Source organism: Salmo trutta, chromosome 14 (genome assembly GCF_901001165.1).
Source record: "Salmo trutta chromosome 14, fSalTru1.1, whole genome shotgun sequence".
In the NCBI taxonomy this organism is placed as follows: domain Eukaryota; kingdom Metazoa; phylum Chordata; class Actinopteri; order Salmoniformes; family Salmonidae; genus Salmo; species Salmo trutta.
Window position 1 is genome coordinate 77,415,010 of NC_042970.1, and position 144,179 is coordinate 77,559,188.

General features: G+C 40.9%; 3 protein-coding genes and 2 pseudogenes across 3 annotated transcripts; 4 read left to right on the top strand and 1 right to left on the bottom strand.

Moving 5' to 3' along the window:
• The first annotated feature begins 2,264 nt into the window (after positions 1 to 2,264).
• Positions 2,265 to 5,481, top strand: LOC115147882 (G-protein coupled receptor 4-like). Its single transcript, XM_029690145.1, has 3 exons — positions 2,265 to 2,433; positions 3,438 to 3,655; positions 4,939 to 5,481. The coding sequence occupies exons 1-3, from the start codon at positions 2,265 to 2,267 to the stop codon at positions 5,479 to 5,481; spliced, it is 930 nt and encodes a 309-aa protein (XP_029546005.1).
• A 14,957-nt stretch (positions 5,482 to 20,438) lies between these two features.
• Positions 20,439 to 52,802, top strand: LOC115147883 (zinc finger protein 721-like; annotated as a pseudogene).
• A 2,284-nt stretch (positions 52,803 to 55,086) lies between these two features.
• LOC115147884 (zinc finger protein 883-like) lies at positions 55,087 to 75,998 on the top strand. The gene is made up of 7 exons (XM_029690146.1): positions 55,087 to 55,327; positions 58,186 to 58,347; positions 58,438 to 58,495; positions 58,611 to 58,670; positions 61,094 to 61,193; positions 65,514 to 65,538; positions 73,857 to 75,998. Exons 1-7 carry the CDS (start codon positions 55,087 to 55,089, stop codon positions 75,392 to 75,394), a joined length of 2,184 nt encoding a protein of 727 aa, XP_029546006.1. The 3' UTR covers positions 75,395 to 75,998.
• Positions 75,999 to 78,616: 2,618 nt separating this feature from the next.
• Positions 78,617 to 141,389, top strand: LOC115147459 (zinc finger protein 850-like; annotated as a pseudogene).
• Positions 86,109 to 95,246, bottom strand: LOC115147927 (zinc finger protein 180-like). Its single transcript, XM_029690174.1, has 5 exons — positions 95,241 to 95,246; positions 93,757 to 94,035; positions 92,979 to 93,588; positions 86,622 to 86,757; positions 86,109 to 86,124 (listed from the first exon to the last, which is right to left on the bottom strand). The coding sequence occupies exons 1-5, from the start codon at positions 95,244 to 95,246 to the stop codon at positions 86,109 to 86,111; spliced, it is 1,047 nt and encodes a 348-aa protein (XP_029546034.1).
• Positions 141,390 to 144,179: the final 2,790 nt, after the last annotated feature.

Sequence of the window (144,179 nt, forward strand, 5' to 3'; positions counted from 1 at the left end):
GCCTGTAATATGCCACTGTAAGGGACAGATCAAAATGTACTCGGGGGTGGTCCAAAATGTACTCGGGGGTGGTCCAAATGTACTCGGGGGTGGTCCAAAATGTACTCGGGGGTGGTCCAAAATAGGGGAGGGTTGTCAAACGTTTAAAAATATATATATTTTTACAAATATTTTTTATTGGGCACAGGGGAGGGTAGTACGTTTTCCCCTTGGTTTACATTTGCTCGTCTCCTTGTATTTTCTCTATAAACAATGGGTTGACTTACTTTTGATATTACCCTAATAAAGTTCAGAAACGTTTGAGAAGGTTTGCTATGGTGTGGCTGTTATTAAGCTTTAGCTACTGCAGGTCAACTTGAGGTGAGGAAGACTATATGCATGTCGGTGTCATAGCATGCCACGGCATATCTCTATCTCTCTGAGTTAGGCCTAAGCTTCTCTTACTGTTATATAGGCCATATAGTGTGTGTGTGTGTGTGTGTGTGTGTGTGTGTGTGTGTGTGTGTGTGTGTGTGTGTGTGTGTGTGTGTGTGTGTGTGTGTGTGTGTGTGTGTGTGTGTGTGTGTGTGTGTGTGTTTGTAGTTTTGTGTATGTTGACTTGTTGAGAACTAAATCCCCTAAAGGCATCATTCTTCTGCTAACCTGAGTCTACCCTACAAGACAACCTGAGCCTTATCTGCAAGATCTTGCATTGTATTTCTCATGTCTCTGGCGCTACTGTTGACTTGCATCACCTGTTGACAGTGTGGAGGGCCTAGTCTACTTGGCCCTCTAAGTTGCATCAGAGAGAGAACATATTACATTGTATGACAGCCAAGACGCGTCCCTACTCACTATATAGTCCACTAGTTTTGACCAGAGCCATATGGCCCTATATAGGGAATAGGGTGCCATTTTGGACGCAGGCTTAGTGTATGGATACCATGTTGTTCATTACATCTATCCAACTCTACACCCCACCCCTATCTTTGGAGTCATTTCCCGAAACATAATCACGTTACCCCTTTCATAGGCACCGCCCACCCTGTTCAGTGCCATCAACCAATCACGACCTTCCGTTGCGGCTGCCCCAAAGAGAGGCCATAATGTTGAGGTTGTCGAGGTTCCCCAGATTGGTCGTATCCATAAGTGTCATCCTCCTACTGTCTCTCTCTCCCTCCCTACCTCTCTCTCTCCCAGGAGACTGTCTTTATTAAGCATTGGCCCCTGTGAGACGGTGCTATATGGAGTAAGGGCCCGGTTTGGCATACAGCTTGGCTTCTGGGGGCCAACAAAGAGATAGAGAGCTCTGCTACGGAGGATAGTGAAGAGCTGTGGCTTTGCTACTGGGAGTCAGTTGGCGTGCTCGACTCAATAGTTTGTAATCAACAGTCATTGAGTCCAGGGTTAACTAGACATATAGATTGGAAACGGAAAACACACACTCACTGAAATTGTTTGTTCTACTGAGGGACTGAGACTGAAGGAAAAGAGTGGAGGAGGACCAGTGAAATAGTTTGTTCTACTGAGGGATTGAGACTGAAGGAGAAGAGTGGAGGAGGACCAGTGAAATAGTTTGTTCTACTGAGGGACTGAGACTGAAGGAGAAGAGTGGAGGAGGACCAGTGAAATAGTTTGTTCTACTGTGGGATTGAGACTGAAGGAGGAGAGTGGAGGAGGACCAGTAGAGGGACGTATCATCTCTGTTGAGGTAGGTGAGATTTTGATGTAATTGAAATATTTTTTTTACTGTATTTGATAGCAATTTGTCAATTTTATAAGTGGTAATATTGCTCAGAAGAAATGTAAGTGACTATCTATTTGATTTGCATGAGTAATGCATTATGATAACAGATTTTTTAAGCATCAATTTTAGTAGGTGCAGCAAGCACAATGAAATTACATTTATAAAGTGACAAGTGATTTTTTGACGTCAGCCAACAATATGGAGTGATTTTTGTGCCAATTTATTTTGGTATGAAAATCCATTCATACGATAAACTGAACAGATACGTAAATCATATAAAATACTTTTTATGACAACATGCAAAAGTTATTGTAGTGGAATATAATAGCTTGATGATAGCAGGCAGCATGTCAAAGTCTATTGGTCCTCAACTCTGTCATACACAATACAGATACAATGATATACTCTACAATTATATACAGCTACACAGTATATATTATATACAATTATACATTTATAACTCATGTCAATTGTTCCCTTTTCCCCCTGTTTAGAACCAAATCTCTTCTCCACTTTGACTACACCTTCCATTGCGATGATGGCTAACTCCACGGGGATGACCTCCAATGACCTCTCCCTGAACTCAACATCGACCCTTAGCCCGGAACCTTGGACCCCGCCTCCTTGGTACCAATTCCACGTCTGCTCCGTGGCCCCTTACGGATTCATCTTCTACTTTGGAGTCAAAGTCTTCAACCTGGCCATAGGTGTGATGTACATGATGTACTACATTACCCATAATGCTGTGATAGTGGGTGTAGTAGCATGAAATACTACATTACCTACAATGCTGTGGTAGTAGGTGTAGTAGCATGATATACTACATTACACATAATGCTCTGGTACTGGTTGTGGTAGGACGATGTACTACATTACCCATAATGCTCTGGTAGCAGGTGTAGCAGCATGTTGTTTATGACAAAAATTTAAACGTTACAGTTTGACACTTTCACGTAGTTGGAGTAATAACATGTTCAACTACTTAAGACATTGGCTGGAATCTAGGTTGTGCCTTTAGATTTGCAAAAATGAACAACTAAGGAAGAAAGTTTCACTTCTCTCAATGACTTCTCATACCCCAAACCCCGGCCTGATCTGCTTGGTCTTCTTCCCGGAAGTCTTGCAATCTTCCGCCTTTGGGTTTTGAAACTATGTGGCAGCATGATGTACTACAGTACCCATAATGATGTGGTAGTAAGTGTAGTAGCATGATGTACTACAGTACCCATAATGCTGTGGTAATAGGTGGAGTAGCATGATGTACTTCAGTACCCATAATGCTGTGGTAGTAGATGTAGTAGCATGATGTACTTCAGTACCCATAATGATGTGGTAATAGGTGGAGTAGCATGATGTACTTCAGTACCCATAATGATGTGGTAGTAGATGTAGTAGCGTGATATACTACAGTACCCATAATGCTGTGGTAGTAGGTGGAGTAGCATGATGTATCTTTTGACCAGAGCCCTATGAAGTAGTGAAATGTATAGAGGGCTCTGATCAAAAGTAGTGCACTATACAGGGAATAGGGAAAGTAGGACACTATATAGGGAATGGGTGCCATTTTGGACTCAGCCTTGGTAAAGATATTTCTGTCACTAACACAGTGGTGTCCCTACTGTCTATGGGGTCTGGTCAAAAGTAGTGCATGACATAGGGAATAGGGTGCCATTTGGGATGCATCCTAACACTGTCCTTATTGATACAACAGGCACACCCTGCAACATACTGGTCCTGTGGCAGATCTCCAGCAGGAAAAGTGACTCATCCACGTCTGACATCTTCATCTTTAATCTGGCTATAATGGACGCCTACTTCTGCCTCATGGGGCCCATAGACATGGTCAACAGGCTGGTCCTAGGCCACCAAGGCATCTGGTACTTCCAACGCTTTGCCTACGGGATCAAAGACACAGCACCCCTCTTCCTGGTGGGTAGATAATAAGGCCTAGGTAGTTAATGTTATATAGACCTTGGTTATGTCATAATCTGGGTTATGTTATAATCTGGGTTATGTTATATAGACCTGGGTTATATTATAATGTGGGTTATGTTATATAGACCTGGGTTAAATTATAATCTGGGTTATGTTATATAGACCTGGGTTATATTATAATCTGGGTTATGATATAATCTGGGTTGTGTTATAATCTGGGTTATGTTATATAGACCTTGGTTATGTTATATAGACCTTGGTTATGTCATAATCTGGGTTATGATATAATCTGGGTTATGTTATATAGACCTGGGTTATATTATAATGTGGGTTATGTTATATAGACCTGGGTTAAGTTATAATCTGGGTTATGTTATATAGACCTGGGTTATATTATAATCTGGGTTATGATATAATCTGGGTTGTGTTATAATCTGGGTTATGTTATATAGACCTTGGTTATGTTATATAGACCTGGGTTATGTTTTCATCTGGGTTAAATACGGGGTATGTTTAAACCTGGATGGTTCATCCAATGCTTCGCCTACGGGGTCAAAGACACCGCACTGCTATTCCTGGTGGGTAGATAATCTAAAATCTAAACATGAGATTGTTGACTGTGTAGATCTGAAAAGATTGGTTTGTGAATTAAATGACCTTACAACTGTGGATGTTGATGAGGTAACTTGTGATATTAGGGACTTTAAAATACATTGTATGCAACATTATATATTTTTTCTTGGGTCACTTTATAACCCAAATGTATGTTATAATCTGGGTTATGTTATATAAACCTGGGTTACTATGTTATAGTCTGGGTTATGTTCATATTATATTCTGGGTTATATTATAATGTGGGTTAAACCTAATCCCTCTCCATCTCTCCTCCCAGATGTGTATTTGTCTAGACCTGGGTGGTTATGTTATAATAATCTGTGTCAGGTAGCCTAGCAGTTAAGAGCATTGGACCAGTAACCAAAAGGTCGCTGGTTTGAATCCCTGAGCAGACTAGGTGAAAAATCTGTCAGTGTCCTTGTGCAAGGCACTTAACCCTAAATTATTCTGTAAATCTCTCTGGATAAGAACGTCTGCTAAATTACTCAAATGTAAATATAAAAACGGTTATAATTGGGTCATATTTGAATCTGGGTTATGTTATAATCTGGGTCATGTTATAATCGGAATTATGTTATAATCTGGGTTATATATTAATCTGGGTTATATTATAATCTGGGTTATATTATAATCTGAGTTATATTCCATCTCTCTCCTCCCAGGTGTGTATCTGTCTGGACCGCTACGTGGCCGTGGTCCACCCGGTGCTGTTCACCGGTATCCGTGACAACAAGATCCGTGTTGGTGTCTCAGTGGTAACCTGGGCCCTCATCCTGGCCTACAGCCTCACCAAGAGCATCCTGGGAGTCATGTCTGTCAATGAGGTGTTCAGCGGCCTCATCCTCTTCGCCTTCGCCCTCATGATCTACTGTAACCTCTCCATCATATGGGTCCTACGCCGCTCCGTAGCCGGGAAGGAGGTGATGCACCCCGTGAAGAAGAAAGCCTTCAAAATGGTGCTGGTCATCTTGGGTATAATCTTCGTCAACTACCTTCCTCCTGTGGCTCTTGTTCCGTTCTTCTCCTACTACACGTTCGTCCAGTTCCGCTGTCAGGTGACTATCAGTGTGTTCTCAATCATGGATCTCAGTTGTAGTATGGAGCCACTGCTGTATATTACCAAGATGGACAGGCCTGCGTGTGTACCTGGCTGGTGCTGTGCGGGGGAGAGCTCGGCCAAGAAGCCCTACGAGGTTAAAGTGTGATAGGGCTCATCACTATCCTGCCAAGTTACAAAGTCAGAAGGCCCGCTAAATTCTACGATTCCTCTTCTTAATCTCTGATTTTAAACCTTAACTTTAACCGAACCTTAACCACACTGCTAATCTTATGCCTAACCCTAACCTTAAATTAAGATCAAAAATAACATTTCTGTTGGCAGAAAGTTTTACGATAAAGCCAATTCTGACTTTGTAGCTTGGCCATTTACTGGGAACCATGTGATGAGGGAGAGAAGAAGAGGCTGGTGGGTGGAGCTATACGAGGATGGGTTCATTGTAATGGCTGGAATGGAATAAATGGAATGGACCATGTGTTTCATGTGCTTGATTCTGTTCCATTTATTCCATTCCAACGATTACAATGAGCCTGTCCTCCTATATCTCTGCCCACAAGCCTCCTCTGGGGAAAGAACAGGGTGACCATCTACCAACTACCAACTCCTGTCCAGGAGAGCTACTGCTGTGCAGGCTTTAGTTTACATTTACATTTAAGTCATTTAGCAGACGCTCTTATCCAGAGCGACTTACAAATTGGTGCATTCACCTTAGTTCTTAGTTCTAGCCCTGCAGTACACATTAGGTTCAGCCTGCACACTCCTGGCATGTCTTAAATGAGGTAGGCCGCAATACACACATTTAGATATATCACAGGGTAAATGTATTGTGTGTGGACATGTATACTGCTGTATTGCCAATAAATACTATTAATATGTATTATTATCATCATTAATAATTAATAATCATTTGTGATTTCTGAGAATGTGTTTGTTTATTTATTTATACTTCATTTTGGGCTCCCGAGTGGCGCAGCGGCACTGCATCTCAGTGCTTGAGGCGTCATTACAGACAGCCTGGTTCGAATGCAGGCTGTATCACAACCAGCCATAATTGAGAGTCCCATAGGGCGGCGCACAATTGGCCCAGCGTCGTCTGGGTTTGTCCGGTGTAAGCCGTCATTGTAAATAAGAATTTGTTCTTAACTTACTTGCCTAGTTAAATGAAGGTTAAATAAAAAAATATTTAAAAAATTCACCATAGTTGGCCCATAAGCAATGTCTCCCAGTGTAGATCTCCCATTTGGACCAGATCTGGCCTGTCTAATGCTTCACATTGCCAGTGTACAGGTAACTGCCAAAATAAAGGAAACACTTCAGTAAATAAGGGATACAAAGTATATTGAAGGCAGGTGCTTCCACCCAGGTGTGGTTCCTGAGTTAATTGAGCAATTTTGGCTACACTCTTAGAATAGTGGACCACAATGGAAACAAGTCTTTGACTTTTTGTGAGTATAATCTTCGTCAATGTATTGGTTGCCTGGTGTGTCTTCTTTATGCATTTTAAATTGTCAAATTACTATTATAAAAAAATATATGATAGAGCAATCTGATGCCCATCTGGAAACTCGATAACGTGTTGCGTAACCATTAGTTACAATGCAACATCTGCAATGTATTCGGCCTGGAACCTTCTAGTACCATGTCTTAATGAGGAAGGAAATGACATAAGCCCTGACTACATTTAATATGTATACCACATACTTACTTCCTGTTTCCATACTGCCAGTAAGTTGTCTTACAAAACCTCTCCACTTCACTCTGTAAGTACACTTGATGATATCTTATAATATAGTGTTTGATAGTATGTTTTTAGTGATAAACAATACACTGAGTGTACAAAACATTAGGAGCACCTGCTGTTTCCATGACATAGACTGGCCAGGTGAATCCAGGTGTCACTTGTGAAATCCACTTCAATAAGTGTAGATGAAGGGGAGGAGACAGGTTAAAGAAGGATTTTTAAGTCTTGAAATAATTGAGACATGGATTGTGTGTGTTTGCCATTCAGAGGGGGTATGGTAGTAGGTGCCAGGCTCACCGGTTTGTGTCAAGAACTGCAATGCTGCTGGGTTTTTCATGCTCAACAGTTTTCTGTGTGTATCAAGAATAGTCCACCATCCGAAGGACATCCAGCAAACTTGACACAACTGTGGGAAGCATTGGCGTCAACATTGGCCAGCATCCCTGTGGAACGCTTTCGAACACCTTGTAGAGTCCATGCCCCGACAAATTGAGGCTGTTCTGAGGGCAAAAGGGGGTGCAACTCAATATTAGGAAGGTTTTCCTAATGTTTTGTACACTGTGTATATTCTGTTAATAATTGATCTCAATGCTACAGTCAGGATTGTAAGAATTAAATGGATTTGAAGCAATAAATGAATAATTATGTGTATACAGTGCTATAGACAGATCTTACCTTATTTGATGTATAAGGTGTAGTAATTCACCAGCTATAGTTGACTACCTTCATGTTGCTAAGGCTGTAGGGTGGGAGATGCAACAACGGCCTTGAGAACAGCACGAAGTGTGTTGGTGGTCTTTCTCTGGTCTGTGGTAAGTATGGTCTCATTCATAACTTTTCAGTTATCATATTTCTCCTATTCTTTGCTATCCAATCTATAGACATTTGCAAATTGCTATATAACAATTCACAATAAGTAGCTTCTGAAGGTTTTTCCTGGTGTGCATTGTTCATTTCCTTATTCATAGCTGTCCCAAGTGGAACAAATATATTTAAATTAATATATTTTATTATATTTAAGTATGTCTGTGACAAATATACCTAAGTATATTTAAAATGATCTAAATTGGAGCAATTTTAAAGTAATACATTAAATGTATTTGTATTTTACTAGCATTAAGTATATTAAATACATTTAAATGATCTAAATTGGCACACATTTTTTGTACTTCAGTATAGTCTTAGTATATTAGATAAAGAGCAAAACAAATACTTTGAATACACCTTAAGTACATTTTATGAACAGTACCAGTCAAAAGTTTGGACACACCTACTCATTCAAGGGTTATTCTTTATAGATTCTTCAAAGTAGCCACCGTTTGCCTTGATGACAGCTTTGCACACTCTTGGCATTCTCTCAACCAGCTTCACCTGGAATAGTTTTCCAACAGTCTTGTAGGAGTTCCCACATATGCTGAGCACTTGTTGGCTGCTTTTCCTTCACTCTGCAGTCCAACTCATCCCAAACCATCTCAATTGGGTTGAGGTCAGGGGATTGTGGAGGCCAGGTCATCTGATGCAGCACTCCATCACTCTGCTTCTTGGTCAAATAGCCCTTACAGAGCCTGGAGGTGTATTGGGTCATTGTCCTGTTGAGAAACAAATGATAGTCCCACTAAGCGCAAACCAGATGGGATGGCGTATCGCTGCAGAATGCTATGGTAGCCATGCTGGTTAAGTGTGCCTTGAATTCTAAATAAATCACAGACAGTGTCACCGGCAAAGCACCCCCACACCATCACATCTCCTCCATGCTTCACGGTGGGACCCACACATGCAGAGATAATCCGTTCACCAAAATCTCAGATTTCAACCGGTCTAATGTCCATTGCTTGTGTTTCTTGGCCCAAGAAATATGATGGACTGTCGTTTGTCTTTCCTTATTTGAGCAGTTCTCGCCATAATATGGACTTGGTCTTTTACCGAGTAGGGCTATCTTCTGCATACCACCCCTACCTTGTCACAACACAACTGATTGGTGCAAATGCATTAAGGGAAGAAATTCCACAAATTAACTCTTAACAAGGCACACATGTTCATTGAAATACATTCCAGGTGACTACCTCATGAAGCTGGTTCAGAGAATACCAAGGCTGCGGCCCAAACACTTAAAAGACACACCCTTCTCCACTTACCCTCACCCTATGCCCTTGGGGGAACCCCTGTCGCCATCTTGGGGGGTGGTCCAAATGATTAGCCAAGCAAGGGAAGTTTGCAACGTAAGCCCCTCAGCCCTTATTTTTAGTCGGCTTTACGAGTGTGCAATTATGTTCACTCCGGGGCCTGAAACTCCCCATAATTCAATTTGCGACGATTGTACATCCACTAAGAAAAGTCTGTGAAAACTTAAAAACAACATCAATAGAGAAGTTAATATACAAGTGTAAGTGAAAAATAATGCAATTAAGTAAGAAATTGTGCTACTAATACACATAACGGCACAAACACGTGTCGTAAAAAGTAAATATGTTTTTGTTTGGTTCTTTTGGAAATTGTAGAAATAAAACATTTGGAAAAAGAAAGGAAAATGCCGCACACTGCTGCTCATGCTCCCATGTGATATTTATTTACAACATTTCGACCCTTAGATCTTCATCAGGTATCCATATCCCAGGTGGGCGTGGAAGGTCCTATACATAGGGGCAGTACTCTGTAACATCACTTCCTAAAACAGGAGGTAAAAAATGTATAACAATTTCACAATATTAACATTCAATGTATCAAAATATATGATCATACATAGAGAATGTCATAAATATTTATAGTAATATCCATACACATTCAAAATTCAATTAGGATTAAAAAAAACACAATTTAGAATTATTGAAACTATAAAAACGTTTTCAAGTCAAGCTCCTCGTTAAGGCCAAGAGGAGACAGTGTGTTCAGCCTGTGAATCCAGAAAGATTCCCTTTGAAGAAGTTTCCTCTCAATGTCCCCTCCCCTGCGTGACATCTTGACCATTTCTATTCCAATGTATCTCAGAGAACTAATAGGATGTTTATCTTGTACAAAATGAGCAGCAACCAGATTTTTTGTCTCACCTGTCCGTATATTGCTGCGGTGCTCACTGATCCGTGTCTAAAGGCTTCTTTGGGTTTTCCCTATGTAAGACAGACCACAAGGGCATGTCAACATGTAAATAACATTGGTGGACATGAAGGTAATAAGGCCCTTGATCTTAAATCTTTGTCCTGTGCGGGGGTGTGTAAATGAGTTGCATTTGTACGTGAAGCTGCATTGAGCACATTGGCCACATTTGTAATTACCCTCCGGAACCTTGTCCAAAAATTTTTCCGTTTTCTCTTGTGGGTAATCAGATTTAACCACAATATCTCTCACATTTGGAGGTCTTTTCAAAACCATACATGGAGGATATTTAAAAATGGGTTTCAATTGTGGGTCAGTATCAATAATGTACCAGTGCTTCCTTATAATATCCTTAAATGCCTTCCCCAATGGTGAGTATTGGGTAAAGCATGATGGGACATGTTCTGCTTTTTCTTTTGCTCTTGGTTTTAAGCTTTCCAACTGTGTTAGTCCTTCAAAACGATCATTGGCATGTTTTACCCAATTGTCTTTGTACCCCCTTTCCTTAAATCTTTGTGTGAGGTCTGTGGTCTGTCTCTGATAAGCAGCATCAGAGCTGCATATTCTTCTGATACGACTGAATTGACTGATAGGGAGACTTTGAATAAGTGGAATAAAGCTTTCACCTCTAAGGAGGGTATTTCTGTCCGTAGGTTTCCTATAGAGATCTGTAGAGAGGGAGGTTTTGTCCTTAATAACCATCACATCGAGAAAACTGATTTGTGATAGGTCATATTTAATGCTGAAGTGAGGGTGTTCATTCATATAGTTTAGGTAAGCATAGAATTCCAAAAGTTATTCTTGGGTGCCTGTATAGATCACAAAAATGTCATCCAAATATCTCAGAATTAGGAGAATATTGGAGAGAAAAGGGTTAAGGTCTGGATTCAGCACCACCTGCTTTTCATACATACCCAGATATGGGTTAGTATAATTAGGAGCCATAGTGCTCTCCATCGCTGTCCCTTTGGCCTGGAGGAAGAAGTCTCCTCTGAAGAGAAAATAGTTGGAGGTTAGTACCAGTTCAGGCAAGTCCACCATACAATTGGTCCTGGGTAGAGCATTATGGGGACGTTCATTGAGGAAGAACTTGAGGGCCTCTTGGCCGCCCTGATGGGGGATGTTAGTATACAGACTGGTAACATCAAAAGTACACAGAATAGAATTTTCAGGTTATACTGTCAGAATGCTCAAGGAAGCAGGAGGGTTGAAGTCAGGCGCAGGAGTCACAAGTCCGTGAACACTCGTTTCTTTTTAATAAATAATCCACGCTTGCCAAAAACAGGTAGGGCAGGGCAAGGTAAAACAAATACCCATAAACAGCCCGAACACAGCGTAGGGACGCAGCCCAAAACACACTGCCACAAAACCTACAGGCAGAAGGGAAAAAACACCTGTTCCCCAGACGTACAACCTGACGAAAATAATCACGCACAAACACAGACATACCTTGCTAGACTAAATAACCCCCACTACTTATAACTAAACCAAAACAGATGCGTGCCTACCTAGACCTAACCAACAGAAAGTGAAACAAAAAGGATCGATGGCAGCTAGTAGGCCGGCGATGACGACCGCCAAGCGCCGCCCGGTCGAGGAGGGGCGCCACCATCCGTCGGTGTCGTGACATATATGGTCCACAGATTTTTTTTAAATTGATCAAATCAATTGAGTCTCTAGTATATGTGAGGAGGGAGACTACCCATGGTTTCACAAAATGGTCTACAAAGGTAGAGATATTCTGTCAGAGATCTGTTACTGCTCACAATGGGCCTGCCTGGTATAGGTAGTGTCATGCTCTTCTGAATTTTGGGTAGAGCGTATATGACAAGTGTGGTTGGGCAGTCAACTTTCATATACTCATATTCTGTCTTTGTAATTTCCCCTTCATTCAACAATTTTTACAATTTATCATGGATCAGAGACTTGAATTGATTAGTAGTGTCCTTTGGGAGTCTTTTGTAAAATTCATCATCACTAAGTTGTCTCAGAATTTCCTTTTCATAGTCTACTACTATTTAGTATCACTATTGCACCTCATTTGTACATGTAGGTAGGGGTGAAGTGACTATGCATAGATAATAAACAGCGAGTACAAAACAAATGGAGGGGAGAGGGTTGTCAATGTAAATAGTCCAGTGGGCATTTGATTAATTGTTCAGCAGTCTTATGGCTTAGGGGTAGAAGCTGTTAAGGAGCCTTTTGGTCCTTAACACCATCTCCGGTACCGCTCTGGTACCGCTTGCTGTGCGGTAGCAGAGAAAACAGTCTATGACTTGGGTGACTGGAGTCTATGACAATTTTATGGGCTTTTCTCTGACACCGCTTATTATATAGGTCCTGGATGGCATGAAGCTTGGCCCCAGCGATATACTGGGCCGTACGCATTACCCTCTGTATCGCCTTATGGTCAGATGCCGAGCAGTTGCCATACCAGGCGGTGATGCAACCGGTCAGGATGCTCTCGATGGTGCAGCTGTATAACTTTTTGAGGATCTGGGGACCCATGCCAAATCTTTTAAGTCTCCTGAGGGGGAAAAGGTTTTGTCGTGCCCTCTTCATGACTGTCTTAGTGTGTTTGGACCATGATAGCTCATTGGTGATGTGGACACCAAGGAACTTGAAACTCTCGACCCGCTCCACTACAGCCCTGTCGATGTTAATGGGGGCCTGTTCGGCCCGCCTTTTCCTGTAGCCTACGATCAGTTCCTTTGTCTTTGTAACGATCGTCTGACAGAGGGGACCAAGATGCAGCGTGGTGAGTGTTCATATTGAAGTTTTAATAATACGAAGCACTTGAACTTAAGAAACAAACGAACGCCAACAGTTCTGTCAGGAGCAAACCACACAACAGAAACAACTACCCACAAAAACCCAAAGGAAAACAGGCTGCCTAAGTATGGCTCCCAATCAGCGACAACGATGTACAGCTGTCCCTGATTGAGAGCCATACCAGGCCAAAACAAAGAAATACAAAAATGTAGAAAAAAGGACATAGAATGCCCACCCTAGTCACATTTACATTTACATTTAAGTCATTTCGCTCTTATCCAGAGCGACTTACAAATTGGTGCAATTTGGCCTAACCAAAATAGAGAATAAAACCCTCTCTATGGCCGGGGCGTGACAGTCTTGCTCACATTGAGAGATAGGTTGTTATCCTGGCACCACACTGCCAGTTCTCTGACCTCCCTATAGGCTGCCTATCACTGTTTGTGTCGTCAGCAAACTTAACCTTGGGATAGGGGGCAGTACTGGGAAGTTTGGATGAATGAGGTGCCCAATGTAAACTGCCTGTTACTCAGGCCCAGAAGCTAGGATATGCATATGCATGGATAGAAAACACTCTAAAGTTTCCAAAACTGTTAAAATAATGTCTGTGAGTATAACGGAATTGATATGGCAGGTGAAAACCTGAGGAAAATCCATCCAGGAAGAGGGATTTTTTTATGTGAGTGGTTTTTCATTGAAAGCCTATTGAATATCTAATGGGTTAGGGCCCAGATTGCAGTTCCTATGGCTTCCACTAGATGTCAACAGTCTTTAGACATTGTTTCAGGCTTGTTTTCTGAAAAATGAAGAAGAATGAGACCTTTCTGTTAGGGGACTGGGGAATCATGCAGTACTGGTTTGTGCACGTGACTGTGTGCGCCCTTTGTTGTTTTTCCTTTCTATTGAATACGCTATTGTCCGGTTGAAATATTATCGATTATTTTGACAATTGACAACCTGAGAATTAATTATAAACATCGTTTGACATGTTTCGACGAACTTTACCGGTACTATTACGATCTATTCGTCTCCATGTTTTGACCGCCTTTGAGCCAGTGGATTACTGAACAAAACACGCCAACAAAACTGAGTTTTTGGGATATAAAAAGGGACTTTATCGAACAAAATGACCATTTATTATGTTGCTGGGACCCTTGTGATTGCAACCAGATGAAGATCTTCAAAGGTAAGGGATTCATTTTATTGCTATTTCTGACTTTCGTGACTCCTCTACTTGGTTGGAAAATGTTTGTATGCTTTTGTAAGCGGGGCACTGTCCTCAGATAATCGCATGGTATGCTTTCGCCGTAAAGCCTTTTTGAAATCTGACAAAGTGGCTGGATTAAGAAGTAGTTCATCTTTAAGCCAATGTGTAACACTTGTATTTTTATGAATGTTTATTATGACTATTTCTGTCATTTGAATTTGGCGCTCTGCAATTTCACCGGATGTTGTCGAGGTGGGTCGCTAGCGGCACGCCTAGCCTAGAGAGGTTTTAACCACACACAGCAATGGTGTTGGTCAGGTGGCCTACTCCCTTCTCATGGTCTCCTGAAGGTTGGAAAACAAAATAGATTAGTTGAAAGGCACACTTCAGGTCAAGATTTGATAAACCCTAAACTAATATAGAAAATAATGTTTTCAAGAATTAACTTCGCTACATTTTTAAACATGCAACAGCCCCCTTACAGTGTCTGGTACTGTCCCCTGAAGGAATATAATCATTCTCTATTGTACGTCTTCTGACGATTATTACATTAAATTACATTTAGAAAGGTCAAATGTGAGTGTGTGTGTGTGTCTGCCTGCCTGTCAGTCAGCCAGTTGCTACTCAAACTACAGTCTACCTCAATCAGTAGTGCGTTGCATGGCGATGAACTTGGCTGACTTCTTCCTGGCCTAAGCGATGGTCAGAAGTCTGCACTGAGGGGTGAAGGACAGCAGGAGGATCTGATAGGTGCTCACCTCTCCTGTAATATATTGAGGGGAGACCACAATAGAAGTGTTTAATGCAGAATAAAGCATCTCTCATGATGATTGGATGTCAAATAAATCCTTGCCAATAGTTGAGAAGAGCTGCTGTTGCTAGGCTAGTCCCAGATCTGCAAGTCCACTCACCCACATCTACGAATCATAGACCAGGGGGTCAATCTGAAATTATAGAAAGGATTATCGGAGAGAGAGAATTCACCATCAGAGTAGGAGTGCTGATCTGGGATCAGGTTGACTCTGTCCATATAATACTAGTATTCATTATGATCTGATCTTTGGTAAATTCTTAGTCTGGATTATTGTCTTGGGTCAAAATGGAACCCTGTACATTTATGAAACCTGATTATTAAAGTAGGGGTCACCTGTTACCACCGTAGTAGTACCTAATACATATAGAATACTTGTATCAGATGTTATAGATACATTTGACAATGATGAGTTTGGTAGCCTAGTGGTTAGAGTATTGGCCCAGTAAACTAAAGGTTGATGGATTGAATCCCCAAGCTGACAAGGTAAAAATATTTTGTTCTGCCCTGGTACAAAGCAGTTAACCCACTGTTCCCTAGGTGCCGAATATGTTGATTAAGGCAGCCCCCCGCACCTCTCTGATTCAGAGGCGTTGGGAAATACCTAGTCAGTTGTACTAATGAATGCCTTCAACTGAAATGTGTCTTTCACATTTAACCCAACCCCTCTGAATCAGAGAGGTGCAGGGGGCTGCCGTAATAAACATCCACGACTTCAGCACTCAGGGTATAGTGGGTTAACTTCCTTGCTCAGGGGCAGAACGACAGATTTTTACGTTGCCAGCTCGGGGATTCAATCCAGTTACCTTCCAGTTACTGACCCAATGCTCTAACCACTAGTCTACCTGCCGCCAATGTAGGAGCTCCCTAGGTGAGCCCTCCTTACCTTTACTCGACTCAGGTTTAGATATGCTGTCCATGTTCATGGATCTCCTTTCTTGCCACGACTGAAAAAATATAAAAACATCTAAATACACGTACAGTTGAAGTCGGAAGTTTACATACACTTAGGTTGGAGTCATTAAAACTTGTTTTTCAACCACTCCACAAATTTCTTGTTAACAAATTATAGTTTGGGCAAGTTGGTTAGGACATCTACTTTGTGCATGACCTAAGTCATTTTTCCAACAATTGTTTACAGACAGACTATTTCACTTAAAATTCACTGTTTCACAATTCCAGTGGGTCAGAAGTTGCATACACTAAGTTGACTGTGCCTTTAAACAGCTTGGATAATTCCAGAAAATGATGTCATGGCTTTAGAAGCTTCGGATAGGCTAATTGACATCATTTGAGTCAATTGGAGGTGTACCTGTGGATGTATTTCAAGGCCTACCTTCAAACTCAGTGCCTCTTTGCTTGACATCATGGGAAAAAAATTGTAGACCTCCACAAGTCTGGTTCATCCTTGGGAGCAATTTCCAAACACCTGAAGGTACCATGTACATCTGTACAAACAATAGTATGCATATATAAACACCATGGGACCACGCAGCCGTCATAGCGCTCAGGAAGGAGACGCCTTCTGTTTCCTAGAGATGAACGTACTTTGGTGCGAAAAGTGCAAATCAATCCCAGAACAACAGCAAAGGACCTTGTGAAGGCGCTGGAGGAAACAGGTACAAAAGTATCTATATCCACAGTAAAACGAGTCCTATATCGACATAACCTGAAAGGCCACTCAGCAAGGAAAAAGCCACTGCTCCAAAACCGCCATAAAAAAGCCAGACTACGGTTTGCAACTGCACATGGGGACAAAGATCGTACTTTTTGGAGAAAAGTCCTCTGGTCTGATGAAACAAAAATAGAACTGTTTGGCCATAATGACCATCGTTATGTTTGGAGGAAAAAGGGGGAGGCTTGCAAGCCGAAGAATACCATCCCAACCGTGAAGCACGAGGGTGGCAGCATCATGTTGTGGGGGTGCTTTGTTGCTGGAGGGACTGGTGCACTTCAGAAAATCGATGGCATCATGAGCAAGGAAAATGATGTGGATATATTGAAGCAACATCTCAAGACATCAGTCAGGAAGTTAAAGCTTGGTCGCAAATGGGTCATCCAAATGGACAATGACTCCAAGCGTACTTCTAAAGTTGTGACAAAATAGCTTAAGGACAACAAAGTCAAGGTATTGGAATGGCCATCACAAAGCCCTGACCTTAATCCTATAGAAAATGTGTGGGCAGAACTGAAAAACAGAGTGATGGCTAGAACTGGGACCTTTCTCTTGCATTTCAAAGATGGTGGTAGAAAAAAAATGTTTGTTTTTTTTCTTTGTATTTTCTTCTACTGGATCTATTGTGTTATATTCTCCTACATTCAATTCACATTTTCACAAACTTCCAAGTGTTTCCTTTCAAATGGTACCAAGAATATGCATTTCCTTGCTTCAGGGCCTGAGCTACAGGCAGTTCGATTTGGTATGTCATTTTAGGCAAAAATTTTAAAAAGGGGGCTATCCCTAAGAACAAACAGCAAAAACATATACATGATCAAATACTAATCTTAGAATCGACTATTTAAGACTACCAGAACCAACTGGATTCTCCAATTACATTGAATGAACTACAGGAGAAAATACAAACCCTCCAACCCTCCATCAACCCCAAGGTCTGTGGGGTTGATGGTATCCTAAATTAAATGATTAAATATACAGACCACAAATTCCAATAGGCTGTACTGTAACTCTTTAACATCATTCTCAGCTCTGTCATCTTCCCCAATATTTGGAACCAATGACTAATCACCCCAATCTACAAAATTGGAGACAAATTTGACCCCAATATCTACCGGGGGATATGCTTCAACAGCAACCTTGGGAAAATCCTCTGCATTATCACCAACAGCAGACTCGTACATTTCCTCAGCGAAAACAATGTATTGAGCAAATGTCAAATTGGCTTTTTACCAAATTACCGTACAACAGAACACGTATTCACCCTCCACACCCCAATTGACAGACAACCAAACCAAAACAAAGGCAATGTCTTCTCATGCTTGTTGATTTCAAAAAAGCTTTCGACTCAATTTGGCATGAAGGTCTGCTATACAAATTGATGGAAAGGGGTATTGGGGGAAAAACATACAACATTATAAAATCAACGTACACAAAAAACAAGTGTGCGGTTAAAATTGGCAAAAAACACACATTTCTTTCCACAGGGTCAAGGGGTGAGACAGGGATTCAGCTTAAGCCCCACTCTCTTCAACATATATGTCAACGAATTGGCGAGGGCACTAGAACAGTCTGCAGCACCCGGCCTGGGGTCCACTCACCAACCAATAATTCACAAAATGGCACAAACACCAAATTGAGACTCTGCATGCAGAATTCTGCAAAATATCACCTGTGTACAACGTAAAACACCAAATAATGCAAGCAGAGCAGAATTAGGCCGAAACCCGCTAATTAGCAAAATCCAGTAAATACCTATTAAATTCTACAACCACAAAAAGGAAGCGATTCCCAAACCTGCAGAGAAATTAATCTGGAGAAGAGCCCCCTAAGCAAGCTGGTCCTGGGGCTCTGTTCACAAACACAAACAGACCCCACAGAGCCCCAGGACAGAAACACAATTATACCCAACCAAATTATGAGAAAACAAAAATATATTTCCTTGACATATTGGAAAGAATTTACAAAAAAAATATGCAAACTAGAATGCTATTTGGCCCTAAACAGAGAATACACAGCGGCAGAATACCTGACCACTGTGACTGACCCAAAATAAAGGAAATCTTTGACTATGTACAGACTCAGTGAGCATAGAATTGCTATTGAGAAAGGTCGCCGTAGGCAGACCAGGCTCTCAAGAGAAAACATGCTGTGCACACTGCCCACAAAATGAGGTGGAAACTGAGCTGCACTTCCCAATATCCTGCCAAATGTATGACCATATTAGAGACACATATTTCCCTCAGATTACACAGACCCACAACGAATTTGAAAACAAATCCAATTTTGATAAACTGACAAATCTTTTGGGAAAAATACCACAGTGTGCAATCACAGCAGCAAGATTTGTGACCTGTTGCCACAAGAAAAGGGCAACCAGTGAAGAACAAACACCATTGTAAATAAAACCTATATTTCTTTATTTTCCCTTTTTCTACTTTAACTATTTGCACTTCTCACTCAATGTCAACAAAACAAAGGAGATGATCGTGGACAGAAGAGTACAGTAAGTACTGTACTCCATGTTCACCCATGACTGCGTGGTCAAGCACGCCTCCAACTCAATCATCAAGTTTGCAGACGACACAACCGTAGTAGGCTTGATTACCAACAATGACGAGACAGCTTACAGGGAGGAGGTGAGGGCTCTGGGAGTGTGGGGCCAGGAAAATAACCTCTCACTCAACGCCAACAAAACAAAGGAGATGATTGTGGACTTCAGGAAACAGCAGAGGGTGCACCCCCCTATCCACATCGATGGGACCGCAGTGGAGAAGGGGGAACGCTTCAAGTTCCTTGGTGTACACATCACTAACAAACTGAAATGGACCACCCACACAGACAGTGTGGTGAAGAAGGTGCAACAGAACCTCTTCAACCTCAGGAGGCTAAATTGTTTTGGCTTGGCACCTAAAATCCTGAAAAACTTTTACAGATGTATAATCAAGAGCATCCTGTTGGGCTGTATCACCGCCTGGTATGGCAGACTGCACCACCCTCTGGAGAGCCTTGTGTTTGCCGGCGGTGCAGTCTGCCCAAAGCATTACCGGGGGCAAACTACCCGCCTTCCAGGACACCTTCAGCACCCGATGTCACAGGAAGGCCAAAAATATCATCAAGGACATCAACCACCCGAGCCACTGCCTGTTTACCTCGCTATCATTCAGAAGGCAAAGTCAGCACATCAAAGCTAGGACCAAGAGACAGAAGCTGTTTTTCAATCTCAAGGCCATCAGAATGTTAAACAGCCATCACTAGCACATTAGAGGCTGCTGCCTATAGACATAGACTAGAAATCACTGGCCACTTTAAGAAATGGAACATTAGTCACTTTGATAATGTTTACATATTTTGCATTACTCATCTCATATGTATATACAGTATTCTATACTTTTCTATTGTATCTTAGTCCAATCCGCTCTGACATCACTCGTCAATATATGTATATATTCTTAATTCCATTCCTTACTTATATTTGTGTGTATTGGGTATATGTTGTGAAATTGTTAGATATTACTTGTTAGATATTACTGCACTGTCAGAGCTAGAATAACAAGCATTTTGCTACACCTGCAATAACATCTGCTAAACACATTTATGTGACCAATACAATTGGATTTTAATGACATTTGAAATGTCTTTATTCTTTTGGAACTTTTGTGAGTGTAATGTTTACTGTGATTTTTTTAGTGTTTATTTCACTTTTATTTATTATCTATTTCACTTGCTTTGGCAATGTAATCATATGTTTCCCATGCCAATAAAGACCCTTAAATTGAATTCAGAGAGAGAGCGAGCAGGGTTGTACCCCCGAAGTTGGATGGTAATTCAATACGTAAGTTCCAAAATGGTGACAAATACTGTCATTACATGACTCTCCCCTGGACTAAATAAAAAAATACTAATCCTCCCGACTGAAATTGAAAAAGCATGACACTCCCTCATTTTCCTCCGTGAAATACAGTAATTGCTTAAGTTTCTGCCTGTCCCTAAAGCATAATGGATTTATACCTAAATCCAGTTGGGGGCGGTAATGCAAGATATTGGATGCCACACACCATTAAAGCCCACTGAAGAAGAATAAGTCGAATTTGGTCATTGCAAATCTTTTCCGATATGTGAGATAATTTACTTGTTCTCTGTAATATCGTATAGCTTTGGAATCTTGACATTATCTACCGTGGAGGAAAATAAGCAGGTTTCTCGACTCATCTGACTTTTCGTTTAGCAACCGCGTGACCCAGCATGACAAGGTGAACCAGATTGTTCGACAGTCTGCTGGGTGAGGCGATATACGGTCCTACATTCATTAACGAATGGGATTCCTATATTCTCCTTTCTTTAAATATCTCTACCATGAACTCTTAAATGGAGATAGCTGTGTATGTTGCTACTGAATGGCCAGTGTGAGCCAGAATGCTAACTAGCCAGCTACATGTCAGTCTGTAGTTGTTCTTTCAAATACGGTGGTGACTGGATAAACGAGCTCTGAGTTGAACATATGTCAGAAAACGAACTAGTAGCCAGTTGTTGTTGTCCATGGTGGAATCATATCAAACCCACAGGCTCCTGAAGCACATATGTCCCTACACGAACTCCCGAGTCTAGCTAACGTAACAATCGCGTTCACCGTAACGTTAGCTAGCGTAGCGAGTTAGCATTTCGCTAGCTAGCTAAGCTGTTTTATATCAGAACGATGATATGAATCCAACACTGTAGGTAGCTAGCAAGCCATCCTCGGCGATAATGTTATTGTGGGGCAGGAATGTCAGATTAGTGTTTTAATTTTATGTTCACTGTCATTGAAGTTGATGGTTACTACTGGTTACAGATCCGAAGCCAGAGACATTGTCCGTTATGTTTTGTTTCGTTTAGGCCTCAGTGATGTCAAGCACTTAAGATAACTCAACCAGTCATCCGACGGGTTTTATGTCGAGAAGCATGAATATTCATGACATTGCCTCTTCCTGCTGAAGGAAATTACGCCTCCCGGCAGACCTCTTGTGAACACTTAAACAAAGTAACTATACTACTGTTGACTTTTTATTTTTTACAATTCAGGATATCATTTATATGACAAGTTGTCTGATAAAGGAACAATGGATCAGGTAAGTCTGGTTTCCTTTTAACAGTATAGGCCTGCTGTGCTGTATAAAATGTCTAGGCCTAGTTTTCATCATCTTTGATCCTCCACATTCCAGTGTTTTGTGTTACTGGTTGGACAAAAAAAAAAAACATGACGGTAAAACTTGTTGGGTTTATTTCCTTCAGAAAAGTAACCTACTAATGTATCATGCGTAGGAATCTGTGTTTATTACTTAATTATTTCTCCTTCCTCCCAAAGTGTGCACTTGTTCACCACTGATTTGAAAGCAGATTATCCATTATATGACCAGATACTGAAAATACATCATCTCCTGTGGGGTTTATTGGCAGTTGACACTCAACGTTATGGTGCATTACGCCACCTACTGTATTGGAGTGTGGGCCAGTGTTAGGGATCGAGTGACTAAATCCTATATGCCAGCCCCGTTTCTCTTAAAGATAAATATTTGCAACTGTATCTAACAATGTTCACTCAGTATGCTTATCAAACTCAATTCCTGTACCCTATTGTCCCTTATACAATATCACTCTCTCTTTCCCTATCATACTGCCCACACTGCATCAGTACATGCTCCACTGTCTCTGTTTCCTGGCAATAATCACATCTTCCTGTTGAATGATTTCCTATCACATTTCATAACTTATTCAGCTGGCTGTGCCCCACTCTTAGCCTTGTAAGGATAGCCTCCTTCCTCTCTTCTGTCCATTCCTACCATCCTCCCCTACTTTACTCTGTACCTGGAATAGGGGTGGCAGGTAGTCTAGTGGTTTATAGTGTTGGGCCTGTAACCTGAGCTGACTAGGTGAAAAATCTGTCAATGTGCCTTTGAGCAACTTAACCCTAATTGCTCCTGTAAGTCGCTCTGATAAGAGTTTCTACTAAATGACTAAAATGTCAACAATGAATCAATGCCTGCCCTTATTGTCACTGTTCCACTGCTCCTGCCATCTCTGCACCACTACTGCCCATATCATTCCCTTAGCCTCTGCTTTGCTCATTGGCACCTCCTGTCTCCTAAGGGCCTGTTTAGCTAGCACATCTACTTCCTCATTCCCTTCCACCCCCACATGGACCGGTACCCAAGCAAAGCTTATATGGACACCTATCTGTCTCACCCGAGCATGAATTCCCTCATATAGCAGGCCTTGTCTGCTATGTGAGCTAAATGATTGCAGACTCATCAACACAGCACATGAGTCAGCACATATAACTACTCTGTCTGGCTTGACTTCCTCCACCCACTGCAAGGCCAACAGTATGGCCATCAGCTCTGCCATGTACACAGCCAGTTGGTCTGTAATACTTCTCCTGACAGCCACCTCACTTTCCTGTTCAACAAAGGCTGATCCAGGCTGACCTGTCCTTGGGTCTTTTGATCCATCTGTATATATGGGCAAAAAGACACTGATTTACAGTTTCCAGTCGCCTTTTAAAGAACTCTCATGGATCAACCCCCTCCCTGTCTTTCCGTACTCTCTCCAACACTTGTAAATCAACTACTGGAGGTGGGAGTAGCCATGGTGGACTCACAGGGATAGGTACCGTGGGGCTGAAGTCCCTGCAATACAATCCCATCTGCCTCTCCTGGTTGTCACCCACCCATCCAAAGCTTTTATTCTGTCCACGTTCAGGCTCCCAACTTCTCTGTAGCACCTCTTTTGTGGGGTGAGACATATCATGTTCCTTTAAATTAACCCAATAAATAATTCCCAGCGATTGCCTTCTAATATGTAATGGCAATGAAAATAAATGTCTTCACAAATGGAAGGCAGTCGTTACCACAGCAACAAAGTCAAAAATGTATATTATAGAAATGAATGATAACAAAAATGTGTTTTTTTGATTTTAAGGTTATGGTCAGGCATAAGGTTAGCAGTGTGCTTAAGGTTAGGTTTAAGATTACATTTTCAGAAGAGAAATTGTTGAAATAGGCTTGGCTTATGACTTTGTGGCTGTGGTAACTAGTGTCGGCCTGGCACTATTGTTTTTTCTCCAAGTTGCTGGCATGGCACGTGTCCTACTTTTCTCAGTACACTCGTAACAACCTAATCATTACGAAATGTATATATGCTCAAATTAGCCACAAGTCGTTTTGAAAGGTAATGACTGGTATAATAAATATGGTGGAAACTCTGACTAGCCCATGCCTCTATCAACCCAATGCTATTAGATTTGTGGAAAGTAGTGAACGATTGAGAAAAAAGGTGATATTCTAGGGATGCACCCAAATCAGTGGTTCAGACTGAATTAATGAAATATTTGGTTTAATGATACTGTTTAATATTTATTGTGGCCAACAGGACAAAGCCAGCCGGTTCCCCTCTACCCTCCTGGAGTCCCCAGGTCAAACGTCTCCCGGTACTGCTTTACTGCTGGGTCTGGTTGACTGCAGGAAAACACCGGGTCAGGGTGGAACTGAGAGGGGAGAAGAAGAAAAGGAAGATGGAGATTTGATTTCATTAAGTAAGAACCATGGTGTGTAGATTAGACTACAGTCTGCTTCTGAAACAACATCGGAGGTGCATAAAGATGGCGGCCCGCATTACTTACCACAAATTCCTTGTTTTGCTGAGTTCACTGTATTGTACATTGCTCTCCTTTACTGTTTTGTTGGTATGGTCATTAGCACAGTAAAGATGATCCCAATTTTAGCTTCAAGACGGCGGAGATTTGGAAGAAAAAAACAAAGTAGATTGTTGATTTATTGGAACATTGAACAATGCCGCGCACCGTAGTTTCAAATTCAGTGGATAGTGCTCAAACAGTGATGTCATAGAATTCTGCCATCTTTATGCATTTTGGTCATTCATTGATGAATTATATATGAAAATATCTGGGTCATTCCACCCATTTTTTTAAGTTTAACTTTTACCATTCTGTAATAAAGAGCACATGTTCAACTTCATAAAAAACAAGACATTGAATAAAAATATTACTACACTAAGTGCCAAATAAAGTAAAAGGCTTGACCGTAACAGGGGACTACTGAAAACAACAAAACCACCAGATTACATGGGTAAAATAGTCCTTTAAATCACAGGGGGAATGCAAGGTTGTTTTGTGAAACAGGGAGTGGCAATTGAATACAATTTCATTTTTTTGTGAAGATTGCAAAACATTTCTAGCATGTCTATGAATGGGGAGAGTGTTGACTTGCTCAGTTTTGCACCACAAAACAGCAGTAAATTGATAAAAAGAGTAGAACCAGCTCACCTGCTTTTACTCTGATTTGACTATTAGATGTTCAGTGTTTCTTTTGAAAACATATTTTTTAAAGGAATAGTTTTACCATATTAAAACGAGAGTTCAGTTCATGTAACAGGGTTGACCTTAAAATGAGGGACAGACGTAAATTAATTACTAATCACATCCATAATAACCATCAGAAATGACTTTGTCAAAGCAACAACATATCTAGTGCTTTACAATGAGTATGTTTACATGTGTTAGGTTCTGAACAAACAGAGTAAAAACTCAGACAACCAGGAAAGGCTCAAACCAAGATTATTCACCCACTGGGTCATACAGCTGCAAAGACATGACACAAGCACATATATTTATATCCTCCTACTAGGCGGAGTCAACTCCTTGCACAGCTAGACAGCCAATACATCTCTGTTGCTAGGCAGGAACTTAATTGGATCCAATCATTGGTGTTTTCATGGCTCTGCCTGATGCTAGAACCTTCGTGGGCGTGGAAGTATATGTGTCAAATAGGACTGTTTCTTCTCACTCCACTTCATCGGCCTACCCCAAATTCCTCGCTCCTCTCTAATCCACAGCTGTCCAATTTATCAGTGACTGAAACCAGACTGTTGCCCTTTGCCTCCCTCCTTAGGAAATAACATGTTTTGAGAGTGTTAACTTTCTGCACTCCCCCTTGTCTCACTCAGTAACTTTCCATACACTTAGTTCATATCCACCCTCCATTGACACCAGCATATACATTCCTTCTACATGCAAAGTAATCAACAAGTTCTAGTATGGTAACATGAATAGGTATATTTCAAGCTAGAATCCAACACATCCCCAATCATCATTTGACATTAAACTAGTTATGGCAGTAGGCCGACTATGGCATTAGTCATGTAAACACCTTACTCTGCTTATCTTAATTGGCTTAAATTGACAATCGAAGTGACGCTGTTAAAAACACCTGGTTTTCTGAGCAATTTTTTCATTTATTAGGACACATAAAGGCCTTCATCAGATTCATAGAGGCATATTTAATCTGCATATGTTCTAGCACAAGCATCGCAAGCTTCCTTCTTTTGCTCGAGTGCAGTGCGTTCAGGAAAAACTGAAAGTATTTTTCACATACAAACTTAATATGTCCAAAATCGGAATCAATTATGCTTCTAAAAAATAACATGTTTGCTGTGGTAGTACGTTTATTTTGATTGCCAATTTTCAGCATTTATCATAGTCCCATCAGGTAGCCTGATTTCAGATGTCCATGCTATTCAATGTCTTTGTTTCACAGGGGACAGCCCTAACCATTGCTCTCTCAGTGGGAGAGGCTTATTGTCTGGGGAGCCACGACAACATCATGATGCTGACAAGACAGAGAAGAGTCTCTCCAGATCAGGACGTTTCAATAAACACCAGCGGAGATGTATAGGGAAGAAACCTCACCACTGCTGCTTTGACTGGGGGAAGAGTTTTGCTAAACAGAGGGAAATGATCGTTTACCAGCAGAGTCACACTGGAGAGAAACCGTACCACTGCTGTCAGTGCGGGAAGAGTTTCGCTGCATCTAAAACCTTAAAATCTCAGAGAATTCATACAGGGGAGAGGCCTTACCCCTGCTTTGATTGTGGGACGACCTTCAGTCAATCAAGAGCCCTGACAACACACCAACACATACACACAGGAGAGAAGCCTTACAGCTGTGATCAGTGTGGGAAGAGCTTCCGGAAGTCAGGACACCTGACTACACACCAACGCATACACACAGGAGAGAAGCCTTACAGCTGTGATCAGTGTGGGAAGAGCTTCAATCAATCAGGAGATCTGACAACACACCAACGCATACACACAGGAGAGAAGCCTTATAGCTGCGATCAGTGTGGGAAGAGCTTCAGGAACTCAGGACACCTGACTAGACACAAACGCATACACACAGGAGAGAAGCCTTATAGCTGTGAAGAGTGTGGGAAGAGCTTTGCACTGTCTGGAAATCTGACGACACACAAACGCGTACACACAGGAGAGAAGCCTTATAGCTGTGATCAGTGTGGGAAGAGCTTCAATCATTCAGGATCCCTGATTACACATCAATACATACACACAGGAGAGAAGCCTTACAGCTGTGATCAGTGTGGGAAGAGCTTCAATCATTCAGGAAATCTGACTTCACACCAACGCATACACACAGGAGAGAAGCCTTATATCTGTATTCAGTGTGGGAAGAGCTTCAGGAAGTCAGGACACCTGACGGAACACCAGCGCATACACACAGGAGAGACGACTTACAGCTGTGATCAGTGTGGGAAAAGCTTCAATCAATCAGGAGACCTGACTAAACACCAACGCATACACACAGGAGAGAAGCCTTATCGCTGTGATCAGTGTGGGAAGAGTTTCAATCATTCAGGATCCCTGGTTACACACCAACGCATACACACAGGAGAGAAGCCTTATAGCTGTGATCAATGTGGGAAGAGCTTCAATCAATCAGGAGACCTGACTACACACCAACGCATACACACAGGAGAGAAGCCTTATAGCTGTTATCATTGTGGGAAGAGCTTCAGGAACTCAGGACACCTGACTGCACACCAGCGCATACACACAGGAGAGAAGCCTTATAGCTGTGATCAGTGTGGGAAGAGCTTCAATCAATCAGGAGACCTGACTAAACACCAACGCATACACACAGGAGAGAAGCCTTATAGCTGTGATCAGTGTGGGAAGAGCTTCAATCAATCAGGATACCTAACTATACACCAACGAATACACACAGGAGAGAAGCCTTATAGCTGTAATCAGTGTGGGAAGGGTTTTTCTCGAGATTCCACCCTGACTGCACACCAACGAATACACACAGGAGAGAAGCCTTATAGCTGTGATCAGTGTGGGAAGAGCTTCAATCAATCAGGAGACCTAATTACCCACCAACGCATACACACAGGAGAGAGACCTTATAGCTGTGATCAGTGTGGGAAGAGTTTTGCTCGAGATTTCACCCTGACTACACACAAGCTCACACACACAGGAGAGAAACCTTACTCCTGTCTATGTGGAAAGAGCTTTGCTCATTCAGGGTCACTGAAAAAACACCAGAAGTCACAAACATGTTTTCTTTCATCTCCCTCCTCTCCTGCACCGGTTCCAGATCCCTAAATTATGTTTCAATAGAAAACATCTTGTAAAGAGTCATCCATCTCCCATTCTCTAACAGTTTGCTAATCCTGATTACTATGGTAACCTGTGTAGCATAATATGCAGCTCTGGGTCCATATGTATCAAGCGTCTTGGAGTAGGAGTGCTGTGTGTGTGTGTGTGTGGTGGGGTGGGGGTGTTCAGAGCTGTGTCTTATTTCATGAACTCCTATTAACCATTTAATAACTGTATAATGTAGAATAATGTTTCAACAATATTAGGTGTGTATTCATGTATTCAATAGATTCATAATTCAATCCATTATCTGATCAACGTCTGCTTATCACATTAATTATATGCTTTTAAAATCTATAATAATATTTTTTTTATAAGGACCATAGGCCTCTTGTATAATTTCTTTGGTCCTAAAGATGTTAACATATTTATTTTTAAAACCCTTCATCAGGTTTTACTGTAGCTGATGAGACATAAGGAAGTGTGGTCAAAAATACTATTAGTGTGGTCAAATTATGTTGTTGCATTTGTTTTCAATGATTTTAATGGGTATGTCTTTCAACTTTCCTTATTGTACAGTACCAGTCAAAAGTTTGTCCACACTTAATCATTCAAGGGTTTTTCTTTATTTTGACTGTTTTCTACATTGTAGGATAATAGTGAAGACATCAAAACAATGAAATAACACATATGTATTAATGTAGTAACCAAAATATATGTTAGATTCTTCAAGGTAGCCACCCTTTGCCTTGATGACAGCTTTGCACACTCTTGGTATACTCTCAACCAACTTCATGAGGTAGTGACCTGGAATGCTTTTCCAACAGTCTTGAAGGAGTTCCCACATATGCTGAGCCCTTTTTGGCAGCTTTTCCTTCACTCTGCGGTCCAGCTCATCCCAAACCATCTCAATTGGGTGATTGTGGATGCCAGGTCATCTGATGCAGCACAACATCACTCTCCTTCTTGGTCAAATAGCCCTTACACAGCCTGGAGGTGTGTTTTGGGTCATTGTCCTGTTGAAAAACAAATGACAGTCCCACTAAGCGCAAACCAGATAGGACGGCATATTGCTGCAGAAGGCTGTGGTAGCAATGCTGGTTAAGTGTGCACCTTGAATTCTAAATAAATCACAGACGGTGTAACCAGCAAAGCATCCCCACACCATAACACCTCTTCCTCCATGCTTCACTTTGGGATCCACACATGCAGAGATCATCTGTTCACCTATTCAGAAGAGTTGGGTTAAATGTGGAAGACACATTTCAGTTGAATACATTCTGTTGGACAACTGACTAGGTATCCCCCTTTCCCTTACTCTGCGTCTCACAATGATTTTTGGAACCAAAAACCCAAATCTGGACTCATCAGACCAAAGGACAGATTTCCACCGGTCTAATGTCCATTGCTCGTGTTTCTTGGCCCAAGCAAGTCTCTAATTCTTATTGATGTCCTTTAGTAGTGGTTTCTTGGCAGCAATTCGACCATGAAGGCCTAATTCACACAGTCTCCTCTGAACAGTTGATGTTGAGATGTGTCTGTTACTTGAACTCTGAAGCATTTATTTGGGCTGCAATTTGAGGTGCAGTTAATTACCGATTTCTGAGGCTGGTAACTCTAATGAACCTATCCTCTGCAGCAGAGGTAACTCTGGGTCTTCCTTTCCTGTGGCGATCCTCACGAGTGCCAGTTTCATTATAGCGCTCAATGGTTTTTGTGATTGCACTTTCCGGATTGACTGACCTTCATGTCTTAAAGTCATGATGGACTGTTGTTTCTCTTTGCTTATTTGAGCTGTTCTTGCCGTAATATAGACTTGGTCTTTTACCAAATAGGACTACCCTATCTTGTCACAACACAACTGATTGGCACAAACACATTAAGAAGGAAATACATTTCACAAATTAACTTTTAACAAGGCACACCTGTTAATTGAAATGCATTCCAGGTGACTATCTCGAAGCTGGTTGAGAGAATTCCAAGAGTGTGCCAAGCTTTCATCAAGGCAAAGCATGACTAATTTGATGAATATCAAATATATTTTGATTTGTTTAACAATGATGTGTTATTTCATAGTTTTGATGCATTCACTATTATTCTACAGTGTAGAAAATAGTAAAAATAAAGAAAAACCCATGAATGAGTAGGTGTGTCCAAACTTTTGACTGGTACTGTATATTAAGTGTGCTCCAAAAAGATGTTCACACGTTTTTATTGTGAATCGAATGATGTGTTGGTTGTTAGGAAAAGGCATCATGAGGGCAGGAAGCCAGCTCTGCCCATCAGTACTTATAGGTCATGTCAACCACAGACCTCACACTCTTCTGTTTTCTCATGGCCAGTAAGGTCTCCCACCAAACTCCTCTCTTCACACTGGAAATACACTTGATAATATCTTATACCTTACCATTGGTGATTTGTTACGCAGAACGAATGCTTGCATGTAAATGTCATTGTAAAACATACATCTGGAATGTGGTTTCATGTTTTCTTGTTTTGTTTTACATTGCTGATTGTATATTCATTTATTTAAATATGTATTTTTTATCATTAGTTGTATTATGTAGAAGAGAACAGGAAATGTTGTTGGTCAGTGTCCCGATACTCAACGTTATAGTGATGGTCCTGAGAATAGAGACCAGGATATGTTGTTGGTCTCGGTCCCAATACTCAATGTTATAGTGATGGTCCTGAGAATAGAGACCAGGATATGTTGTTGCCCAGTGTCCCAATACTCAATGTTATAGTGATGGTCCTGAGAATAGAGACCAGGATATGTTGTTGGTCTCAGTCCCAATACTCAATGTTATAGTGATGGTCCTGAGAATAGAGACCAGGATATGTTGTTGGCCTCAGTCCCAATACTCAATGTTATAGTGATGGTCCTGAGAATAGAGACCAGGATATGTTGTTGGTCTCGGTCCCAATACTCAATGTTATAGTGATGGTCCTGAGAATAGAGACCAGGATATGTTGTTGGTCTCGGTCCCAATACTCAATGTTATAGTCATGGTCCTGAGAATAGAGACCAGGATATGTTGTTGGTCTCGGTCCCAATACTCAATGTTATAGTGATGGTCCTGAGAATAGAGACCAGGATATGTTGTTGGTCTCGGTCCCAATACTCAATGTTATAGTGATGGTCCTGAGAATAGAGACCAGGATATATTGTTGGCCTAGGTCCCAATACTCAATGTTATAGTGATGGTCGTGAGAATAGAGACCAGGATATGTTGTTGCCCAGTGTCCCAATACTCAACGTTATATTCATGGTCCTGAGAATAAAACACGTTTAAAACATTCAACAGAGAAACACGTGTCTTACAGTGCTACACATCTCTGTTTTTTCCTGCTTAATTGAAGCATCAGGTGTAGTTTTTCATGAAGGATGAATTAAATGTTCACATATGTTGGAATGACGAGTTGCACGCATCATTCATGCTCTGCACTTTATTTGGCTAGTAGGTATGTAGGCCTACTTTAGGGTATAATGACTCTATGGCTACATGCCTTCAGAAGGGCGTCTTCTTAGGCTGAGGGGTGCTTTTACTAAGGCGCACGGTGCTGTGGTGCTGCATGGAGATCACAAGCTCTTCAACTGGGCAGCAGTGTCGCGATGGAGGGAATAGCCACACGGAGACTACCTAAATCCACTACAACAGAGTTATTGTAAAGTGTGGGAATACGCTTATGCTAGATTTAGCCTACATTTAACCTCTCCCTTGTTCATTTCAAAGTCCATGTGTTCATTACCCGATTCATATAAATCATGTCAAATTATTTTAAATTCATATTAACCCCTCCAACAGTATATGCGTTTGGCAAGATTGAGTGATTAAATACGTTTAAAAATATTATTTTAAAAAATGGTGGTAAAGGCTCCCAGTGGTCATACATAATTCATAGATTCACCAAACATCGATCATTATTTATGTTTTATTATTCCTGGTTTATACTACTGGTTATGATTGCAGACAGAACCCAGAGAATGGGATGGTGCAATATTTAATTAGTCACTTAAGTGATAATGCCCGAGAAGCCGGTATTTGGACGATATATTGGCACTGGTGTTGTTAGGCCCGAGACGGTTCGGTTACTAGAGACGTGGCCCAGTCGTTCAGTCTTTTTGTTCTGTATTTATGGACGCGACCCAGTTGTTCATTCTAAATGTTCCATTGCCACACTGGCTGGCCACGTTCTTATCCCTTTCTTGCTACCTAGCCAACTACGGCTAATTTAGTCAGAATCACAGCAAAGTAGCTACATTTGCATTTCTTTAAGCAGTTTTATAGTGACATTTATTTGGATACATCCATCACAATGAGTTTATGAGGCGCGATTTCCCCTGGCATAGAAAATGTGCTCTCTCAGGACGTTGTTCAGAGGAGCTAGCCAACAACACAGCTAACACATTCACTTCAAACTGAAGCTGGAAAGACTGCAAACTAGCTGCACTTCGTTTAATTTTACCTTTTTTTTATTTACATTTCTTTGTATATATCCATAAAAATGATGCCAGCTGATGAATGATTTCGACTGTCTGAGAAACGCTGTCTGTCAGTCTCGTCCCGACACCCAACACGTACATTACTATGGGACAGCTGGACATTGAATATGAATATTGAAACAATGTTGCAAATGTCGGAGAGATAGTCAGCAAGGTTTATACAAATCTTGAAAACGAAATGTTAGACTAAAAGAAATGTGAGATAATGTCTAGATGCTTTTTATAGTGGAGATCAAATTTATAACGTGCCTGGCTGGGCTGATCAGACAGTGGATTGCGCAGTCAGATGGAACACAGTAAATAGGCATTTTAAGGTCATAGATTTTGCAGGTGGTAACTTGTGGAATAGACACAGGCTGAAATGCGGTTTTAGCCAATCAGCATTCACTGTTAGACCCACCCGTTATATAACGTTTGATAAGGTGCATGCTTGGGGAAGTCCACTCACCCATATATATGCCCATACTGTAGAGAAACACCTAGCGGACTGGAACTTCACTGTTGTAGGCATAATACAGCTAGTGGTATCTAGACTCACGCTGGCAAACAAATCCATTACATTAGTTACCTAAATGTGAGGGTAAACTCAACTGAGGAGTAATAGAAAATGGAGACTTTAACTTGAAAACGTACAGGATACCTCTTTCTGGTTTCCTTGACTTCAGAGTTTTTATACGGTGTTATGCTTTTTCATGTAGCACTCCTCACAGGCCGTTTGGTGTTCTTTTGGTGTATTTTTTGTTGGTGAGATGAAACTGACAAAACTCTGAAAGGTATTATTGTATGTCAGAATTGCAACACAAGATTTGTTCAAGCCTAAAATGTTAGTCCGTAATCGTAACATGGTGTTTGTATGTTCATAGATTAAATGTGTGAGTTGTATTAGTCAGTATGACAATGTAACGTTAATGATCTGTCAGTTTCCCTAGATAATTGCCTACTTTTCACACTGACACAGTAATAAACAGCTCTAATGTTACAGGCTTCACTGTCATGGTGCACACGGGTTTCTTCATCCCGCTCCCACACACCCGCTGAATTTCTTTCCGACACCCGCCCTCTACTGCAAGAACTGGTCCCAAACACAACCGCAGTCCCGCAATGCATGGCGTATGTGACGCAGCTCACTTGCCAGCCATGGTCCCAGCAATATTGCGCCCTATAGGCGATATCAAATGCGCCAAAAATTACTTAAGAAATGGGTTAAATTACCAGAGATTCTCACATGGCCCTTATATTGTATTACTGGGCTATATCAGCCAGTATGCTAGATGTAGTTTGAAGAGAGCAGAGTTGGAGAGACTTACACTTTATCTTGAGCTGTTGTTACAGCCTACCTTTTAGGATAGGAGTGGGAAGACTTTCAGACGGAGAAATAATGGGTGATCAATATTTAGGACTATTTCTAGGCAATTTAGTAAACTATAGCCAAAATCAGAGGCATATTTAGGAAGTACATTTTCTTGGAAAGATCACTGCCCCGTGCTTCTTCGCCAATGCAACTCCTATAGCCTACTCTGTTTAATTGAGACCACATGTGCACCTGAAACCAGCAAGAATGATGACAGCGACACTTGCTACGTTTTGCATAGTTCTATAGGATATAGCCTACCTTTTAGGATGATGATTTGCAGGCAGAGACAAATTGGTAATCAATACTTAAGGATAATGAAAAGGCGCAATGCTCGCTCACCATCATAGCCTAACATACTGTGCATTCGGGAAGTATTCAGACCAGCCAGCCCAAGCCCATTTGATATAGAGGACGTCTTAATAAAGACAATCAAAAGTCTTTGTATTTTTTCAAAAGTTGTTCATTTGTTAGGCCATTGGTTAAAGGTGCAACACAATATTTATTATTGAATTACCTTTGATCTGGTTCAGTCTTATTAATCACAAACATTTTTAAAGGGAATCTATTAACAAACTATCTGTTACCTAGCTTGATGACTGTGGGCATTTATCAAAATTCTGGGGGAGGACCCCCAGACCCCCGCCAGGTTATGTGATCCTACTTCTAAAACCAAAGTGTCCTCCCTGGTTTATTGCATTGGTTATAAACTGCACAGCACAAACAAAGACGAAATCTGTGAAAATAGGCATCGATTGTGAACGTGTTTTGGGACTCAGGGATTTTACAGCAACAAGGAATCCTGTCTATATATGTTCCGTCCACACAGGCCCCTGGGCCTATGTAGGGATGTGATTTGGATTATCACTGAAGGGGTGAGGCATTTTGGGATTAATTAAATGTTTGTATTCTATATGTATTCTACACTTCATTACCCCCCCTTCTGCAATGCATGTTTGTATTTTTCCTTCACTGTACAATAGGTGGCGGGCAATACAACAATAGGTGTAGTCTGCCATAAAACCTTAAAGAAGAAGAAACCAACAGCAAAGCAGCCTACAACATTTCATGTCATACAAAGAAACAGTAGCTTCCACAATGGATCAGGTAAGTCTGGTTTTAACAGTGTAAGCATAAAATGTCTAGGCCTAGTTTTCATAATCTCTTGATTCTCCACATTCCTGTGTTCAGTTTAAACAGCTGGACAAAAAAAAACGGATGGTAAAACTTGTTGGGATTTTTTTTACTTCAAACAAAGTAGCCTACTACTATATCATGTTTAGGAATCTGTGACTATCAACAAATTATCTGTCCTTCCTTCCAAAGTGAGCACATGTTCACATCTCTTCACTGATTTCGAACACATTATCCATTATTTGACCATATACTCAAGTGGCCGTTCTAACAAAGAAAATAAATATATTCAAAAATGGAAGGCAATTGGGAAGAGGCAAGATCAGGTGGGACCATTATAGCCAATGAGAGGGCAGATATGCGTGTTCCTACTACTTACCACAGCCACTAAGTCAAATGTCTAATATTTCGTTTATTTAGGGTTAGGTATAAAGTTAGAAGTGTGGTTAGGGTTAAAATGACATTTTAATAGAAATTGGCGGGGTTAATGACTTTGTTTGTGGTAACTAGTGAGGAACAGGCACTACTCTTATATAAAGTTTTCTTTTGTAGTCAAAGTTGCCGGGATGTCAAGTGTCCTACTTTTACCAATACACTCCTGAAAACCTACTCGTTACGAAAATGTATATTGATCAAATAAACCAGAAGCCAGATTTTGGGCCCAGTTATCCCTCTCGCTTCAACTCTTCCTCGCTGTTTGAAAGGAAATGACTGGTATAAGAAATATGGTGGAAACTAGCCCATTCCCACCAATCCAATGCTCTTATATTTGTGGGTTGTTTTGAACGAGTGAACATTAAAGGAAAAATAGATATTCGAGGGATGCACCCAAATCAGAGGTTTAGACTAAATTAATACAATATTTGGTTTATTGGTAACATATGTAAAATACTTATTGAGGCCAACAGGACAAAGCTAGCCCGTCCCTCCACCCTCCAGGAGTCCCCAGGTCGACCGCCTCCCTGTACTTTACTGCTGGGTCTGGTCGACTGCAGGAAAACACCGGGGCAGAGTGGAACTGAGAGAGGAGAAGGAGAAGATGGAGATTTGATTTCATTACGTAAGAACCACGGTGTGTGGATTAGACTACAGTTTGTTTCTGTAACAATTAATTGATTAATTATATATTGATGAAAATATCTGGTCGTTCCACCATATTTTGAGAAGTGTAACTTGGTCAAAACACCTAATTTTAACATTCTGTCATAAAGAGCACATGTTCAACTTCATAAAGCATTTTGCTACAAAAAAAATGAAGGAACAGTTGCACCATATTAAAACAAGTGTTCAGTTCATGTAACAGGGTTGACCTTAAAATGAGGGACAGATGTAAATTAATCACATTAAATAAATAAATGACTGTCAAAGTAAACAACAGTGGTGGAAAAGGTCCCCAAATGTCAAACTTGAGTAAAAGTAAAGGTGACTTAATAGAAAAGGGAATGTCAAGTGAAAGTCACCCAGTAAAATACTACTTGAGTAAAAGTCTAAAAGTATTTGGTTTTAAATATACTTCAGTTTCAAAGTAAATGTAATTGCTAAAATATACTTAAGTATCAAAAGTTAAAGTATAAATCATTTTAAATTCCTTATATTAGGCAAAGCAGACAGCACCATTTTCTTATTTTTGTAATTTACAGATAGCCAGGGGCTCAATCCAACACTCAGACATCATTTACAAATGAAGCATTTGTGTTTATTGAGTCCACCAGATCAGAGGCAGTAGGGATGACCAGGCATGTTCTCTTGATAAGTGTGTGAATTGGACAATTTTCCTGTCCTGCTAAGCATTCAACATGTAATGAGTACTTTTGGGTGTCAGGAAAATGTATGGAGTAAAAAGTACATTATATTCTTTAGTGAAGTAAAAGTTGTCAAAAATATGAACAGTAAAGTACAGATACACAAAAAAACGACTTATGTAGTACTTTAAGTATTTTTACTTCAGTACTTCACACCACTGGTAACCAAATATCTAGGGCTTTACATGCACACTAATAATTTCCTATTAAACTGATTATGGCAGTAGATCGAGTATGGCATTAGTCATGTAAACACCTTACTCTGATTATCTTAATTGGTGTAAGGTCATAACTGAAGTAAGCATATGCCTTTAAAAACACCTGGTTTTCTGAACAATCTTTAGAATGATTAAGACATGTAAACAGTTTAATCAGAGTTATAGAGGTGTATTTAATCTGTGCATGTGCTAACACAAGCAGCACAAGCTAACTTCTTTTGACCGAGTCCAGTGAGTTCAGGAAAAACTGAAAGTATGCAGCTTAGAAATAGGTTTCACGTACAAACTTTTTTTCTCCAAACTCAGAATTAAATATGCTTAAAAAAAATGACATGGTCGCTGTGGTTATCTTGATTGGCCATTTTCAGCATTTTCAGCAGCCATTTTCAGCAGCCATTTTCAGCAAGTCCCATCAGGTAGCCTGATTTCAGATGTGTCCATGTAAACAGGTTTATTAGGGAAATTGTAATTCTTTCAAAGCATGTCAACGTTTAAATCAAACTCCTTATACTATTTGACTATTCACAATGTTCGTATTATTCTGCTCATGTAACCGTATTCAATGATGGTACAACTTGGAGAAGTTATTGTATTAGTTGGGTTAAAATCTTTCTAGAAGTTACACAGGGTTGACGGGACTTGTCAAAATGCTGAATTTTGTCACTTTAGCAAGTGTTCATTCCTATTAAAAATCTGATTAATCGAATTCTCCACGTTCTGTATTAAAGGGCAGTTTATTTAATATAACAGAGATTTAAAATTCATTATTGGTGCACAATTTCTACTGGAAAAATATCAAAGGGTCGTAAAAGGAATTCATTTCATGGAACGACCAATCTGTTTATTGACCCATACTTACAAAACGTAATTATTCAATGTCTTTGTTTCACAGGGGACAGCTCTAATCCTTGTTCTATCATTTGGGGAGCCTCAACATCATGATGGTAAAAAGACAGAGAAGAGTCTCTCCAGATCAGAACACCTCAAGAAACACCAGCAGAGATGTATAGGGAAGAAACCGTACCACTGCTGCTCTGACTGTGGGGAGAGTTTTGCTGCATCTAAAACCTTAAAATTTCATCAGAGAATTCATACAGGGGAGAGGCCTGCTTTGATTGTGGGAAATAATTCAATCATTCAGGATCCCTGATTACTCACCAATGCATACAAACAGGAGAGAAGTCTTATAGCTGTGATCGGTGTGGGAAGAGCTTCAGTCAATCAGGATCCGTGATTACTCACCAACTCATACACACATGTGATCAGTGTGGGAAGAGCTTCTGTAAATCAGGAGACCTGACTACACACCAACGCATACACACAGGAGAGAAGCATTATAGCTGTGATCAGTGTGGGAAGAGTTTTGTTCCAGATTTCCCCCTGACTAAACACCAGCTCACACACACTGGAGAGAAACCTTACTCCTGCCTATGTGAAAGAGCTTTGCTCATTCAGCATCACTCAAAAAAACACAAGAAAGCACAAACATGTCGTCTTTCATCTCCCTCCTCTCCGGCACCGGTTCCAGATCTCTAAATAAAGTTTCAATAGAAAACATATTGTAAGGAGTCATCCATCTCCCATTCTCTTAACAGTTCACTAAGTCTGATTACCATGGTAACCTGTGTAGCATAATATGCAGCTCTGGATCCGTATGTATCAAGCGTCTTGGAGTAGGAGTGCTGTGTGTGGTGGGGTGGGGGTGTTCAGAGCTGTGTCTTATTTCATTAACTCCTATTATCCATTAAATAAGGTAGAATCATGTTTCAACAATAGTAGGTTCTGATAAGGGAGATATACGTTTAAATGTAATGATTAAATAATTCTACCCTGAAACTTAACTATTAGTAATTATTAGTTATGTAGCATGTATAATGAATGATTAAAGTACTAAACGTAAGTCCCATAAGGTTTAGTAGAGACCTGTGATGAAGAGAAATGTATGTGTGTATGTGTGTGCCTAAGAGAATACCGAGAACAATGAAGACTGTGTTTGTCTCGACCTGGCTAGAACTGAGAAACCTATGATAGGACAGGGAGTACTCCTCAAGGTTCCTCTAATCTCGGGGGAATGGAACGGACAGCGCTGGGTAGTGATTAACAGTGGTGAGAACTCCAGGGAGGGATACAACTCACCTACTGTTCGTGTGTATGTATGTGTGTAGGATATCTTCTGTTTGTGTGGAGGTATGTGCGTAAGTAGGGAGTGAGCATAAAATGAATGTCTTTGTATAACGGACTTCAGAACATTCTCTGAATAAACTGTACGAACCTTTTGCATAAGCTGAGTCTTTGCCTAATTATTATTAACCCAGTGTCTTACAAACCTTGGGGATTAGTCAAAGCTTATTGATTGTTAGTTATCATTTGGATTGAAAATTCTCATGACAGGTTCCTATTCATGTGTGGGGGAAATGTTGTCTGAAGAGAGAGCCTTGAATTGTACATCATGTCTCATACAATCATTGGTTCCTGTAGGTGCTGGGTAGAGATGTGAGGGGGAGACGGTCATGACCCCCTCAGACCTTTTGACAGAACGTCCAGAATATGTTCTATAAGTTAAGATAGGAGATGGTGCCAGTCACATGCAGGAACCAAACGTTAATGATGAATTAAGGAATAATGTAAATCATGCAAATATAACTTGTCTGTGTAAGCAGTATATAAGAAAACTAACAGGACTGCCCCGAAAGAGCTCCCAACTGACGTGTACTATGGTGTATTTGTTGGAACATCTCCAGCTTGCTGATAATAAAGAATGATTCATTTAAGTTTGACTTTGAGTCCCTGGTGGTAATTTCCACGACACATATTCAATACATCAATACATTTAATTAAATCCATTATCTTATGTGAAGGAGATGTGTTGCACTGCATGAGGCAAATGGTGGTCACACCAGATACTGACTGCCTTTTTTTAAGGTATCTGTGACCAACAGAAATGTAATGAGGTGCCTAAAACCCTGAGATCGGTCCAGAGTATGCAGGTCGTGCTGATACCTTGGGACTAAAAAGAAAGTGCATCCTGAGAATCACAGACCTGAGAGAGATTCAGCTGAGTTCAAGTTCAGATTTAAAACACGGTATGCAGAATGGGGGTACAGCTTCCCTGGAACAACTCTGACTGTCACAGGTAATATATAATATTTACAGGTAATACGTCATATTTACAGGTAATATATAAAATCTACAAGTAATATATAATATATACAGGTTATATATATATTTACAGGTAATATATCATATCTACAGGTAATATATCATATCTACAGTTAATATATCATATCTCCAGGTAATATATATCTACAGGTAATATATAATGTCTGCAGGTAATATGTCTACCGGTAATGTATAATATCTAAAGGTAATATATCATATCTACAGGTAATATATCATATCTACAGGAAATATATATCTACAGGTAATATATCATATCTACAGGTAATATATATCTACAGGTAATATATCATATCTACAGGTAATATATCATATCTACAGGTAATATATCATATCTACAGGTAATATATCATGTCTACAGGTAATATATCATATCTAAAGGTAATATATAATATTTACAGATAATATATAATATCTACAGGTAATATTACACCAACAGTTTAAGATTGTGGAGTCTTGGTCTGTGGCACAGAGTACTGACAAAGTTATGTTTCTACACCTCATTTCAGGTCTGCAGGTGAAGGTGACTCCTGCCACAGAGAAAGGGAATCTGACACTGACCTGTAGCACCACCTGTACTCTAACTGAACCCCACCTACATCTGGTACAAGAATGGACAACATCTCACCAACTCAAACACCCAAGATAACTACTTGATCCTAGACCCAGTCAGCAGTGAGGATACAGGCAGAAACTCCTGTACAGTAGAAGGCTACAATAATCTCCACTCTCCTGTATTGTCTGTGGGAGAAGAATTGTTTTTGAAGGAAGCAGCTGTAGGAATCATAGTGGATGTTCTGATTCTCATCCTCTGTCTCTCTGGCTTCATGTGGTTCAGGTGAGGGAGAGGAATTTACCCTTTTTCATATTCTGTTTTATAATCCTTGATCTCAAAATTGAACTTGATTTTAATTTATTAATTAATTCATCTGTTCATTTATTTATTCTTTCCATCATTCGCAAAAACAGGGAGAAGGCCTCCAAATCCACCTCTGACAGAAGAGACACAGCAGAGAATGGACTGGTGAGTCTGTTGGAATCAGCTAACTGACAACGGTATGTGTGAATCACCCTTAGCTGCGTGGCAGAAAGTGGATGTTTCTGGTTTTCAGGGATAAAGTATTTTCAACCTAACTACCGTTTCTTCTGAAAAATGTAAGTGTGCGCTCTTGTCACGTCCTGACCAGTTAAGGGGTTATTTGTTATTGTAGTTTGGTCAGGACGTGGCAGGGGTGTTTGTTTTATGTGTTTCGGGGTTTTTTGGTTTATGTTCCACGTTAGTATATTTCTATGTTCGTTCTAGTTTTTCTATTTCTATGTTTAGTTTATTGGGTTGACCTTCAATTGGAGGCAGCTGTTCTTCGTTGCTTCTAATTGAAGGTCCTATTTAGTAGTGGTGTTTTTCCATGGGTTTTTGTGGGTAGTTGTTCTGTATGTAAGCTATGTGCCTTACAGGACTGTTTTTCATCGTTGTTTTTGTTTAAGTGTTTATTTTGGTTTTCGTCATAATAAAGATGAGTATACACATTCCCGCTGCGTTTTGGTCCCATCCTTACGATGAACATGACACCTCTGCTCAGGCATCTTTCTATGCCAATGACTGTGGCGTTACTGTATTTTTCAACCGTAATGTTATCTGTCCTCTTTCCCCATCAGCGAGACGCTGATATTCCACCGTCCAACTGCCTCAAACCCAGAAATAGGTTGGGCATACTGCCATCATCTGTGCTGGACTCTGTATAGTCTGAACAGGTGTAAAGCCAAGGTTGGTGATTTCCTGCCACCTGCAGAAATTGAATGTTTGCTCAGGAGTATAATTCATTAGCAGACCCTTCATGCTGACCTGGATATATATTTTTTTTATCCTTCCTGAATTCATATCAAGTCCCACCTAGTCGTCTACTTCAAAATGGTGAAAACCCTCAATGGTGCTATCCATGCTAAAACCGGCATTGGTCCAAGTGCTCCCTCTACCTACCGCTATGGTTTGAGTCAGCTTGACGGGTGTTGTGTTGAGATGCCAGTAGAGAGCACTGTGGTCCAATTATATTGTAGGATTTTAATAGGGATATTTTACAATGTTCCTCCTTGTAGAATAGCTTGACTGACTTAAACCCTTGGCTTCTAGAAGGAACGTAGGCCTCTTGTATAATAAGTGCTCCAAAAATATGTTAATAAATTTGTTGTAAAGCCTTTTACTGACATGTTGGTTGTTAGGAGAAGACATGACAGGAAGACAGCTCTGCATCACCATTTTAGCCTCTCTGTACATCTAGATGGTGTCAACCACAGACTCTGTTTCACACAGCCAATAAGGTATTCTATCAGAACTCTCGCTCTCTCTTCACTCTGTAAGTACACTCGATAATAACTTATACCCTACCGTTGTACTTTTTATTGGTGATTTGTTCTGCAGAATGAAAGCTTGCATGTCAATCTAAATGTAAAATACATCTGTAGTGTGGTGTATTTTGTTTTGTTTAGTTGAATTATGTTTAGTTGAATTATGTGGAAGAGACCAGGATATATTGTGCCCCTGAGTTCCAAAACAACAATGCTATAGTCATGATAATGAGAATAAAATAAGTTTGAAACAATTGATGGAGAAACATGTCTTACAGGAGCTACACATTTGCCAGAATAAGTGACCACCCGCCCCTCCCGTGCTTAGTTGCAGTATGAGGTGTTGTCACGTCCTGACCATAGAAAGATGTTCTTTTCTATGGTAGAGTAGGTCAGGGCGTGACAGGTTTTTTCTCTCTCTATGTTTTCAATTTCTATGTTCAGGTTCTAGTTTTGTATTTCTATGTTGGGGTTTTGTTTGGGATGATCTCCAATTAGAGGCAGTTGGTCCTCATTGTCTCTAATTGGAGATCATACTTAAGTAGGGTTTTTTTCCACCTGGGTTTGTGGGAGATTCTTTTTTGAGTAGTGTATGTTTCAACTCTGCGTCACGGTTTGTTCTTTAGTTTATGTTTATGTATTGCATAGTTTCACAGTGTAAATAAAATGTGGAATGACACACACGCTGCACTTTGGTCCGCTTCTCCTTTCAACAACCGTGACAGGTGTAATCTACATAATGTTAAACATCTACTCTATTAAAGGGGGCTCTGATCTGTAGGCCTATGTGACATCATTAGTTGTCCTGCATCAAAAAGACTGCGTCATGCATGTTAATGTCTTAATTAGTGTCAAAATATACAGTACCAGTCAAAAGTTTTAGAACACCTACTCATTCAAGGGTTTTTCTTTATTTTTACTATTTTCTACATTGTAGAATAGAATACATCAAAACTATGAAATAACACATATGGAATCATGTAGTGACCAAAAAAGTGTTAAACAAATCAAAATATATTTTTGATTCTTCAAAGTAGCCACCCTTTGCCTTAAAGACTGCTTTGCACACTCTTGGCATTCTCTACACCAGCTTCATGAGGAATGCTTTTCAAACAGTCTTGAAGGATTCCTATATATGCTGAGCACTTGTTGGCTGCTTTTCCTTCACTCTGCGGTCCAACTCATCCCAAACAATCTCAATTGGGTTGAGGTCGGGTGATTGTAGAGGCCCGGTCATCTGATGCAGCACTCCATCACTCTTCTCATTGGTCAAATAGCCCTGATACAACCTGGAGGTGTTTTTTAGGTCATTGTCCTGTTGAAAAACAAATGATGGTCTCACTAAGCACAAACCAGATGGGATGGCGTATCGCTGCAGAATGCTGTGGTAGCCATGCTGGTTAAGTGTACCTTGAATTCTAAATAAATTACCGTCAGTGTCACCAGGAAAGCACCCCCACACCTCGTCCTCCATGCTTCATGTTGGGAACCACACATGGGGAGATCATCCGTTCACCAACTCTGTGTCTCACAAAGACGCGGCGGTTGGAACTAAACATCTCAAATGTGGACTCATCAGACCAAAGGACAGATTTCCACCCGTCCTTCTCGTAGAATAGCTTGACTGACTTAAACCCTTGGCTTCTAGAAGGAACGTAGGCCTCTTGTATAATAAGTGCTTTTTAATTTTCCACCCCTCGTGTTTCTTGGCCCAAGCAAGTCTCTACTTCTTATTGGTGTCCTTCAGTAGTGGTTTCTTTGCAGCAATTCGACCATGAAGGCCTGGTTCATACAGTCTCCTCTGAACAGTTTATGTTAAGATTTGTCTGTTACTTGAACTATGTGAAGAATGTATTTGGGCTGCAATCTGAGGTGCAGTTAACTCTAATGAACTTACCCTCTGCAGCAGAGGTAACTCTGGGTCTTCCTTTTCTGTGGGGGTCCTAATGTGAGCCAGTTTCATCTTAGCGCTTTATGGTTTTTGTGACTGCACCTGCAGAAACTTTAAAAGTTCTTGACATTTTCCGGATTTACTGACCTTCATGTCTTAAAGTAATGATGGACTTTTGTTTCTCTTTGCTTATTTGAGCTGTTTTTGCCATAATATGGCCTTGGTCTTTTACCAAATAGGGCTATGTTCTGTATACCACCCCTACCTTGTCACAACACAACTGGAGCACAAAAGGGTTCTCCTATGGGGACAGCTGAAGAACCCATTTGGGATCCTGTTTTCTAAGAGACTACCCTGCATGTGTCACAGGTGTAACCAAGGTCTTATAATGAGTGACATCATCCTCGCCTCCTCCATGGCATCTACAATGTTGATCCTGGCAACGACTCAAAGGTTTTGAGCACGGTCGCTAGGCGATGGTCCAGGGCGGAGAGGGACCACGGAGAATAGAGGATCATGAAAAAGAGAGTCCCTCATGACATGACAGACTGTACTGGGGCAGGGAGAGGAGACGCAGACAGAAGCAGGAGGGTAGAACGATGGATCCTAGAGAAGGAGAAAGTGAGTGAGAGAGAAATGGAGTGAAAGTTGAGAAAGAAGAGGAATAAATTATATTTTTCATTTATCATGTTCTCTCCTCTAGCTGAATATATATATTCATGACAACACAACTTATTGCGCATTAATGTTTAATCATGTACCATGTTTTACCTGCAGCACTGCTCCAGAGGTGTCAGGATAGAGGGCTCATCTGTAGAGTGACGTCCAAACCTGTAGTCAGCACACAGACAGTGTCAGTGTTACAATCAACTAACGTTAGTTAAACATGTAGTCAGCACACAGACAGTGTCAATGTTACAATCAACTAACGTTAGTTAAACCTGTAATCAGCACACAGACAGTGTCGATGTTACAATCAACTGATGTTAGTTAAACCTGTAGTCAGCACACAGGCAGTGTCAATGTTACAATCAACTAACGTTCGTTAGCTAGCATTCGAGGGCTGACTGTTTTCAATGATTTGTGCAGTATAAAAATAAAATGTTGGTAATTTGTGTAGTCTTACTACTGCAGTAGGCTACTGCTTGTCCATGTGATAGCTAACAGCAAGAAACTGAGACGAGAGAAACGTGAAAGCATTCAGGCAGCAGAGATGAGCTTGTCAGTAGCTAGCTAATGTTAGCTATATTGTAGCTATAAAGCATTATGTTTACTGTTATTTTGAAATAACATCTTTATTTTATTGTTTACAAGTTATATACATAGACAGAAGGGAGTTAGTTATAAATACAATATATTTGGCTGTAGTTTAGTTTAGAAGAAAGACTTACGCAGTGGTGTAAAGTACCTAATTAAAAATACTTTAAATTGCTTCTTAAGTAGTTTTTTTGGGGGGGAATCTGTACTTTACTTTACTATTTATATATTTGACAACTTTTAGTTCATTACATTCCACAAGAAAATAATGTACTTTTTACTCCATACATTTTCCCTAACACCCAAAAGTCTTCATTACATTTTGAATGCTTAGCAGGACCGAAAATTGTTCAATTCACACACTTATCAAGAGAACATCACTGGTCATCCTAACTGCCTCTGATCTGGCAGACTCACTAAACAGAAATTATTTCTTTGTAAATGATGTCTGAGTGTTGGAGTGTGCCCCTGGCTATCCGTAAATTTAAAAAACAAGAAAATTGTGCCTTCTGGTTTGCTTAGTATAAGGACATTTTAATTGTTCATACTTATATTTGAACAATTACGTTTACTTTTGAGACTAAAGTGTATTTAAAACCAAATACTTTTAGACTTTTACTCTAGTAGAATTGTACTGGGTGACTTTTACCTGAGTAATTTTCTATTATGGTATCTTTACTTTAACTCAAGTATGACAAATTGAGTACTTTTTCCACCACTGGATTTTCGTTTATTTTTTACTAGAGAATTACTTGTCAATTAGGTTTGATGCACCCATTGCAAAGACTTGCATAAACAGCTCTTTGTCCGATCTGTGCTGGTAATGTACAGCAGCTGCCATTATAGCAGCAGTGATAGACCGGAACCAGTAATTCCCAGACACTCCCTCACGAGAGATAGGCCTGTTGAGATACTCCCTCTTTGTGCACGTGTTCCAAGTGGCTGCCAGGTAAAAGTAGACGATAGCAGACAACAGGATTGTTAGTGAAAGGGGGTGTTGTTGAACGTTTTCTTGACTTTTGTAGATAACGTAAAATGTTATCCAAGAACTTTCTGAAGTAATATTAGGCTACATGAGACGTTTATTTGTTCTAACTTATTTACGTTTTGATATTTAAATAGATGTTTGATTGCTCTGGTCTAGGGGCGCATCAGTTGCAGCCTTGAGAATCGAATTTTCTCTCCGCAACTCCTTAGTCATTATCTGAACACTACAACAAAATATTCTGACTGTACTGTAGCCGACAACATTTCATTCCATACAAAGAAACAATAGCTTCCACAATGGATCGGGTAAGTCTGGCTTTAACAGTATATGCTTGCTGTGTTGTACAAAAGGGTCTAGGACTAGTTTTAATCGTCTTTGATCCTCCACATTCCTTGTTGGGTTTAAACGGCTGGACAAAAAAAACATGACGGAAAAACTTGTTGGGATTTTTTTCTTCTTCAACAAAGTACACTATCATGTTTAGGAATCTATGACCTAATTATCTCTCCTTTCTCACAAAGTGTTCACATAACTTCACTGATTTCGTACACATTATCCATTATTTGACCAGATACTCAAGTTGCCGCTCAAACAAAGAAAATAAATGTTTTCAACAATGGAAGGCAATCAGTAAAGAGGCAAGATCAGGTGGGACCATTATAGCCAATGAGAGGGCAGATATGCTTGTTGCCACAGAGTCAAACTTCTATTTAGCATTTTAATTTATTTAGGATTAGGCATAACGTTAGAAGTGTTGTTAAGGTTAAAATCACATGTTAATAAGATCAATGGTAGAAATGGGCGTGGTTTATGACTTTGTTTGTGGTAACTAGTGACGACCAGGCACTACCCCCATATAAAGTGTCCTACTTTTATCAATACACTCCTAACAACCTAATCGTTACGAATTTTATATTCGATCAAATAAAACAGAAGACAGCTTTTGGGCCGAGTTATCACTGTCGCTTCGCCTCTTCCTCGCTGTTTGATAGGAAATGACTGGTATGAGATATATGGTGGAAACTAGCCCATGCCTCCACCAGCCAATGCTCTTAGATTTGTGGGTTGTAGTCAACGAGTCAACATTTCAGGTAAAAGGAGATATTTTAGGGTTTCACCCAAATCAGAGGTTTAGACTGAATTAATACAATATTTGGTTTAATGTTAATCTATGTTGAATACTTCCAACAGGACAAAGCTAGTCCGTCCCTCTCCATCCTCCCGGAGTCCCCAGGTCGACCGCCTCCCTGTACTTTACTGCTGGTTCTGGTCGACTGCAGGAAAACACCGGGCCAGAGTGGAACTGAGAGAGGAGAAGAGAAGGAACATGGAGATTTGATTTCATTACGTAAGAACCATGGTGTGTGGATTAGACTACAGTCTGCTTCTGTAACAATTCATTGATTTAAGTATATATTGATTAAAATATCTGGTCGATTTTTAAGAAGTGTAACTTGGTTTAAAAAAAAGTTTAATTTCACATCATTTTAACATTCTGTCATAAAGATCACGTGTTCAACTTAATAAAACACATGTTTTGCCATCTCAAGAGGTTAAATGAAATATAAATACTATAGTAAGAGCCAATGTGCCAAATAAAGTAACAGGGTTGACCTAACAGGGGACTAGTGAAAACAACAAAAACATTACATTGGTAGAATAGTCCTTTAAATCAGTCATGAATCTGCTTGTGACAGGGGACTAGTGAAAACAACAAAACCGCTGGATTACATCAAATCAAATGTATTTGTCACATACACATGGTTAGCAGGTGTTAATGCACGTGTGGCGAAATGCTTGTGCTTCTAGTTCCGACCATGCAGTAATATCTAACAAGTAATATAACCTAACAATTTCACAACAACTACCTTATACACACAAGTGTAAAGGAATGAATACGAATATGTACATACAAATATATAAATGAGTGATGGCCGAACGGCAGTAGATGGTATAGAGTACAGTATATATATATATGAGATGAGTAATGTAGGGTATGAAAACATATAAAGTGGCATTGTTTAAAATGGCTAGTGATACATTACATCAAGATGGCAAGATGCAGTAGATGGTATAGAGTACAGTATATACATATGAGATGAGTAATGTAGGGTATGTAAACATTATATAAAGTGGCATTGTTTAAAGTGACTAGTGATACATTACATCAAGATGGCAAGATGCAGTAGATGGAATAGCGTACAGTATATACATATGAGATGAGTAATGTAGGGTATGTAAACAATATATAACATGGGTAAAATAGTCCTTTAAATCGGCCATGAATCTGCTTGTGACATGAGGAATGGACCTAGTATAGTGCAACAGGGAGTAGCAATTGAATGCAATTTTCAGAAAGAAAGTTATTTCTAGCATGTCTATGTCTGGGTAAAAGGGTTGACTTGCTCAGTTTTACACCATAAAACAGCAGTAAATTGATAAAGAGTAGAACCAGCTCACCTGCTTATACTCTATGATTTGACTATTAGATGTTCAATGTTTCTTATGCAAAAAAAAAAGATTTTCAAAAATACTTTTTTTAAAGAATAGTTTCACCATATTAAAACAAGATTTCAGTTCATGTAACAGGATTGACCTTAAATTGAGAGACAAATGTAAATGAATCACTAATCACATGAAATAAATCATGTTCAGAAATGACTGTCATAGTAACCAAATAACTAGGGCTTTACATGCACGCGAATCATTTCCTATTAAACTGATTATGGCAGTAGGCCGAGTATGGTGTTAGTCATGTAAACGTCTCTCTGCTTATCTTAATTGATGTAAGGTCATAACCGAAGTAAGCATATGCCTTTAAAAACACCTGGTTTTCTGAACAATCTGTAGAATGATTAGGACATGTAAACACTTTAATCAGAGTTCTAGAGGTGTATTTAGTCTGTGCATGTGTTAACACAAGCAGCACAAGCTAACTTCTTTTGACCGAGTCCAGTGAGTTCAGGAAAAAATAAAGCTGCATACTTTCAGTTATCTGAACTCAATCAAATATGCTTAAAATAACATGGTCGCTGTTGTAGAAAGTTTTTGATAGCCTATTTTTTGCATTTATCAAAGTCCCGTCAGGTAGCCTGATTTCAGATGTGTCCATGTAAACAGGTTTATGAGGGAAATTGTAATTCTTTCAAAGCATGTCAACATTTTAAATCAAACTCTTATACTAATTGACTATTCACAATAATCATATTATTCTGTGCTTGTAACTTTACTCAATGATGGTAAAACCTAGGAGTAATTAATGTATTAGATGGGTTAAAATCTTTCTAAAAGTTAAACAGGGTTGACGGAGGGACCTGTTAAAATGCTGAATTGTGTCACTTTAGCAAGTCTTTATTCATATAAAAAAATCAAATTAATCAAATACTCCATGTGTTCTGTATTAAATGACACTTTATTTAATATAACAGAGATTTAAAATTGAATATTGGTGCACAATTATTACTGGAAAAATATCAAAAGGACACAAAAGGCATTCATTTAATGGAAATACCGATCTGTTTATGGACCCATATTTGCAAAACTTAATGATTAAATGTCTTTGTTTCACAGGGGACAGCCCTAATCGTTGCTCTCTCAGTGGGAGGGGCTTATCATCTGTGGAGCCTCAACAACATCATGATGCTATCAAGAAAGAACAGAGTCTCTCCAGATCAGAACACCTCAAGAAACACCAGCAGAGACGAATAGGGAAGAAACCTCACCACTGCTGCTTTGACTGTGGGAAGAGTTTTGCTAAACAGAAGGAATTGATCATTCATGAGCGGATTCACACCGGTGAGAAACTGTACCACTGCTCTCAGTGTGGGAAGAGTTTAGCTGCATCTAAAACATTAAATTCTCATCAGAAAATTCATACAGGGGAGATACCTTACCCCTGCTTTGATTGTGGGAAATACCTCAATCAATCAGGAGCCCAGACTACACACCAACGCATACACACAGGAGAGAAGCCTTATACCTGTGATCAGTGTGGGAAGGGCTTCAATCAATCAGGAAACCTGACTATACACGAATGCATACACACAGGAGAGAAGCCTTATAGCTGTGATCAGTGTGGGAAGAGCTTCAGTCGATCAGGAGACCTGACTATACACGAACGCATACACACAGGAGAGAAGCCTTATAGCTGTGATCATTGTGGGAAGAGCTTCATTCGATCAGGAGACCTGACTACACACAAACGCCTACACACAGGAGAGAAGCCTTATAGCTGTGATCAGTGTGGGAAGAGCTTCAATCAGTCAGGACACCTGACTTTACACCAACGCATACACACAGGAGAGAAGCCTTATAGCTGTGATCAGTGTGGGAAGAGCTTCAGTCGATCAGGAGACCTGACGAGACACCAACGCATACACACAGGAGAGAAGCCTTATACCTGTGATCAGTGTGGGAAGAGCTTCAATAATTCAGGACAACTGACTACACACCAACGCATACACACCGGAGAGAAGCCTTATAGCTGTGATCATTGTGGGAAGAGCTTCATTCGATCAGGAGACCTGACTACACACACACGCCTACACACAGGAGAGAAGCCTTATAGCTGTGATCAGTGTGGGAAGAGCTTCAATCAGTCAGGACACCTGACTTTACACCAACGCATACACACAGGAGAGAAGCCTTATAGCTGTGATCAGTGTGGGAAGAGCTTTGCTCGAGATTTCACCCTGACTACACACCAGCGAATACATACAGGAGAGAAGCCTTATAGCTGTGATCAGTGTGGGAAGAGCTTTGCTCGAGATTCCATCCTGACTACACACCAGCGAATACACACAGGAGAGAAGCCTTATAGCTGTGATCAGTGTGGGAAGAGCTTCAATCATTCAGGATCCCTGATTACACACCAACGCATACACACAGGAGAGAAGCCTTATAGCTGTGATCAGTGTGGGAAGGGCTTCAATCATTCAGGATCCCTGACTGAACACCAACGCCTACACACAGGAGAGAAGCCTTATAGCTGTGATCAGTGTGGGAAGAGCTTCAATCATTCAGGATCACTAACTACACACAAACGCATACACTCAGGAGAGAAACCCTATAGTTGTGATCAGTGTGGAAAGAGCTTCAATCAATTGGGAGACCTGACTACGCACCAACGCATACACACAGGAGAGAAGCCTTATAGCTGTGATCATTGTGGGAAGAGCTTCAATCAGTCAGGACACCTGACCACACACCAACGCATACACACAGGAGAGAAGCCTTATGGCTGTGATCAGTGTGGGAAGAGCTTCATTCAATCAGTAGAGCTGACTAGACACCAGCGAATACACACTGGAGAGAGATCTTACCCCTGTCTATGTGGAAAGTGCTTTGCTCATTCAGGGTCACTGATAAAACACCAGGAAGCACAAATGTGTTGTTTTTTATCTCCCTCTCCTGCACCGGTTCCAGATCCCTAAATACAATTTCAATAGAAAACATCTTGTAAAGAGTCATCCATCTCCCATTCTCTTAACAGTTCACTAAGTCTGATTACCATGGTAACCTGTGTAGCATGATATGCAGCTCTGGATCCATATGTATCAAGCGTCTTGGAGTAGGAGTGCTGTGTGTGTGGTGGGGCGGGGGTGTTCAGAGTTGTATCTATTTCATTAACTCCTACTATCCATTAAATAATGTAGAATAATGTTTCAACAATAGTTGGTGCATATTCATGTGTGAGGGAAATGTTGTCTGAAGAGAGAGCCTTGAATTGTACATCATGTCTCATACAATCATTGGTTCCTGTAGGTGCTGGGTAGAGATGTGAGGGGGAGACGGTCATGACCCCCTCAGACCTTTTGGCAGAACGTCCAGAATATGTTATATAAGTTAAGATAGGAGACGGTGCCAGTCACATGCAGGAACCAAACGTTAATGATGAATAATGTATATCATGCAAGTATAACTTGTCTGTGTAAGCAGTATATATGAGAACTAACGGGACTGCCCCGAAAGAGCTCCTGACCGACATGTACTATGGTGCATTAAGTTTGTTGGAACCTCTCCAGCTTGCTGATAATAAAGAATTATTCATTTAAGTTTGACTTTGAGGCCCTGGTGGTAATTTCCACGACACGTTTTCAATAAAAAAACAAATTATGTGAAGGAGATGTGTCGCGCTGCATGAGGCAAATGGTGGTCACACCAGATACTGACTACCTTTTTTAAAGTTATCTGTGACCAACAGATGCATATCTGTATTCCCAGTCATGTGAAATCCATAGATTAGGGCCTAATTCATTTAGAACAGTTTACTGATTTGTTTATATGAACTATAACTCAGTAAAATCATATACATTGTTGCATGTTGTGTTTCTATTGTTGTTCAGTATAGTAATAATAATATAATAAACTAATTGAATAAATGAATGGGCCTCCTACTGTTTTAGGTGTTCTGGGTCAGAACTGTTTCAACGTGACTTACACCCATCAGAGTATCTGTGCCCTGAAACAACTCTGACTGTCACAGGTAATATATAATATCTACAGGGAATATAGAATATATACAGGTAATATACAATATCTACAGGGAATATATAATATATACAGGGAATATAGAATATATACAGGTAATATATAATATCTACAGGGAATATATAATATATACAGGTTATATATAATATCTACAGGGAATATAGAATATATACAGGTAATATATAATATCTACAGGGAATATATAATATATACAGGGAATATAGAATATATACAGGTAATATATAATATCTACAGGGAATATATAATATATACAGGTTATATATAATATCTACAGGTAATATATAATATCTACAGGGAATATAGAATATATACAGGTAATATAGAATATCTACAGGGAATATATAATATATACAGGTTATATAATATCTACAGGGAATATATAATATATACAGGTTATATAATATCTACAGGTAATATATAATATCTACAGGGAATATATATCAAATTATAATAATTCACTGGAATCATTCAGAGCTGCAGGTGAATGTGTCTTCCTCCACAGAGGAATAGAAGAGAACACTGACCTGTAGCACCACCTGTCTTCTGACTGACAACCCCAACCCACCTACATCTGGTACAAGAACGAACAACATCTCCATGACCCTACTTCCTAACAATACTCCTGTAATACTCTAGTGGTCTGGCGTTACTCTGCAGACAGTTACTCCTGTGCTGTAAAAGACCATGAGGATTTTCTCACTCCTACAGTGTGTGAGTCTGGACTCACCTATAATAATCATCTTAAGTATCAATCATTAAGGCCTGTGGACCAATAGTAGAACATGTGGGGAAAAACAGAAAAATCTGTAACACTAGTAGAAATGATGCAGTATAATATACAAGGTAGAAAAATGGCTGATGGTATGTTATCATGTTATACTGTTTTAGAATGATTCTTTTTTTAATCAATTTTATAATAAGGCTGTAACATATCAAAATGTGGAATAAGTCAAGGGTTCTGAATACTTTCCGAATGCACTGTGTGGGTCTATATTTTTTATTCATTTTAAATGAACCAGTCCAATACATCTAAAACACTTGAAAATAATCTCATTATCGTCTGAGGAATTGATCAGATACATTTAGTTTCAGGTGTTGTGGTTGAGAGCTGTTACAATGTGACTCACACCAAGAGGAGTATCTGTGCCTTGAAGGGGTCAACAGTGGACATTACCTGTACGTATAGACATCCCAGCTGGCATAACGTCACAGAAGTATCCTGGTTCAACAAATGGGAGTCTGGAGTTACTACAGATCTAAGCCAGGACACAGAGTGTGCAGGTAGTGTGAAGTACCATCAGTGTTATAGTCATGAGAATAAAACAGAGGGATTTTTAATTTTTTTATTTAACCTTTATTTAACTAGGCAAGTCAATAACGGCCTACCAAAAGGCCTCCTGCGGGGACGGGGGCTGGGATTTATATATATAAATATACAACAAAGCACACATCACGACAAGAGAGACCTAAGACAACAACATAGCAAGGCAGCAACACACGACAACGCAGCATGGAAGCAACACAACATGACAACAACATGGTAGCAACACAAAATACAGTACAAACATTATTGGGCACAGACAAAAGCAGAAAGGGCAAGAAAGTAGAGACAACAATACATCTCGTGATGCTTCTCCGTGGTTGTTATTCACACTGAACTCAGAAACTATGGCAGCAAAGTGTTGACAAACTGTCTGTGTGAGCTAATAGGTTTGTGCCAAATGTAATATTCTTTTGATGTGTGATTGTGTTGCAGTGATACTGGGGCAGGGTGGTTGAAGTGAGACTTACACCCCTCAGAGTATCTGTGCCTTGAAGAGGTCAACAGTGAATATGTCCTGCTCTTACACATATCCCAGAGGTCATACAGTCACAGAGACATCATGGTTCTATAGATGGTCTGGTGTGAAACCTGAGAATGATGCTCGTGTGGAGTACTATGGGGACAGAGTGAATAACTGCACCCTGAGAATCACAGACCTGAGAGAGAGAGACTCAGCTGAGTACTGGTTCACATTCAAGACTCAGATCATACAAGGTCATGTCTTTCAAAGTGTGACAAATATTGTGAAACGTATGTGATTAAACATGAAACTATTTGTGAAAAGATAGCCTTTCAGGCTATGTCGATATATGACTCGTTTTACTGTGGATATAGATACTTTTGTACCTGTCTCCTCCAGCATCTTCACAAGGTCCTTTGCTGTTGTTCTGGGATTGATTTGCACTTTTCGCACCAAAGTACGTTCATGTCTAGGAGACAGAACGCGTCTCCTTCCTGAGCGGTATGACGGCTGCGTGGTCCCATGGTGTTTATACTTGTGTACTATTGTTTGTACAAATGAACGTGGTACCTTCAGGCATTTGGAAATTGCTCCCAAGGATGAACCAGACTTGTGGAGGTCTACAATTGTTTTTCTGAGGTCTTGGCGGATTTCTTTTGATTTTCCCATGATGTCAAGCAAAGAGGCACTGAGTTTGAAGGTAGGCCTTGAAATACATCCACAGGTACACCTCCAATTTACTCAAATGATATCAGTTAGCCTATCAGAAGCTTCAAAAGCCATGACTTCATTTTCTGGAATTTTCCAAGCTGTTAAAGGCACAGTTAACTTAGTGTATGTAAACTTCTGACCCACTGAAATTGTAATACAGTCAATTATAAGTGAAATAATAAAGTGAAACAATTGTTGGAAAAATTACTTGTGTCATGCACAAAGTAGATGTCCTAACCGACTTGCCAAAACTATAGTTTGTTAACATGACATTTGTGGAGTGGTTGAAAAACGAGTTTTAATGACTCCAACCTAAGTGTATGTAAACTGTAACTAGTCAGTGGCCACACCCCGTGAGCTTAGACATCACATTAGGCATCATAAAACCGCCCCTTCTTCCACAGACTATAAAACCCACTTCCTACAAAATATACATTAAGTCAGAGAACACCGGGACGTCGTCCACACATTGAAATGGCTTCAACTCTATAGGCCAAGGTAACCAGAAAAGCATGGAGCAGTGGCTACATTGCTAGAAATGGTTAAACTCTGAGACTATCGATTCACTACAGAAGGAGCAAATTCTAGACAACACGAATTACTAGTCTGCAGCTAGAAATTACATAAACCTAGAACGAGAATACCGACAACCGCCAAAGCATCTATCTATGAGAACATTTCCGAATGGTACTATGAAGTATCCATTGTAACCACTTACAACCAAGAAAGTCATCGTGATTTCTGGGAAAGTTAACCAGAGACTCTGATGAACTCTTCAGGACGATCTAGTGTTTTCAACGGAGAGACAACAACAACAACAACAGCGTAAATATGTACATTGCAATTTCTTTCAGAATGAGGTGCCATTCATGTGCAAAGTATTAGCATGTCCATGAGCACAATTATCAACTAACTGTGTGTGTAATCCATTTTGTCTTTCCCACTCTTTCTCAGTCCCCACCCCTTTCCTTTGTTACCAAGCCATCATATTGGCTTCGTCTGCTCAGGACTTTTTCTTTGTATCACGTAGTAACCCAAATACCTACTGTTTGTGTGTTATGTAATTCTGTGTAATTATTTAGTTAGTAAATAAATAATTAAGCCAATTTCTATATTGCTGATTCATGATATAGGCTAGGGTTCGTGCAGATATTCAAGTGTTTGCGACGTTCAGTAATGAGAACTGATGAGGTAATAATAATACATTAATGAGAATGACTAATCGATAAGACATGAAAATATCTAAAGAGTTATATTCGGGAAATTGACACTCCATAAACAAAAATTTTCCATGGTGCTCCGACTTCCTAGTTAATTAAAATGTACATGATTAGTTTAATCACGTAATAATAATTACACATAGAGAATTGATTTGATAAAATAACAGTCTTCACATTTAATGATAGTCCAGAAACGACACCACTCTCCTAAAGAGACTCTCACTGTTGTCGTGTCTTTGGCTATGCCAGATTAAGTGATATGACATGCTATTCTATAAAATCCTTTCTCTGTAATTAATATTACCTGATTAAGCTAATAATGTAAATGTAATTAACTAGAAAGTCGGGGCACCACGAAAGAACGTTTATAGAGCCGTTATCTTCCGAATAAACTCTTAAAAGACTAAGTAATATTTTACATCGATAGCCGTCATCTTAATCCTCACCTTATTTTTTTGTCTCATAATGAAAGTTGTAAATTCTTGGTTATCTTCACGAACCCTGGCTAACAAGTTGAATCAGCAATACAAAATTGGGTTTAATTATTTATTTACTAAATACCAAACTAATCACACAGAATTACATATACACAGAATACAAATGATGTCATACAGAAAACGTCCCTGGTGGACGGAGCCGACATGGCGGCTTGTTACACAAAGAAAGGGGGTTGGGCTTGAATGAAAGAGCGGGAAGACTGAGGAACAAAGAAACAGCTATGCTATCGTAAATCATATAGTCTCTTGTCCTTATCATATAGTCTCTTGTCCTTATCATACAGTCTCTTGTCCTTAACATCCATACTCATTAAGTTCCAAAGCATATTTCCAACTGGTTTTATTACCAAAATATGGTTCCTTTTCCCCATTTGTTTGATGTTCCCAGACTCTCTATATTTAACACAGGCTATTCAACAGTCCTTCAGTAGGGTCAGAAAGAGAGGGGAAGGGAGAAAGGTATTTATGGGGGGGTCATAAACCTTACCCACAGGCCAACGTCATGACACTGTCAGATGTAAGTACAATACATATATATAATCTCACTAATTTACTTATAGTATTATACTTACTTACTTTTACACTGTGTGTTCATTTGTATGTCATTCCCAACACTAGATGGCCCAAAGAGAGTGTCAGTATTAGTCAGTCCTTCTGGTGAAATAGTGGAGGGCAGTTCAGTGACTCTGACCTGCAGCAGTGATGCCAACCCACCTGTAGACAAATACACCTGGTACAAGAAGAACGTAACCTCACCAAAAGCATCAGGACAGAGTTACAGCATCACTAACATCAGCTCGGAGGAAAGAGGAGAATATTACTGTGAGGCTGAGAATACAATTGGAGCCCAGAAATCTACACCTCAATTGATCATTGTAGCCGGTAAGAATTTTTTATTTAAAGCTATATGATAACATTCATATCATTCCTTATGCTTTAGGGGAACAAGCTTCTGTTAGAATGCATCTGTAGGAATCATAGTGGTGGTTCTGGTTCTCATCCTCTGTCTCTTTGGCTTCATGTGGTTCAGGTGAGCATCTTTCTAAGACTTATCTTCCACTTTATTATTTTCATTTGTTATTAACTTGATTGCTAGTCAATGATTTATTGATTGATTTGTTCAATCATTTCATTATTTTAAACAGAAAGAAGGCCTCCACATCCACCTATGTCACAAGGGACACAGCAGACAATGGACAGGTGAGGTAAGATCACATAGAATTGTATTAATTAAAGCTCAAGCAGCACTACACACTGGTTACACCTCCACACCTGGTGACATTAATTTACTACATCACTACACCCTGGTTACACCTCCACACCTGGTGACATTAATTTACTACATCACTACACCCTGGTTACACCTCCACACCTGGTGACATTCATTTACTACACCCTGGTTACACCTCCACACCTGGTGACATTCATTTACTACACCCTGGTTACACCTCCACACCTGGTGACATTAATTTACTACATCACTACACCCTGGTTACACCTCCACACCTGGTGACATTCATTTACTACATCACTACACCCTGGTTACACCTCCACACATGATGACATTAATTTACTACATCACTACACCCTGGTTACACCTCCACACCTGGTGACATTCATTTACTACATCACTACACCCTGGTTACACCTCCACACCTGGTGACATTCATTTACTACATCACTACACCCTGGTTACACCTCCACACCTGGTGACATTCATTTACTACATCACTACACCCTGGTTACACCTCCACACCTGGTGACATTCATTTACTACATCACTACACCCTGGTTACACCTCCACACCTGGTGACATTCATTTACTACATCACTACACCCTGGTTACACCTCCACACCTGGTGACATTAATTTACTACGTCACTACACCCTGGTTACACCTCTACACCTGGTGACATTAATTTATTACATCACTACACCCTGGTTACACCTCCACACCTGGTGACATTAATTTACTACATCACTACACCCTGGTTACTCCTCCACACCTGGTGACATTAATTTACTACATCACTACACCCTGGTTACACCTCCACACCTGGTGACATTAATTTACTACATCACTACACCCTGGTTACACCTCCCCACCTGGTGACATTAATTTACTACATCACTACACCCTGGTTACACCTCCATACCTGGTGACATTAATTTACTACATCACTACACCCTGGTTACACCTCCACACCTGGTGACATTAATTTATTACATCACTACACCCTGGTTACACCTCCACACCTGGTGACATTCATTTACTACATCACTACACTCTGGTTACACCTCCACACCTGGTGACATTCATTTACTACATCACTACACCCTGTTTTTTAATTTTTTTTATTTCACCTTTATTTAACCAGGTAGGCTAGTTGAGAACAAGTTCTCATTTGCAACTGCGACCTGGCCAAGATAAAGCAAAGCAGTTCGACACATACAACAACACACAGTTACACATGGAATAAACAAACATACAATCAATAATACAGTACAAAAATCTATATATAGCATGTGCAAATGAGGTAGGATAAGAGAGGTAAGGCAATAAATAGGCCATGGTGGCGAAGTAATTACAACATAGTAATTAAATAAATACTGGAATGGTCGAGTGTGCAGAAGATGAATGTGCAAGTAGAGATACTGGGGTGCAAAGGAGCAAGATAAGTAAATAAATACAGTATGGGGATGAGGTAGATTGGATTGGCTATTTACAGATGAGCTATGTACAGGTGCAGTGATCCGTGAGCTGCTCTGACAGCTGGTGCTTAACTCAAAGCGACTTGCACAGACTTATCTTAAAATAGTCGCAGATTTAGCCTGTTCTGGACTAAACAAAGCCGATTGCAAGAGGGAGGATTAGAGCTACTCCAGGACTAAATGGAAGCTTAAATGAATCTTTCAAAGAGGCAGGTTTAACTTCTGCTTAGTGCTGTTTGTGAGGAAGCCTGGACTATTTGTAATATCTAAATGAAGACCAACATGCACTACAGAGGCCAGCCAGACCAGTACTTGTGGATGGGAGTAAACCATTAAATTACTTTGAGACCGCTTTCGTATGTACAAAGAAAATGCATTGGAGATAATATCTCTGCTTGAGCCTAGACTTTCCTCTCTGTCTCAAAGAGGAAGGCCTTCACCCAATTCTCTCCAAGTTCTGATCACTGAGGTTTTTGGCATCTGGAATCTTTCATCGTGAAACTGGTGATTTGTGTGGTGCCAGTGAAGCAACTGTGTATAGAATAGTTCAAAGTCTGCAGGGACATTTGTGAACTGAGGAGTCTTTACATCAAGTTTCCTGATGCTGCAGGCCAAGCCAACTATAAAGTGCAATTCGATGAATATGGGCAGTTCCCAGGAGTGATTGGCTGGTTAGATGGATGTCATGTTCCCATCAAGTGTCCATCAACTCCTGATGCTGAGGAGTACCGTAACTATAACAACTGGTTTTACATCAACTCCTGGTGCTGAGGAGTACCATAACCATAACAAACTGGTTTACCATCAACTCCTGATGCTGAGGAGTACCATAACCATAACAGCTGGTTTTACATCAATGTTCATTATGGATGCACTCCTAATTTATAGTTCTCAAACATTGTTGCCCGTTGGAAAGGTGCAACTCAGGGTTGAAGGATTTCCCTCAACTCTTCATTGGTCTCAGTTTCAGAGAGGACAACATAGTGGACAACTACTTGGTGACAGTGGATATTAGGGTGAGAAAAATGGTCTACTAATAGTTACTACATAGTAATCTGGACTACTAATAGTTACTACATAGTAATCTGGACTACTAATAGTTACTACATAGTAATATGGTCTACTAATAGTTACTACATAGTAATCTGGACTACTAATAGTTACTACATAGTAATATGGTCTACTAATAGTTACTACATAGAAATATGGTCTAGTAATATGGTCTACTAATAGTTACTACATAGTAACATGGTCAGAGTAACTTTTTATTCACTCCAGACATAAATCCCACAACAGCTGAGCAGCAAAGATACAACAGAGCTCATATCCACACGAGAGGGATGGTCGAGCGTATATTTGGAGTATGGAAAAATTGATTCCAGTGTTTTCACAATACATTTGGTTTCAAGACAAGAAGATGCTGCAAGGTGATCATTGCTACAGCTGTGCTGCACAACTACCTGAAGCAGCATGGCTGTTCTGATCCTCCCATGGAAGATCAGCATCAAGCAGATGTACCCATGGCTGTTCTGATCCTCCCATGATCAGCATCAAGCAGATGTACCCATGGCTGTTCTGATCCTCCTATGGAAGATCAGCATCAATCAGATGTACCCATGGCTGTTCTGATCCTCCCATGGAAGATTAGCATCAAGCAGATGTACCCATGGCTGTTCTGATCCTCCCATGGAAGATCAGCATCAAGCAGATGTACCCATGGCTGTTCTGATCCTCCCATGGAAGATCAGCATCAATCAGATGTACCCATGGCTGTTCTGATCCTCCCATGATCAGCATCAAGCAGATGTACCCATGGCTGTTCTGATCCTCCCATGATCAGCATCAAGCAGATGTACCCATGGCTGTTCTGATCCTCCCATGGAAGATCAGCATCAAGCAGATGTACCCATGGCTGTTCTGATCCTCCCATGATCAGCATCAAGCAGATGTACCCATGGCTGTTCTGATCCTCCCATGATCAGCATCAAATAGATGTACCCATGGCTGTTCTGATCCTGCCATGGAAGATCAGCATCAAGCAGATGTACCCATGGCTGTTCTGATCCTCCCATGATCAGCATCAAATAGATGTACCCATGGCTGTTCTGATCCTCCCATGATCAACATCAAGCAGATGTACCCATGGCTGTTCTGATCCTCCCATGATCAGCATCAAATAGATGTACCCATGGCTGTTCTGATCCTTCCATGATCAGCATCAAGCAGATGTACCCATGGCTGTTCTGATCCTCCCATGATCAGCATCAAATAGATGTACCCATGGCTGTTCTGATCCTGCCATGGAAGATCAGCATCAAGCAGATGTACCCATGGCTGTTCTGATCCTCCCATGATCAGCATCAAATAGATGTACCCATGGCTGTTCTGATCCTCCCATGATCAGCATCAAGCAGATGTACCCATGGCTGTTCTGATCCTCCCATGGAAGATCAGCATCAAGCAGATGTACCCATGACGAAACAGATGGACCCGTGACTGAGGTACATGTATCCGTGGCTGAGGTAGATGTGTCCATGGCTGAGGTAGATGTGTCCATGGCTGAGGCAGGCAATGACCAATGAGGACTTGCACACGGAGTTGCTTCACATTTCAGCATTTCAACTAGATGAGATGCATTTAAATATGGAATGTGTTCATTATGGCTTATTTTTGCTTTGATAATGTTTGTTCTGTACAAAATTCAAATAGTGTGCAGCTGGTTGAGGGAATGCAAAGAGTGTGAAAAGCTGTCATCAAGGCAAAGGGTGGCTACTTTGAAGGATTTCAAATATAAAATAAATTTAGATTTGTTTAACACTTTTTTGGTTACTACATGATTCCATATGAGTTATTTCATAGTTGTGTTGTCTTCACTATTATTCTACAATGTAGACAACAGTTAAAATAAAGAAAAAACATAGAATTTGTAGGTGTGTCCAAACAATTGAAAGGTACTGTGTATGCATTGTGGAGGAGAACTGATCCTAGATCAGTACAAAGGCATAACATCTACAGCAGGAACAACTGTCTATGTTAGAGAGCATATAAAACGAACTGATCCTAGATCTGTATAAAGGCATAACATCTACAGCAGGAACAACTGTCTGTGTTAAAAAGGCCCAGCTGGATTGAATTGAGCTATTTAAAATGACATATTTGAATGTGAAATGATTTGTTCTGTTTGTCGATACAAGACAAGGTCTGTGGAGGCTTGGCCTATTAGTGGTAGATTTGGGGGAGAATTTGAGTTGGAATAGTGATAGATTTTTGGAGGGACCCTTGTCACTACAGCCAATCAGTGAGCAGCGTCCCTTCCGCCACATCGTAGGCAGTTCTGTTACTCACAACACTTCCCCTGCTTTCCTCAACAATGGAAAAGCCCACTGAACTAAAGCCTTGCCATTTCAGATATTTTTTTTAAAGATTGGAGAATTTCTTACAATTAGGAAATAATATGTCATGTTTTACTCGTACCTCAGCCAGCATTGTAAATGGTTAGGGAATAATATGTCATGTTTTACTCGTACCTCAGCCAGCATTGTGAATGGTGTCCGAGGCAGTGACATACTAGACCATGGCAGTAAATCTAATACTTAGGTGTTTTTAGTCATGCATGAAAGGTCTGGGGTGGTTCAGTGGTTATAAGTTACTGACCTTGGAATACATTTCTGGCCATGCTGGCAGGGTCTGAATCAACCCCAATGTCCACCTGGTACACTGGCAGGGTCTGAATCAACCCCAATGTCCACCTGGTACACTGGCAGGGTCTGAATCAAACCCAATGTCCACCTGGCACACTGGCAGGGTCTGAATCAAACCCAATGTCCACCTGGCACTCTGACAGGGTCTGAATTAAACCCGATGTCCACCTGGCACTCTGACAGGGTCTGAATTAAACCCAGTGATAACCTAGCACACTTACAGGGTCTGAATTAAACCCAATGTTAAGGAGACGGGAGATTGGTCAAGAGGGTGATGATTATTGTTGTTCTACTGCCTGATTGTTATGCAACAACACTGTTTACAAAAACTTTGTTAAAGAACAAGGCCCACGCACTGTTTACAAAGCTTTGTTAAATCAGCACAACAGTTTTCAGCTGTGCTAACATAATTGCAAAAGGGTTTTCTAATGATAAATTAGCCTTTTAAAATGATAAACTTAGATTAGCTAACACAACGTGCCATTGGAAGACAGGAGTGATGGTTGCTGATAATGGGCCTCTGTACGCATATGTAGATATTCCATAAGAAATCAGCCGTTTCCAGCTACAATAGTCATTTACAACATTAAGAATGTTTACACTGTATTTCTGATCAATTTGATGTTATTTTAATGGACAAAAAAATGTGATTTTCTTTCAAAAACAAGGACATTTCTAAGTGACCCCAAACTTTTGTTACACGATGTAGGAGCAGTATAGACCTAGTCTGTTCATTATATACATCTACATGATGTATTGTTACACCTTGTAGGAGCAGTATAGACCTACAGTAGCTAGCTGCCAATTTAGATGTAGTATGACTTAATGAAACTGCCTTAAATATGCTGTGGTAAACATTTTTTATTCGCACTAATCAATCAACACATTCCTGTCTTTGTATGTCTCAATATAATGGGATTATTTAATTAAATTCATTTAAAATAATATTTGTCTGAAAATAAAATATGATCCTCAACTGCGTTTCCCACTCCAGTCAGCAGACGGCGATGTGCGTCTTTCAGGCGATGCTGCGAGCGTGACGTATAATCTAGTGGACGGTTCTTCATAAACAGCTAGTCATCACCTCGGTAGCTTGCTAGCCAACATAGCCGAAAGATTCAAGCTATTTATACGCTTTCAGTGTATATTAGCTACTGTGTTTTAGACACACATCTGTCGTATCTACTTGTTAACCTATTTCATGTAATATTACGTTATTTTGTATTAGTCAGCTATAGTAGCTGGCTGGTTAAGTTAGCACTAGCTTAGTCGCTAATGATAGCTAGCTAGCTAACATATCCGAACATGAGCTCCCTTAACTACTCTCCTCCTGTTAAAGAAGAGGAGGTCAGCTGGACGGAGAAAGAAGCTCTGGGGCTGAACATTGTCGTGAAAGAGGAGAAGGAAGAGGAGGATGTCACAGTTAAAAAAGAGGTAGAGGGTGAGGCTGTTACAGTGAAAGAAGAAGAGAAAGACGTTACAGTGAAAGAAGAAGAGAAAGACGTTACAGTGAAAGAAGAGGAAGACGCGTTCAGAGTGAAAGAGGAGGAGGATGTTACTGAGAAAGAGGAGGATGTAGTTTTTGGAGTGAAGAAGGAAGGGGAGATTACTGTCACATTGAAAGATGAAGAGGTGGAGATAGGAGATCTGATTAACACTAGTAAGTGCCGCCTTAAATTTGTTTTTAACTTTGGATATTCGGAGTTGACTCGTCAATACCTCTTCAACGGAGGGCCCTAGGATGATGACTGATATGTCTAGAATCAGACGACGTAGAGAGCAAGCTACCTCTTGTTTTCTCCATTCCGTTTCCAAAAAGTGACTTAACATAGACCCTTCTCAAATATATATCTGGGGGGCACGGCATGTTGGGATTTTCGTGTAGTGATGTTTTACTACACACCGTGCCCCCCCCAATAGTGCCATGCCAGAGTTGGGTTGGCTACACCAAAGATTATGGATATACTGACAAGATGACTCTCCGCCCAAACAAGGGGAGTCGTTGTCCACAAAGCGGCACTGCTGGTTCTCTAGCTCCCGCCTACCCTTTCTTTGGATTGGTGGATACTTCTTATTATTGTAATCTATTTTTTTATATATTCTATGAGGGTTGTTGAGTCAACCGCCTGTATTCAATGGAGAGAAATGCAAAGCTACTACTCATGTCATGAATATGCATAGCCATCTGGAGACAACTCCTATAGTGTTTTATTAGAACACACCGTTCTATACAGTCCACCTGAGAGAGGTTCATATCTGACAGAGATGAAAATCTCTGTTAGAAACTTAGAAAAAGGGGGAGTCTAAAGCTGCAACAACTAGGATTGTGCCTTTTGGCTTCTGGACAACGAAATAAAGTTGATATGAAAACCAATAGAACAGGAGAGAAATGGCATAGTGGTGGGTCTAATAGAACAGGAGAGAAATGGCATAGTGATGGGTCTAATAGAACAGGAGAGAAATGACATAGTGGTGGGTCTAATAGAACAGGCGAGAAATGGCATATTGGTGCGTCTAATAGAACAGGAGAGAAATGACATAGTGGTGGGTCTAATAGAACAGGAGAGAAATGACATAGTGGTTGGTCTAATAGAACAGGAGAGAATTGACATAGTGGTGGGTCTAATAGAACAGGCGAGAAATGGCATATTGGTGCGTCTAATAGAACAGGAGAGAAATGACATAGTGGTGGGTCTAATAGAACAGGAGAGAATTGACATAGTGGTGGGTCTAATAGAACAGGAGAGAAATGACATAGTGGTGGGTCTAACAAAACAGGAGAGAAATGACATAGTGGTGGGTCTAATAGAACAGGAGAGAAATGACATAGTGGTGGGTCTAACAAAACAGGAGAGAAATGACATAGTGGTGGGTCTAATAGAACAGGAGAGAATTGACATAGTGGTGGGTCTAATAGAACAGGAGAGAAATGGCATAGTGGTGCGTCTAATAGAACAGGAGAGAAATGACATAGTGGTGGGTCCAATAGAACAGGAGAGAAATGACATAGTGGTGGGTCCAATAGAACAGGAGAGAAATGACATAGTGGTGGGTCTAATAGAACAGGCGAGAAATGGCATAGTGGTGGGTCTAATAGAACAGGCGAGAAATGGCATAGTGGTGGGTCTAATAGAACAGGAGAGAATTGACATAGTGGTGGGTCCAACAGGTTCTATTAGACCCACCACTATGTCATTTCTCTCCTGTTCTGTTAGACCCACCACTATGTCGTGTCTTTGGCATCATTAAAACGGAAGACATGTTTATCAAATAACTCTCTGTAATTATTATTACGTGATTAAACTGATTAATCGTGTAACTGTAATTAACTACGAGGTCGGGGCACCAAGGAAAATATTCAGATTACAAAGTTATACATTTCCTAATATAACTTTCAGATATCATAATATCGGATCTCTGAGTCTTCTGGTTTAATGACGTATTCTTTACCTTGGTCAGTCTCATTCCAAATGTCGTAAATTGTTGGTTATCTGCACAAACCCAGTCTTCACTATGAGTCATCCATACATCAATTGTCTTAAAATCATTTATTTACTAAACTAAATAATTCACAGAAATGCATAAACAAACAGATATGGTTACAAGGAAATGATAGGAGAATGTGCCCTAGTGGGCTAAACCAGCATGGCGGCTTGTTAGACAAAAGGGGGGGTGGGGGTCAGCTGAGAAGACACTACAGAGTTGATAAATATTAACAATTGAAATGCTAATCCTTTGCACATGAACGCTCACTCATTCGGGAACGATTGCAATCAATATATATATTTACGCTCAGTGTGTCGTCGGGATCTTTGTTGGAAAGGTCGTTCTGTTGGAGAGTCTCTCTCTCTCTCTCACTCTCTCTGTTAGAATGGATCTTTCAAAGCGACATTCGTTCATGTCGTTATAGGACAGATGTTTCCGGCGGTTGTCGCATTCAATGATACCGAATTCCTAGCTGCAGACTAGTAATTAATATCAAAGACTTGTTCTTATTCTGTATCGATAGTCTAATAGTTTAACCACGTGGTATGGTTAAAGTTCAGTAGAGGGATGCATGGTCAAACCTATTAGCCAACTCGTAATGGAGTGGAGGCCTGGTCTGGGGAAAGAAACCCTGGGTGGGGGTTTATATACTGAACGTAGAAAAGGCTGTCACATGACGCCAGATCCTGTCTGTGTCCCTGGGGGCGTGCCGATGACTTAGTTAAGACTCCAAAGGGAATTGGAGTTTCTTTCATTAACAGTCGAAAATCACATTGCACAATATCACAAACAGTTCTATCCTTATTCATTCATTTTATACAACCATTTAGATGTCTCATAGCTGAGGCTAGTATATAAACATTATTATGGTATTATGGTAACATTAATATGGTATTGTCTCATGAGTTTCACAAAATTGTACCAAACGGACCAGTTCGTAGCTGGATTCTTCATCGATCTTTTATACCTTCTCCAGAACATAAATGTCATTTGATTCTCCCGTCCTGTGAGGTGGAAGAATTCCTTTGTCTCTCCATGAAAACACTCTGTCTTTTTATACTGTGGCCATGAGGTGGGACATTTTCTTAGGAATGTACGACCCCTTCTGACCACAGCAGCCTGGGTGTAGGAGACAGAGGGAGATGGTGAAGAGGTGCAGGGGGCGGGTGTAAACTGTGCTCGCTGTACCCAGTCAAAACTGTTCGCTGCTCTGGCACCCCAATGGTGGAACAAGCTCCCTCACGACGCCAGGACAGCGGAGTCAATCACCACCTTCCGGAGACACCTGAAACCCCACCTCTTTAAGGAATACCTGGGATAGGATAAAGTAATCCTTCTACACCCCCCCCCCCCCGAAAGATTTAGATGCCTATTGTAAAGTGGTTGTTCCACTGGATATCTTAAGGTGAATGCACCAATTTGTAAGTCGCTCTGGATAAGAGCGTCTGCTAAATGACTTAAATGTAATGTAAATGTACCCAAAGACGGCAACGTCATGACAACTATGTAATTTCTCTCCTGTTCTATTAGAACCACCACTATGTCATTTCTCTCCTGTTCTATTAGAACCACCACTATGTCATTTCTCTCCTGTTCTATTAGAACCACCACTATGTCATTTCTCTCCTGTTCTATTGGACCCACCACTATGTCATTAAATAAATTGTCCCAAATGATATAATTACTCCTGTCTATACAGAAATCAATAAAATACTTCACCAGAAAGCATGACGTTGCCACAGAGGAATCGGGGATCATTAGCTTCTTTAAAAAAATACCTGTGTTTGGTTTGAATTCACAAGCTTGGAGGCTTATGCCTATTTGGGCAGTGCGTGTGGCAATAGGCCTCGCTGATTATTGAGTTATGGCTGTCAGTGAAAAGCAACTCAAATAGGTGTGAAGATAATGTATCTTGAGTATAATTTAAAATGTTGAGACAAAAAGGGGAGGGTTGTGTGGTGAAGATATAGGTGAGTCTCTCTTCAGAATTTCCTTACAGTCATTTACCATTGTCATTCTCGGAGTGGAAACGTCTGTTCAAAACCTGCTACGCTAGTGAGAAACCAGTTTTGGTTTATTTTAGAACCATAATTTACAACATTTGTCCATTTTTTCATTGTCTTTTTGTTTGGAGTGCTCCATGTGAGCAATGAGCATGTCTGGTTTCTCTGTCCTGATCATGTTGAGGGAGCGCCCACCTGAGCATAGAACTACTTGGCCTGCTGCGTGGAAATGTAGGAAAGTGTTTTTTTTTAACATACATTGTGACGTTCCCCGGCAAGAAAGCCAAAAATATCTCTCAAACAGAAGAGTACACTCAACCAGATACATATGAACTACTATATCATGTCTGCATTGTAAATAGTCTATCACTAGTTAACTGAAATACTTACCACTCTTGGCTTTGGGTAAAGGACCAACACAGTCCACCAGAACCCTGCTGAAAGGTTTGTCAAAAGCAGGAATAGGCTGCAAAGGTGCAACCGGTACAGCTTGGTTCGGTTTACCTGTCCGCTGGCAAACGCCACAGGATTTACAGTGACCTACAACATCCTGTTTCAGACGTCTTGTTGACCCCAAGATGGCCTGCCATACTACCATCGTGAGCCACAACATCCTGTTTGACATCTTGTTGACCCCAAAATGGCCTGCCATACTACCATCGTGAGCCACAACATCCTGTTTCAAACGGCTTGTTGACCCCAAGGTGACCTGCCATACTACCATCGTGAGCCAACCTCAGTATCTCTTGTCGAAGCGCAACTGGAACAACAATTTGATATAAACTGGGCCAATCGTCTTGTCCAGAAGTGGCACGAGAATGCCATTTCCTCATTAGAATGCCGTTTCCTCGTTAGAGCTCCATTTCCTCGTTGGAGCGCCATTTCTGTCTAAATTACCAACACGAACTTCATTAAACTCCTCCTCTGGATGTATCTCAGCAAAAAGAGGGGAGAGGGAAACATCTTTACTCTGTTCAGCAATCAGCTGCTTCCTAGAAACATCCATATGTCATCTGTAGGGATCCTCTCTTCATTCAGAGGTTCTATGAACTCTCACCTTTGGGGTTTTCAAAGGAGAGGTCAACTCAGGAGGTTTACCGAACACTAACTATAGTAACACATTGGATAACATTCACAACATGGAACAACAGTAACCATAGTAACACATTGGATAACATTCACAACATGGAACAACAGTAACCCCACAGTAACACAATGGATAACATTCACAACATGGAACAACAGTAACCATAGTAACACATTGGATAACATTCACAACATGGAACAACAGTAACCATAGTAACACATTGGATAACATTCACAACATGGAACAACAGTAACCATAGTAACACATTGGATAACATTCACAACATGGAACAACAGTAACCATAGTAACACATTGGATAACATTCACAACATGGAACAACAGTAACCATAGTAACACATTGGATAACATTCACAACATGGAACAACAGTAACCCCACAGTAACACAATGGATAACATTCACAACATGGAACAACAGTAACCCTAGTAACACATTGGATAACATTCACAACATGGAACAAGAGTAACCATAGTAACACATTGGATAACATTCACAACATGGAACAACAGTAACCCCACAGTAACACAATGGATAACATTCACAACATGGAACAACAGTAACCATAGTAACACATTGGATAACATTCACAACATGGAACAACAGTAACCATAGTAACATTGTTTCTCCCAAAAAATCTAAAGGAAGTTTGTTCTGAAGTGTCTGACCTGTATCTAAGAGATAAAATGTATCTGAGATATATACAAAATAAAATGTCTTTAACCCCTTATTTATGTCACTAAAGTCTTTCCACATTTTGTTACGTTACAGCCTTATTCTACTATGGATGAAATAAATAACAATCCTCATCAATTACGTTTTGAGAATGACACAAATATTAATTTCCACAAAGTTTGCTGCTTCAGTGTCTTTAGATATTTTTGTCAGATGTTACTATGGAATACTGAAGTATAATTACAAGCATTTCATAAGTGTCAAAGGCTTTTATTGACAATTACATGAAGTTGATGCAAAGAGTCAATATTTACAGTGTTGACCCTTCTTTTTCAAGACCACCGCAATCCGTCCTGGCATGCTATCAATTAACTTCTGGGCCACATCCTGACTGATGGCAGCCCATTCTTGCATAATCAATGCTTGGAGTTTGTCAGAATTTGTGGGTTTTTGTTTGTCCACCCGCCTCTTGAGGATTGACCACAAGTTCTCAATGGGATTAAGGTCTGGGGAGTTTCCTGGCAAGGGACCCAAAATATCGATGTTTTGTTCCCCGAGCCACTTGGTTATCACTTTTGCCTTATGGAGCATCATGCTGGATAAGGCTTTGTTCGTCACCAAACTGTTCCTGGATGGTTGGGAGAAGTTGCTCTCAGAGGATGTGTTGGTACCATTCTTTATTCATGGCTGTGTTCTTAGGAAAAATTGTGAGTGAGCCCACTCCCTTGGCTGAGAAGCAACCCCACACATGAATGGTCTCAGAATGCTTTACTGTTGGCATGACACAGGACTGATGGTAGTGCTCACCTTGTCTTCTCCGGACAAGCTTTTTTCCGGATGCCCCAAACAGTCGGAATTGGGATTCATCAGAGAAAATGACTTTACCCCAGTCCTCAGTAGTCCAATCCCTGTACCTTTTGCAGAATATCAGTCTGTCCCTGATGTTTTTCCTGAAGAGAAGTGGCTTCTTTGCTGCCCTTCTTGACACCAGGCCATCCTCCAAAAGTCTTCGCCTCACTGTGCGTGCAGATGCACTCACACCTGCCTGCTGCCATTCCTGAGCAAGCTCTGTATTGGTGGTGCCCCGATCCCGCAGCTGAATCAACTTTAGGAGACGGTCCTGGCACTTGCTGGACTTTCTTGGACACCCTGAAGCCTTCACAACAATTGAACCGCCCTCCTTGAAGTTCTTGATGATCCGATAAATGGTTGATTTAGGTGCAATCTTACCGGCAGCAATATCCTTGCCTGTGAAGCCCTTTTTGTGCAAAGCAATGATTACGGCACGTGTTTCCTTGCAGGTAACCATGGATGACAGAGGAAGAACAATGATTCCAAGCACCACCCTCCTTTTGAAACTTCATCTGTTATTCAAACTCAATCAGCATGACAGAGTGATCTCCAGCCTTGTCCTCGTCAACACTCACACCTGTGTTAACGAGAGAATCACTGACATGATGTCAGCTGGTCCTTTTGTGGCAGGGCTGAAATGCAGTGGAAATGTTTTTTGGGGATTCAGTTAATTTGCATGGCAAAGAGGGACTTTGCAATTCATCTGATCACTCTTCATAACATTCTGGAGTATATGCAAATTGCCATCATACAAACTGAGGCAGCAGACTTTGAAAATTAATATTTGTGTCATTATCAAAACTTTTGTCCACGACTGTACACACAATACCTCATAATGAAAAAGCTAAAATAGGTTTGTAGAAAACATGTCACATTTATTAAAAAGAAAAAACAGATAATTTACATAAGTATTCAGACCGTTTGCTATGAGACTTGAAATTGAGTTCAGGTGCATACTGTTTCCAATGATCATCGTTGAGATGTTTCTACAACTTGATTGGAGTCCACCTGTGGTAAATTCAATTGATCGGACATGATTTGGAAAGGCACACACCTGTCTGGCTACCACAGCATTCTGAAGCGATACGCCATCCCATCTGGTTTGCGCTTAGTCCCACTATCATTTGTTTTTCAACAGGACAATGACCCCACACACCTCCAGGCTGTGTAAGGGCTATTTGACCAAAAAGGAGAGTGATGGAGTGCTGCATCAGATGACCTGGCCTCCACAATCACCAGACCTCAACCCAATTGAAATGGTTTGGGATGAGTTGGACCGCAAAGTGAAGGAAAAGCAGTCAACAAGTGCTCAGCGTATGTGGGTACTCCTTCAAGACTGTTGGAAAAGCATTCCAGGCAAAGCTGTCATCAAGGCAAAGTGTGGCTACTTTGAAGAATCTAAAATATATTTTGATTTGTTTACCACTTTTTTGTTTACTACATGATTCCATATGTGTTATTTCATAGTTGTCATGTCTTCACTATTATTCTACAATGTAGAAAATAGTAAAAATAAAGAAAAACCCATGAATGACTAGGTGTGTCCAAACTTTTGACTGATAGTGTATATCTCATGAATGTTTTTGCATTCAGTTACAAAAAGTCACTTTCTTATCACTTCTTCCATAGGCAAACATGTAAGGAAAGCTTTTTCTTTTATCAAAAGGGATGCTGTCAAAAATTTATTGAATTCAAATGGATTTACCCAGCCTACAAAGCACTACAGCCACTCTGTGATGACCAGTTCTGCTCATTTATTGAGGGATCTAGTCTAGATTAAACCTCATAGGAAGACAGTTTTATCATGTGGAGGTTTCATTTAGGTCTCTGTATAACTAGATATTGTTTGTCTTTGACAGGAGAAAGAGCAGACTCTCGCTATGACAGCAGGAAGAGTCCTTCAGGAGAACCAGACCCAGAGACATCCAAACCAGTGAGACAACACCACTGCTCCCACTGTGAAAAGAGTTTTCGCTGGTTAGGGAACCTAAAACGCCATGAGAGGACACACACAGGAGAAAAGCCATACCACTGCTTCCAATGTGAAAAGAGATTTTCCGGATCAGGGGACTTAAAAGCTCATGAGAGGACACACACAGGAGAAAAGCCTTTCCAATGTTCCCAGTGTGGAAAGAGTTTTATTCAGTTAGGAAGCCTGAAGGAGCATGAGTGGACGCACACAGGAGAAAAGCCTTATCACTGTTCCCAGTGTGGAAAGAGTTTTACTGTGTTAAATAACCTGAAAAGGCATGAGAGAATACACACAGGAGAAAAGCCATTCCAGTGTTCCCATTGTGGAAAGAGTTTTATTCAGAAAGGGCACCTACAAGAGCATGAGAGAATACACACAGGAGAAAAGCCTTACCACTGCTCCCAGTGTAAAAATAGTTTTTCACGAGTAGGGGACCTAAAAGCTCATGAGAGTACACACACAGGATTAAAGCCTTACCACTGCTTCTTATGTAAAAAGAGATTTGCCCGATCAGGGGACCTAAAAGCTCATGAGAGGACCCACACAGGAGAAAAGCCTTTCCAATGTTCCCAGTGTGGAAAGAGTTTTACCCTGTTAGCTAATCTGAAAAGGCATGAGAGAATACACACAGGAGAAAGTCCTTATCACTGTTCCCACTGTGGAATGAGTTTTATTCAGTTAGCGAGCCTGAAGGCACATGAGTGGACACACACAGAAGAAAAGCCTTTCCAGTGTTCCCAGTGTAGAAAGATTTTTACCTTGTTAGCTAACCTGAAAAGGCATGAGAGAATACACAGAGGAGAAAAGCCTTACCACTGCTTCCAGTGTGAAAAGAGATTTTCCCGATCAGGGGACCTAAAAGCTCATGAGTGGACACACACAGGAGAAGAACCTTTCCATTGTTCCCAGTGTAGAAAGCGTTTTACTGTGTTAGCTAACCTGAAAAGGCATGAGAGAATACACACAGGAGAAAAGCCTCATCACTGTTCCCATTGTGGAATGAGTTTTATTCAGTCAAGGAGCCTGAAGGAGCATGAGTGGACACACACAGGACAAAAGCCTTTCCAATGTTCCCAGTGTGGAAAGAGTTTTATCGTGTTAAGTAACCTAAAAAGGCATGAGAGAATACACACAGGAGAAAAGCCATTCCAATGTTCCCATTGTGGAAACAGTTTTACTCAGAGAGGGCACCTAAAAGAGCATGAGAGAATACACACAGGAGAAAAGCCTTACCACTGCTCCCAGTGTAAAAATAGATTTTCCAGAGTAGGGGACCTAAAAGCTCATGAGAGGACACACACAGGAGAAAAGCCTTTCCAATGTTCCCAGTGTAGAAAGAGTTTTACTGTGTTAGCTACCCTGAAAAGGCATGAGAGAAAACACACTGAAGAAAAGCCGAGCACCGAAGACGTGGATGGCAATTAAGGCAGACCCCGCACCTCTCTGATTCAGAGGGGTTGAGTTAAATGCAGAAGACACATTTCATTTGAATGCATTCAGTTGTACAACTGACAAGGTATCCTCCTTTCCCATTCCCTATTATAGAGCTCTGCTCAGCCTATAAACATGAAAGCAAGGTTATATTTAATGTTCTACATTATTATTATTATTAGGGCAGCCACCAAGTTATGAAAATGATGGTATGTTCTGAAAACTGACTTCAGGTTTTTGAGGAATCTAGCCTCGCAGGAAGAAAGTTTTATTTTATGGAGGTTTAATTCAGTTCTCTTTTTCGTATTTAACTAAATACTCTGTCTTTGGTAGGAGAGGGATCAGACTTATCACTGTTCCCATTGTGGAATGAGTTTTATTCAGTTGGGAAGCCTGAAAGAGCATGAGTGGGGACACACAGAAGAAAAGCCTTACCACTGCTCCCAGTGTTAAAAACTGAACTAATCAAACAACACTTGTTGCTCTTTGTACGTGTTAATAATAATATTCTTATTTAATGGAGAGGATAAAAACGTTCCCTAAACTGCTTTATAATATTAGAATTCAATGAAGAATAAAAAAAGTTTTCCCTCCTCAACTACGTTTACTCACTCCAGACAGCAGATGGCGATATGTGTCTTTCAGGCGATGTTTCTAGTGTGACGTATAATCTAGTGGACGGAACGCTTCTTCAACAACTGCAGCCACCTCAGCAGCTCGCTAGCCATCAAAGTGGGAACATTCAAGTTCTTTATACGATTTCGTGGTTTAATTGCCACTATGATTTAAATATACTTATGTGGAAACAACTAGCTACCCCATTTAATTTAATATTTACGTTGTAAGTCAGCTAGCTGGCTGGTTAAGTTAGCAGTCTAGTCGCTAATGCTAACTAGCTATTATCCCCGACGATGAGCTCACTAAGCTACTCTCCTCCTGCTAAAGAAGAGCTCTGCTGGACGGAGAAAGAAGCGCTCGTGAAAGAGGAGGAAGAGGAGGCTGTAACAATACAAAAACAAGTAGAGGGTGAGGCTGTTACCGTGAAAGTAGAAGAGAAAGACGTTACAGAGAAAGACTCCTTCAGAGTGAAAGAGGAGGAGGATGTTACTGTGAAAGAAAAGGAGGGAGATGCAGTTTTTGGAGTGGAGGATGAAGTGAAAGAAGATGTTTTTGGAATGAAGGATGAAGAGGGGGTGATTACTGTCACATTAGAGGAGGAAGAAGAAGAGAAGCCTGGAGAACTGATTAACACCAGTAAATACAGTGAGTACTATCTTATAAAACAGGGACACAAACTCTGCAGTTGTTGAGCTAGTGTGTGATTTTTAAAGGACATTGTACACTTGAATATGTTTTTGTACTGTCGGAATTCTTCATGAAGTCCTCCAGTGATTTAAAAAAAATACTTTTCCTGTTGAAAAGCGATATATAAATACAGTAATGTATAAACACACTAAAGGGAAACAAATATTATTTTGAAAATAGTGTTTAATAAACAACTGCAACTGTCAAGTAGTAGAGCATTCAATGAGTTAGTTTGATAGGAAGTGGTGATGTCATCGACACTTCAAGTAGTAGAGCATTCAAGGAGTTGGCTTGATGGGAAGTCGTGATGTCATCTAATAGGCGACAGATCTTCATGTGAATATTCATTATTATTTTTTAAATCCTTCATGTTCTGTCAAGTTGGTTGTTGATCATTGCTAGAAAGCCATTTTCTAGTCTTACCATAGACTTTCAAGAAGATTTAAGTCCAAACTGTAACAAGGCCACTCAGGAACATTCAATGTCGTCTTGGTAAGCTCCTCCAGTGTAGATTTGGCCTTGTGGTTTAGGTTATTGTCCTGTTAGTACAGTTTTTTTGTATTCAGATCTCTGAAATGCTCTCTACCTACGTAACATTTAGTGTCTCCTTATGTTACGCTGGGAAAACAGTTTTCATGGGCACAGAAATCCTAAAGCATTTCAGTGTTTGCTAAATCCAATGGTTCTAACCGAGAGTCACCTTAACTTTATTGACAACACCCAAATGGATACTGTCATTTACGTGGTTCTTCAATAATTACACATCATTCTTAATACTGTAGCAACTTAGTTACAGTCACATGTTCAACTATCATCAGCTGATCCAGGAAATCCTTTTCTGAATGACAGTCACATGACAAACACCACGACATGCAACAACAACCAAAGTGCTTCTTCATTCATTACTCTGGTAAAGACAGTTATGCCGTGCTCCAAGTTGGATCCAACATCCCTAACAAATTTATGTTTATAATGTCTTATTGCCTGCTTGATTTACAATAGGGTCTCGTTAGTCAGTTTGCACACCGAGATACTTAGCTCATAATGTGTAGAGAACTGTTCCTTGGTGGATAGGCTATTGTTCAACACACAGAGCTATTTTCCTTTATTCAGGACATTTAGAATGACAACACATTACAGAGTAGCCTAGTGAGATTATTCACAAAATTATCTGATGATTAGGTTGTGAAATGTCATGACAAAGACATTGTAGTTTCCTTGTTTCACCTGAAATATTACATGATTTATAGTCCTAGGTCTAGGTTATTGTTAGGTGAAGTTATGGGTCCTACAGTAGGTCTTTGTTGTTGTTAGGTGAAGTTATGGGTCCTACAGTAGGTCTATGTTATTGTTAGGTGAAGTTATGGGTCCTACAGTAGGTCTATGTTATTGTTAGGTGAAGTTATGGGTCCTACAGTAGTTATCACTAATGTGAAAACAAGACAAAAGAAAAGAAAATGACATTTTTGCTCACTTGACTGTCTTAACTGTCAAGATTTCAGACGTAATTTGTTGTACAACTTCATGGCTATGCTCTGGGCATCACCTTTTACCTCAAATAAACAGTGGACTTCTGCAGTTGTGGGCATTTAACCATCTGTCTGACTTTGTTGTTCACACAGGAGAGAGACGTGACTATCGTGGATTCTCTTGGGAGCCTCAACTACATCATGATGCTGACGAGGCAGAGAAGATTCTTTCCAGATCAGAACACCTCAAGAAACATCAGCAGAGACCCTTAGGGAAGAAGCCCCACTGCTGCTCTGACTGTGGGAAACATTGTAAATGTTCATTAGAACTAAAAATACACCAGCGAGTACACACAGGAGAGAAGCCTTATAGCTGTACTCAATGTGGGAAGAGTTTTACTACGTCTTCCAATCTGACTAAACACCAGAGAAGACACACAGAAGAGAAGCCTTACAGCTGTACTCAATGTGGGAAGAGTTTTGTTACATCTAGCTATCTGACTTTACATCAGAGAACATACACAGGAGAGAACTCTTATAGCTGTGATCAATGTGGGAAGAGTTATGTTACATCTAGCTCTCTGAAGGTACACCAGAGAACACACACAGGAGAGAAACCATATAGCTGTACTCAATGTGGGAAGAGTTTTACTACATCGAGCTCTCAGAAGGCACACAAGAGAACACACACAGGAGAGAAACCATATAGCTGTTTACTCGGTCAAGCTCCCTGATAATGCACCAGAGAACACACACTGGAGAGAAACCATATAGATGTAATCAATGTGGGAAGAGTTTTACTCAGCCAAATGGATTGATATTACACAAGCGGACACACAGAGGAGAGAAACCGTGTAGTTGTACTCAATGTGGGAAGAGTTTTATTCAGGCAAGCTGCCTGAAAGTACACCTGAGGACACACACAGGAGAGAAATCTTACCATTGCTCTGACTGCGGAAAGAGTTTTATTAGCTTAAATGTTTTAAAATCACACCAGAGAACACACACAGGAGAGAAAACACCATATAGCTGTACTCAGTTTTATTCAGTCAAGCTCCCTGATAGTGCACCAGAGAATACACACAGGAGAGAAACCTTTTAGCTGTACTCAATGTGGGAAGAGTTTTACTCAGTCAAGCGGCCTGATAGCACACCAGAGAGCACACACAGGAGAGAAATCTCATAACTGTCATCAATGTGACAAGAGATACTCTGTTAAAAGATCTCTGATCAAACATCAGAAAATACATAAATGAAGGAGTTGTTTTAATAATCTCACAGTGTAGAATGTTTTAACATTGTAGTATGAGTATTTTAATGATGTCACAATGTAGAACCTTAAATGTTTGCCCCCTGTTCTATTGATTTCAGCATGATATGGATATTAGCATCACGGAAAAATACAAGCTCTGAATTGAAAGAGTACTATTTATGTGATTTAACAAAAAGTGACTAACAAAAAAAGAGTTGTGTTGCACTTCCCACATTGGCGACCCACTTGAATCAAAATGCAACACTTCAAAATGTAGCGAGCTGTCTACAAAGTTTACTCATTTTTCCCAGATTCTGTGTGGTTTTTGAGCTGTTAGTTTTAACAGGACATGCAATCTCATCTCCCTCCTGTCGCACAATTGATTTCAACATGATATCGATGTGGTGATGACAAATACGTGTTCCATTCCTTTGTTTAGCGACCCCTTCATTTAAATGCATCACTCCAAAATGTAGCTGACTGTCTTCTGCAGGTTGTCCTCTAACCAGTGAGGTAAAATATACTGCTCAAAAAAATAAAGGGAACACTTAAACAACACATCCTAGATCTGAATGAAAGTTATAATCTTATTAAATACTTTTTTCTTTACATAGTTGAATGTGCTGACAACAAAATCACACAAAAATAATCAATGGAAATCCAATTTTTCCACCCATGGAGGTCTGGATTTGGAGTCACACTCAAAATTAAAGTGGAAAACCACACTACAGGCTGATCCAACTTTGATGTAATGTCCTTAAAACAAGTCAAAATGAGGCTCGGTAGTGTGTGTGGCCTCCACGTGCCTGTATGACCTCCCTGCAACGCCTGGGCATGCTCCTGATGAGGTGGCGGATGGTCTCCTGAGGGATCTCCTCCCAGACCTGGACTAAAGCATCCGCCAACTCCTGGACAGTCTGTGGTGCAACGTGGCGTTGGTGGATGGAGCGAGACATGATGTCCCAGATGTGCTCAATTGGATTCAGGTCTGGGGTACGGGTGGGCCAGTCCATAGCATCAATGCCTTCCTCTTGCAGGAACTGCTGACACACTCCAGCCACATGAGGTCTAGCATTGTCTTGCATTAGGAGGAACCCAGGGCCAACCGCACCAGCATATGGTCTCACAAGCGGTCTGAGGATCTCATCTCGGTACCTAATGGCAGTCAGGCTACCTCTGGCGAGCACATGGAGGGCTGTGTGGCCCCCCAAAGAAATGCCACACACCGGTCATGCTGGAGGATGTTGCAGGCAGCAGAACGTTCTCCACGGCGTCTCCAGACTCTGTCACGTCTGTCACATGTGCTCAGTGTGAACCTGCTTTCATCTGTGAAGAGCACAGGGCGCCAGTGGCGAATTTGCCAATCTTGGTGTTCTCTGGCAAATGCCAAACGTCCTGCACGGTGTTGGGCTGTAAGCACAACCCCCACCTGTGGACGTCGGGCCCTCATTCCACCCTCATGGAGTCTGTTTCTGGCCGTTTGAGCAGACACATGCACATTTGTGGCCTGCTGGAGGTCATTTTGCAGGGCTCTGGCAGTGCTCATCCTGCTCCTCCTTGCACAAAGGCGGAGGTAGTGGTCCTGCTGCTGGGTTGTTGCCCTCCTACGGCCTCCTCCACGTCTCCTGATGTACTGGCCTGTCTCCTGGTAGCGCCTCCATGCTCTGGACACTACGCTGACAGACACAGCAAACCTTCTTGCCACAGCTCGCATTGATGTGCCATCCTGGATGAGCTGCACTACCTGAGCCACTTGTGTGGGTTGTAGACTCCATCTCATGCTACCACTAGAGTGAAAGCACCGCCAGCATTCAAAAGTGACCAAAACATCAGCCAGGAAGCATAGGAACTGAGAAGTGGTCTGTGGTCCCCACCTGCAGAACCACTCCTTTATTGGGGGTGTCTTGCTAATTGCCTATAATTTCCACCTGTTGTCTATTCCATTTGCACAACAGCATGTGAAATTTATTGTCAATCAGTGTTGCTTCCTAAATGGACAGTTTCATTTCACAGAAGTGTGATTGACTTGGAGTTACATTGTGTTGTTTAAGTGTTCCCTTTATTTTTTTGAGAAGTGTATATCTCCCATTTCCATGTGTTTTTGTTGTTGTTGTTAGTTTCAACAGAACAAACAACCAGTTTTTTCCCCCCTAATCGATATCAGTGATTTATTGCTACTTGTCAAAACAACAGCGTTTTTGGTGCTTGTGCAGTTTATAAGGTGCTTGTTTTAAAAAATACAAGTAATATGATTGTGGCAGATGTTTGTGTAAATAATACATTTTATTTTTAGGTTTTCAATATAACACAGTTTCTGCGTATTGGTTATTGATTTTGATACGTTAACTTTGTTTTAAAACTGGGTTTTGACCAGTTCAAAGTCTCACCTCATACTGTATTGGAGCAGCAGCAGCTGACTGCCCGGTTCAACATCAGTTCACTGTCTCACCTCATACTGTATTGGACCAGCAGCTGACTGCCCGGTTCAACATCAGTTCACTGTCTCACCTCATACTGTATTGGAGCAGCAGTAGCTGACTGCCCAGTTCAACATCAGTTCACTGTCTCACCTCATGCTGTATTGGAGCAGCAGTAGCTGACTGCCCGGTTCAACATCAGTTCACTGTCTCACCTCATACTGTATTGGAGCAGCAGTAGCTGACTGCCCGGTTCAACATCAGTTCACTGTCTCACCTCATACTGTATTGGAGCAGCAGCAGCTGACTGCCCAGTTCAACATCAGTTCACTGTCTCACCTCATACTGTATTGGAGCAGCTGACTGCCCGGTTCAACATCAGTTCACCGTCTCACCTCATACTGTATTGGAGCAGCAGCATCTGACTGCCCGGTTCAACGTCAGTTCACCGTCTCATCTCATACTGTATTTGAGCAGCAGCAGCTGACTTGATCGTTGATGCTAATTATCATTTTTGAATTTGAGAGTAAATAGAGCCGACTACACTCTAAAAGTGAAGGGTTCAACTGGAGTTGTTCTCAGAACCCCTAAGAACCGTAGGGTTCTTGGTCAATGAAAAACAGCTCCAAAAGGTTCTTCAAAGAACTTGTTAGAAGGTGGGTTCATCGGGGAACCTCCGTTGTTGCTGGACTTCTTCCGGGAACTTCGCAATTACAACTGAAAACTCTGGTGACAAGTTTGGATGCGACAACAGTTAAAAAGGTACGTTTGGGTTGATGTTTGGCTCTGAATATGTATCGAAATAATTTATACAATAATATAACATACTAATGAATAACGAAGACAATGATGGTTTTCTGTGAATAGCTTCCATAACGTTACTATAGCTAATTAACGTAAATATTAGAAAGACGAGTTTGACCGTCGGCGTTGAATGAGCTACAGTACAGTTCCGTTAGCTAGCTAGCTTGTTATGGATAGGGGGCAGTATTTTCACGGCCGGATAAAAAACGTACCCGATTTAATCTGGTTATTACTCCTGCCCAGAAACTAGAATATGCATATAATTAGTAGCTTTGGATAGAAAACACTCCAAAGTTTCTAAAACTGTTTGAATGGTGTCTGTGAATATAACAGAACTCAAATGGCAGGCCAAAACCTGAGAAGATTCTGTACAGGAAGTACCCTGTCTGACCATTTCTTGGCCTTCTTTGTCATCTCTATCCAAAACAAAGGATCTCTGCTGTAACGTGACATTTTCTAAGGCTCCCATAGGCTCTCAGAAGGCGCCAGAATGTTGAATGATGACTTTGCAGTCTCTGGCTGAAAAACAGTAGCGCATTTGGTAAGTGGTCGATCTGAGAACAATGAGACGGGTGCCCGTGAAGAGTCCATTTTACTTTTTCAGTCTTTGAACGAAAACAACGACTCCCGGTCGGAATATTATCGCTATTTTACGAGAAAAATCGCATAAAAATTGATTTTAAACAGCGTTTGACATGCTTCGAAGTACGGTAATGGAATATTTTGACATTTTTTGTCACGATACGCGTCCCCCTTCGTTACCCTTCGGATAGTGTCTTGAACGCACGAACAAAACGCCGCTATTTGGATATAACTATGGATTATTTGGAACCAAACCATCATTTGTTGTTGAAGTAGAAGTCCTGGAAGTGCATTCTGACGAAGAACAGCAAAGGTAATCCAATTTTTTTATAGTAAATCTTAGTTTGGTGAGTACCAAACTTGGTGGGTGTCAAATTAGCTAACCCGTGATGGCGAGCTATCTACTCAGAATATTGCAAAATGTGCTTTCCCCGAAAAGCTATTTTAAAATCGGACACCGCGATTGCATAAAGGAGTTCTGTATCTATAATTGTTATGTTTTTTGTGAACGTTTATCGTGAGTAATTTAGTAAATTCACCGGAAGTGTTCGGTGGGAATGCTAGTTCTGAACGTCACACGCTAAAGTAAAAAGCTGGGTTTTGATATAAATATGTACCTGATTGAACAAAACATGCATGTATTGTATAACATAATGTCCTAGGAGTGTCATCTGATGAAGATCATCAAAGGTTAGTGCTGCATTTAGCTGTTGCTTTGGTTTTTGTGACATTATATGCTAGCTTGAAAAATGGGTGTCTGATTATTTCTGGCTGGGTACTCTGCTGACATAATCTAATGTTTTGCTTTCGTTGTAAAGCCTTTTTGAAATCGGACAGTGTGGTTAGATAAAGGAGAGTCTTGTCTTTAACCTGTTATGGCTAGGGGGCAGTATTTTCACGGCTGGATAAAAAACGTACCCGATTTAATCTGATTATTAGTCCTGCCCAGAAACTGGAATATGCATATAATTATTAGCTTTGGAGAGAAAACACTCCAAAGTTTCTGAAACTGTTTGAATGGTGTCTGTGAGTATAACAGAACTCCTATGGCAGGCAAAAACCTGAGATGCTTCTGTTCAGGAAGTACCCTGTCTGAACATTTCTTGCCCTTCTTTATTATCTCTATCGTTTACAAAGGATCTCTGCTCTTACGTGACACTTCGCACGTCTCCAATGAGGTCTCATAGCCCGGGAAAAACAGGAATGACGTAATTCAAAGCCCTGGCTGAAACAAAGGAGAGCAAAAGCTAAGTGGTCACTCAATGGACTAAGCCTTAGGCGCGTGACACGCCCCGCCCCCGGCTTTCGGTTTTTTCCTCAGTTTACAGACAGGCAGATTCCCGGTCGGAATATTATCACTTCTCTACGAGATAAATTGCATAAATATTGGTTTTAAACAGCGGTTGACATGCTTCGAAGTACGGTAATGGAATATTTAGAAATTTTTTGTCATATTTTGCGTCATGCTCGTGGCCGAGATTTAGCGTTGGGATAGTGTCTAGAACGCACGAACAAAACGTCGCTGTTTGGATATAACGATGGATTATTTGGGACCAAACCTACATTTGTTATTGAAGTAGAAGTCCTGGCAGTGTATTCTGATGAAGAACAAGCAAGGTAAGAACATTTTTCTTATAGGAAATGTGATTTTGGTGAAGGCTAAACTTGCAGGGTGTCTAAATAGCTAGCCCTGTAACGCCGGGCTATGTACTTAGATTATTGCAAAATGTGCTTCATCCGAAAAGCTATTTTAAAATCGGACATATCGAGTGCATAGAGGAGTTCTGTATCTATAATTCTTAAAATAATTGTTATGCTTTTTGTGAACGTTTATCGTGAGTAATTTAGTAAAATCACCGGAAGTGTTCGGTGGGAATGCTAGTTCTGAACGTCACATGCTAATGTAAAAAGCTGGTTTTTGATATAAATATGAACTTGATTGAACAGACATGCATGTATTGTATAACACAATGTCCTAGGTGTGTCATCTGATGAAGATCATCAAAGGTTAGTGCTGCATTTAGCTATGGTTTGGGTTTATGTGACATGATATGCTAGCTTGAAAAATGGCTGTGTGATTATTTCTGGCTGGGTACTCTGCTGACATAATCTAATGTTTTGCTTTCGCTGTAAAGTCTTTTTGAAATCGGACAGTTTGGTTAGATACAGGAGAGTCTTGTCTTTAAATAGCTGTAAAATAGTCATATGTTTGAAAAGTGTAAGTTTTCGGATTTAGAGGAGTTTGAATTTCGCGCCCCGCCCATCATTGGATATTGGAGCAGACGTTCCGCTAGCGGAACGTGTAACATGTCATTTTTACATATCAGGGTTATTTACTATCTGTAGTCATTTGTAGTCTTGAATGTAATCTACTTTGATGCTAATCAGCATTTTAGAATCCGAGAGTAAAGAGAGACAAAAATATTGATACAAGTATTTGTATTTATTACGGATCCCCATTAGTTCCTGCCAAGGCAACAGCTACTCTTCCTGGGTTTTATTATGGATCCCCATTAGTTCCTGCCAAGGCAGCAGCTACTTTTCCTGGGGTTTATTAAGGATCCCCATTAGTTCCTGCCAAGGCAACAGCTATTGTTCCTGGGGTTTATTATGGATCCCCATTAGTTCCTGCCAAGGCAGCAGCTACTCTTCCTGGGGTTTATTATGGATCCCCATTAGTTCCTAACAAGGCAGCAGATACTCTTCCTGGGGTTTATTATGGATCCCCATTAGTTCCTGCCAAGGGAGCAGCTACTCTTCCTGGGGTCCAGCAAAAATAAAGGCAGTTATACCATTTTAAAAACATTACAATAAATTCACAACACACTGTGTGCCCTCAGCCATCTTGTCCTAGAGAGATTTACAGAGTTATCAAAACGTCACACCACGATGAGCCTAAACAAAACACAGCCCTATGGGAAAAATGAATGGTGGAAAAACGATTGGAACCATTTCCTCGTTTGACCTGTAGTTGTTATGGATATGACGACTCTACAGAGCCCCACAGTGGACGTGTCAAAAGATGTTACATTGATAAAGCACAGTTTATTTGACCTCAATGTCATCTTGTTTTTACATGGCGTTGTAGATTTTAGCAGTATACAGAATGTATTTTGGATGTTTTCAGTGTATTTCCAACGCTTTCAGACAATGGATTAATTGCAATAAAAAAATAGTGCACTAACATTACACAAAGTGAACTCAAGTCTGACAGTCCAAACAAAATCACAAATTCTCAGTCAAAAACACAAGTCAGAACACAGCCTAGCCTCTCTATTCTCTCATGTCATTTCAGGTCCTCTGACTGGGAAAATGTGTTTCCACAATGAGAGCAGTGGTATGTCTTCTCCTCCTGTATATTTGTATGTATTCTTTCATGCTCTTTCAGGTACCTCAACTGGGTAAATCTCTCTCCACACTGGGAGCAGCAGTACATCTTCTTACCTGTGTGTGTCCTCTCATGCTTGTTCAGGTTTCCTACCTGGCCAAAACTCTTTCCACAATGGGAACATTGGAAAAGCTTTTCCCCTGTGTGTCCCCTCTCATGTCTTTGCAGGCTCCCTAACTGGTTAAATGTCATTCCACATTGGGAACAGTGGTAAGGCTTCTCTCTAGTGTGTATTCTCTTATGTGTTCTCAGGCTCCCTAACTGAGTAAAACTCTTTCCACACTGGGAGCAGTGATGTCGTCCTGCTGGTTTGGATGTCTCAGGGTCTGGTTCCCCTGAAGGACTCTTCCTGCTGTCAGAAGGAGAGTCTGGTCTCTCCCCTGTCAAAGACAGTTTAATTAATTAAACAGAGACCTGAATGAAACCTCCACATGATAAAACTTCCTATGACGTTTAATCTAGACTAGATCCCTCAATCACCTGAAGTCAGTTTTCACACATATTATTAAACTGACTACAAAATGCAGGTCTCTGTGTGGTTCTTAGTCAGAGAGGCCTTCAGTCAGTATGGTCAGGAGGAATTGAGGAGTCTGGTTGCCTTTTACAAGGAGCTCTTGACTAAGGCATGATTACACCAGAGGAAGTCATGTCAGAGTACTTCCAGTACAAGAGATTTGCCCAGGGCCCATCAGCTAGCCCAATGAGACATGTTCCTCAATGTCCTGCAGGCAGGTGTGTACTAGGATAATGTTCAATGCCCTTTGCCCTCACAGATCATTGTATAGTAGAGTTATGAACAGTACCTTCCTAGACAATGTGCTGGACAGTAATTATTTATGTTGATCTAAACTCCGAAAGTGTGAGGAAGGGTAGATTTAGACTCAACATCATGCTGTTACAAGATGAGATATTTAGCCAGTCACCAGCAGAGGAAGGGTAGATTTAGACTCAACATCATGATATTACAAGATGAGATATTTAGCCAGTCACTAGCAGAGGAAGGGTAGATTTAGACTCAACATCATGATATTACAAGATGAGATATTTAGCCAGTCACTAGCAGAGGAAGGGTAGATTTAGACTCAACACCATGATATTACAAGATGAGATATTTAGCCAGTCACTAGCAGATGGGCTCAACTGAAAGGATTTCTCCAGTGTGGGAAACCTCTAAAGCATGTATTATGGTAGGCTCTGGTGTATTAGAGGGGAAATAACATGCGTCCAGAAAGAAGAGAGAAGGGTCTGAAGCAGTAAAAATATTAGAAACAGATATGTGGCCTGGAAAGGGATTTGGAAAGACATTTCACAGATAGCACATTTCAAAAACTGCCTGAAAATTCAAATTTACGATGCAAGAAATGTATAACAAAAAGGCAGAGTATGCTCTGTTTAGACTTAGAACCAGTTTAATGAGGGAGGTGAGAAGACAGGCAGGCTACTAGCAAGACAACAAAAAATGCACAACACTTGGAACGGAACTTCAGCAATTGAGAAGGACACTAAGATGGTGACCTCATCCAAAGAGATTAACAGTGTGTTTTAATGTTATTATGAAGATTTATATACATCCTCCTGTTCAGCGAGCCCCATAGATATGGATACTTCTTTGTCTGGTGTAGAATTACCTAGATTATCAGATAGCCAGGTAGAGGACCTGGACTGTACTATAACAGAAGAGGAGGCTAGAGCCACCATTTTATCTATGAAAGCAGGAAAATCACCAGGTCTGGATGGCCTTCCTGTAGAATATTATAAAAGTATATTGACATTCTTGTACCTGTATTGACAGTGGTTTACCAGGAGGCATTTAAAAATATCTCCCTTCCGGACACCTTTAATGAGGCTTTGTTATTGCTGATTCCTAAAAAGGATAGAGATACTACAGAACCTGGGAATTTTAGCGCTATCAGCCTCCTTGATGTGGACTGTAAGATTCTCAATGAGACCCTTGTGATGCGCTTAAAGAAGGTACTACCTAATATTATACATAGCAATCAAGTAGGATTTACTAAGAACAGGACCTCAACTGATAATATGAGGAGGCTCTTACATCTCATGTGGTTAAACCGCTCAAATAAAGTTCCTACCACTGCGGTCTCCTTAGATGCTGAGAAGGCATTTGAACCCTTTGAAAATGTGGTTCTGGACCTGACTTTTGTAAATGATAGCGGTCCTCTATTCCAATCCTAAAGCAACAGAACTTACCAATGGAATTATGTGTCTTTTTTGTCTTTCTGAGGCACAAGGCAGGGTTGCTCTCTCTCCCCTCTCCTATTCCAATCCTAAAGCAACAGTACTTATCAATGTCTCTTTTTTTGTCTTTCTGAGGCACAAGGCAGGGTTGCTGTCTCTCCCCTCTCCTAGTTACCAGTTTTAGAGCCTCTTGCGACAATGATCAGAACAGATCCAGAAATTAGGGGTGTCCATGGCGGAGGAAAAGAACACAAACTGCTTATGTATGCAGACGGTATTCTACTGCTGGTCTCTGATCCTCTTCGGTCTCTACCACCATTACTTACTTCTATTGAATCATATTGTAGTTTGTCAGGCTACAAAATGTATTGAAATAAAGTGGGAAGCAATGTATTACTCTGGAACCATTACCCCATATCATTTCAAATGGGTTCCATACTGGGATTAAATATTGGGGTAAAGTCAAATTAGTCAAGATTAAGATTAAAACCAATTTAGACAAATTGGAAAATATGAAACTTTCTTTATGGAGAAAAGATCAACGTGATTAAAATGGTTGTGGTCCCACAATTTAATGAGATCTCTGCAATGTTACCTATGGATATTACAGACCGGTATTTTAAACAGTTGAACTAAATCCTTGATGTGGGAAAGGAAAAACCCCAGGATTAATATGAAGAAGATGTGCTCACCAAGGGATATAGAAGGCTGTACTAGATATTACATTGTACTACTTATCATTTGAAATGGCTAAGTTGGCAAAGCATTGGGGCAAATGGGATGCTGGCTTGGATTGGATAACAATAGAACGGTAACAAAGTTATCCTTTCATCCCTGTTGATACTCTGTCACATAGTCTTACAGAGGTCTGTTGAAACTCCCAACCCAATTTTGTTACACTCAAAAGAAGTGTGGAGAACAGTACACAAGATATGTGGAATTTCACATCTAAAACAAGGATCTTCATCATGGTGGAACAATCCTAGGCTATGGATAGGAAAGAAGTCTGTGTATTGGAAACAGTGGCTAATAAAAGGATTTCATACTAAAGGTGATCTGTACAATGAAGTTGTTTAGCTTCTCAGATTTGGTAAAAAAAACATGATGTGAGAAACAAGGGACATTTCTGGAAATATTTACAATTGAGAGAATATTTGTTAACCGGCTGTCAACAAAATCCAGGAAAGAACCCAATAGCTGAGTATTTGGAATTACCCAAACATAAAGCAGATGTTATTTACTCAATATTTAGTCATCGGCAGACTAAAGACTAAAAACCTCAGAACAATTTATCAAATTGACCTTTACTGTGAAATTGAGGATGATACCTGGTTGAAAATATTGTCCAGCTCAGGGAGGAACATAAGGGAAGCCAGGGGAAAACTTACTCAATATAAGAGAGGTTTCATTGGACCCCAACAAGGCTTCATAAGATGGTGCTTACTAACAATTCTCTGTGTTGTTAATGCCAAAAAGACACTGGGACATTTTTACACACAATATGGGAATGTACATTAGCGCTAGCTTTCTGGAACAATGTTTTGAAATATCTGGAGGAATTGAAGAGTTAAAGTTGATTTTGGGGGTCTTCTAAAGACCCCCACCACTGATTATGTTGTTATTAATTTGCTTACGTGCCATTGTACCTATTCTCACTGTATAGCTGAATATTGAGGCCTCTGTCTCTAGCTCTCTGCCAAAACCCGCAGCCCCGCGTCTGTGAGAAAAGGTGAGAAAAGGGACTGAGGGTGATAGCGAGACACAGAGAGACAGTGTCTGTTTGTCTCTGAAACAAGGGCAGATTTGCATACCGGTGAGACAGGTTCTCAGAAACCTTGTGTTAAGAATAACTTGTTCTTTTAGCTGCACATGCAGGTTTTGGACATAGGAGATAAGGTGTGATCTATATAAGATCCTGTCTTTCTTTTGCTCGGGGCAGAACTCAGGAGAGACATCAGTTGTATGTCTGATGTTTGATCTTTGACTTCTGTCTACAGCTGTATTTTGATGGAAATTGTTATGATTTATAAGTGCACATTGAGTGTTCCTTACTTGTTAAGTAAATAGCGGAGCCCAGAAAAGTGGAACCAACACTTACCTTACTCCAGGACTCGTCTCTGACTAACTAAGCCAAATTTAAGACACGTTCACGAAAGCTACTTAAATGTCCTAGTTGAACTAGTCCTGGCTTAATCGAAGCCCTGCAGGGTCTGAATCAAACCCAATGTCAAATGGGATTGATCTGTTTGATCCAATTGTTTGTTTCAGTTTTCAGTTGTTGAATCCTTGACGTATTGTTGATTTCAAAACTTTTCAGTTTCAACAAATGCACTGGATTGGTTGACAAGTGATACTAAACTTACATACCATGCACTATTTTGACATAGTGGAAGATATACTGAATTGATACTGTTTTTCATACTAAGATGGACCAAAATATGTGCTCATTGGTTTTGCAAGAGGGCATAAAAATATGTTGTTCTGCCCCTGAACAAGGCAGTTAACCCATTGTTCCCTGGTAGGCAATCATTATAAATAAGAATTTGTTCTTAACTGACTTGCCTAGTTAAATAAAGGTAAAAAATAAAATAAAAATTAAGTCTGTTGATTGTCGGTCATTAAAGGTTTATTTACATAGCACATTTCAGACATGGATGCAACGCAATGGCTTCACAGGAAAAAAACAATGAAAATAAACAGAAATATTTAGTACACAACAAACAGAAGAGGATAAAAAAACAGAAGATTAACAACTGAAAGACTAATGAGCATCCTAAGGAAAATCCATTGATTAAAATATTAACAACTGGATGCAATATTCAACCCTAACGAGATGGACAAGCCAGAACAGGTGTAACACATACTGACTAACGAGGTGACACCAATCGGTGCGCCCTACGTGCTAACGAGCTATACGTTCTAAAGTCCAACCTCAAAACATAAATGGAAAAACCAAAGCCTGTAACACCTTCCCCCTTAAGGCAAAAAATATATCCTATATTTTTGTTGGACAAGTTTGCTCACCACCAACAGAAAACAACTAAAATGCTTCACCAATATAAACATGGTGTCTACTGGCTGTCAATTAAAAACAAGCAAAAACACATTTTTATACAATCTTATTTTTTTCTCCTTTTTCTTTCTGAAAAACATACTAGCTTCTAGAACTCTCGTCTTCCTAAAACTCACTAGCTTCTAGAACTCTCGTCCCCTTGGAACAAGCCCAAACAAAACTCATCTCCAATATGAAAAAACGTGGATTCAAATAAATTGTGATCCATGGCAACGCACTGACAAAAATACAAATATTTTTGACTGCCCACCCTTGAGATAATCAGCAACCAAGTTGTCCTTACCACGGACATGTCTGATTTCAAGAGGAAACTCCTGCAATATCCGTAGTAACTTTCCACCTCACTGGAACTTCTCTCTCTTTTCAGGGTTCACTCGATAGGCATGTTGTTGGATCGGGGCCCAGTCCCCAATGTCATGCTCTAGTACATTTGGGTTGACACATCTGAGAATTAACCCTGATATTCTAAAAGCAGGGCAACAATGTCAATATAATTGTACCCAAAAATTGTCAGTTGGTTGCATAAATAATTATGATTACTAAATATTACATGAATTGTAAACATGAAATATCAAAACCAAATGTACACCCCTTTGTTAATATGTATTGGAAATAATTAACTTAATGGTGAGGCATGAAATAATAAAACATGTATCTTTCGTCAGGCTGAATGTTTGAAATATGAGGTGATTTGAGACCTGCTTCTTCAGTAGTGGAATAAAGACAATTAGCACTTGGATGTTGTCAAGAAATACTGGTGATGTTGGATTGTTAATAAAATTGATTATAGACTAATTTATTATACTGTGTCCATGTGTATAGGCTGCAAGTATGTTGAAATTAAGTTGTTTTCAAGTAATTTAAAAAAATGACCAGAAAAACATCTTCTCAACTTTGACTTTCAACCGAATGTATATTGGTCTTCGGGCTTAGTCTTATTTTCAACATCTTTTCAATTACATTTTGCAAAGTGGGATATTTCATTAATATCATGAAACAACTGCTTCATGTATGTATTTTCTGATGTTTGATCAGATGTCTTTTATCGGAGAATCTCTTGTCACATTGATCACAGCTACAAAGTTTGTCCACCTGTGTGTGTTCTCTGGTGTATAGTCAGATAGCCAGATGTACTAAAACTCTTCCCACATTGATCACAGCTAAAAGGTTTCTCTCCTGTGTGTGTTCGCTGGTGTACTATCAGGCTGCTGAAGTGAGTAAAACTCTTCCCACATTTACCACAGCTATAAGGTTTCTCTCCTGTGTGTGTTCTATGGTGTGTCTTCAGACAGCCAGATGTACCAAAACTCTTCCCACATTGATCACAGCTATAAGGTTTCTCTCCTGTGTGTGTTCTCTGGTGTACAATTAGATGGCTAGATGTAATACAACTCTTCCCACATTGATAACAGATAAAAGGTTTCTCTCCTGTGTGTATTCTCTGGTGCACTATCAAGGAGCTTGACACAGTAAATTTCTTCCCACATTGGTCACAGACAAAAGGTTTCTCTCCTGTGTGTGTCCGCTGGTGTACTACCAGGCTGTCTGGTTGAGTAAAACTCTTCCCACATTGACTACAGCTATAAGATTTCTCTCCTGTATGTATTCTCTGGTGCACTATCAAGGAGTTTGACACAGTAAATTTCTTCCCACATTGATCACAGCCATAAGGTTTCTCTCCTGTGTGTGTTCTATGGTGCACCTTCAATGACCATGATGTTGAAAAGCTTTTCCCACAATCTGAACAATGGTGAAGATTCTTTCCTGTGTGTATTCTCTGGTGCACTATCAAGGAGTTAGACACAGTAAATTTCTTCCCACATTGATCACAGCCATAAGATTTCTTTCCTGTGTGTGTCCGCTGGTGTACTTTCAGGCTGTTTGGTTGAGTAAAACTCTTCCCACATTGACTACAGCTATAAGGTTTCTCTCCTGTGTGTATTCTCTGGTGCACTATCAAGGAGTTTGACACAGTAAATTTCTTCCCACATTGATCACAGACATATGGTTTCTCTCCTGTGTGTGTCCGCTGGTGTACTATCAGGCTGTTTGGTTGAGTAAAACTCTTCCCACATTGATCACAGCCAAAAGGTTTCTCTCCAGTGTGAATTCTCAGGTGTACTTTAAGTGCATCTGATCTTGAGTAACTCTTCCCACAATCAAAACAGTGGTGAGCTTTCACTCCTGTGTGTACTCGCTGGTGTATTTTAAGTTCCGATGAAGATTTGCAGTAAGATTTCTTCCCTGTGGGTTTCTGCTGGTGTTTCTTGAGGTGTTCTGATCTGAAGAGACTCTCTGCCTCATCAGCTTCATGATGTTGTTGAGGATCCCCAGAGGATCCATGATAGTCCCGTCTCTGTCCTGTGTGAACAACAAAGTCAGACAGATGGTTAAAGGCCCACAACAGCAGAAATCCACTGTTTATTTGAGGTACAAGGTGATGCCCAGAGCATACCCATGAAGTTGTACAACAATTGACGTCTGTTAAATTATTTGACAATTAAGACAGTCAAGTTAGTAACAATCATATTGTGTCTTGTTTTCACATTAGCTGTAGCTAGAAATAAGTTATTGATGTTGTTGAAACCCTAAGCATTGTGCCAGAAGACTTTTGGTCTCCAATATGGGCCCCTTTCTGTGTTTGCTACAATTGCAGCGCGAGGGCAAAGCACACACAATTTGGTTGTAGAAACTCCTCCCTGCTAATGAGGAAACCACTAGTTATGGATGTAGTATATCTGGTAATGAGGAAACCACTAGTTATGGATGTAGTATATCTGCTAATGAGGTGTCATGACGTTGCCCTCTTTGGGTTTTCTATGCACCATCCCCCTACCTCTGTCTCCCCCACCCAGGCTCTGTGAGAGTGGTCGTAAATTCCTAAGAAAATGTCCTGCCTCATGGCCACAGTATAAAGAGAGAGTGGGTTTCATAGAAAGAACCAAGGAGTTCTTCCACCTCACAGGATTGGAGAACCGAATGACATTTATGTTCTGGAGAAGGTATAAAAGATCGGTGAAGAATCCAACTACGAACTGGCCCGTTTGGTACAATTTTGTGAAACTCATGAGAGACAATACGGCCATATTACCATAATCATGTTTATATAATAGCCTCAGTTGTGAGACTTACATCTAATGGTTGTATAAAAATTAATGAATAGGGATAAAGCTATTTGGAATATGTTGGGATGCTTGTAAGATGTTAATGTGAGAGAATTGTATTTCTGTTTAAAGTTTCACCAAGTCATCGGCACGCCTCCATGAACAGACGGGACCTGGCGTCATGAGACAGCCTTTTCTATGTTCCGAATATAACCCCCACCCAGATTTTCTATCAGCAGACCGAGCTTACCTCCATTACGAGTGGCTAAAGATTGGAGACCAGCTTACCTCGATAACGAGAGAGCCAAGGTTTGACCATGCATTCCTCGTTCTGAACTTTAACCATACCATGTGGTTAAACTCTTAGACTATTGATACCGACAGAATAATAACAAGTCTTTGATATTAATTACTAGTCTGCAGCTAGGAATTCGGTATCATTGAACGCGAAGACCGACGAAACATCTGTCCTATAACGACATTAATGAATGTCACTTTGAAATATCCATTCTAACCGAGAGAGAGACAGAGAGAGAGAACGCGAGGACAAAACACTAACAGAAACAAACTTTTCAACAAAGATCCCGATGACACACTCAGCGTAAATATATATATTGATTGCAATTGTTCCCGAATGAGTGAGCGTTCATGTGCAAAGGATTAGCATACCAATTGTTATAATTATCAACTCTTTTGTCTAACAAGCCGCCATGCTGGTTTAGCCTACTAGGGCACATTCTCCTATCATTTCCTTGTAACCATATCTGTTTGTTATGCATTTCTGTGAATTACTTAGTTAGTAAATAAATTATTTTAAGACAATTGATGTATGGATGACTCATAGTGAAGACTGGGTTCGTGCAGATAACCAACAATTTATGACGTTTGGAATGAGACTGACGAGGTAAAGAATACATCATTAATTCGAAGACTAATAGATCAGATATTATGATATCTGAAAGTTATATTAGGAAAATTATAACTTTGTAATCTGAATATTTTCCTTGTTGACCCGACCTCCTAGTTAATTACAGTTACACGATTAATCAGTTTAATCGCGTAATAATAATTACAGAGAGTTATTTGATAAACATGTCTTCCATTTTAATGATGCCAAAGACAACATTTATGGCGCCCCCCGTGAGGACTCTAAAACTAGGACGCACGTTTGGGTCATTTTGATAATATACATTTATGACGCCCCCGTGCGAGGAATCTAAGATAGCATTGGACTTTGCTGTGGAATTCTATATATCAATTGTGAAAACAGAATTGTACAAACAGGCTGCTATCTATACAAATTGGTTGTGTGTGTATTCCCATTTGAACAAGCTATTTTGAAGAGTGGATCCGGTCGTATGTCGATAGCAATGAGGGATAAATTCCAGATTTAGTCCGTTAAGCCAAACGGTACTATTTCTGTCAGTCAATATGAACTTCTAGAGCAAGGGCATAGAGCCAGTAAGGTTAGAAATTAGTAGATATCTGTTCGGTGACCGAGTCGAACTATTCACCTACTGCACTAAGACAGTGTGGGCAGACCACATGCGTATCTGTATTTATGTACCGTGTCGCTCCGGTCAACATAAACGCTAGCAAAGTATGCCGAATGGGTTAATGTGAGACGTCACTAGTAAACCCACCCTTTCCATTGTGAGAGGACCCTATATTTGTGCTTGGAAGTGAGATTTCTGAACAAAGTAGGAATAGCTTGCACTTGATGCTAGCTTGCACTTGATGCTAAGCTAAACAAAGGGGAAATTATTTCCTCTTCCTGTGCCCCGTTTAAATTCCTCCGCCTGGCGCGACGGAAGTCCCGCCCTTTGTACTTCCGTTTGATTTCAGCATTCTGCATCACTGGTGGTGAAGAATCGCCAGTACATCTTTTGGGAAAAGTAGGGGAAATCCAAACGTGGATCATGGTAAGATATCCAGCCAATCGCAATTGACTGGATATCGACGTCTCATTCAATTTAACTAACAAGTGAAATTGCCAGATTTACCTTTTCAAGCGGATCTTTTAAATAATATCCAAAATGATTAGGCATCTACAATGAGACAAGATTAACTTTTTCCACATTTAACTTAGATGAAGCAAAGCTCTCAGGTTAACTGAAAGTTAATTCCCAGATAGCCTATTGTCATGACGTTGGCCTGTGGGTAAGGTTTATGACCCCCCCATAAATACCTTTCTCCCTTCCCCTCTCTTTCTGACCCTACTGAAGGACTGTTGAATAGCCTGTGTTAAATATAGAGTCTGGGAACATCAAACAAATGGGGAAAAGGAACCATATTTTGGTAATAAAACCAGTTGGAAATATGCTTTGGAACGTAATGAGTATGGATGTCAGTTTGGTTGTCATCTGAGACATTATGACTGATGACAGGATGACATAAACCGTACCTGGGAAAGTATACACCTTCTAGTTATCAGAGTCACATGGAATTGTTATGCAATCGAAATGTTTGATATTGAAATTGTTTGTTAGGAGATTAAATGTCATTTTAGCTTCCAAATGAGAGAATTGGGTTTTCATAAGGAAAGTGCCCTGCTTGATCAGTGGCCCGCCCCTGTGAAGATACAGTGGTTCTAAACAATGAAACACATCCTTCCCCCTCTCCACTATATAAGCCTTTGACGAAAACATAACCACATGTTCCAGTACGTGAGGTCTGCAGCCTCTACGTTAGAAGGACACACATGTCAAGTACAGAACTAAGTGTTGGGTTTTATTTCACTTATTAGATGTGATGCATTACCATTTACAGTAGATGTAGGCCTAAGTATGAACGGACTGTAATGCACTAAGAGGTTTATATTGTATTAACATAGATTGAGCAACATATAATAGACATGACTAACTGGAGGGTTGCTGGCTAGTAGGAGTGTAGGCTGAGTAGACTCTTGACACACACACACAATGCCTGGTTGTGGGGCCGCTCAAGGACAGGTGTACGGGAGGGGCTGGTAGAATGGAAGATGGCTGTAGCACAAAAGCAGAAACTGGCCTAACTGTAGCATAAAAACAGGCACTGTCCTTGGGTGTCTGACTCTCGGGTACACACACATGAAGATAAGCTAGAAGACAACTATGCTTGGCAACACAGATGCGTCTAGAGGCTGGGACCAGCCTGCACGCCAACGATAGGATGAGTAAGTTTAAACCACGCTCATCCACCCTCTGACAGGCCAGCAGTGAGCGGGAACTATCTCTGTCAGAGTATTTAATGAAGAACTTATGATGTCATTTTCAGTTCTCTGTTTGCCCTGCGAGGTGTTACAGTGAACCCGTATATACGAAGATTGCATTTACCATTTATTCTGCTTGACTAATTCTATTAATAAACAGCTGAAAATATATTCAGTAGCCTAGTGTTACATTTTGTTCTGATACCAGAATTGAATTGACGCAGCCCTAACATAAGCCAACCTCAGCGTGAGCTTTGGTGGCGAATGGTATGAACTTTGAGCTTATTCACTACAGAAGTGATACTTCCTAGCCGTTGAGTTAGCAGCGGCCGCTGTAGACGTGGGCTAGGAAAGGACGGACGACGAAGCCTGTCTAACAACCACAGGCGAAGATACCACCACGTATCCACTTTACCACCATTGACATTCTTCCGAGGACAGGAAGATCTGTTGGCCAACCCGGCAAGCATCTACGACCAATCTACCGAAGCGCAGCTCAGAGTAAATATTTATTGCATTTTCCTTTTCCAAATGGGCGGTAATTTAGAATGCATAAGATAATGTATTTACGATAGCATAGCTGCTGTTTCTTTGTTCCTAAGTCTTCCCGCTCTTTCATTTAAGCCAACCCCCTTCCTTTGTGTAACAAATGTCGGCTCCGCCCACCAGGGACGTTTTCTGTATGACATCATTTGTATTCTGTGTGATTAGTTTAGGTATTTAGTAAATAAATAATTAAACCCAATTTTGTATTGCTGATTCAACTTGTTACCAAGAGTATACTTTGCTTCCGAAGAATTTAACATTGTTCAATGATCCGAAAAGGGTCTGAACAGACATATTTGGCGCACCCTGTGTGGACTCTAAAACTAGGACGCACGTTTGGGTCATTTTGATAAACATATGGCGCCCCGTGCGAGGAATCTAAAATAGGATGACGCTTTCATTTTGATTCAGCCTATATAAAATTGAAAAGCAGATTACATAATATACCAAGTTTATTATATACATTATGGGAATTGTAGACCGGAATTATTGGTGCGTGTGTGCTCTGGAGAATCGCCTCCGTGTTGTGCTCTGACATAGTCAGTGGGTAGCATAAGCTATACAGTTCTGTATGAGGGCTGATAAAGGTGAGAAATAGAGCGTTTGGCCAAACGCAGGGCTGTTTCTGCCTCGCGCGTTTCAGACGCGTGTTAGCTCGGTCATTATTAATTTCTAGAGCGAGGACAAAGAGCCAGCCGATTGAAATTTAGAAGAGATTAGCTTGACCAGCGATAAGTATCTCTCTGTCTCTCTCGTGTTTCCACGCGAGTAGACCACGGTGCATTTCGTTGTTTGCCGCGAGTTCCGGTTAAAACATCGGCAAATATTGCCGAAAAGGGTTTGAACATAATACGTTATGCGTAAAACCTTTCCCTTGCCAAGGGAATCCTATGTTGTGCATTTTTCAGTCATAAAGTAGGATTAGTTTATACGAGATGCTAAGCTAACAAAAGGGAAAACAGCCATTTTGTTTTGTGCCACATGGTAAGTCCTCCGCCTTGCAGAACCTTCCGCTTGATTTCAGCGTGTGCCAGCAAGGACCTCTGAAGGAGTCACCAGTACTTTCCTTCAAGAAGAATTAGTCAGGTGACACTCAAGTCGTTACTCACGATATCCAGACGGATATCGATGTCTTATTCAATTGAACTAATAAGTGAAATTGCCAGATTTACATTCTCAAGTGGATCTTTTAAATAATATCCAAATGAATGAGTTTTCTACATTAACCTAGATGAATAAACTTCTCAGGTTAATTAAAGTTTAAATCCCAAATAGCCTATACAGCTTTGATTTATCATTAATATTGATCAATCAGTAAAATTTGTTTTTTACAAAACCCATTCAGTAATCCAGTACTGACAGAAGTCCCGCCCCAGTGGGAATCCCATGTGGCTTCAGCCCAAGGAAGAAGTGTACCATAGTGGGGAGCGTTCCCAACATTTGATCCACTGTTTACACTCATGATATCCATTCAATGGAGATTGTATGGATTATCGTCTCATTCAGTTTAATAAGTTAAATTGTTGAACATACCTTAATGTTCTTCCAATCAAATGAGACACTACTAACTTCTCATATTAACCTGGATGAAGCAACCTCTCAGGTTAATTCAAGTTTAATACCCAGATAGCCTACCCAGGTAGGATTAATCATTAGCATTGATTAATGAATTCAATTTGCAAATTCATTCACGTCCAACTTCCACATTACTGGTACAGTACTGATGGTTTGTCAACATCTATAAATAGAGTAAACTTGTCTTTGCAGCTTCCAATGAATTCCAAACCCGAACATTGAAAAAAAATAGGAACATTTTTCCAATAATGTGCAAGCTACCAAAGGAGGTGGTCACCACTCCTCCGCTAATTAGTGAACCTCCACCCATAAAAGGATTGATCTCTGACCTCAGCAGGGATACCAACCCTAATTATGCCATTAAAAAAAACACAGCCGAAATTGCGAACGCTCTCCAAAATCAACCATCAAACACAGGTTTTGTGACGATTGTCTCCACTTTAGCACTTATGTATCGCCATCAAAGGTTGGCATCGGTCCACTACCACAATGCACAGCTGAAGCACGTGCAAGACATGGCTAACATGAGGGCACAGCTGGAGAGAACTGAGCAACTATTGGCAAAAGCAGGAAATGAAAACTTTCTGCTCGTCGAGGAACTGCGTTTGAAATCGGAAGAATTAAAAGTAATTGCAAATACTTATGACGATGAACGAGCACAAACTCTCCAACAAAATCGTCATCTGCAGGAACAACTCGATTTAGCCAAAACTAAATACGATGTAGTCCACTCCAAACGAGATAAATCTGTCGAGTTATCTATAAACAGGAGCGCACAATTTGATAACATGCAGGCAGTTTTGTTGAACGTTACTCAAGGTAACAATGTTCTACTCCAAATTCTGCAGACCAAAGACGATCAGTTGATGAACACAATGACAAAGTTGGATGACAAATCAGCAGAACTTATTGAAGTCGCTGACCAAATGAATGATGAGAGAACTCAGGTGATGAGGATGGAAATATTGATTTCTAAGCAAGCAGAGGAAATCTCATCACTGAATCTCTCGCTACGTACTCAAGACCTCTATCTGCAAACCATGACAGATAAGTCTGAGACCGAAAGAAGCAGGTGTGACACTCACGTGTCCAAAATCGGTACTCTAAGCGCTCAAGTGGACTCTGCAATACAGCAGAATACCACCCTTAGGTACCATCTGGAGGAAGTCCAGAATGGTCACGCTCTCCAGCATGGCTATCCATCCAAGCAACTGGAGTCCGGTACTCAAAGGAGTGAAGACGATAGGTTTCAGACATTGCCTCCATCATGTGTCCCTCAGTCTTCTCCTCTTGGCCATTCGGCACTGAGTAATATGGTGCCTCTTGGCCAACAAACCCAAAGCTTGGCTTCTCCTCTTGGCCTTTTGGCCCCAATTTCCCCACAGGATGAAGTCAATCCTCTCCGCCCGCTTGATGCGGAACACCTTGACAAACTTGTCAAGAATTTCCCCACCTTTGACCCCGTTCCAGGTCAGCCAAACGATACTGAGACGTTCCTAGCTGACATAGAGGACGCGTTGGATGGCTACCCGAACGCTACGGGTTCTGACAGGGTTTACCTGTTGAAGCGAACGTCGAATAGACACGTGACGAGGTTAATTCGCCTACAACAGCAACACGTGCTAAATGACTACGCTAAACTTGCCACAGCTTTGAAATTAGAATTCAGTGGTTCTGCGACTCGCAAACACGATAGCTCACTGGCTAACACGGTCAAACAAGCTCGGAACGAACACCCACAAGCTTTCTATCCTAGGCTTCGTTCAGCTTACTTTGGCCTACTCACGGAAACAGGAATGGAAGAGCTGTTACCATTCAAACAAATGTTTCTGTCGAACATGTATCCCACCTTCATTACCTACTTGGGCCCTGCAGCCCACGTTGGCTTGCCTATCTTACAACTCAGAGAGCTTGCAAGCACAGCTTTTGAGGCATCAAAAGCTCACAACGCTAAGAGCCCTGACCACTCGGTTTTGAAGTTTGACCAGGAGCACTCACTCCAGTTAGAGGGTGCATTATCAGGTATTGGAGCGTCGAGAGATGACGCACAACAACAGTTTCTACCACGAAACCATGATTCCAATAACCGCCGCGGTCGAAATAACTGTAAAGTACGTCACCTTCAAAACGACTACCGCTACAATCGACCTGTTCGCTACGTTCCTGCACCCAACCCACACAAAGTGTCAAAGCACAAGGGTAACAAAGGGTTGAAGGACGATCAAAACGTAGACCAATGTTCTCCAGAAGTCCCACTACGGGAAGAACTAAAGAGAGAACAATTTGAGAAAAGGGTAGAAGATAAGTCACAAGGACTAGACAGGGAATTACCGGACACCAGGTCCGCAGAAATTAACACCCATAGCAAGGACGTTAAAGTTCAAATTTCTCCCGCTCTCATTCAAGACCCTATCCAGGGCCCGCTTGATCAAGAAACAAGCCCCTGGCCTTTGTCTGTAGACTCTGATACATAAGTTGCGAAGAAAAAGGTCAAACGCTTCGTTAGCCTCTTATGGCTAGGGGGCAGTATTTTCACGGCTGGATAAAAAACGTACCCGATTTAATCTGATTATTAGTCCTGCCCAGAAACTAGAATATGCATATAATTATTAGCTTTGGAGAGAAAACACTCCAAAGTTTCTAAAACTGTTTGAATGGTGTCTGTGAGTATAACAGAACTCCTATGGCAGGCAAAAACCTGAGATGGTTCTGTTCAGGAAGTACCCTCTCTGACCATTTATTTTCTTTCTTTGACATCTCTTCCAAAAACTAAGGATCTCTGCTGTTACGTGACAATACCCACGTCTCCAATGGCCTCTCAGAGCCCGGGAAAAACAGGAATGACGTAATTCAAAGCCCTGGCTGAAACAAAGGAGAGCAAAAGCTAAGTGGTCCTCAGTGGAGTAAGCCTTACGCTCGCGACCCGCCCCGCCCCCGCCTTTCGGTTTTTCCCTCAGTTTACAGGCATGCACCTTCCCGGTCGGAATATTATCGCTTTTCTACGAGATAAATTGCATAAAAATTGGTTTTAAACAGCGGTTGACATGCTTCGAAGTACGGTAATGGAATATTTAGAATTTTTTTGTCACATTCTGCGCCATGCTCGTGGCCGAGATTTAGCGTTGGGATAGTGTCTAGAACGCACGAACAAAACGTCGCTGATGGAACATAACGATGGATTATTTGGGACCAAACCTACATTTGTTATTGAAGTAGAAGTCCTGGGACTGCATTCTGACGAAGAACAGGAAAGGTAAGAACATTTTTCTTATAGGAAATGTGATTTTGGTGAAGGCTAAACTGTGTGGGTGTCTAAATAGCTAGCCCTGTGATGCCGGGCTATGTATTTAGATTATTGCAAAATGTGCTTCATCCGAAAAGCTATTTTAAAATCGGACATATCGAGTGCATAGAGGAGTTCTGTATCTATAATTCTTAAAATAATTGTTATGCTTTTTGTGAACGTTTATCGTGAGTAATTTAGTAAAATCACCGGAAGTGTTCGGTGGGAATGCTAGTTCTGAACGTCACATGCTAATGTAAAAAGCTGGTTTTTGATATAAATATGAACTTGATTGAACAGACATGCATGTATTGTATAACATAATGTCCTAGGTGTGTCATCTGATGAAGATCATCAAAGGTTAGTGCTGCATTTAGCTGTGGTTTGGGTTTATGTGACATTATATGCTAGCTTGAAAAATGGGTGTCTGATTATTTCTGGCTGGGTACTCTGCTGACATAATCTAATGTTTTGCTTTCGCTGTAAAGCCTTTTTGAAATCGGACAGTGTGGTTAGATAAAGGAGAGTCTTGTCTTTAAATAGCTGTAAAGTAGTCATATGTTTGAAAAGTGGAAGTTTTCGGATTTTAGAGGAGTTTGTATTTCGCGCCCCGCCCATCATTGGATATTGGAGCAGACGTTCCGCTAGCGGAACGTGTAGATGTAAGAGGTTTTAAAGCCAAGCCCACTCAAAATCGGAAAAGTCAATCTGCTTCCACCTTGAACAGAAATGGCACATCACGTCGTTGCGAACGACCACTCCACTTTGTGGGGAATATGTCCACTAACCACGAATCTAAACGGCCATACCTGGAAACAGTCCTGGAGGACTGCTTAACTTGTCATGCGCTAATTGATTTGGGTGCGACAATATCACTCATCTCTCAAACATTGTTTGATGATCTCAAAAGGACTTTGAAGCCAACTAAACGTTGGTTAAAAGTGGAACGATGCGAAACTACACTTCGAGGGGTCACTCAGACTACATCGCCTCTCACGTTGAGAGTCATGCTGAAACTACACTTCAAGGACGTATCGCTCGTTCACCCTGTGTATGTTACCAGCCTCGAAACTGTACCCCTGCTACTTGGAGCAGACTTGATGGATCGGTTACTCCCATTGATGGATTGGAAAACCAACCAGGTATGGTCACAGGCCACAGTGCCTTCTCCACTGACCACACTGTCTTCCCCTAACGCTAGCTGCAACGCAGTCATTCACGAGGGGTATCTGTCGAAAGCACCCCTTGGGAAAAAGACGTTTAGAAACCTCTTGGTGCAGAACCCGATCCAAGGAGATATTACAATATCTCGACACATTCCATCAGCCAATCTGATTGACCATTCTTTTCATGATTTCGAGCCAGCTGTCTCTGTGAATGAGCAACTTCCCTCCACCTTGCAGTCGTGCAATACGATAGTTGAGATGAACTTCTCTTTCCCTTCGGACACTTCCGCAAGCACTGCGGCCGTCTCAGCAAGAAAAACATTGATGCGCAGAGTATACTCTGCTTCCAATGATACACCTCCAGCTTTGTGGGGGACGGTCAACCCTTACAATGACACTAATGGCGTCAGTCCAGCAACTGACCCGATGACTCCCACTGGTGAAACACTTTGCGATATCACAGACCGATATCCTCGTCTCAGTTTGCAGGTACTGAAGAGGTTGCCACACGCGGACGCGGTGGTGACAGACCTCGACAGCCACTGAGGGTGTTGAAGCACAAACACCAGGAGATTTGGTTGAAAGGTTACAGCCATTCTCATAATAACGCGGCCACTGACAACTCGTACATAGGGTCCGACCTTTTCGTTTGCGCCTCGGACACCAACACCACCCACTGGTGTGGGGGGGGGGGTCACAAAGGGGGGGGGGAATAGTAGCCCAGACCCATGATGAGCCTCATCGAGGCTGGTGGGGGGGGGGGGTCGAGACTGCGGACAACACCGTACGAGGCCGCCAGAGCATAAATCAAATCTAGTTGTAAACTCCCCTATGAGAACAGTGAGGAGCAGACAGGCCCCTAGATGGGGATTATCTTAGAACACATCTAAGATAGTACTGAGGTGTACCACACTGGTCGTAAAGGAAGTCCAGTGGACTTGTCCACCTCCAAAACAAATGGCAACAATAAACATTCCTTGCCATGTGTAGGTTCAACTACAATACAACTAGTAAAATGCTCCAATCATGTGTTCCGGTAGTATAATATTTCAGAATAAATCGGTAGGATAACTGGTCCCCTTGAGTACCAGTACCAATACCAGCAAGTCAGTCCAGCTACAATCAGTAAGAAGGTTAGAGACCTAACCAATCAAATTACCCTTGACAACAGCCACATAGGAGTCACTCAGAGTGCAACACGCGGAGGGGAATCTCCAGTGCACTCTTCCAATGGTTAACACACGTCACTAATAAATAGGACCCTCCATTCAGGAGGAAAATTATTAGAAGTCATGAACGATGATCACACCACGTACAACTGGTCCAATACTTAAAAAGAGTACTTCCGTCGTGAGGTTAGCTCCTCCGTGGATAACATAGCTATGAAATAGACTTCATACCTATAGCCACTACAATAGTGGAAGACACAGTGACTTGTAGAAAAACTACTACAGACTCCCTTGACACCAATTCTGACTGACCTCCAGGCATTGACCTGAAAAATACCTGACTACGTCAGACTCATTCTGAACAAGTTGCAATCTGCTAGGATACTTGGTTTTCTTCCCTTGATATGCGTGCTTGTGTAAGCATAAATGCACATGCACAATGGAACATCCAATTAGGATTTATGCTAGGATCACTTAAGGGTCCAAGCAAAATACCAGCCTTAGTAAAGTTGAACATTTACTTCTAGGCCTTTGACTCTACAGCACTCACCAGTTTTCTTCCCAAAAGTCCATAGGTCATCCCTGTAGACTGCCCAAAACTAGTGCATTACAGCTGTAGACTTATCATATAGTTATCAACGTAGGATAGTGCCTAAGCAACACACCAAGTAGGAAAACCCTAGATACGGCATTAGAGACAATGCCATGATAATCATTTTGCCAGAACATTGGACGTATATAGAATACAGTCCAATTAGATGATTTTGTGTGAGAACTATATTTTGTATATCTTTTGTTTTTGCTTTCATTCCTTTTCGGTTCAGTTCCTTTGACACTTAGGAAGTGATAGAGCCATAAACAAAGTCCCCATACAACCATCACTTAGTACCACAACGCCGCTCATTGGGGAATGAATGTAATTATATATATTTCATGAGTGTGTGTGCGTTGTTAACATCTGCCTAAGTTACTGCCCAGATCTTCCAGTCTGGACGAAGGGTCCGGAACGGCGACCCCAAATCCGGACACCCACGGCCCATCCTTGTGGCGACATGCCCCGCTGTCAGAGAGCCTACCAAGGTAAACCACCAGGGGGGGGGGGGGGATCGCAAAGGCGATCACCAACCAGGACATCCCCTGGCCCTTCCTGGGGTACTTTGCAGCTTCCAGGGAAGCTACCAAGGTAAACCACTAGAAGAGACCGCAACGGTGATCACCAACCGGACATCAACTGCCCATCCTTGTGGTGGACTGCTCCGCTTTCAGAGAGCCTATCAAGTTCAACCACCAGAGGGGACTGCAACAATGATCTACAAATGGGACATCACGTGGTCATGATTTTATGTTGATTTGTAACTTCCAGGACAAACAAGATCCAAACCACCAGGGGGGGTATGTCATGATGTTGCCCTCTTTGTGTTTTCTATGCACCATCCCCCTACCTTTGTCTCCCCCACCCAGACTCTGTGAGAGCGGTCGTAAATTCCTAAGAAAATGTCCTGCCTCATGGCCACAGTATAAAGAGAGAGTGGGTTTCATAGAAAGAACCAAGGAGTTCTTCCACCTCACAGGATTGGAGAACCGAACGACATTTATGTTCTGGAGAAGGTATAAAAGATCGGCGAAGAATCCAGCTACGAACTGGTCCATTTGGTACAATTTTGTGAAACTCATGAGAGACAATACGGCCATATTACCATAATCATGTTTATATAATAGCCTCAGTTGTGAGACTTACATCTAATGGTTGTATAAAAATTAATGAATAAGGATAAAGCTATTTGGAATATGTTGGGATGCTTGTAAGATGTTAATGTGAGAGAATTGTATTTCTGTTTAAAGTTTCACCAAGTCATCGGCACGCCTCCATGAACAGACGGGACCTGGCGTCATGAGACAGCCTTTTCTATGTTCCGAATATAACCCCCACACAGATTTTCTATCAGCAGACCGAGCTTACTTCCATTACGAGTGGCTAAAGGTTGGAGACCAGCTTACCTCGATAACGAGAGGGCCAAGGTTCGACCATGCATTCCTCGTTCTGAACTTTAACCATACCATGTGGTTAAACTCTTAGACTATTGATACCGACAGAATAATAACAAGTCTTTGATATTAATTACTAGTCTGCAGCTAGGAATTCGGTATCATTGAACGCGAAGACCGACGAAACATCTGTCCTATAACAACATTAATGAATGTCACTTTGAAATATCCATTCTAACCAAGAGAGAGAGAGAGAGAGAGAGAACGCGAGGACAAAACTCTCCAACAGAAACAAACTTTTCAACAAAGATCCCAATGAGAAACTGAGCGTAAATATATATATTGATTGCAATTGTTCCCGAATGAGTGAGCGTTCATGTGCAAAGGATTAGCATATCAATTGTTATAATTATCAACTCTTTTGTCTAACAAGCCGCCATGCCGGTTTAGCCCACTAGGGCACATTCTCCTATCATTTCCTTGTAACCATATCTGTTTGTTATGCATTTATGTGAATTACTTAGTTAGTAAATAAATGATTTTAAGACAATTGATGTATGGATGACTCATAGTGAAGACTGGGTTCGTGCAGATAACCAACAATTTACGACGTTTGGAATGAGACTGACGAGGTAAAGAATACATCATTAATCCGAAGACTAATAGATCAGATATTATGATATCTGAAAGTTATATTAGGAAAATTATAACTTTGTAATCTGAATATTTTCCTTGGTGCCCCGACCTCCTAGTTAATTACAGTTACACGATTAATCAGTTTAATCGCGTAATAATAATTACAGAGAGTTTTGATAAACATGTCTTCCGTTTTAATGATGCCAAAGACACGACAGAGGTAACCACTAGTTATGGATGTAGTATATCTGGTAATGAGGAAACCACTAGTTATGGAGGTAGTATATCTGGTAATGAGGAAACCACTAGTTATGGATGTAGTATATCTGGTAATGAGGAAACCACTAGTTATGGATGTAGTATATCTGGTAATGAGGAAACCACTAGTTATGGATGTAGTATATCTGGTAATGAGCAAACCACTAGTTATGGATGTAGTATATTTGGCAATGAGGAAACCACTAGTTATGGATGTAGTATATCTGATAATGAGCAAACCACTAGTTATGGATGTAGTGTATCTGGTAATGAGGAAACCACTAGTTATGGATGTAGTATATATCTGCCTGGAGCAAAAATGGTGAGCAAAGATTTGAGTTTTTCACAATGTATTCTGAATATTACAGCGCAATATCAGCACAAGATCAGGAGTGCTACTCAAGGAAACTCACATTCAGCTCTGTGTCTATTTACTAATTCACCACCGTGGGGAAAACTCAGGGGAGTTCTCATAGGCTGACAGCAAAAATAGCCTCCATTCCAGGTTGCTTATGAGTGCATTTCACATTACCTTTGGATTATAATTGTAAGGCTCGCTTGAATCACCTGCTTAATATGTTTGTGTTACTGCCATAAATCAACTGCTTTATACTTAAACACTTCAACTACATTTTTTACATTTTAGTCATTTAGCAGACGCTCTTATCCAGAGCGACTTACAGTAGTGAATGCATATATTTCATACATTTTTTTCCTGTGCTGGCCCCCCGTGGGAATCGAACCCACAACCTTGGCGTTGCAAACACCATGCTCTTCCAACTGAGCTACAGGGAAGACTAAAAATGCTCTTTTTCTAGCTTTGCCATCAGCCTGACAAATAAGGGTTTGTACACTAAGTTTTTAACCAATTGGCCCATAACTTCAGCTAACAATAACATAGACCTACTGTAGTACCCATAACTTCACCTAACAACAACATAGACCTACTGTAGGACCCATAACTTCACCTAACAACAACATAGACCTACTGTAGGACCCATAACTTCACCTAACAACAACATAAACCTACTGTAGGACCCATAACTTGACATAACAACAACATAGACCTACTGTAGGACCCATAACTTTACCTAACAACAACATAAACCTACTGTAGGACCCATAACTTTACCTAACAACAACATAAACCTACTGTAGGACCCATAACTTGACATAACAGTGGTTAACTGCCTTGCTCAGGGGCAGAACAACAGATTTTTACCTTGTCAGCTCAGGGATTCGATCTGGCAACCTCTCGGTTCATGGCCCAACACTCTAACCACAAGGCTACCTTCCGACCCACTTCACCTAACAATAACATAGACCTACTGTAGCACCCATAACTTCACCTAACAACAACATAAACCAACTGTAGGACCCATAACTTTACCTAACAACAACATAAACCTACTGTAGGACCCATAACTTCACCTAACAACAACATAAACCTACTGTAGGACCCATAACTTGACATAACAGTGGTTAACTGCCTTGCTCAGGGGCAGAACAACATATTTTTGCCTTGTCAGCTCGGGGATTCGATCTGGCAACCTCTCGGTTACTGGCCCAACACTCTAACCAAAAGGCTACCTTCCGACCCACTTCACCTAACAATAACATACCTACTGTAGGACCCATAACTTCACCAAACAACAACTTAGATATAGGACTATAAATCATTTAATATTTCAGGTGAAACATGGAAACTAAAATGTCTTTGTTGTGACATTTCATAACCTAACCACAAGATAATTCTGTGAATAATCCTACTAGACTACTCTGTAATGTGTTGTCATTCTAAATGTCCTGAATAAAGGAAAATATCTCTGTGTGTTGTACAATAGCCTATCCATCAAGGAACAGTTCTCTACACATGAGCTAAGTATCTCCGTGTCAAACAGACTAACGAGACCCTACTGTAAATCAAGCAGACAACAACACATTATAAACATCAATTTGTTAGGGATGTTGGATCCAACGTGGAGCACAGCATAACTGTCTTTACCAGAGTAATGAATGAAGAAGCACTTTGGTTGTTGTTGCATGTCGTGATGTTTGTCATTTGACTGTCATTCAGAAAATGATTTCCTGGATCAGCTGATGATAGTTGAACATGTGACTAACAGAACAGCTACAGTATTAAGAATTATGTGTAATTATTATATAACTGCGTTAATGACAGTATCCATTTGGGTGTTGTCTATAAAGTTAATGTGAATCAGAAACATTGGATTTTGCAAACTCTGAAATGAGTTAGGATTTCTGTGCCCATGAAAACTGTTTTCCCAGCGTAATATAAGGAGACACTAAATGTTACGTAGTTAGAGAGCATTTCAGGGATCTGAATACAAAAAACTGTCCCACAGCAAGATCTAGTATTTAAGTTGAAGTTCATCATATGACAAGCTTAACGTTATGACTATAACTACTGTTCCCTGATGGAGGGAAACTAGGTACAACATACTATTAAATCCACATGTTATTTACATTTGAGTCATTTAGCAGACGCTCTTATCCAGAGCGATTTACAGTAGTGAATGCATACATTTCATTTCATGCATTTAAAAAAAATATATACATTTTTGTACTGGCCCCCCGTGGGAATCGAACCCACAACCCTGGCATTGCACACACCATGCTGGCGTTGCAAACACCATGCTCTACCAACTGAGCCACAGGGAAGCCACAGGGAAGCTTATGACTATAACTACTGTTCCCTGAAGGAGGGAAACTAGGTACAAAATACTATTAAATCCACACGTTATGACTATAACTACTGTTCCCTGAAGGAGGGAAACTAGGTACAACATACTATTAAATCCACACTTTATGACTATAACTACTGTTCCTTGAAGGAGGGAAACTAGGTACAACATACTATTAAATCCACGACTCGCTAGAAGCCCGCCTTCCACAGGTGATGAGCGTGAGGCTCGGATATGTTCCTTAACCCTTTCACACGTACCATCACACGGGGTGTGATCGTTCTACAGTGGTCCCTGAAGCGTACGATCACACCCGTGTGATTAGAACACTAATTTAGAATGCTCATTTAGAACGGCCAGTTTCGAATGACGCAACAATCAACATTTGAGCTGGCCACACTTTTTTCAGAAACTATTTACACAAACAGTCCTTACGTAAACTATACCATGAATTAGCTAATAGCAATTACTATGTACAATTAATCACATCACGGGTGAGCTCACCGTTGATCAAAATAATTGAGTAATGCACTTTCTACAAATTGAAAGTAATCCGACAATTAGTTTCAGCGCGCAGCTGGCCACACTTTTTTCAGAAACTATTTACACAAACACAGTCCTTACAAAGTTATGTCCAGAATGTGAGCAGTTTATTTTTGGATGCAATGTTCAGATATTCACAGAAGTATCTAAAGCATAACACAATCATCCTAACCGGAAAAATGTAGGCTACATTTGTCCTAGCGCTGAGGAAAGATTGACGCAACACAAGCGGTCATATTTTCTAACTCTCGGCTGACATAAACTACACTATGAATTAGCTAATAGCAATTACTATGTACAATTAATCACATCACGGTGAGCTCACCGTTGATCAAAATAATTGAGTAAAACACTTTCTAGAAATCGAAAGTAATCTGACGATTAGTTTCAGCGCGCAGCCATGCTTTTTTACCTCACAGACACCGAAGATAATAAGATAAGACAAGATGAGTTGTTGAAGGGGTGTGGTCTACCATCATTCACATCCCACATTCACTTCCTGAAGTTCTCAAAAAATGAGTGAACCCTTACTCACCTCATTTTGTTATAGCATCTTTGGTCCGACAGACGATCAAGTGAAACCCAGAATGCATTGTATGTCAACAAACATGGCTCCATACACATAGCTGGAATTAGCTTAGCTCATCATAATCAGTACAACCTTCAAAACATTATTTTACACACATACTATGCGCCCTTTACAATTTATGCAAAAATCGGAACGCATGATTTATCACGGGTAATTGAAAAATGTAAATAAAATAGTAAATATATCAATAATACCACACAAAACATTTTCTGATAGTGATTTATTGATACAAATTGCGCGTTTAGGCAGTCAATCACGGTAACCTCTCACTCCCACTCTGAGCATTCAGTGTTGTTGTTTATGTAACAATCACATCCTGGAATGGAGAGAACGTTCGAACATCACGTGCATAAAAAAACACGCTGGGGCGACCGTTAGAGATATTTGGAACTCACGCGTGAAAGGGTTAAATTTAATATCGCTCTTCACCGACCCAGGAACGGGCGGGGCCAGTCAGGTGTTGTACCTCGTTTCCCTCCTTCAGAGTCGAACATCTGTTTAGCAGAGGTGCTGGCCAGCAGAGTAGAACACCTGTTTAGGAGAGGTGCTGGCTAGCGGAGTAGAACACCTGTTTAGGAGAGGTGCTGGCTAGCGGAGTAGAACACCTGTTTAGGAGAGGTGCTGGCTAGCGGAGTAGAACACCTGTTTAGGAGAGTGCTGGCTAGCAGAGTAGAACACCTGTTTAGGAGAGGTGCTGGCTAGCGGAGTAGAACACCTGTTTAGGAGAGTGCTGGCTAGCAGAGTAGAACAGAACACCTGTTTAGGAGAGGTGCTGGCTAGCGGAGTAGAACACCTGTTTAGGAGAGGTGCTGGCTAGCAGAGTAGAACACCTGTTTAGGAGAGGTGCTGGCTAGCGGAGTAGAACACCTGTTTAGGAGAGGTGCTGGCTAGCAGAGTAGAACACCTGTTTAGGAGAGTGCTGGCTAGCAGAGTAGAACACCTGTTTAGGAGAGTGCTGGCTAGCGGAGTAGAACACCTGTTTAGGAGAGGTGCTGGCTAGCAGAGTAGAACACCTGTTTAGGAGAGTGCTGGCTAGCAGAGTAGAACTCCTGTTTAGGAGAGGTGCTGGCTAGCAGAGTAGAACACCTGTTTAGGAGAGGTGCTGGCTAGCGGAGTAGAACACTTGAAAAAGAAAAGGAGAGTCTCACACTCTCGAATCAAAATAATTTACAAAAAAACATTACGATTTTGACAGAGGAGAGGGGGTACAAAAATCAAGACATGATCTCTTTCAAGGACAGTCTCACAAAAACCAAGCATTCTTGCATTCTTACTACCTGCTATTCAAAGTGCTGTGAACAAATGAAGGGAATCGTTCACAAACATTGGCACATAAGATACGATGACAGTATCGGTGTTTTCAGACCCTCCCTTGGTCGTATTCTCACGGGGCAGAAATCTCAGAGATCAATTGGTAAACTCTGATTTGCCACACCACAATACTCTTGCACAAAGTCTATTTGCACCTCTACCGGATGGAAACTACAAGTGTAATGGCTGCGCTCAATGCAATGGCACTTGTAAATGTAGATCCTTCAAACACCCCCAAACAGGGAAACAGATTCCAATCAAAGGTGTTATCACGTGCACCACTAAGGCAGTTATTTATCTTAGAACTTTTTGGAAGCGAACCCCTTGATTTCGTCCCTACATTATATCGGTGTCGAACACATCACCCTCCCTAAGAGAGGGGGTGACCTCAACAATGTATTGTTAAAAACAAGAGGCTGTCTGGATCTTTAATTTAAAGACCCTTGCTCACGTCAGTCTCAACGTAGCCATTATTGTAATATTGCTATTCATTGTAAATGTGTGTAGGTCTATGTAGCCAAATTGTATCTATGACCGTATGCTATCCATTTATGTTTTTACACGTTCTATTTATATCTGTAAATAAACCAATGATATCACTCCACACTCGGACATGATTACAGACACAATATAAACCAGTTACCCGCAGTGTTTGTCATTATACCCTGATGAAGACAGCTTGCCTGTGAAAACGTTGGTTATTAGGTTATTAAATTATTGCATCTGAGCTCCTAGAGTGTGAGGTTCTCCTTTTCTTTTTCAGGCCACCGAGGTCTGACAAATTGGATGGAAAATTACTGAGGATAATAGCGGACGACATTGCCACTCCTATTTGCCATATCATCAATATAAGACTAAGTGAGAAAACCCTACCTTGTCACAACACAACAGATTGGCTCAAATGCATTAAGGAAAGAAATTCCACAAATTAACTTATAGTTATTAATATTTCTGTGACAAACAGTGAATTAGTTACTGATTTATACCGCTTTTAAATGGCATTTTATAGATTTTATGTATTTATATAAAATCATAACTGGAATTTTTATTCAAAACAAAGGTTGTAAAAGTATGTTAGACATTTATAGAAAAAATCATACCTAGTTTGATATTTCTGTGACAAACAATGAATTAGTTCTTTATTTTTACAATTTTAAAAGGCTTTTGGCCAATGTCTGAATGTGTGAATATAAATCCAACTTTACTTCGGTCTTAACTTTCATTGTCTAGGTCTCATTTTTAGCCATCTTACTCGTTGCTATAGCCAGGACATTGTTTGTGATTAGGAAACTATGAGAACCACACAAAGTCCAGGGGGTGATCACACTCTACCACTAAGGGTCAGTTTAGTTGGAGTAACGCAAGACAGTCTCGTGTTCCAATTGTTTGTTTTAGTAGCATGAATTGTTCCTGTTCACACCGAGGTGAAGAGCGGAATAATTGAAGGAATGAATCCGAGCCTGACGCTCATCACCTGTGGAAGGCGGGACTTCCAGCCAGGCGCGGATTTCATTGGCCTTTTCAGGTGTGACTTTAGATCCTTCAACCGAAGTCGCGACTCCCCATAGTACGTTGTACCAAAGGTGACTGACCCTTAAGGGAACTACACTGCCATAAATACAAGGAAAGTCAAGTAGTGTTTCATGATTTTAAAAAATTACAAATCCGGGAAGGCACCAACTTTGAGAAGGGTTTAAAACAAAGGTTTCAAACAATTCATAAATGTTATGGAATGTAGGTATGTTTCGCCTTTAATGTAATGGCATTGAAAATGATTTGTAAAAAGGCAAATAGCTGTGTTTGAATACCCATACTAACATACTGTATACTACATACTTAATGAGTATATACTACATACTATTAGTTAATTGTAGTATACTGTATACAACATACTTAATGAGTATATACTACATACTATTAGTTAATTGTAGTATACTGTAACCGAACCGTATCCTTTCAGTTGAGCGCTCTTCTATCTACTGGAAGTTTATACTGTTGCTATGCAACCTCTTGCTAGTTAGTTAGCATAACACATTACTAGTTAGACATTTTAGAACTTCGGGTTTGTTTTTAAATTCAATCTTGAATACCAGAGTGCTTCATAAATTCTGACCGTTGTCAGATTGTCTGTTTATAAATTCAGCACGTTTCGCTCTCAGAGCACACTGGACGCTCCGGCCGAGGAGTTGGGTTGATTTGACCGTTCTGACCTTAGCTTGCTAGCTACTTCCAGACACAAATGAGACCACTCTGACCATTTTACTCGCCCTAGTAGAGCTGGTTAGGCAGTTTACATGTTATCCAGAGTGACTGTGCTGCTGGAAAACATTTAAATTATGCTGTTTTTTGCCTACGTTTACTGACACCTGGACATATTCAACGGGTGTTGAGCGCTAGTAAATTCATTATTCTGCGCTCTGGTTCACTCAGACGAGAGTGCTCTGAAATCAGAGTAGATAGCCAGAGCGAATTTATGAAAGCACCCGAATGTCCATTGAGAAAGCACAACGACTATACCGTTTAGCTAAGCTAAGAATGACGGGAATAATCAAGTCAATAAACGTTGGGTAGTTAGTTAGAATACAGTTAATATACTGGCAAGTTTGATGTATAAGTAGCCAACTAACGTTTGGCAGCTAGTTAAAATTCCAGTACATACTGCTGTAATAACATGCTAACAAATTGTCAGCCAAAATAACGTGTATGGTAACTTATTTGAAAAGTCATTACTTTATTACATTGCTCAACATTTTCTTAACATTTGTCATAATCAGTTAAAGCAATGAATTTGTATCGGCTCTCGTTGGACTTCGGCTGAATATTTTCCGCCATTTTCTTCAAATCTGAAAACGATGTGAAGCCACGCCCATTTCCTGAATAATTGCATTATGGGCCCTAAAGTACTGCGTGTATACGTCATATTTTGGCGAATTTAGTACGACATCCGGGAACTTTTGGCATACTAACTGCATCATACTATGACCAATAAGCATGCTATATACTCAATTCACGTCACAAATAGTACAGTTAGGATGAGTACTCTAAAACAGCTAATGACTTATCAACAGCTCTAACAAATTTGACCCCCTAAGGAAATCTACACTGGCAGGTATAGAAAGACCCATTTACTGTATAACCATTGATCCTTGAAGAATATAACATATAAACGCCTCAAATGTTTCAACTGTATTACCCCACCAGAAACAAAAACATAAGCTCGTATAACGCCACTGTTTGTAAACAAGCACTGTATAGCCTTGAAATCTTGTTAAAACTATCATTTTGACCTTATGGATGGCCAGTCCTTGTATTTATAGTGTAGTCAATTCAGGGGGTAGCCCTGAGCTGGACTCAGGTCCAGCGACTGTCAAGCCAACACCTTATAACTGTTACACCAAGATGTCTGAACTTCTTGACGAGGTCGCTAGGTTTTGGGTTACGGTTGCTACAATAATTTTCTCTATGAATGTGAGAGTGGTTACATTTCTCCAGACCCCATCCCTCAGCTGTTTACCAAACCAAGTCTCAGGGCTGACATTTTGTTGCTGTTTAAATCCTAGGGTTCCCCTTTAAAAAAGCCACACAATCAACCAACCAATCTGCAGTTCAAACCATAACAAAGCTGTAATTCCACCACTGTTTTGGTAATAAGATGATGGATGGGGCTGGAGAAATGTAACTCATCTCAAATTCATAGACAGACCTACGGATGCAAGGACTGACCATCCATGATATCAACATTATAGTTTTAACCATGTTGAGGCTATACAGTGTTAATTTACATTGTTTCTAAACATTGGACTAAAAAAAGCTTCTTTGGGGTTCTGATGGGGTACAACAGTTGAACTAAGCTCATGAGGCACGTGTTATATTCTTCAAGAATCAATGGCTATAAATTAACAATTAAAAAAGTCTAAATATGGATGTAGCTATTGCATATTTCCCCTTCAACACCACACATCAGTTCAACAACTGCAGAGTTTGTGCCTCTGTTTTTAAGACAGTACTTACTAGTGTTAATCAGGGTCCGTTCACCGTTAGAACCATTGGATGCCTTAACATGCCTTTGGGAAACCGAGCCCAGATATCCAGTTTCCTCCTCCTCTTCTTCCAATGTGACAGTCATCTCCCCCTCCTCCTCTTTCACTTCCTCCTCTTCTTTCACAGTAACGTCCTCTTCCTCTTTCACTTTGAACGGGTCTTCCTCTTCTTTCACTGAAACGTCTTTCTCTTCTTCTTTCACTGTAACAGCCTCACCCTCTACTTCTTTTTTTATTGTAACAGCCTCCTCTTCCTCCTCCTCTTTCACGAGAGCATCTTTCTCCGTCCAGCAGACCTCTTCTTTAGCAGGAGAGTAGCTTAGTGAGCTCATGGTCGGGGATGTTAGCTAGCTAGGCTAATGCTAACTTAACCAGCCCGCTAGCTGACTAATAACAACAACACCGTAAATATGAAATTAAAACGGATAACTAACTAGACGACAGAAGTGGGTTTAAAACACAGTGGCTAATATACACTAAAGCGTCTAAAGAGCTTAATTGGTTCGGCAATTTTGGCTAGCAAGCTACGGAGGTGGGTGACTGTTAATACTGTTGAAAGAAGCGTTCCGTCCACTAGATTATACGTCACACTAACAGCATCGCCTTAAAGCCCCACATGATGTATTGTTGCACCATGTAGGAGCAGTACAGACCTAGTCTGTTCATTATATACATCTACATGATGTATTGTTACACCATGTAGGAGCAGTATAGACCTAGTCTGTTCATTATATACATCTACATGATGTATTGTTACACGTTGTAGGAGCAGTACAGACCTAGTCTGTTCATTATATACATCTACATGATGTATTGTTACACCATGTAGGAGCAGTATAGACCTAGTCCGTTCCTTATATACATCTACATGAGGTATTGTTACACCTTGTAGGAGCAGTATAGACCTAGTCTGTTCCTTATATACATCTACATGATGTATTGTTACACCATGTAGGAGCAGTATAGACCTAGTCTGTTCCTTATATACATCTATATGAGGTATTGTTACACCTTGTAGGAGCAGTATAGACCTAGTCTGTTCATTATATACATCTACATGATGTATTGTTACACCATGTAGGAGCAGTATAGACCTAGTCTGTTCATTATATACATCTATATGAGGTATTGTTACACCTTGTAGGAGCAGTATAGACCTAGTCTGTTCATTATATACATCTACATGATGTATTGTTACACCATGTAGGAGCAGTATAGACCTAGTCTGTTCCTTATATACATCTATATGAGGTATTGTTACATCTTGTAGGAGCAGAATAGACCTACAGTAGCTAGCTGCCAATTTAGATGTAGTATGACTTAATGAAACTGCCTTAAATATGCTGTTAAACATTTTTTATTCGCACTAATCAATCAACACATTCCTGTCTTTGTATGTCTCAATATAATGGTATATTTTATTAAATTCATTTAAAATAATCTTTGTCTGAAAATAAAATATTGCCTCAACTGCGTTTCCCACTCCAGTCAGCAGACGGCGATGTGCGTCTTTCAGGCGATGCTGCGAGCGTGACGTATAATCTAGTGGACGGTTCTTCATAAACAGCTAGTCAACCACCTCGGTAGCTTGCTAGCCAACATAGCCGACAGATTCAAGCTATTTTTACGCTTTCGGTGTATATTAGCTGCTGTGTTTTAGACACACTTCTGTCGTATCTTCTTGTTAACCCATTTCATGTAATATTACGTTATTTTGTATTAGTCAGCTATAGTAGCTGGCTGGTTAAGTTAGCACTAGCTTAGTCGCTAATGATAGCTAGCTAGCTAACATATCCGAATATGACCTCCCTTAACTACTCCCCTCCTGTTAAAGAAGAGGAGGTCGGCTGGACGGAGAAAGAAGCTCTGGGGCTGAACATTGTCGTGAAAGAGGAGAAGGAAGAGGAGGATGTCACAGTTAAAAAAGAGGTAGAGGGTGAGGCTGTTACAGTGAAAGAAGAAGAGAAAGACGTTACAGTGAAAGAAGAAGAGAAAGACGTTACAGTGAAAGAAGAGGAAGACGCGTTCAGAGTGAAAGAGGAGGAGGATGTTTATGTGAAAGAGGATGTAGTTTTTGGCGTGAAGAAGGAAGGGGAGATTACTGTCACATTGAAGGATGAAGAGGTGGAGATAGGAGATCTGATTAACACTAGTAAGTGCCGCCTTAAATTTGTTTTTAACTTTGTATTTTCGGAGTTGACTCGTCAATACCTCTTCAACGGAGGGCCCTAGGATGATGACTGATATGTCTAGAATCAGACGACGTAGAGAGCAAGCTACCTCTTGTTTTCTCCGTTCCGTTTCCAAAAAGTGACTTAACATAGACCCTTCTCAAATATATATCTGGGGGCACAGCATGTTGTGATTTTCGTGTTGTGATGTTTTACTACACACTGTGCCCCCCAATAGTGCCATGCGATAGTTGGGTTGGCTACACCAAAGATTATGGATATACTGACAAGATGACTCTCCGCCCAAACAAGGGGAGTCGTTGTCCACAAAGCGGCACTGCTGGTTCTCTAGCTCCCGCCTACCCTTTCTTTGGATTGGTGGATACTTCTTATTATTGTAATCTATTTTTTTATATATTCTATGAGGGTTGTTGAGTCAACCGCCTGTATTCAATGGATAGAAATGCAAAGCTAGTACTCATGGCATGAATATGCATCGCCATCTCGAGACAACTCCTATAGTGTTTCATTAGAACACACCGTTCTATACAGTCCACCTGAGAGAGGTTCATATCTGACAGAGATGAAAATCTCTGTTACAAACTTAGAAAGAGGGGGAGTCTAAAGCTGCAACAACTAGGATTGTACCTTTTGGCTTGTGGACAACGAAATAAAGTTGATATGAAAACCAATAGAACAGGAGAGAAATGGCATAGTGGTGGGTCTAATAGAACAGGAGAGAAATGGCATAGTGATGGGTCTAATAGAACAGGAGAGAATTGACATAGTGGTGGGTCTAATAGAACAGGAGAGAAATGACATAGTGGTGGGTCTAATAGAACAGGAGAGAAATTACATAGTGGTGGGTCCAATAGAACAGGAGAGAAATGGCATAGTGATGGGTCTAATAGAACAGGAGAGAAATGGCATAGTGGTGGGTCTGATAGAACAGGAGAGAAATGGCATAGTGGTGGGTCTGATAGAACAGGAGAGAAATGACATAGTGGTGGGTCCAATAGAACAGGAGAGAATCGACATAGTGGTGGGTCTGATAGAACAGGAGAGAAATGGCAAAGTGGTGGGTCCAACAGGTAAATAATTTGAAATACATTTGCCTAAATTATATAATTACTCCTGTCTATACATAAATAAATAAAATACTTCACCAGAAAGCATGACGTTGCCACAGAGGAATCGGGGATCATTACTTTCTTTAAAAAAAAATATCTATGTATGGTTTCAAATCACAAGCTTGGAGGCTTATGCCTATTTGGGCAGCGCGTGTGGCAATAGGCCTCGCTGATTATTGAGTTGTGGCTGTCAGTGAAAAGCATCTCAAATAGGTGTGAAGATAATGTATCTTGAGTATAATTTAAAATGTTGAGACAAGAAGAAGGGGAGGGTTGTGTGGTGAAGATGTAGGTGAGTCTCTCTTCAGAATGTCCTTCGCTGGCTTCTACCAATTCTTGCTCCTTCGTTGTTTCATTGTGTGAATTGACTGCCCTTAGATTGAGTTTATTATAACAATTCCCCATTACAAATGTCACCAGTAGTAAATGTACCGTTACTTCCTGTCATTTGGTTCCATTCATTTCTGTTAATGCATGTATTAATTACAATAATTTACTGTTGTCATTCTCGGAGTGGAAACGTTGTCTGTTTAAAACCTGCTACACTTGTGAGAAACAAGTTTTGGTTTATTTCATAACCATCATTTACAATTTTTTGTACATTTTTTTTCTTGTCTTTTTGTTTGGAGTGCTCCATGTGAGCAATGAGCATGTCTGGTTTCTCTGTCCTGATCATGTTGAGGGAGCGCCCACCTGAGCATAGAACTACTTGGCCTGCTGCGCGGAATTGTAGGAAAGTGTTTTTTTAAACATCCATTGTGACCTTTCCCGGCAAGAAAGCCAAAAATCTCTCAACCAGAAGAGTACACTCTACCAGTAATACATATGAACTACTATATAATGTCTGCATTATCAAATCAAATTTATTTATATAGCCCTTCTTACATCAGCTGATATCTCAAAGTGCTGTATAGAAACACAGCCTAAAACCCCAAACAGCAAGTAATACAGGTGTAGAAGCACGGTGGCTAGGAAAAACTCCCTAGAAAGGCCAAAACATAGGAAGAAACCTAGAGAGGAACCAGGCTATGAGGGGTGGCCAGTCCTCTTCTGGCTGTGCCGGGTGGAGATTATAACAGAACATGGCCAAGATGTTCAAATGTTCATAAATGACCAGCATGGTCAAATAATAATAATCACAGTTGTTGTCGAGGGTGCAACAAGCCAGCACCTCAAGAGTAAATGTCAGTTGGCTTTTCATAGCTGATCATTGAGAGTATCTCTACTGCTCCTGCTGTCTCTAGAGAGTTGAAAACAGCAGGTCTGGGACAGGTAGCACATCCGGTGAACAGGTCAGGGTTCCATAGCCGCAGGCAGAACAGTTGAAACTGGAGCAGGTGGACTGGGGACAGCAAGGAGTCATCATGCCAGGTAGTCCTGAGGCATTGTCCTAGGGTTCAGGTCCTCCGAGAGAGAGAGAGAGAGAGAGAGAAAGAAAGCGAGAATTAGAGAGAGCATACTAAAATTTACACAGGACACCGGATAAGACAGGAGAAATACTCCAGATATAACAGACTGACCCTAGCCCCCTGACACAAACTACTGCAGCATAAATACTGGAGGCTGAGACAGGAGGGGTCAGGAGACACTGTGGCCCCATCCAATGATACCCCCGGACAGGGCCAAACAGGCACGATATAACCCCACCCACTTTGCCAAAGCACAGCCCCCACATCACTAGAGGGATTCCTTCAACCACCAACTTACCATCCTGAGACAAGGCCGAGTATAGACCACAAAGATCTCCGCCACGGCATAACCCAAGGGGGTGCGCCAACCCAGACAGGAAGACCACATCAGTGACTCAACCCACTCAAGTGACGCACCCCTCCTAGGGATGGCATGGAAAAACACCAGTAAGCCAGTGACTCAGCCCCTGTAATAGGGTTAGAGGCAGAGAATCCCAGTGGAGAGAGGGGAACCGGCCAGGCAGAGACAGCAAGGGCGGTTCGTTGCTCCAGAGCCTTTTCATTCACCTTCACAGTAAAGACTTAAAGGTTGAGACCGAGTCTGCGTCTCTCACATGGGTAGGCAGACCATTCCATAAAAATGGAGCTCTATAGGAGAAATCCCTGCCTCCAGCTGTTTGCTTAGAAATTCTAGGGACAATTAGGAGGCCTGTGTCTTGTGACCATAGCGTACGTGTAGGTATGTACGGCAGGACCAAATCGGAAAGATAGGTAGGAGCAAGCCCATGTAATGCTTTGTAGGTTAGCAGTAAAACCTTGAGATCAGCCCTTGCCTTAACAGGAAGCCATTGTAGGGAGGCTAGCACTGGAGTAATATGATCACATTTTTTGGTTCTAGTCAGGATTCTAGCAGCTGTATTTAGCACTAACTGAAGTTTATTTAGTGCTTTATCCAGGTAGCCGGAAAGTAGAGCATTGCAGTAGTCCAACCTAGAAGTAACAAAGGCATGGATTAATTTTTCTGCATTATTTTTGGACAGAAAGTTAATGATTTTTGCAATGTTACGTAGATGGAAAAAAGCTGTCCTTGAAAAAGTCTTGATATGTTCTTCAAAAGAGAGATCAGGGTCCAGAGTAACGCCGAGGTCCTTCACAGTTTTATTTCAGACAACTGTACAACCATCAAGATTAATTGTCAGATTCAACAGATTCTGACTGTTTCATCCTAACATCGTTGGTGCCAACGTGGATAGCAATATCTCTATACTCGCCAGTTTTAGCTTTAGCCAGCACCATCTTCAGATTAGCCTTAACGTCGGTAGCCCTGCCCCCTGGTAAACAGTGTATGATCGCTGGATGATTTGTTTATAAATAGTCTATCACTAGTTAACTGAAATATCACTCTTGGCTTTGGGCAAAGGACCAACACAGTCCACCACAACCCTGCTGAAAGGTTTGTCAAAAGCAGGAATAGGCTGCAAAGGTGCAACCGGTACAGCTTGGTTCGGTTTACCTGTCCGCTGGCAAACGCCACAGGATTTACAGTGAGCCACAACATCCTGTTTCAGACGTCTTGTTGACCCCAAGATGGCCTGCCATACTACCATCATGAGCCAACCTCAGTATCTCTTGTCGAAGTGTCACTGGAACAACAATTTGAGATAAACTGGGCCAATCGTCTTGTCCAGAAGTGGCGGGAGAACGCCATTTCCTCATTAGAACGCCATTTCCTCATTTGAACGCCATTTCCTCGTTTGAACGCCATTTCCTCGTTTGAACGCCATTTCCTCGTTAGAGCTCCATTTCTTCGTTAGAGCGCCATTTCCTCGTTAGAGCGCCATTTCCTCGTTAGAGCGCCATTTCCTCGTTAGAGCGCCATTTCCTCGTTAGAGCGCCATTTCCTCGTTAGAGCGCCATTTCCTCGTTAGATCACCATGTCCTCAATAGATCACCAAGTCCTCATTAGAATGCCATTTCCTCGTTAGAACACAATTTTCTCGTTAGAATGCAATTTCCTCGTTAGAGCGCCATTTCCTTATTAGAACACCATCTCTGTCAAAATTACCAACGGAAACTTCATTAAACTCCTCTTCTGGATATATCTCAGCAAAAAGAGGGTAGAGGGAAACATCTTTACTCTTTTCAGCAATCAGCTGCTTCCTAGAAACATCTTTACTCTGTTCATCAATCAACCTCTCCCTAGAAACATATTTACTCTGTTCAGCAATCAGCTGCTTCCTAGAAACATCTTTACTCTGGTCAGCAATATGCTGCTTCCTAGAAACATCTTTACTCTGTTCAGCAATCTGCCGCTTCCTAGACATCCAAGTGTCAACTGTAGGGATCCCCTCTTCATTCAGAGGTTCTACAAACTCTCACCTTTGTGGTTTTCAAAGGAGAGGTCAACTCAGGAGGTTTACCGAAATCAGGATCACCCATAAATGTCTGACAGATTGATCATGGTGGGATCGCTGACATCCTCAACACTGGACTTGCTCCCGGTGACTTTCTTAGACTGAGCACGTGTGATGGGACATGCTGGGAACACTGTAGGGTACTTTTCTGATAACCCATCAGGTTCCTCAATTCTGAGTTCCTTACTGTCGTGTCTTTGGCTATGCCGGATTAAGTGATATGACATGCTAACCTATAAAATTCTTTCTCTGTAATTAATATTACCTGATTAAGCTAATCATGTAAATGTAATTAACTAGAAAGTCGGGACACCACGGAAGAGTGTTTATGGAGCCGTTATCTTCCGAATAAACTCATAAAGACCTATTTATATTTTACATCGATAGCAGTCAATATTAACCCTTATCTTATTTTCAGTCTCATAATGAAAGTTGTACATTCTTGGCTATCTTCACGAACCCTGGCTAACAAGTTGAATCAGCAATATAAAATTGGGTGTCATTATTTATTTACTAAATACCTAAACTAATCACACAGAATTACAAATTCACAGAATACAAATGATGTCATACAGAAAACGTCCCTGGTGAACGGAACCTGTATGAAAGCTGGTTACACAAAGGAAAGGGGGTTGGGCTTGAATGAAAGAGCGGGAAGACTTAGGAACAAAGAAACAGCAGCTATGCTATCGTAAATACATTATATTATGCATTACTATATTACCGCCCATTTGGAAGAGGAAAATGCAATAAATATTTACTCTGAGCTGCGCTTCGGTATATTGGTCGTAGATGCTGGCCGGGTTAGCCAACAGATCTTCCTGTCCTCGGAAGAATGTCTCTGGTGGTAAATTGGATACGTGGTGGTATCTTCGTCTGTGGTAGACTGGATCAGCCGTCCGTCCTTTCCTAGCCCACGCCTACAGCGGCCGCTGCTAACTCAACAGCTAGGAAGTATCACTTCTGTAGTGAATAAGCTCAAAGTTCATACCATTCGCCAACAAAGCTCACGCCGAGGTTGGCTTAGTTCTGTACTTGACATGTGTGTCCTTCTAACGTAGAGGCTGCAGACCTCACGTACTGGAACATGTGGTTATCTTTTCGTCAAAGGCTTATATAGTGGAGAGGGGGAAGGATGTGTTTCATCGTTTATAACCCCTGTCTCTTCACAGGGGCGGGCCACTGATCAAGCAGGGCACTTTCCTTATGAAAACCCAATTCTCTCATTTGGAAGCTAAAATTACATTTAATCTCCTAACAAACAATTTCAATATCAAACATTTCAATTGCATAACAATTCCATGTGACTCTGATAACTAGAGGGTGTATACTTTCCCAGGTACAGTTTGTGTCGTCCTGTCATCAGTCATAATGTCTCAGATGACAACCGAACTGACATCCATTCTCATTACGTTCCAAAGCATATTTCCAACTGGTTTTATTACCAAAATATGATTCCTTTCCCCATTTGTTTGATGTTCCCAGACTCTCTATATTTAACAAAGGCTATTCAACAGTCCTTCAGTAGGGTCAGAAAGAGAGGGGAAGGGAGAAAGGTATTTATGGGGGGGTCATAAACCTTACCCACAGGCCAACGTCATGACATTACAAACCACAGGATTTGGCACAACCTTCCCTCCAGCCAAATAATTTCCCAATATGAATGAGACCCCCTTCACCAGTAGGCTAGGCCTCACTCCAACGACAACGGAATGAGACATAAGATCAGATTCCAGTTCCACATTATATAAAGGAACTTCCATGCAACCATCTCCACGCCTTGTACTAACACACTGGAACCAGTTACTGAAGTGTCAAAGGCAAAACACCCTCCAATATGAAGGGCTTCCCCAGTATAGTACTGTAGAAACACCCTGCAACGTGAAGGGCTTCCCCAGTATAGTACTATAGAAACACCCTCCAAAGTATAGTACTGTAGAAACACCCTCCAACGTGAAGGGCTTCCCCAGTATAGTACTGTAGAAACACCCTGCAACGTGAAGGGCTTCCCCAGTATAGTACTATAGAAACACCCTCCAAAGTATAGTACTGTAGAAACACCCTCCAACGTGAAGGGCTTCCCCAGTATAGTACTGTAGAAACACCCTCCAACATGAAGGGCTTCCCCAGTATAGTACTGTAGAAACACCCTCCAACATGAAGGGCTTCCCCAGTATAGTACTGTAGAAACACCCTCCAACATGAAGGGCTTCCCCAGTATAGTACTGTAGAAACACCCTCCAATGTGAAGGGCTTCCCCAGTATAGTACTGTAGAAACACCCTCCAACATGAAGGGCTTCCCCAGTATAGTACTGTTTTAAGGTTAAACCAAGGATAATTTGGCTTTCTGATTTTGAGTTGTAAGATGCCTTGAAGTATCAACAAAAAATATTCAAAAGTTAATTTATGTCAAAAAGTTATTTGTCCATACTACTGTAACCCATAGTAACACATTGGATAACATTCACAACATGGAACAACAGTAACCATAGTAACACGTTGGATAACATTCACAACATGGAACAACAGTAACCATAGCAACACATGGGATAACATTCATAACATGGAACAACAGTAACCATAGTAACATTGTTTCCCCCCCAAAACATCTAAAGTATGTTTGTTCTGAAGTGTCTGTCCTATATCTGAGAGATATTTAAAAAAATTATTTAACCCCTTTTTTTGTAACTTAAGTCTTTCCACATTTTGTTACGTTACAGCCTTATTCTACAATGGATTAAATAAATACTAATCCTCATCAATCTACACACAATACCCCATAATGACATCACAATACCCCATAATGACAAAGAGAAAATAGGTTTTTAGAAAAAAAATCACGTTTATTAAAAATAAAAACCAGAAATACCTTATTTACATAAGTATTCAGGCCATTTGTTATGAGACTCAAAATTGAGCTTAGGTGTGCATACTGTTTCCATTGATCATCGTCGAGATGTTTCTACCACTTGGAGTCCACCTGTGGTAAATTCAATTGATTGGACATGATTTGGAAAGGCACACACCTGTCTGGCTACCACAGCATTCTGAAGCAATACGCCATCCCATCTGGTTTGCGCTTTGTGGGACTATCATTTGTTTTTCAGCAGGACAATGAGCCAACACACCTCCAGGCTGTGTAAGGGCTATTTGACCAAAAAGAAGAGTGATAGATTGCTGCATCAGATGACCTGGCCTCCACAATCACCCGACCTCAACCCAATTGAGATGGTTTGGGATGAGTTGGACCGCCAAGTGAAGGAAAAGCAGCCAACAAGTGCTCAGCATATGTGGGAACTCCTTCAACACTGTTGGAAAAGCATTCCAGGTGAAGCTGGTTGAGAGAATTCCAAGAGTGTGCAAAGCTGTCATCAAGGGAAAGGGTGGCTACTTTGAAGAATCTAAAATATATTTTGATTTGTTTACCACTTTTTTGGTTACATGATTCCATATGTGTTTTCATGTCTTCACTATTATTCTACAATGTAGAAAATAGTAAAAATAAAGAACCCCTGGAATGAGTAGGTGTGTCCCAACTTTTGACTGGTACTGTATATCTCATGAATGTTTTTACATTCAGTTACAAAAAGTCACTTTCTTATCACTTCTTCCATAGGCAAACATGTAAGGAAAGCTTTTTTTAAATCAAAAGGGATGCTGTCAAAAATGTATTGAATTCAAATGGATTTACCCAGCCTACAAAGCACTACAGCCACTCTGTGATGACCAGTCCTGCTCTTTTATTGAGGGATCTAGTCTAGATTAAACCTCATAGGAAGACAGTTTTATCATGTGGAGGTTTCATTTAGGTCTCTGTTTAACGAGATACTCTCTCACTCTGACAGCGGGAAGACTCCTTCAGGGGAACCAGACCCAGAGACGCCCAAACCAGTGAGACATCACCACTGCGAAAAGAGTTTTCGCTGGTTAGGGAACCTGAAACTGCATGAGAGGACACACACTGGAGAAAAGACTTTCCAATGCTCCCAGTGTGGAAAGAGTTTTGCTGTGTTAGCTAACCTGAAGAGGAATGAGAGAATACACACAGGAGAAAAGCCTTATCACTGTTCCCAATGTGGAATGACTTTTAATCAGGATGGGGACCTAAAAGCTCATAAGAGGATACACACAGGAGAAAAGCCTTTCCAATGTTCCCAGTGTGAAAAGAGTTTTACCATGTTAACCTCTCTGGGGTATGTGGGACGATTTCGTCCCACCTACGTAACAGCTACTGAAATTCCAGTGGCGCGATTTTTGAATCGTTAGAAATACTATTACTTCAATTTCTCAAACATATGACTATTTTACAGCTATTTAAAGACAAGAATCTCGTTAATCTAACCCCACTGTCCGATTTCAAAAAGGCTTTACAACGAAAGCAAAACATTAGATTATGTCAGCAGAGTGCCCAGCCAGAAAAAATCAGACAGCCATTTTTCAAGCTAGCATATAATGTCACACAAACCCAAACCACAGCTAAATGCAGCACTAACCTTTGATGATCTTCATCAGATGACACACCTAGGACATTGTGTTATACAATACATGCATGTCTGTTCAATCAAGTTCATATTTATATCAAAAAACAGCTTTTTGCATTAGCATGTGACGTTCAGAAAACGCATAACCCCCGGCAAACTTCCGTTGAATTTACTAACAGTTTGCTAAATTACTCACGATAAACGTTCACAAAAAGCATAACAATTATTTTAAGAATTATAGATACATTACTCCTCTATGCACTCGATATGTCCGATTTTAAAATAGCTTTTCGGATGAAGCACATTTTGCAATAATCTAAGTACATAGCCCGGCATTACAGGGCTAGCTATTTAGATACCCACCCAGGTCAGCATCCACCAAAATCACATTTCCTATAAGAAAAATGTTCTTACCTTGCTTGTTCTTCATCAGAATACACTGCCAGGACTTCTACTTCAATAACAAATGTTGGTTTGGTCCCAAATAATCCATCGTTATATCCAAACAGCGACGTTTTGTTCGTGAGTTCTAGAATGCTTCTTCACGGTCTCGCGCATGGCGCATTGGCGTGTCAAAAATGTCTAAATATTCCATTACCGTACTTCGAAGCATGTCAACCGCTGTTTAAAACCAATTTTTATGCCATTTATGTCGTAGAGAAGTGATAATATTCCGACCGGGAGTATGCATTGAGCCTAAACAGCCGAATAAAATTTCTCCTCGGGAGCGACTCATGCACGCGCATCATTCAAAGGTCCTCTGAGCATCCACTTACAAAAGGCGATAATCTGTTTCAACCTGAGGCTCCCTCGTAAACCTTCAGTTATTTCGCGGGCTCTGAGAGCCTATTGGAGCCCTGGGAATTGTCACGTTACAGCTAAGATCCTTACTTTTCAATAAAAAGATGCAAGACGCACGACTCCTTGTCAGACAGGGTACTTCCTGCTTGAAACCTTGTCAGGTTTTTGCCTGCCATAGGAGTTCTGTTATACTCACAGACACCATTCAAACAGTTTTAGAAAATTCAGAGTGTTTTCTATCCAAACCTGAACAATAATATGCATATTCTAGCTTCTGAGTTGGTGTAGGAGGCAGTTAAAAATGGGAACATATTTTTTCCAAAATTCTCAATACTGCCCCCTACCCCAAACAGGTTAACTAACCTGAAAAGGCATGAGAGAATACACACAGGAGAAAAGCATTTTCTGCTCCCAGTGTAAATATAGATTTTCATGAATGGCGGACCTAAAAGCTCATGAGAGGATACAGTGGAGAAAAGCCTTTCCAATGCTCCCAGTCTGGAAAGGGTTTTACCTGGTTAGGGAGCCTGAAGGAGCATAAGAGGACACACAAGATAAAAGTCCTACCACTGCTCTCTCTCTGTGTGGAAGGACATTCAGAGAACCTGAAATCAAATGAGAGAATAGAAAGGCTGTATTCTGACTTATATTTTAGACTGAGAATGTTTTTGTTTATGCCACATGAAATCATATTGTGTATGATGACACCTGTCTATATAAGGTCCCACAGTTGACAATGTACGTCAGAGCAAACACAAAGCAATGAGGTCGAAGAAATTGTCCTTAGAGTTCCGAGACAGGATTGTGTCGAGGCACAGATCTGGGGAATGGTACCAAAAAATGTCTGCAGCATTGGTCCCCAAGAACACAGTGGCCACCATCATTCGTTAATGGAAGAAGTTTGGAAGACTCTTCCAAGAGCTGGCCGCCCAGCAGAACTGAGCAATCGGTGGAGAAGGGCCTTTGTCAGGGAAGGGACCATGAACCCGATGGTCACTCTGACAGAGCTCTAGAGTTCCTCTGTGGGGATGGGAGAACCTTCCAGAAGGACAACCATCTCTGCAGCACTCCACTAATCAGTCCTTTGGCCACTCTACCATAGATGGAAGCCACTCCTCAGTAAAAGGCACATGGCAGCCTGCTTGGAGTTTTCCAAAAAGGCACCTAAAGGACTCTCCGACCATGAGAAACAAGATTCTCTGGTCTGATGAAAACAAGAATGAACTCTTTGGCCTGAATGCCTTTTGGCAACCTCCAAGCTGGCTGTCATGTGCCTTTTACTGAGGAGTGGCTTCTGTCTGGCCACTCTACCATAAAGACCTGATTGGTGGAGTGCTGCAGAGATGGTTGTCCTTCTGGAAGTTTCTCCCATCTCCACAGAGGAACTCTGTAGCTCTGTCAGAGTGACCATCGGGTTCTTGGTTTCTTCCCTGACAAAGGCCCTTCTCCACCGATTGCTCAGTTCTGCTGGGCGGCCACCTCTTAGAAGAGTCTTGGAGGTTCCAAACTCCTTCCATTTAAGAATGATGGAGGCCACTGTGTTCTTGGGGACCTTCAATGCTGCAGAAATGTTTTGGTACCTTTCCCCAGATCTGTGCCTCAACACAATCCTGTCTCAGCGCTCAACAGATAATTCCTTTGACCTCATTGCTTGGTTTTTGCTCTGACATCCACTGTTACCTGTGGGTCCTTATATGGACAGATGTGTGCCTTTCCAAATCATGTCCAATCAAGTTGTAGAAACATCTCAAGGATGATCAATGGAATCAGGATGCATCCGAGCTCAATTTGGAGTCTCATAGTAAAGGGTCTGAATACTTAAGTTAATAAATGTGCCAAAATATCTAAAAACCTGTTTTTGGTTTGTCATTATGGGGTATTGTGATGTCATTATGGGGTATTGTGTGTAGATTTGATGAGGGGGAAAAAATCTTCAATTTTAGAATAAGGCTGTAACGTAACAAAATGTGGAAAAGGTGCAGGGGTCTGAATACATTACGAATGCACTGTATACCGCTGGCAGAGTTTTCTATCCTTGGCAGTTTTGTACACAGTAATGTGATACGTGGTATAGAAAAGTCCAATCTTAGGAGAATACATGGGAGGCACTATACTGTTTGTCTGCAGGTGTCTATCTGGTCAAATCCACTGATACAGATGCCCCTCCACCCTCTGGTGGGATGGATCATGTCTACAGAGAAACCTAGATTCAAATACTTAGATTTGTGTGTATTGGGTATATGTTGTGAAATTGTTAGATATTACTTGTTAGATATTACTGCACTGTCGGAGATCGAACCACAAGCATTTCGTTACACCCGCAATAACATCTGCTAAACACGTGTATGTGACCAATAAAATGTGATTTGATTTTGATTTGAAATAAACGTCCTATTTATCAAAGGTGCTTTTGGCTGGGATCAAAATGACTTCAAAGGATTTGAATTTGTTAAAAGTCCATTTTGATACAGAAACACTAAACCATGATTTAGATTTATTAAGAACAAGTTGATTGACAAAGTCATGAAAAATTGGAAGAATTGAATTAACCACATTTTGGCTATGATAAAAGATATGCCTCTGGGGTCAAATTGATAAATGTCAGAAGTATGGTTCAATGCAAATGTGTAGTGGGTGTAAAGTTTGTTATAAATTCTCACTCATTAAACACGAATCATTTATCACATGCTTCCCTTTGAACGACTTAATATAATATTCAACTTTTATGAAATAAATGAAAAATAAACTTTTGGTTCCTCAACTGCGTTCCCCACTCCAGTCAGCAGATGGCGATGTGCGTCTTTTAGGTTCAGGAGATGCTGCCAGTGTGACTTATAACCTAGTGGACGGGACGCTCCTTCAACAACAACAGCTAGTCAGACACCTCGGTGGCTCTCTAGCAAACATAGCTACAACATTCACGCTCTTTACACTGTTTTGGTGTATATTAGTCGATGTGTTTTAAACACACTTCTGTCGTATGTACTTGTTGGACCATTTAATTATATATTTACGTTGTTTGTCAGCTAGCTGGTTTGCTAAGTTAGCTTAGGACTAAGCTAGTCGCTAATGCTAGCTAGTGAACATCCCCGACCATGATTTCAGTAAGCTACTCTCCTGATAAAGAAGAGGTCTGCTGGACGGAGAAAGATGCTTTCATGAAAGAGGAGGAGGAAGATGAGGATGTTACAATACAAAAACAAGTAGAGGGTGAGGCTGTTACCGTGAAAGAAGAAGATAAAGACGTTTCAGTGAAGAAGAGGAAGATGCGTTCAGAGTGAAAGAGGAGGAGGATGTTACAGTAAAAGAAGAGGCAGTGAAAGAGGAGGATGCAGTTTTTGTAGTGAAAGAGGAGGGGTGATGACTGTCACGTCAAAAGAGGAGGAGGAAGAAGAGGAGGTTGGAGATCTGTTTAACACCAGTAAGTACCGTCTCTGCAGTTGTTGAACCAATATGCAGTAAAGGGGTTCTACACTTTAATGTTGTTCTGTAGGAATGGCTGAAGCTACACTGTAATGTGTAGAACATCAAGAGTGGACCATCAACAAAACGTTAACAATTGATCAAATGCATCCAATGATAATGTCTGAAATACTGTAGTACTCAATGTCTCCTATTAGCTTAGCCCAAGATGTAGTCTTAAAGGGGCAATCAGCAGTTGTTACATCCATTTTGGGACTTATACATTGATGATATGTACCCACTGTTTCTTTAAGAAATCAGTTATAAATGCCTCATGAGCTTAGTTTAACTGTCATGTCGTACCCCATCAGAACCCAAAATATAAGCTTTTTTTACTCCTATGTTTGTCAGTAAATATAACAAAGACCATATATCCTCAAAACATGGTTAAAACTATAATGTTGATATCATGGATGGTTACATTTCTCCAGCCCCATCCCTAATAAACAAATTAGACACATTTGTGCAGTTTTGATAGACAATTTTGAACAGAAATGCAATGGCTCATTGGATCAGAATAAACTTTGCACATACACTGCTGCCCTCTAGTGGACAAACTCTAAATTGCACCTGGGCTGTAATAATCCATTATGGCCTTTCTCTTGCATTTCAAAGATGATGGTACAAAAAAATACAAAAGAACGTTTTTTTTTTCTTTGTGTTATCTTTTACCAGATCTAATGTGTTAAATACTCCTACATTCCTTTCACATTTCCACAAACTTCAAACTGTTTCCTTTCAAATGGTACCAAGAATATGCATGCCCTTGCTTCAGGGCCTGAGCTACAGGCAGTTAGATTTGGGAATATAATTTTAGGCGAAAATTGAAAAAAAAGGGGCGGATCCTGATATGATCCTTTCATATCATATCAAAATAACTTCACACAATACTTTCATATCACATCCAAATAGTTTCAAATACTATCACTTCAAAATAATTTCATATACTTTCACATAATACTTGCAGATCACATCAAAATCGGTAACCAGTAGCAACACCCCAAACGGTCCTAGATGGCAGTAGTGCCTTGTGGTCGAACCAAATTAGTTTCTCATCATCTCTCCTCCTTCCTTCAGGCTTCTTTTTCTTCTTTGGACTTTATATGGCGGTTGGCAACCAACTTTAAGGTGCATTACCACCAACAACTGGACTGTAGTCTGGATCTCAGTTCTTCTTTCAATCACCCACATGGGTATATGCTCCTAAAAACCAATGAGGAGATGGGAGAGGTGGGACTTGCAGTGCGTCGAGAGTCACAAATAGACGCAAGTTGTATTTTAGCGCCTGGCTACGCAGAAGCTCGTTGACACGCGCAAGCAGTGTGGGTGCAATGATTGATTAACATGTATGTGTACATTTATTTGTTTTGCAATGCTCGCGCACGTGACGCAAGCACTGTGGTCAGCATGTTAGTGGTAGAGCGTGCTCACCCCCTGGACTTTGTGTTCATGTACATCAGTTCATTTACGAGACTAGGGGACGTCTGGCACTGTTTCCCTGCTAGTCCACCCTCAAGTTCTCTTGACAATTGTGTAGCATTATTTAGTAGGCTTAGTGTTTCTGATAGTGACTTCCTCTCCTGGGTGCCCGTACCTCGGCTAAGTCTGAGTTGCGGGACATGGAGATGGATTGGGTCTTTGGTCGGATCAAACATCTTGTCTGCCTGAGTGTGATGTGTACGATGTCTGCCCACTCTCAACCTAGCCTTGGGGATGGGCGGTATACCGTATTTGACTATATACCAGTATTGATGCACGGACCGGTTTGGGTTTTTACTTTACCTTCTATAAGGGTATGTCAATGTTTGGTTTGTTAAATGTGATGTACCCCAAAAAACAAAAAATGTTCAGGAATCTGGGAGGGGGGAACCTCTTCATTCAGTATTCTGGAGATCTAGAAATCTATTTGCCGCCTTCACAATGTCAAGCTTCTTTTGATGTTTTATTAGTTTGACTAGTGCAATTTATCTCTTGCTCTATAAACACAACAAAGTCCACCTTCACTATTAGTGTGTTGGGATCCTTCTCCTGCATGGCTTCAATGCAGACTGTGAGACATCCACTACCTTCTCTCTACTCACTCCTTCAGCTATTTTCACTGCCTCCACATAGGACACCTGCTGGATGGGCCTGATCCTAGCTACTGTGACATCCTTTATCCGTACAGGGCACTCCAGGAACTTGGGAACGTGATTCCCATCACAATTACAACAACATGCTTCATCTGACTCTTCAACTACGACATATTTCTTTTTTAGACAAACACTTGCCACGTGTCCAAACTTGTACAATTGTAACACCGCAGCGGCTTCTGTACATAGGGTCTCACCGCATATCTCACATACCCAGGTTATACATAAGATGGGAGAACCAGTTCACCAAACGACAGTAAACCCTCCGTCTATCATTCAATTTAATGGACGTGCGTCTACCTGGAATGTTATCCCTAAACCACCCAGCCTCTATGTCCAACGCAACACCAGAGATGAAACTTTTAACCGGTGCCCTACTCTGAAAGTCATAGCCTTCCACATCGTACGTCCACATCTTGTTGAGTCACAGAGCTTTCTCCTTTTGCGCTGTTGACAAACGAAATCAGCATCATACCGCTCCTGGTCACTCAAACCAATTCCACTTTACCCAATTCATCCTTCACCATCTTTGAGACTGCTAACGGGTCACCCAAAAAAACATCCTTGCTGATGATTCCCACTCCAACCATAAACTGCTGTTCATTACCAACTTTAGCCCTTTTCACTCCACTGTCCTTTACCATCGTCCACTCATTCTCAACAACTGTACAGAGTCAATGTTCTTCACCATCGTCCAGTCAGTCTCAACAACTGTACTCGCGCCAAGAGAATCCCACAATGTTTCCTCCATTGCTCCTCCAGTCATCCCCCGGACTCCCACGCTCTTTGCTGTGAAAGATGTGAGTTTCTTGAAGTAGCATCTATATTGTTCTCATTCCAGCACATCTGTTGCTTCACCAACTTTTTCTCCCTTTCGTCTGCACTACTTGCCACCATTTCCCTTCCTGATTTCCCTCTCTTGGATGTCTCCACCACCCTCCTAACCTGTCAATAATTCCTCCCTGGTTTATTAGTTGGTAGTCATGAAAAAAACAACGTATTCAAGGTGCTGCACATTCTATTCCAGCTCTAGAATTAGAATAGTCATTATGTTTCCATGATTTCAACAGTTCACCATTTCACTAAGCCTATAATGTGGACACCAAGGATGTGGATACCAAGGAACTTGAAGCTCTCAACCTGCTCCACTACAGCCCCGTCGATGAGAATGGGGGCGTGCTCTGTCATCTTTTTTCTGTAGTCCACAATCATCTCCTTAGCCTTGATCACATTAAGGGAGTGGTTGTTGTCCTGGCACCACAAGGCCAGGTCTCTGACCTCTTCCCTATAGGCTCTCTCGTCGTTTATCAGGCCTACCACTGTTGTGTCATTGGCAAACTTAATGATGGTGTTGGAGTCGTGCCTGGCCGTGCAGTCATGAGTGAACAGGGAGTACAGGAGGGGACTGAGCACGCATCCCTGAGGGGCCCCTGTGTTGAGGATCAGTGTGGCGTTTGTGTTGTTACCTACCCTTACCAACTGTGGGCGGCCCGTCAGGATCCAGTTGCAGAGGGAGGTGTTTAGTCCCAGGATCCTTAGCTTATTGATGAGCTTTGAGGGCACTATGGTGTTGAACGCTGAGCTGTAGTCAATGAATAGCATTCTCGCATAGGTGTTCCTTTTTGTCCAGGTGGGAAAGGACAGTGTGGAGTGCAATAGAGATTGCATCATCTGTGGATCTGTTCGGGCGGTATGCAAATTGCAGTGGGTCTAAGGTTTCTGGGATAATGGTGTTGTGAGCCATGACCAGCCTTTCAAAGCACTTCATGGCTACAGATGTGAGTGTTACGGGTTGGTAGTAATTTAGACAGGTTACCTTAGTGTTCTTGGGCACAGGGACTATGGTGGTCTGCTTATAACATGTTGGTATTACAGACTCGGACAGGGAGAGGTTGAAAATGTCAGTGAAGACACTTGCCAGTTGGTCAGCGCATGCTCACAGTCCACATCCTGGTAATCCATCTGGCCCTGCGGCCTTGTGAATGTTGACCTGTTTAAAGGTCTTACTCACATTGACTGCGTAGAGCGGGATTACACAGTCTTCCGGAACAGCTGGTGCTCTCATGCATGTTTTAGTGTTATTTGCTGTAGTTTAGCTTGTCTGGTAGGCTTGTGTCACTGGGCAGCTCTCGGCTGTGCTTCCCTTTGTAGTCTGTAATAGTTTGCAAGCCCTGCCACATCCAATGAGCGTCAGAGCCGGTGTAGTACGATTGAATCTTAGTCCTGTATTGATGCTTTGCCTGTTTGATGGTTCGTCGGAGGGCATAGCGGGATTTCTTATAAGCTTCCGGGTTAGAGACCCGCTCCTTGAAAGCGGCAGCTCTAGCCTTTAGCTCAGTGCAGATGTTGCCTGTTGCCTGTAATCAATGGTTTGGGGTATGTACGTACGGTCACTGTGGGGACAACGTCATCGATGCACTTATTGATAAAGCCAGTGAGTGATGTGGTGTATTCCTCAATGTCATCGGAAGAATCCCGGAACATGTTCCAGTCTGTGATAGCAAAACAGTCCTGTAGCTTAGCATCTGCTTCATCTGACCACTTTTTTATAGACCGAGTTACTGGTGCATCCTGCTTTAATTTTAGCTTGTAAGCAGGAATCAGGAGGATAGAATTATGGTCAGATTTGCCAAATGGAGGGTGGGGGAGATCTTTGGAAATCTTAGAAATTTGGTAAGACAGATTTAAGTTTCCCTGCATTATTTTTTATTTCTTTATTTCACCTTTATTTAACCAGGTAGGCTAGTTGAGAACAAGTTCTCATTTGCAACTGCGACCTGACCAAGAAGCAAAGCAAAGTCCCCGGCTACTAGGAGCGCCGCCTCTGGGTGAGCGTTTTCCTGTTTGTTTATGGCAGAATACAGCTCATTCAATACGGTCTTAGTGCCAGCCTCAGTCTGTGGTCGTATGTAAACAGCTACGAAAAATACAGATAAACTCGGGAGGTAGATTGTGTGGTCTACAGCTTATCATGAGATACTCCTTAGACTTCCTTAGATATCGTGCACCAGCTATTATTTACAAAAATACATAATCTGCCGTTCCTTGATGGGTAGGCTATTGTACAACACACAGAGCTATTTTCCTTTATTCAGGACATTGAGAATGACAACACATTACAGAGTAGTCTAGTGGGATTATTCACAAAAGTATCTGGTATTTTTACATTTTTCACCTGAAATATTAAATTATTTATAGTCCTAGGTCTATGTTATTGTTAGGTGAAGTTATGGACCAATTTGCAAATAGTGTACAAACACTCATTGTCAGGCTGATGGAAAAGCTAGCATTTTACTGGTTGAAGTGTTTTTTAAAGTATAAAGCAGTTGATTTGCAATGATGACACAAACATTATATTAAGCAGGACATTCAAACGAGCCTTACAATTATAATCCAATGTAGTGTGAAATGAACTCATAACCAACCTGGAAATAGAGGTTACTCCCCTGAGTTTCCCCCCATTCACATTCAGAATACATTGTGAAAAACTAAAATCTTTGCTCACCATTTTTGCTCCAGGCAGATACACTACATCCATAACTAGTGGTTTCCTCATTAGCAGGGAGGAGTTTCTCCAACCAAATTGTGTGCGCATCGCCCTCGTGCCGCAATTTTAGCAAACACAGAAAGGGTCCTGTATTGGAGACCAAAAGTCATCTGGCACACTGCTTAGGATTTCAACAACTTTAATAACTTATTTCTAGCCTACAATCACCGATTTACTACTAATGTGAAAACAAGACAAAATATGACTATTCTTGCTCATTTTAAGACATTTGTCAAATAATTTTAACATTCATTACAGACGTCAATTGTTGTACAACATCATGGCTACGCTGTTGGCATCACCTTTACAGTGGATTTCCGCTGTTGTAGGCCTTTAACCATCTGTCTGACTTTGTTCACACAGGAGAGAGACGTGACTATCGTGGATCCTCTGGGGAGCCTCAACAACATCATGATGCTGACGAGGCAGAGAAGAGTCTCTCCAGATCAGAACACCTCAAGAAACACCTGCAGAGATCCACAGGGAAGAGCTTCACCTCCTCAACAGGCATTAAAATTCATCAGAGAATCAACACAGGAGAGAAACCTTATAGCTGTGATCAATGTGGGAAGAGTTTTGTTAGATCTGGCCATATGACATTACATCAGAGAATACACACAGGAGAGAAACCTTATAGCTGTGATCAATGTGGGAAGAGTTTTGCTGCATCTAGCAGTCTGACTCTACACCAGAGAACACACACAGGAGAGAAACCTTTTAGCTGTGGTCAATGTGGGAAGAGTTTTACCTCATCTAGCAATCTGACTCTACACCAGAGAACACACACAGGAGAGAAATCTTATAGCTGTAGTCAATGTGGGAAGACGTTTGCTGCATCTAGCAGTCTGACTCTACACCAGAGAACACACACAGGAGAGAAACCTTTTAGCTGTGGTCAATGTGGGAAGAGTTTTGCTGCATCTAGCAATCTGACTCAACACCAGAGAACACACACAGGAGAGAAACCTTATGGCTGTGGTCAATGTGGGAAGAGTTTTGCTGCATCTAGCAATCTGACTCTACACCAGAGAACACACACAGGAGAGAAACCTTATAACTGTGGTCAATGTGGGAAGAGTTTTGGTCAATCTGGACATCTGACTGTACACCAGAGAACACACACAGGAGAGAAGTATTTTAGCTGTAAGCAATGTGGGAAGAGTTTTGCTGCATCTAGCAATCTGACTCTACACCAGAGAACACACACAGAAGAGAAATCTTATGGCTGTGGTCAATGTGGGAAGAGTTTTGGTCAATCTGGAGATCTGACAGTGCACCAGAGAATACACACAGGAGAGAAATCTTATAGCTGTGATCAATGTGGGAAGAGTTTTGCTGCATCTAGCAGGCTGATTCTACACCAGAGAACACACACAGGAGACAAATCTTATGGCTGTGGTCAATGTGGGAAGAGTTTTGGTCAATCTAGAGATCTGACAGTGCACCAGAGAAGACACACAGGAGAGAAACCTTATAGCTGTGATCAATGTGGGAAGAGTTTTGGTCAATCTGGGCATCTGACTGTACACCAGAGAACACACACAGGAGAGAAGTATTTTAGCTGTAAGCAATGTGGGAAGAGTTTTATTACATCTAGCATTCTGAATCGACACCAGATAACACACACAGGAGAGAAACCTTATAGCTGTGGTCAATGTGGGAAGAGTTTTACTCAGTCAAGCAGTCTGATACGACACCAGAGAACACACACAGGAGAGAAAGTAGTAGCAATATTTTAATGATGTCACAATGTAGAAGACTAAATGTTTGCCCCCTTATCAATTGATTTCAGCATGATATGGATATTAGCCTCAGGGGGAAAATCCAGGCTCTGATATGGAAGAGTACTATTTATGTGATTTAACAAACAGTGACTAACAAAAAAAGAGTTGTGTTAATAGTCCGGAAATTACGGTAACACAAAAATATCTGTGTTACACTTACCATGTTGGTGACCCACTGGAATCAAGATGCAACACTTCAAAATGTAGCTGCTGTTTTCTACAAATTGTCCTCTATCCAGGGATGTACACATTTCTCCCAGATTCCATGTGGTTTTTGAGCTGTTAGTTTTAACAGGACGTGCAACCTCATCTCCCTCTCGCACAAATGATTTTAGCATGATATCGAAGAGTTATGACAAATAAGTGTTGTGTTCCTTTGTTTAGCGACCCCTAAATGTAAATGCATCATTCCAAATGTAGCTGACTGTCTTCTGCAAGTTGTTCTCTAATCAGTCGAGGTTAAAGATATCTCCCATTTCCATGTGTTTTTATAGTTGTGCTGGTTTCAACAACACGTACAACCTGATTTCCACCCTCATCGATATCAGTGATTTATTGCTACTTGTCAAAACAACAGCGTTTTTGGTGCTTGTGTCCATGGTGAGGACAACTTCGTTTCTGATTGTCTCAAGGTTGGGCAGTCAAATAGTTTTTTGTTTTGCGTTTAGCCAGTGAGTTGCCATGGATCTTATTTTGACTGCATGTTTTTCCATTTTGGAGATGAGTTTTGTTTGGGCTCGTTCCAAGTGGACGAGAGTTCTAGAAGCTAGTGGGGGAAAAATGTGTTTTTTTCTTGTTTTTAATTGTTGACAGCCAGTAGACACCATGTTGATATTGGTGAAGCATTGTAGTTGATTATAATGTGAAATAAAAGTTGCTTTCTGTTGGTGGTAAGCATTCTCTTAAGGTGTTACAGTCTTTGGTTTTTCCATTTATATTTTGAGGTTTGGATTTTAGCACATAGCTCGTTAGCACGTAGGGCACACTGATTGGTGTCACCTTGTTAGTCAGTATGTGTTACACCTGTGCTGGCTTGTCCATCTCATTAGTGGGAAGGTGTTTCACCTGAGCTGGTCCAGGTTCTATTTAAGAGTGTCTGTCCCAGTGCTCCAGTTGTCTTGATAGATGTGTAGAGTCAACAACTTTAGTTGCGCTACCTTTTTTGGTTTGCTTCCTGTTTTTCTTTTTCTGATTTAGTGGGTCTCAGGGTGTCTTTTAGGTCCCAGTTGTTGTTACTAGTCAACTTTCAGTGGACACAGAGCAAAACTGCAAGATTATGTTATAATACTTTTATTGCATCAAATGGTTGTTTTATGCAACAGAATAGAGGGTTCTTAGAACTATTGTGTCTGTGTGTTCTACTGAGGATGGGCCTCTGGGAGAAAACACTGACAGGAGATTTGCAATGTCTTTTGGGTGATAAAACCTAAAGAGACCGCATTCCGGAGCATGAGTTAATGTTTCTGTTCTATATGATACCAGGGAGAGATGACCTCAGGGCCAGACCCTGGTCTCTACACAAAGAGTACTGTTTTTACTGCAGATACTGTCTGCTGAGAATTATAAGTATCTTTCATACAAATCTTAACCTTGTGACCCGTTCTATACATCTGTTGTTCGTCATGTAGGTTGAAAGGGGTGTATCTTGGCTGTAAAAGACCTTTGTACTTTTGTCTCTGGGCTCTCAATGAATCATCTGGGGGTGATTCGTCGACCAGCCATCATTATCGTAGAGCACTCAATTGATTCACTTTATATGTGTACGTTGTATTGACCTGCTCCCTTATAAGTGAATAAAGATTTATTTTAAGAATAACTCTGACTTGTGTGATAACTTTGTCTCCTTATTTGATATTAAAGAAATTAACAACCACATTTGGAGATGAGAATGTGAATCTTCACTTGGTGACCGCTCCTGACGACCTGGGTAAATCGTGCACGAGGGATCCTTTATCTTGGGAGACCACACTTCGGGAACGGTGCAGATGGACCCACCTTTGATCTGAGTGGATACCACATCTCGAACGTAGTTTTAAAAAAAAGAATGAGGTGAGCGAAACACAGTGTAGTTTTTAGAAAAGCCTCGTAGGCTCTGAGTGTGTTTTCCTGTGTGAAGGGGGCACCTTGGAGGAGTAAACAGGGCCCAGTCAGGAGGCTCTGAGGCTGTCAGCTATCTGTGTGAACTGGATGAAAACTAGAATCTGTGTTTAGTTAAGACAATTTATGATATAGTAAGGTACACCTGTAATTGTTTTAAACCTGTACCCCATTTTAGAAGTATTGAAATATGTAAATGTATGAGTTGCATTATCCTAGGAACTAACCATGAGATAGAAATGTGAAAATATTCCTGCAGGTTAAAATATTGTTGAAAAACAACTAATTGATTAGGTATGTTTGGGAATAGCATTGTGTGACTGTGATATGAGAGTTGTGTGACTGTGATATGAGATTTGTGTGACAGTCATAATCTGATGTTTGGATAGTAAGTAACATAGAGATCTATAGTTCCTCATATAGAAATATGCTTAATCAGATGATTGACGTTTGGATAATAAGCTTTGATATAACGTTATCTTGGGGTTCCGTTCCTTCCCTGCCCATCATAGAATATCACGGGGTGGTATTGAGAGCGGGATGATAGTTTAGGAAGCAGCGGAAGGTCTATAGTTCTTGGGAGGCTTGATTTTGCCGCGGTCTCTGGGAGGTTAGAGAACCGTTCACGATCCGGTCATTGCCCCGGAACCAAACGTATATTTTTTTGGTTCGCTGGGAGTATGTTTGGAGAGCTGCTTCGAAGCTGTGGAGAATCCTTGAAAAAGCAAATGGAATGTTTGCCGTGAGTACCTGAGAATTTCTT

Excerpts from the sequence above, each read along its gene's own strand:
- LOC115147882 (XM_029690145.1), top strand. The coding sequence starts at position 2,265 with ATGGCTAACTCCACGGGGATGACCTCCAATGACCTCTCCCTGAACTCA. Across the intron at positions 2,434-3,437 it reads AGTCTTCAACCTGGCCATAG|GCACACCCTGCAACATACTG; the intron begins GTGTGATGTACA and ends TTGATACAACAG. Across the intron at positions 3,656-4,938 it reads ACACAGCACCCCTCTTCCTG|GTGTGTATCTGTCTGGACCG; the intron begins GTGGGTAGATAA and ends CTCTCCTCCCAG.
- LOC115147884 (XM_029690146.1), top strand. The coding sequence starts at position 55,087 with ATGTCCTGCTCTTACACATATCCCAGAGGTCATACAGTCACAGAGACA. Across the intron at positions 58,671-61,093 it reads GCAGACAATGGACAGGTGAG|GTGCAACTCAGGGTTGAAGG; the intron begins GTAAGATCACAT and ends CCCGTTGGAAAG. Across the intron at positions 65,539-73,856 it reads AGGAGATCTGATTAACACTA|GAGAAAGAGCAGACTCTCGC; the intron begins GTAAGTGCCGCC and ends TGTCTTTGACAG.
- LOC115147927 (XM_029690174.1), bottom strand. Across the intron at positions 93,589-93,756 it reads CTCAACCAAACAGCCTGAAA|GTGCACCATAGAACACACAC; the intron begins GTACACCAGCGG and ends TGGTCATTGAAG. Across the intron at positions 86,758-92,978 it reads ACACCAGAGAACACACACAG|GGGAAAAGCTTTTCCAATGT; the intron begins GTGGACAAACTT and ends GGGGACACACAG.